This window comes from Crinia signifera, chromosome 3 (genome assembly GCF_055691185.1).
Source record: "Crinia signifera chromosome 3, ASM5569118v1, whole genome shotgun sequence".
NCBI lineage: Eukaryota > Metazoa > Chordata > Amphibia > Anura > Myobatrachidae > Crinia > Crinia signifera.
The window spans coordinates 203,359,265-203,501,617 of NC_139219.1; the positions used below are offsets into that span (position 1 = coordinate 203,359,265).

The 142,353-nt window shown below is 42.6% G+C and overlaps 3 protein-coding genes across 5 annotated transcripts; 1 reads left to right on the plus strand and 2 right to left on the minus strand.

Annotated features, from left to right (window-relative positions):
- Positions 1-25,311: 25,311 nt before the first annotated feature.
- PTP4A1 (protein tyrosine phosphatase 4A1) lies at positions 25,312-30,126 on the minus strand. The gene is made up of 5 exons (XM_083177271.1): positions 29,989-30,126; positions 28,026-28,118; positions 27,784-27,914; positions 26,353-26,427; positions 25,312-25,737 (listed from the first exon to the last, which is right to left on the minus strand). Exons 1-5 carry the CDS (start codon positions 30,091-30,093, stop codon positions 25,620-25,622), a joined length of 522 nt encoding a protein of 173 aa, XP_083033397.1. The 5' UTR covers positions 30,094-30,126; the 3' UTR covers positions 25,312-25,619.
- Positions 30,127-30,366: 240 nt separating this feature from the next.
- Positions 30,367-36,765, minus strand: LOC146064125 (uncharacterized). Its single transcript, XM_083177272.1, has 2 exons — positions 36,510-36,765; positions 30,367-30,506 (listed from the first exon to the last, which is right to left on the minus strand). Exons 1-2 carry the CDS (start codon positions 36,720-36,722, stop codon positions 30,411-30,413), a joined length of 309 nt encoding a protein of 102 aa, XP_083033398.1. The 5' UTR covers positions 36,723-36,765; the 3' UTR covers positions 30,367-30,410.
- Positions 36,271-73,755, plus strand: LGSN (lengsin, lens protein with glutamine synthetase domain). 3 transcript variants are annotated; one of them, XM_083177267.1, is made up of 5 exons: positions 36,271-37,057; positions 54,438-54,499; positions 57,088-57,895; positions 65,880-66,070; positions 71,869-73,755. In XM_083177267.1, the coding sequence occupies exons 1-5, from the start codon at positions 36,910-36,912 to the stop codon at positions 73,069-73,071; spliced, it is 2,412 nt and encodes an 803-aa protein (XP_083033393.1). In that variant the 5' UTR covers positions 36,271-36,909; the 3' UTR covers positions 73,072-73,755. The 3 variants fall into 3 exon arrangements, with proteins under 3 accessions (XP_083033393.1, XP_083033395.1, XP_083033394.1); XM_083177269.1 differs by having other exon boundaries at positions 36,945-37,181; XM_083177268.1 differs by lacking the exon at positions 36,271-37,057 and adding an exon at positions 39,050-39,207.
- Positions 73,756-142,353: the final 68,598 nt, after the last annotated feature.

The window sequence follows — 142,353 nt, forward strand, 5'->3', positions numbered from 1 at the left end:
GCCACCAATAGGGTCCTAATGTCACCCGTTTCTGGTGCATTACCACCATCAGCACTCCCTGCTGCCAGAGGGGGAAGACCATCCACCCCCTCCCCAGCATGTACTCCACCTGACCCACCATCTGACCGTGGCCGTGGGCGAAGAGCTGCTGCACGTGGCAAGGAGCCTGCCAAGGGCAAACGTGCCCGCAAATGAACTTGTGTCCACAGTAATCTCCACCCTTATGTCTTCCCAAATCTTCCATTGAGCTGTGTGTGTCAGCATCCTGTGTCCAATTCCGTGCCGAGGGTCACCACATTTGCCCTCGGTTCAAATGTCACGTTTGGTTCCCCTGTTGCCCTGTTTCGACTAGCATTACTGTGTGCTGTACTTGAAGTGTTGGTGCTATGCTTTTGTTGTGTAGCCACCTGATGTGTTCCTAATGATTCTGCTGTGGCTATGTATGTGTATAATACATGTATTTATTATAGATTATTTACTTTGAGTCCTGCTATGGTACCATTTATTTTGTGATGGTTTCGAAATTATTTTCTAAATTCATTTAATAAATGTTATTTTTGTCCCCCAAATGTCTGGATTAATTGATACATGTAGAAGTGACATGTGTATTTCTATTATTAATATGAAGTTGTGGTCATTATTTGCAGTGTAAAAGTGTGTGAAAACTGCTGCATATATGTGTGTGTTTAGTAATGGTCCATTTAAGCTGCAATGGTTTCAATTGAAGCAGTGAGAAGCGTGTAATTAACAAGTAATGAGTAAATTAGGTGATTGTATTGTGTTCAGCTGACATTGGTTGCGGTGCGTCCGTCCTGATTAGGCGTTTCGATTGCCTAGCGCATGACTGAGTGGTGTCCGCAAAGCAATACTTGCCTTTTGGACACCGCACATTTCTTCCCTTTTTGTTCGCGTGCATTCGAATCCGAATGCACGCCTACCAAAATAAGTGCACTCCCCCGTGTCCACCCATGTTTCCGCCCAGTTTAGCCCACTTTGAAACTACGCCCCTGTGTCATTCCGAATGACGCCCATAAAACGCCCATATTTCCCGAGTGATTGCGGTGCACATTTCTGTACGGTATTAGTGAGAACAAGTACGGAGACCATGCGTGGCACATGCGCATGGCGTTCCCCACGCATGCGCAGACGGCTAAAAAACGCTATCCGAAAGAATTCGGGAAAGTACGCACCGATCAGAATAAGGGCCAATGTGTCTGTGTTTTTAGATTCGCGTGCCGCTCTCAAGATTCGCTCTTTGACTGTAAAGAAGTAGACCCGGAGGAAGGTGTCCTTTGGCAGGTCAGCAGGGACTGTTTTAGGTCTTGGGAGGTGGTGTATTCGGTCGATTAGGAAGTCTTTGGGGTCCGTAGAGGGAAGGAGCTTACGGAACAGGGTGCAGACGTAATCTTCTAGCTCTGAGTTGGCTACTGAATCAGGGATGCCTCTGATTTTGATGTTGTTACGTCTTGACCTGTCCGCCAGCTTAGCTTTAAATTGACCTATCTCTTGTTGTTGGCGATCATAGGATGTTATAAGGTCATTATGGGATGTAACCAGCTCCTCCATTTTACGTTCCAGGTGATCGGTTCTTTCCCCTATGGCTACTAGTTCTGTTTTGACTTCGCGTATAGCCAATTTAAAATCTTTGGCCATCTCCGCCTGGAATGCGGAGAAGACCTGGCACAGGGATTTCACCGTCACTGGTTCATCCGATTCAATATCTATCCCAGCCACTGCAATGGGAGAGATAATACCGCCCGTCGCTCCCGTAGAGGGGGACATGTGTTTTGGAGGGCTGGTATGTGTTATGGGGACTTGCGGGACTTTCCTGGATGACAGGGAAATCTTGGAAATCTTTGGCTTTCTTGGGCGACCTGGGCCCTTATTCTGATTGACGCGTACTTTACCGCATACTTTCGGATCGCGTCTTTACGGCGTCTGCGCATGCGTGGAGAACGCAACGCGCATGTGCCACGCCTTGACTCCTTACCTGTTCGGCCAAATCCCGTCCAAAACTGTTCCCCGCAATCAGTCGGGAAATATGGGCGTATTATGGGCGTCATGCGGAATGACACATGGGCGTAGTTTCAAAGTGGGCAAAACGGGGCGGAAACATGGGCGGACACGGGGGAGTACACTTATGTTGGGGGGCGTACATTCGGATACCACTCCGAATGCACGCGATCAAAAAGGGAAGAAATGTGCGGTGTCCACAAGTGTACTATTGCTTTGCGGACACCACTCGTTCATGCGGTAGGCGAACGTACGCCTAATGACTACAAGCATTAACACCTGAACCCAATAGAATCGACTCCTTTACTCATTACTCACTAATAGGACGCTTGTCAGTGCTTTAATTGAAACCATTGCACTTCAATTGCTGTAAGGGTTAATGTGTGCAATGCATGTGTTAGGCATGCTTGTAAGGATATATTGGCATCTAATTGATTCCAATTCCAAATAAGAAGTTTTTTATGAGGATAGGTAATTGAATAAGTGGGTCATGTGATGTATTGCAGAAGATACATAATAGTGGGTTGTTTGGCGTAAATACTCCGCTTACGTGCGGTAGCACCGCTTGGCTCCCGTTCGGATGCGGTATTCCCGAGCATACCGTGCAGAATCGGAGTGTTTCTCCCGCACACGCATGGTTTGTATGTCGTCCGTAAACACGCCCTGTTCTTAAAGAGTGAGTCCGTCCGAATGCGGAGGACCCGTGGGCGTTTCTACGGACGATGGCCGCACGCGGCAGAACACCGTGGCGTGCGGACCGCTCCGTAAGAATGCGGGAATATCCGCACCAACCAGAATAAGGGCCATAGTGAGGAAAGGAAGCACTCATAATGTAAACTGATATAATGAAATATATTGGTACCGGGGGGTAGTATAAAGTTTCACTCAGGCATATCTGTCACTAGGAATGCAGCATCAGTGAGTGGCAGCTGAGAAGGCAGATTGCTCACATTTAACAGCTGGTAGGGGTTACTCAGACACTTTGTTATTACACTGATAGTCTCTACCCTAGACTAAAGGGGGTGACAGCAGGAGAGAGCTATACTTTATTCCTGGAGTAGTGCAAGTATAATTGCGCGAAGTAAGGTAGCTATCTGTGCAGCTACAAGGCTTGTATTGCTCCTAGATATCTGCCCATGTTGGAAACAGGCATATTAAGTATTGAATTTGTTAGGGGGGAGTGTGTAGTGGATGCTGGTAGCCCAAGAGGAACCCTCTAGGAGAGCTACTGTGGGGCTAAGGTCTGCAGGCTCAGGTCCCCAGGCAGCGCCCAATCTCAAGATGGCGGAGGTGGTGCAGCCCTTATGGTAGCCAGCCCCCGCAACAGACAGGGCGAGGAGACTGCAAGGGCTTCCCCCGGTGATACTCACCAAAGGGATCTCTGGTGCCCCCTGCCCCAGAGGACGCGTACCGCCGCCGCTCGCCACGCATCGCAGATCGAATCAGCCAAAAAATCGGCCGCAAATCGTATGCGATATCGTATGCGATTTAGATGAAATCGGGCGCTGTGATAATACACATAATAGACTTTAGTAAGGCATTTGACACACTGTCCCACATCGCAGGCTGCTAAATAAACTTGAAAGTGTGGGATTGGATTATAAAACAATTAAATGGATAAGAACCTGGTTGCAGGATAGGAAACAGACAGTTGTAGTAAATGGAGTGCATTCTATGGAGGGACATGTTACCAGTGGAGTACCCCAGGGATCTGTACTTGGACCAGTGCTCTTTAATATCTTTGTTAGTGACATTGCAAATGGTATTGAAGGGAAAGTATGCCTTTTTGCAGATGATACAAAGATATGCAACAGAGTAGACACACCAGGAGGGGTAAATCAAATGACTGATGATCTAAGTAAACTTGAGAATTGGTCAAGAGAATGGCAACTACAGTTTAATGCTAAAAAATGCAAAATTATGCACTTGGGACTCAAAAACCCAAAGGCTCACTATAGTATAAAGGGTACTATAATGGAAACTACTGAGGAGGAAAGAGATCTAGGAGTCACTATTTCAAGTGACTTAAAGGCAGGGAGGCAATGTAACAAAGCAATGAGGAAGGCTAGTCAGACCATATCTTCAGAAGGATATAAATACATTGGAGAGTGTACAAAGAAGGGCAACTAAAATGGTTCATGGCCTACATCACAAAACTTACCTGGATAGACTTAAAGATCTTAACATGTATAGTTTGGAGCAGAGAAGGGAAAGGGGGGAAATGATAGAAATCTTCAAATATATCAAGGGTTTTAACATAGTACAGGTGGGAAATTTTCTTCAAAGGAAAACAAGTAATAAAACACGAGGACATGCACTGAAACTGGATGGAGGTAGGTTCAGGGGAAATGTTAGAAAGAATTACTTCACAGAAAGGTAGTGGATAAGTGGAATAGCCTCCCATCAGAGGTGGTAGAGGCTAAGACAGTAGAACAATTTAAACATGCTTGGGATAGGCATATGAATATCCTTACAAAGAAATAAGGATTAAAAAAGGGTTGAGTTTACCTGAGGGGTAAAAAAAAGGGGCAGACTAGATGGGCCAAATGGTTCTTATCTGCCGTCAAATTCTATGTTTCTATGTTTCTAAGTACCAAGTTTCCTTTAACCCCTTCATGACAGAGCCAGTTTTTGCCTTCCTGACAGAGCCCTTTTTTTCAAATCTGGCATGTATCACTTAAGTGGGGATAACTTTTTTTTGCTTTTACTTATCCCAGTGATTTTGAGATTGTTTTCTCGTGACACATTGTACTTCAAGTTAGTGGTAAATTTTCGTCGATACAGTCTGTGTTTTTTTGTGAAAAATACCAAAATGTCGTAAAAAAATGGAAAATTTTGCGATTTGCAAAATGTTAAATTTTCTGCTTGTGAGACAAATAATCTTACCACTCAAAATAGTGAATAACTAACATAGACCATATGTCTACTTTATGTTGCCATCATTATTTCAACCTCATTTTCATTTTTTTGGACACTAGGAGGCTTCAAATATGAATAGCAAATTCTCAAATTTTCAAGAAAATTTCAAACTCTGATTTTTTTAGGGACCAGGTCAGTTATGATGTGACTTTGAGTGACTTGTATGTGAGACACCCCCATAAATGATGCCATTTCAAAAACTGCACCCCTCACAGTATTCAAAACAGCATTTTGGAAGTTTGTTAACCCTTTAGGTGTTTCACAGGAATTAAAAGAAAGTGTAGGTGAAATTTCCAAATTTCATTTTTTTTGCAGATTTGCAATTTTAATACATTTTTCTAAGGAACACAGTAGATTTTACTAGAGAAATGTGACTAAAAATTGATTCCCCCAATTCTTTGGTTTTCATAAATATCCTATATGTGGCCCTAGTGTGCACGGTGACCAAACCACAGGCTTCATAATAGAAGGAGCACCTACTTGATTTTGGAGCCTCCTTTTTATGAGATTATTTTTTAGGCACCATGTAGGTTTCTAGGCACCATAAGATGCTAAAAGTTAGGTACCCCCCCACAAGTGACCCCATTTTGCAAACTACACCCTTCAGGGAATTCATCTAGGGGTATAGTGTACATTTCAAACCCCCAGGGGTTTCACCAATTGTGGTACAACTGGGCAGTGAAAATGAAAAAAAATAATTTTTCATTTTCACAGCTCAGTTGTATCAAAATTGGTGAAACCCCGGGGGGTTTGAAATGTACTCTATACCCCTAGATGAATTCCCTGAGGGGTGTAGTTTGCAAAATGGGGTCACTTGTGGGGGGGTTCCACTGTATGGGTGTTTCGGGGGTCATTCAACCAGAATCTGTGCTGCAAAATCCAAAAATCACTCCTTCCCTTCTGAGTCCTGCCATGCACCCAACTGGTATTTTTTGGTCACATGTGAGGCATTGCCGTACCCGGGAGAAATTGGGGCACAGATTTTGGGGTGCTTTGTCTCCTTCATTCCTTGTGAAAATGAAAAATTTTGAGCCAGATCTGCATTTTTGTGTAAAAAAATGTAATTTTTTACACAAAAATGCAGTTCTGGCTCAAAATTTTTAATTTTCACAAGGAATGAAGGAGACAAAGCACCCCAAAATCTGTGCCCCAATTTCTCCCGGGTACGGCAATGCCTCACATGTGACCAAAAAATACCAGTTGGGTGCATGGCAGGACTCAGAAGGGAAGGAGTGATTTTTGGTGGTGGAATGAATGGCGGGTGCTATGTCGCATTAGCAAGACCCCCGAAGCACCAATACAGTGGAACCCCCCCACAAGTGACCCCATTTTGGTCACCAGCTTTGGGAGGGGGGCTGGCGCTGCGGCTGGCGGGGGGGTGGGAGGGGTGCTGGCGCTGCGGCAGCCGGGTGGGTGGGAGGGAGGGGGGCTGCCGGGTGGGAGGGGGGGGGGGCTGGCGATCGTTGGTGATCGGTGCGGTATACGCACACACACACACACACACACACACACACATATATATATATATATATATATATATATATATATGTGTGTATATATATATATATATATATATATATATATACATATATATACATATATATACACACACATATATATATATATATATATGTGTGTGTGTATATATATATATATATATATATATACACACATTTGCACATTTTTTAATTTTAATTTATTTTTAACTTTTCCAGCAGCAGCATGATGCTGCTGCTGCTGCTGCTGCTGCTGCGGGGGGGAGGGGGGAGGAGGGGAGCGCAGCGTGCGCTCCGGACGTAGCGGTTGAGCCGCTGGAGCTGCTGCTGCTGCCGGGTGAGTGCCCGGCGGGTGGGAGGGGGGTGCTGCCGCTCGGTGGTGATCGGTGCTGCACCGATCACCACCGTTTTCTGTGTTACCGAGCGGCTTAGCCGCCGGTAACACAGGAAACGCTGTGATTGACTGTTCAGATTTGAACAGCCAATCACAGCGATCGCCGACCGGGGGGGGCACCCCTGCCCCCCCTGGGCGACGAGGGGGGATGTCTGCTGTCAGGGACAGCAGACATCACCTAACTGTCACTGCGTCTCTAGACGCAGTGACAGTTAGAAGTCATGACGTATATATACGTCAACGGTCGGGAAGTACTTCCCGACCATGACGTATATATACGTCAAATGTCGTGAAGGGGTTAAAAATGAAATAATTATGTTGTAAGATAAAATAAATAAAAACCCTTCTAGAATAACATTTTGTAGGTGTAGATCCAAATCTGATCTCTCTAAAACTCATTTTTTATTGCACTGGTTCCTTGATCATGATTAATTATAGTATGTAACGACCTTACATCCACACTCACTAGAATGCAATCTAGGGGTCACTATTTCATGGGACTTAAAAGCAGGTAGGCAATGTAACAAAGCAATGAAGAAGGCAAGTCAGATGCTTGGTTGCATAGGGAGAGGTATCAGCAGTAGAAAGAAAGAAGTAATAATGCCACTGTATAGGTAATTTGTACGATCTCACCTAGAGTATTGTGTTCAGTTCTGGAGGCCATATCTCCAGAAGGATATAAATACATTAGAGACTGTACAAAGAAGAGCAACTAAAATGGTGCACAGCCTACATCACAAAACGTATCAGGAAAGACTAAAAGATCTTAATATGTATACTTTAGAGCAGAAAAGGGAAAGGGGGACATGATAGAAACTTTCAAATATATCAAGGGTTTTAACAAGGTACAGGTGGGAGACATTCTTCACAGGAAGAGGAGCAACAGAACACGTGGACATGCACTGAAACTAGAGGGAGAAAGATTCAGGGGAAATGTGAGGAAGAATTTTTTCACAGAAAGAGTAGTAGATAAGTGGAATAGCCTACCATCAGAGGTGGTAGTCGCAAATACAGTAGTGTTGCTGGGGGAAAGGGGTTTTGGGCTTGCACTGACAATTAAATCACTACCATGATAATACCAACTTGTGTTCCTATTTAGGTCCAAATACTAAGCATGTAATTGTTGGTGGTGCTCCCCAGAGTTATGGATGACCATAAGTTTAAGGAGAAAAAAGATAACTCTTTTTTTGGGGGCACTAACTTTTATTTAATTATTTTTAATAATATTTTAATTATTATCCCATTGTGTATAGGGGATAGTCCCAAAAACTGTACAGCAGAAATTCCTGTAGTAAGTGGGATATGTGGAGAGAATATTATTTTGATACAGTAGTACAATTTAAACATGCTTGGGATAAGCATATTGATATCCTTACAAAAAATAAGGATCAAATATGGTTTGAGGTAAAAAATCTGCCGTCAAATTCTATGTTTCTATGTTTCCTCCCATTTCATTTTTTCTAAGATATTTAACATGTCTCTGGTGTCTTTGAGATGTGAACGGTTTTTAAAAACCAGCGGTTGGAGATAAAAATCAATCATTTCTGATAAATTAGCCGTTATAGAGTCGATCCCGGAGACAATGGGACGTCCTGGAGGTTTTTCTGAATTTTTATGTATTTTTGGTAAAATATAAATAGCCAGTATTTGGGGGTCCTCTAAACATAAAAATAGTTTTTCCTTTTTAGATAATATACTTTCATATTTTTCTGTAAGCAATCTTAATTCTTCTTTGTATACTGTTGTAGGGTCTTTTCTTAACTTCATATAAGTTGATTCATCATTAAATTGTCTAAAAATCTCTTCTTCATCCATCTCAATGTCTAAAATCACTATCCCCCCCCCCCTTTGCTTGTTTAATAATGATTTTATAATTTTTCTTTAAATTTTCTAGTGCTTGTCTTTCTTTATATGTTAAATTAAATTTGATTTTCTTATTTCTTTCTTTCCTGATATCATCCATTACTAGTACTGCAAAAGTATCTATAAAATTACCCTTCAGATGGGCTGGATAAAAAGTCGACTTCGGCTGGGATATGGAGGTGGACCCCTCCTCTGCTTCTCCCGAAGTTTCCTTTGTCAGAAAAAAATTCTTGACTGTGAGTTTCCTCACGTACCGTTGGATGTCAATGGATAGTTCAAACTCATTAATTTTTGTGGCTGGTGCATATTTCATGCCTTTTTCTAGCACTTTTCTCTCATGCTCGTTTAATAGATGAGCACTTAAATTAAATATTTTTACTTTGCCTTTTATTTCTTCCTTATTTTTGGGGGGTTCTTCATTAACCTCGTTAATTCTCGCCTTCCTTTTCTGCTTTTTTTTTCGGTTTTATTTTTATTTTTACAACCTCATCTCTTCCCTCTTTTCGTATACTTTAGAGGAAATTTACTAAAGGAAATTTGTAAAAAAAATAGGTGTATTTGTATCCAGAAATACACTTATTTTTGACATTTACTATCCCTAAAATATTGCAATTCGTATTCGTCTTGATGTGCTATCAATACGAATACGAATTGCCGTATTTTCGGGATAGTAAATGTAAAAAATAAGTGTATTTCTGGATACAAATACACCTATTTTTTACAAATTTCCTTTAGTAAATTTCCCCCTTTATGTCTGGTGGATGTTGAATCTCATTTTTCCTAAAATATTGCGTTGTCTAGGTGTGTGGATATTTTCTAGAGGGTCATACCTATTATAGGTCCGAATGGGTCTTTTATCTGATCTATATCTTATCCGGTCTTCATAATTTTATGCATGGTTTCTATCTGTTCTGTAGTTATGGTAATCATTACAATTCCTATCTGTTCCATAGTCATGCTAATTGTTCTGATTCCTCCTTTGTCTCCATTCTGGTGACTCTCTATGAATTCTTTCTTCGTATTCCCTTTTCTCATATGTTCTTCTCGGTCTGTAGTCTTTTTGTTGTTGCCGGATATATATCGGTGTTTCTCCTTTTCTTTCGCGATTGAAATTATTCCTTTGATTCCCTCTTCTTCATATAGGTGTTTGGCTACGGTGTTGTATCCTGTGTACTGGTTGGATTTTAGGATCATTTTGATTATTCTCTTCTTTTCCACTATCTTTTGAATCCCTAATAAGTTTTCTAATCTTTTTTTTCTGCTTAAAATAAAACATATTTATAGAAAATCTTCTAACCTAAAAAACAAACTAGTAAAGAGTCTCCATATGGGAACTCAACCTAGATTAATGTACAATAGATCCGAAGGTTTTTATAGGTGTGGACTATGTATAGGGTGCATAAATACTACGATTCCTTCAAAGTCTAAATTTGAGCATCTAGACATAAATGGAAAAAATATAAAAATTGTTGATTATATTACGTGCAATACAGCAAGCATCATTTATGCAATTCAGTGCTCATGTAATAAGTGGTATATCGGACGAACATCACGACCACTGAAAGTAAGAATCACTGAATATTTTAGAAACATTAAAAAAGGACTTGAATCACATCCATTGGCCGCCCATTTTAAAAAGTACATCAATGTTCAACTAACAAAGTTTTGGGATTCTGGGGAATAAAACTTATCAAGACAACAGAAAGAGACAAAAAATTACCAAAACGTTTGGCACAGAAAGAAATGTATATATAATTATAAAACATATATATATAACTCGTGGAGTGCCAGGCTGAATCCACATCTATAATTATAAAACCCTAGAACCCATAGGTCTTATTCAAGACTTTGAAATTAAAAAAATTTTTATGAACATTCCTGTTTTTCACATCACTCTTTTTATCACCCCTATGCTGCTAATACCTTTAAAGAATTTTTTACTGTTCAAGATATTCTTTGTTTTATGTCATTACAGCGCTGCTAAAATATATATATTTAAAAAAATATATATATATTTTGTATGCCATACTGTATATATAAAAAAAATAATTATTTTTTAGCCTATGCTGTCATTCTACTTATAAGCCAGTGCCAGACTTCACTATTTGTTTTTAGATATAACCATCGAATGCTAAATAGTCGGAAAGCATTTAAAAAAAAGAATTTCCAATCCCAAAATGGTTACCATGGAAATAGAAAACAACTTGGAGAATCACCGTAGAGATTGATAGACTTTATCCAAAATGTCCGAAAATACCATGACAACAGAGTAGAACATATGGGAGACCAGGAAGACCTAGAAGGACAGTGCCTATACGTCACCTCTGTCGGAACGGAGATAGAGACAGAATTTGACAGCAGATAAGAACCATTTGGCCCATCTAGTCTGCCCCTTTTTTATCCTTCAGGTAATCTCAACCCTTTTTGATCCTTATTTCCTTGTAAGGATATTAATATGCCTATCCCAAGCATGTTTAAATTGTTCTACTGTCTTAGCCTCTACCACCTCTGATGGGAGGCTATGCCACTTATCCACTACCCTTTCTGTGAAGTAATTTTTTCTAGCATTTCCCCTGAACCTACCTCCATCCAGTTTCAGTGCATGTCCTCGTGTTCTATTACTTCTTTTCCTTTGAAGAGAATTTCCCTCCTGTACTATGTTAAAACCCCCTCATATATTTGAAGATTTCTATCATGTCCTCTCTTACCCTTCTCTGCTCCAAACTATACATGTTAAGATCTTTTAGTCTTTCCAGGGAAGTTTTGTGATGTAGGCCATGCACCATTTTAGTTGCCCTTCTTTGTACAGTCTCTAATGTATTTATATCCTTCTGAAGATATGGTCTCCAGTAGGGTGGCCAATCCCGGGATCGGTGGGATCCCGGGATTTGGCCTCAAAAAGTCTGGGATTTCAATCCGGGGATTGGAGTATCCAATCCCGGGATTCCAGGATTAGACTGCGCATGCGCAGTCTAATGCAGAGCAGTGTCTGAGCACATGCTCAGATGCTGCCCGGCTGTTCCCAAATCCTGACCCCGACATGCGGCCTGCGTAGCCTGCGTAGCCTGCGCAGGCCACACCGTTACCGCCCACTCTGATGCAGCCTCTGCTCCTGTGCCCTCCCCCTTCCACTCTCTTCCACCTGCCCTCCTCTTCTCCTCCGCCTGCTTTCTGCTATGGAGGACGTGCACTTGCCAGGAGGCACCGTGCACCTCAAAACCCACTCCCAGCCGCCCACTAATGTAAGCAAATGTGCGGGTCGGCCGGTGTGGGGATGTGTATGGGACATGCCTATAGGGATGCCAATCCCGGGAATCCCGGGATTGAGCATTTTTCAATCCCGGGATTGAGCATTTTTCAATCCCGGGATTGAAAAAATACCACGGGATTGACATCCGTAGTCTCCAGAACTGGACACAGTATTCCAAATGAGACCGTACCAATGACCTATAAAGTGGCATTATTACTTCTTTTTTTCTGCTACAGATTTCTCTCCCTATGCAACCAAGCATCTGACTAGCCTTCCTCATTGCTTTTCTACATTGCTTTCCTTCCTTTAAGTCACTTGAAATAGTGACTCCTAGATCCCTTTCCTCCTCAGCAGTTTTCATTATAGTACCCTTGATACTATATTGAGCTTTTGGGTTTTTGAGTCCCAAGTGCATAATTTTGCATTTTTTAGCATTAAACTGTAGTTGCCATGCTCGTGACCTATTCTCAAGTTTATCTAGATCATTAGTCATTTGATTTACCCTTTCTGGTGTGTCTACTCTGTTGCATATCTTTGTGTCATCTGCTAAAAGGCATACTTTCCCTTCAATACCATTTGCAATTTCACTAACAAAGATATTAAAGAGCACTGGTCCAAGTACAGATCCCTGGGGTACTCCACTGGTAACATGTCCCTCCATAGAATGCACTCCATTTACTACAACTGTCTGTTTCCTATCCTGCAACCAGGTGCTTATCGATTTAATTGTTTTATAATCCAATCCCACACTTTCAAGTTTATTTAGCAGTCTGCAATGTGGGACAGTGTCAAATGTCTTACTAAAGTCTTGATATGCCACATCTACAGCTCCCCCCTTCATCTATTATTTTGGTCAGTCAAAAAAGTCAATAAGATTTGTTTGGCATGATCTCCCTGCAGTAAAACCATGCTGTTTTGGATCCTGTAACTTGTTTAATTTATGATATTCCACTATTCTTTCTTTTAATAGTGTTTCCATTAATTTCCCTACTACTGATGTAAGGCTTTCTGGTCTGTAGTTATTTGCTTCTTCTTTGCTTCTGCTTTTGTGCAGTGGAACTACATTTGCTCTTTTCCAGTCCTCTGGAACTGCACCTGTATCTAGTGACTGGTTGAATAAATCTGTTAATAGCGCTACCAGCACATCTTTTAGTTCTTTTAGTATCCTTGGATGCATTCCGTCTGGCCCCATTGATTTATCCACTTTCAGTCTTGAAAGTTCTGTTAGGAGTTTCTCCTTAGTAAATGTACTTCCAGCTACCTTATGAATGTCCCTGCAACTTAACTGTGGTCCCTTCCCTTCTCCTTCTATAGTACAGAGCAAAAATAATTATTTAGTTTATCTGCAATTGCCTTGTCTCCCTCCACCAAATTCTCAGGGTGACATTTATTAGAGATCGACGTTGGGTTTTTGGCGGTTTATCGCGAAAACGGACGGTTTCGCACAAAATCGGCAAAAAAAATGCGGTATTTGCCGCGAAATCACACTTTCTGAAAGTGTGATTTTTTTTTATCTCCGAAACTCGCATCCAGATGTTTTCCCATTGAAAAATATACAAATCGCATATTTAATGAGATGCAAAAAAAATAGACCTAATCCTGACTGGCGAATTTGACAGAACCATGCACAGATCATTGCGATCTGTTTATGGTTCTTTGGTGAAATATGTGTAAAAGTAAAAAAAAAAAAAATGGCGTGAGGTCCCCCCTCATGTACATAACCAGCTCCAGGCTCATTGAGCCGGACTTAGTTCCAAAAATATGGGGGACAAAAAGCATAGCGGTTCCCCATATTTCTGAAACCAGCCACGGACTCTTGGACCGGTCCTGGTTCCAAAAATACGGGGGACAAAAAAACTGGGGGTTTTCCGTATTTTGAAACCAGCAGTGTCATGCCACAGCCGGGGACACTTTTTACATAAGGTCCCCCGGCCGTACCATGAGCACTGTGGCTGGTCAGCCTTGGACGGGGTACCTGGAGGAGTGGGGACCCCCCCCCCCAATAAAGAGGTCCCTCCCCCCCCAGGCTTCACCCGTCCAGGGCTGAAGCCCGGGGCTGTCACCGGCGTCCCTGGCCAGTGGACACTGGCCTGATAGGGTTAAATCTTTCAATCCTAACATTGCTTTATACAGGAGAACTACGAGTACCAGCAGACCTCCCTGCAGGCTGGGACTTTGAGAACCACAAGTCCAGCTTGTAGTCCACCTGTAAAAAGAATGTTAAAAGAAAAGACACACAGAGAAGTTTAACTTTATTACATATACATCCACACATCTCACTTTTACCCACATACTTACCGATCCAGCGCTGGTCTCTCTGCAGCATAGCCGGTCAGCCCGCACTGTCAGCGGGCTGAACTGGCTTTCTCCGATGGCGCTAACAGCTTCTGTCGCGCTGTCACAGCGCGACACAGGCTAAGAGCATGATTGGGCGATGCGTCTCCATGGAGCATATGAGCTGCGATGCCACACTTTATAAAATCAACTCCACGCTGACGTGGATAGTCGGGTATGAACAGGTCGTGAGGACGCGTACCGTGTCCTATCGCCACACTTCGGGCTGATGTGGATAGTGGGATGTGCTAAATCGCATCGTGGATTGAATCGTATGCAACTCTCATCCGATGCTTGCATTTATCTCTGGTTATGGCTTAATACATCTGCCCCATTGTATCATCAGGGAAACCGTACTTGTGTATTTTGTAATGGCCACTTAACATCATCAATTTACATCCATAGGTTTATGAATTTGTATATATTTAAGCATCACCACTTCTAATTAACTCATTAAGCTTATGTCTGTTATCCTTGTTCTGACTCCACTGTCTGCCCCCAATTATGATGCAGATCACAATTTTCAACATGCACATCAGGGTACCAGATGTGTGACAAAGATGTTTTAGCATATTAAAATCTTGCTTTAGATGTCTAGATAAGTCTGGTGGCCTAATGTTGAACAGGCATGAAAAGGGTGATAAGGCATCAAGTGATACAGGCTTTCTTCAGTGGTAAGTAACAACCACATGATAATTTTTTTAATTATTATGGTTGGCATGTTAGGATTACACAAATAACATTTTAATAGTTATCACTTTCAACATAAACCAATCATTACGTATTTTTCAAAACAAATCAATAATCTACAATATCAAATGTCAGTGTAATCAGTTGTCCATACCAACATCCCTTATAATCAACAACTGCCATTGTTCAAAATTGTTTGAAATAGTACTAAATTAGAAATTATTATTTATGGTCATTATATACTTCCAGATGCTTATGTCCAAGCAAGTTTAATATTGCAGTCTTCTTGAAGTATATTTATATAAGGCTAATGGAGATCTAAAGTCCATGCAAATTAGATGTAAGCAATAAAGCTGAAAATGAGTGTTTTACTAGTATATTGCTGCTTTGGCTGCAACCTTCACTTGATTTCACTAAATTTCCAGATAAGATCTCTGAAATGGTGGACTCAAGGGTTAGAAGTCAGAAGTTCCAACCTCAAGGACCCGATTTTCCTGGTATTGACCACAGATGCCAGTCTGACAGGATGGGGTGCACATATCGAGGGTGTCAGTGACGTGGTCAGCGAAGGAAGCTCAGAACTCGTCAAATGTGAGTTACAAGCGGTCTGGGAAGCAATATGTCTTCTAAAAGGAGAAATTTACAGATCACACCTCAGGATCATGTCAGACAATGTAACTGTAGTTTCTCACATAATGACATGGGCAGAAAGAAATCTAAAGTCTATTTCAGCAGTGCACATACCGGGCAAGAAGAATGTACTAGCAGACTTCTTGAGTCAGAAGGAAATATCCCCAGGACAATGGGAGTTGAACAAAGAAGTGTTTCTGGAGATAGAGAACCTATTCGGAACTCCAGAGGTGGACTTGATGGCCAGCTATTTCAACAGAAAGGTGAACATAATTTTCTCTCTTCTTTATAAAGTTACCTGGAAAGTGGTATTCCTCGTGGCGAACACATCCGCAAGAAGAGTAAGTGAGTTACAAGCCCTATGGATAACTGGTGATTTTTCCGGACAGGGTGGTGCTAAGAATGCATCCAGACTTTGTACCTAAGGTAGTGTCTGCCTTTCATATTAAGCAGGAGATAACATTACCCAATTTCTATCCTAAACCTCTGAATGAAGAACAAAGAAGCGTGACACACATTGGATCTGGTCAGAGTGATCTCTATATATCTGGAAAGAGCTAAGAGCTTTAGGGCTACTAAGCATCCGTTTGTGATTCCGGAAGGAATAAGAAATATCAAATTATTACCTGGTAATATGTTTTCCTCTACTCCACCATGGCAGCCATTACTACGGGTTCCTCCCTTCTGGGTAGTCCTTCGGAAAAGAAAAAAAAGACACCAGCCCCTATAAGAAGGCTCCACCTCCCTGTTCCGGTGTCTTGCATTCTCCAGCTTTAATATATAAACAGAAATAATTATTCCACATAACACAATACACAACAATTCGTAAGGGATGGGAATATATGCTGCCATGGTGGAGTAGAGGAAAACATATTACCAGGTAATAATCTGATATTTCCTCTACCTTCCCCCATGGCAGCCATTACTATGGGTCATACCCCAGCAGTTTATTATTTTCGGGAGGGCATACTCACAACCAGCACCGAATTGTTGCCTCCTCGAAATCATAATAATCATAAATCATAGTTTCAGAGAGCTTCTTCAGACCTTCACAGAGCTGCGCTAAGAACCTTCCTTCCGAACTTAGCGTCTGCTGAAGACATTACATCCAGTCTGTAATGTTTTGTAAATGTATGTATTGACGACCATCCTGCCGCCTTACATAATTCTTCCACTGAAGCGGATCCTTTCTCCGCCCAGGAAGCGGCCATCGCTCTTGTAGAGTGTGCCTTCAAACTCACAGGTGGCTCTCTCTGCCTCACTTGATACGCCTTAAGGATACAGTCCTTAATCCACCGCGCCAATGTCGCCTTTGAGGCCATTTGCCCCTTCCTAGCACCAGCTGTTAGCACAAACAGATTCTTGACTGTTCGAACTTCTTTTGTTCTCTGAACATAAACTTTTAGCGCTCTCACAATATCCAGGTTATGCAAACGCCTTTCCTTCTCGTTTGCAGGGTTCATACAAAAAGAAGGCAAAATAATCTCTTGATTTATGTGAAACTCTGTCACAACTTTTGGTAGAAATTGTGGATTAGTTCTTAGAACTACCCTATTCTCAAAAAAATTTAGAAAAGGCTCTTCCGCCCACAACGCCTGTAATTCCGAAATTCTTCTTGCAGACGTAATTGCCACCAAAAACAAAACCTTCCAGGAAAGAAATAATAATGAAATTTCATGTAAGGGTTCGAACGGTGGTTCCATAAGTACTCCTAGTACCAAGTTCAAGTCCCAGGGAGCCATGGGAGATCTAAATTTAGGCTTTATTTTTCTTACTGCCTGAATAAACCTTCGGACATACCTGTCCCCTGCCAAGTCCCAGTCCAACATTGCCGACAGGGCTGAGACCTGTACCTTCAATGTACTTAAGGACAGTCCCATCTGCAGTCCTACTTGCAAAAAGCTTAGTACTGATGTAACTTCTCTTGGCGACTGCATTTTCTCCTTACACCTTGACACATATTTCTTCCACACCTTGTAATACGCTGCAGAAGTGGATCCTTTCCTAGCCTTGAGCAAGGTTTGCACCACTTCCCCTTCAAAACCCTTCTCAGTCAATGACCTGGTTTCAACCGCCAGGCCGTCAACTTCCAGGTCAAAGGTTGCGGCTGACATATTTGCCCCTGAACTAGAAGATCGGGTCTTGACGGGAGTGTCCATGGTTCTTCCACTGCCATCTGGCGCACCGAAGCAAACCACGCTCTCCGTGGCCAATAAGGCAGAACCGCTATTACCTCTACTTTCTCCCTCTGAATTTTCCTCAACAATCTCGGAATTACCGGAATTGGTGGGAAAACATAGGCTCGCCTCATCCACCAGGTGGCCGTCAATGCGTCCCATTGCTCTGCTTTTGGATCCTTGAAGCGAGAAAAATACACTGGTACCTTGTTGTTTTCTGCTGAGGCCATGAGGTCCACTTGAGGTAGCCCCCATCTCCTCACCAACATGGTGAAAACTTCGTCGTTGAGCGACCATTCTCCTGGCAGACAGGTCTTCCTGCTTAATTCGTCTGCCATGTAGTTCTCTTTCCCTGCTAAGAAGACTGATGTTATGTTTAGGACGTAAGTCTCTGCCCAAGCCAACAACCTGTCTGCTACTTCCATCAGACTGCGACTTCTTGTTCCGCCTTGGCGATTTATATAGGCTACCACAGCCCGATTGTCTGATCTGATGATGAGCTCTTTGCCTTGAATCTGACTCTGGAACTGACGACACGCTCTGACCACTGCCTCCATTTCTCTGACGTTGGAGTGTGCCTTTCCCCATGATGGGGACCATCTTCCTTGCGCAATCTCTGGACCACAAGTTGCCCCCCAGCCTGTTTGACTGGCATCCGTAGTCACGACTACTTGTTCCATGACTCCGAATGATCTTCCTCGCCTTAGCCGATCGTCGTCTGACCACCAGGCCAAATCTAATCTTGCCGTCCTTGTCAAAACTATTCTTTGCATCAGATTCTTGCTGTCCTTGTTCCATTGCATTAGAAAACACGCCTGCATTTTCCTCATGTGAAACCGGGACCATTGTATTGTCTCTAATGCTGCGGCCATGAGACCCAGCACCTTCATACAGTCCTGTGACCTCACAACTGATCTCATCCGCATCATATTGGTTTGTTGAATCAACTTCACCCTCCTGTCGGAGGTCAATGCTACCTTCATTTGACTGGAATCTATTATGACTCCCAAGTACTGTATTTTCTGAGTTGGCTCCAAATGGCTTTTCTTTCGATTTATCAGCCATCCATGTTGTTTCAAACATTGAATCACTCTTTCTGTGTGACGTAACACAATGTCCCTGGAGCTTGCTACTATGAGTATGTCGTCCAGGTAAGGCCATAGCTTGATGCCTTCTTGCCTTAGTCTTGCCACTAGTACTACCAGTACCTTTGAGAACGTACGTGGAGAAGTTGCCAACCCGAATGGAAGGGCCGTGAATTGATAACTCACCCCTAGGATCCTGAAACGTAGAAATTTTCGATGTCCCTCGAATATTGGCACGTGAAGATACGCATCTTTGAGATCTATTGAAGTCATAAAGTCTCCTGGACTTATCTCTGGAAGTATGGACTTGATAGATTCCATCTTGAATGGCCTGATGCGCACCTTTTTGTTGAGACGCCTGAGATCCAGAATGGTACGGAAACCTCTGGATGCTTTTTTTATCACAAAAAAACGAGAGTACCACCCTAGAGGTTCTTGCCCCCTTGGTACTATGGTGACCACGCCTTGGGCCATCATCTCCTCCAAACTTAAAAATAAAGCTTCCCTTTCTTCTTTGTCCCTGGGAATAGGGGATTCTACTACCAGATTTCCTGGCCACGCTTTGAACTCTATTTTGTATCCTGACTGGATGATTTCCAAGACCCACCTGTCTGTGGTGGACCTTTGCCAGACTTGATGAAATTTTAACAGCCTGGCACCTACCCTTTGAGGGTCGGCGTCATTGCTGTTCCTTTTTGGAAGGGAATCTATTTTCTCTGCCCCTTTGGGTCCGAAAATTTGCCCTGGATATCCAGGATCCCCTTCTGTAGGCTCTGCCAGGCCTATAGCTTCTGGCCTCCCTATAATCCTGTGGCTGGTATCTGTTGAACTTACTAGGCACATTTTTCTTGGCCGCTTTATCCTGAGGCAACCAAACCGATTTGCCCCCAGAAATTTTTGTCACCAGATCGTCCAGTTGCTTCCCAAACAGGTAGTCACCCTGAAATGGAAGTGACATTAACTTGTTCTTTGACTGAACGTCTGCAGCCCATGGCTTCAGCCACAAGGCCCTCCTGATAGCTGCTGTAGTGGCCCCTGCCCTTGCAGCCAGACGCACTGAGTCTAAAGAGGCCTCACACAAAAACTGGACTGCCAGTTGTATGTCCTGAATCATTTTGATTAGCTCAGATCTCTTTATGCCATCAAGTACATCAGCCTCAAGCTGCTGACACCAGCCTCTGAGAACTCTGGAGGTTACCGCCATTGCTGCAGCCGGCCTTAACGCCGCTCCTGCTACCAAGTGTTGCCTTTTAAGGCCCAATTCGATCCTCCTCTCCATGGGATCCTTAAAAATGTTTGCGTCCTCTAGTGGAAGCGTAGTCTTCCTGGATATCCTAGAGACCGCTGCATCCACCCTAGGGGCCTCATCCCAGGATGACACTTGCTCCCTCTCAAATGGATACATCTTTGCAATCCTACTTGGTATAGCAATCCTTTTATCTGGGTGTTTCCACTCATCAGCAATCACCCCCTTCAAAGTCTGAGATAATGGAAAAACTTTACTCTTTTTCCTTTTATCTTTAAACAGCAGTTCTTGCAAATTAAGATCTTCTGCTGGATCCTCTATGTTTAAAGACTTGTGAATCAGTCCCAATAAGTTATTAATCATGTCAGTGCTAAAGTCAGACTCAGACTTGTCCTGCACCTGATCCTCATCATCAATGTCAGGATCTTGATCCAGCACCTGCACACTGCCGCCTGCTTCCACTGAATCATCTGAATCACTTAATACAGCATGCTTCCTTTTGGATCTTATCTTGGAAAAATCCTCCTTAGTCATAAAGGTATCTGCTAGTGACTTCCTCAGCATATCAACCAGACTGTTCATCTGAACCATAGGTATTTGTAGCGGGGTCTTACAAGCCTCACACAGGCTGCCCACATGCTTCTCAGGCAAAGTTTTGTCACAAGAACTGCATTTAGCTCTATGCGATCTCCTCCGCTTATCTTCCTTTTCTCTGCTGGTCTCAGACCTACCAACAAAGAATATTACCTAAGTAACAAGCATAGTGGTGCTATAAAAAATAAAAACTGATCACCACCACCATTACAAACACATTCTCTTTTTAGGGCTTACCCTGACTTTCTACCAGCCTGCCGGTTTTCCTCCTCCATATCTCTAAGGTGGTGCGCTGTATAGACATATGTATGTTTTTCAGTTTGCATAAAAACGACTGCACCTCTGATACACAGGAAAACATTGTATTCACAATCACCTCCAATCCGGTTAAGAATCTTTCTCTTGCCCGCTACTGGTCAGGATCTCACTCCACTGCTCCTGCGTCCTTTAGCACTGTACTAACTTAAGCACAATACAAGCCTGCTTACTTCTCAACCTCCGGATGCTCCCCGCAATCATTGGTGGTACAGTGGGATATTTGAATCTCTTCTTACCCCTCCAGAAGACCGCGCTCCGTCCGGCAGCAGCAGCAGCGTCCACGCGACTCGGCGTCTTCCGGCTTCCTCCTTCAGCCGGCTACTTGCTATGCATGCGTCATCCGCCGCGCCGCGCACCACCTGACACCCTGCCTGTTCTCTGCAGAGATTAACACAGGCCAGGAAGCACACCGCAGACACTATCCCGCGCCGCTTAATGGTGCCTTCCTGAGGATGCCGCCGACTCAGCTCACCCCTGCATGGGCTTGCATGCGGCACAATCACAGGGACCGGACCCCACCAGCTGCAGCAAGGTCCTCACACCCGAGCAGCGGTATTTCAGGCAGCACTTCACAGGGTAAGCCCTATCCAACTATCCAACTATCCAACTATCCGGAAAAGAAAAAAAGACACCGGAACAGGGAGGTGGAGCCTTCTTATAGGGGCTGGTGTCTTTTTTTTCTTTTCCGAAGGACTACCCAGAAGGGAGGAACCCGTAGTAATGGCTGCCATGGGGGAAGGTAGAGGAAAAAGGAAATACACCTGTGAAAAAACATTTCTAGATGGATCAGAGACCCACTTCCTGGGCTAAGAAGGCGAAGGCTTCGTGACAGATTTGCAAAGCGGCAACTTTGTCTTCTATCCATACCTTTTCAAATCATTGTGCACTGGATGTTTCTCTTGTCCACTTTGGGAAGAATGTTCTACAGGAGGCTATGTCTGGTTGACTGCCGTCTCAGTTTTAACTAATATTTTACATGCAGTATTTAGCCTTTCTTGGGTATGTCCCAGTGTTCTGGCTGCCATGGGGATTGTAAAACAAAGAGGTGAATTATACTCACCGTTAATTCCTTTTTCTTCCTAGAGATCCCATGGCAGCCACTAGTTTCCCTCTGTGTTATGTGATGTTCGAGGGACCATGGTCTATTATACCCAAGGTGGATGGTCCCAAAGAAAATAATCCTGTCTGATCTATTGGGGGAAGGGAACATCCCGGTGTTATGGCTGCCATGGGATCTCTAGGAAGAAAAAAATTATCGGCGAGTATAATTTGCTTCTTTTTAGTTCGTACATTTGAGATCAGCTGTCACAATACTGAAGATATGCCAAACACATCTATTAGTAGTTCACTAGCTGCTCTAGCATCACACGACCTTTGACAAACCACTAAATCCCCTTTAAAACATGGACAAAACAAAATCAATACCTCACCAAGGTTTACGTGGAATTTTAGAAGTATGGCTATTACCACTAATCCCACCACTTTTACAGCTAAAAGTAAAGATTTAAACTGTAATGCTAGTCAGTAACCTAGATAGGTACATAGTCTTTCGCAGAAATATTTGAGCTAGGTACTCTTATTAGAGGGGGATGTGTGCGGGAGAAAGGCAATCAGGTGCCCGACACCAACCTCAATTTGTAGGAATTAGAAGCAGGGGAAATTTAGGAAGGCATTTCCTTTACCATGCCTACAATGTGTAACCGAGGTGACAATTACATGCATACAGTTTGGTCTACACCAGGCATGTCCAAACTATGGCCCTACAGTTGTTGTGAAATCACAAAATCCCATCATGCCTTGCCACATTTTTGCCATTAGGGAATGTTAAAACTATGGCAAGGCATGCTAGGATGTGTAGTTTCACAACAGCTGGAGGACCGCAGTTTGGACATGCCTGGTCTACACCTTTTAATTTCACCTGCATAACGGCCCAAATAGATTCTGGCAACAACTGAATCTTTAATCCTTGCTGCTGACCCATCACGTCCTTGCCTGCTGCTTATTCATGTTATGCATTTCCAGTTCTACAGATCTGGTTACTGGTGTACCCAAACCTGGAGGCTGTCACAATACAGACAGAATTCAGACATATCCCAGAAGTACTGGAGTTGGGGGCATAAACCCTAGGGGGGGAGGTTAAAGTTAAAAGGGTAGTTTGGACCAGGACACATCCTGGTAAGAATTTTCAGAGTGCTGGGATTTTGTACCAAACCTAAATTCATATTCACTGAATTGTCATGTTATCCAGTTTGAAGTATCCACAGCACACATGCCACAATAACTTTGATAGGCCTCACATTAAGTGTGTATTTAAGACCTGTGTGTAAAGCAGACATGTCCAACGTTGGCCCTCCAGATGTTGTGAAATTACACATCCCAGCATGCTTTGCCACAGTTTTGCTATTAGAGAATGATAAAACTATTGCAAAGCATGTTGGGATGTGTAGTTTCACAACATCTGGAGGGCCAGCGTTGGACATGCCTGGTGTAAAGTAACCTTTCCTTCACCTTAACAATTTCCAGCTTGTTCACCACCAGGCAAGATAGACCCTGGTTTATTCTTACCATACTGAGGCCAAGCTGACAGGAGCCCAACTCAGTTTACTTCTGCTTACACTCACTATGGTTCAAATCTTTGCAGACTGATATTTGCATCCACTATTGTAAAAAAGAATACTACTGTCCCACTTAGACCAATATGCTCATTCTGCAACCTACCTTAAAAGCATTTCACTTTAGCATAAAAAAAAAAAAAAAAAAAAAAAAAAAGTACATTAACCAGGGCTTTGTTTTGTACCATTCTCTGAACGAGGCATTTGGAAATCCTCCCAGTAAGTCAGCCAGGTAAAAGGCCAGGTACAATAATTATGACAGACTACAAGTTTCCCCTAACCTGCATCTGATGTGAACAAAACTTCAAAATCTGCTTTAATCGGTTACTCACAGGAACTAGTGTACTAAAGGAATTAGAAGAGGTATCCTGAAATCACATGTGGGCAATAATATTCAAGGCCATCTAAACTCCTTCCAGGTTTAAATATTTGTGCCAGACATTGGGGTATACTCAATGGCCCATGGCAAGCTGAGACAGCAAGTAGTGCCCATTGCTTGCTTGTCTATTTTACTGACCCCTACCCCTGCACACGCCATTTCCACCTTGCTGGGTTTTTCCAGCAAGGTGGAAACGGCGAGCACGGCTGTTAAAACAGCAAGGGTCGCCGCTATATGCAGGGGCTGGCTGCATTAGCAGCAATCTGCAGTTTGAGGGAATCCTCGCTATCCTATGTTCTGGGGGAATCCTTGCAGTCAGAGAATAAGGCAAGCGGGCGGCAAAGGGGGTTAGATGGCGAGGATTGCTTGTTTTTGGCAACCGTCACCACAGAAACCCCCTCGCCAATGGCATTGAATATTGCCCATTAAGTAACCTCTATTAGGAAGCCGGTCAGCTACATGTACATTTTAAGCTCCAAAGTACAATCCTTTACATGAGGATAGCAACAGCAATCCAACAACAGGTAGCATTTCTTTCTTTATTTAGAGTTTTATGCTTTCATACTACATTTTACAAGCTGGTGAACACTGGTAACTTATTCTCCCACAGTACTAACGCCACACATTCCCAATACAGTATAAATATATGGTTGAGCCAACATTAATACAGATCACTTTATCAATTACATAATAAAACAAATAGTCAAGTATCCAAATATTAAGTTACACAGCTCAAAAGGCATACAAAAATGACACAGATATCTGCCCTTGCAAAGAAAAAAAAAATCTCAGGAAGAAAATTAAAATCACAAAGCAATTATTGGAGAACTGTCCAATTTTACATTAATGACCTTTCAGAAATACTAAGACTCCAGCTACATTAAAGCATTTACATTTAAAAAAGTATCTATGGAAAAAAAATGGCATATTCTATACTTCCTGCACAAGACAAAAGGCAACATTTTACTAGAAAAAAAAACAAAAAAATTAACACTATAAGGTCCTCCATATTACTGTGCACAACAAGGTGCAGACAGAATTTCTAACAGTAAGGCTTTGTCTGGAGTCTTTTACAACCTGGTGTGCTTCTATAGAACATAAAGGTTGAGAATTGACCAAGATTTATGCCATGAAGCCTACTCATCAACTGCATTATTGGCAATGTATGAAAGGAAACAAAATTCAAAAAAACAAGTCCCTTACACCAAATGTGTGCAGGACCTGGTTTTACAGCCATTGTGGGAGAAGATGTAAACATACAGTGAGCAGCCAGCATATATTCAGCCAATCTGTTAAACCATTTTTCTTTAAAAAAGTCAGTTTCTACAGCTGACAGGAATTGCACTATAAAATAAACTGTACTGTGTATTTTGGCATTGTGTACTTTGCCGATATAGGCTTTCCGAAACAGTTTTCAGTGTGTTGATTAGACGGAGTCAGGGGCTAGGAGGCACAACGACAAATACGCAAATAATTCAAGCTCAATTACATGATTAATAATCTACGTGACAGCAGTTTCATAGCTGCCAGGGCAATGACCTGGGCATGTTCCAAAGCATCACTTGACTGACTGATTAGTAACTAACACTGAATTGGATCCTGTTTAGGTCTACATATTTTTATTGTATGCAACAGTTGTTCCGATGACCATTGGAATCTTTAAAACGCAACCGCATCTTCGGACGATACTTCTCCAAGTAGAGAAGCTGCTTACTATTGAAAGCTCCACGACGTTTCCTGTTCAAGAATACACATAATTAAGTTGGAACAGAATAATCAAGACTACACTGTCAATAAGCCATAAATAGTTATGCTGAAATAAGCATTGAAGAAAATAAAAATGCACAAAACAGGAGCATAAAAAGGGTAACTGTTATATATTACCACTATACCAGAAAAAAAAAAAAAAAAAAGGGGGGTACAAACAAATTAAATTGGGCACAAACAGATGCCTTGGACGGTGGAAGCGTTGTGCCATTAGGTTGCAGAAATGTCAGGCAAGGGGGGAGGGAAAGGTATTTTCTATGTCCTCAAACATGTGCCAATGGTCTGTTCATATCTTCTATAAACTAAGTTTTTTTTGTACAGAGGGGGAAGGAATTCTCAAAGTATATTAACCCTTTGAGTGCCAACATCGCTGAGATGTTCAAAATCTGATAAAAATTGCATTGTCTTACATTTGTTATATACATTCAAATAAGGGTTAAAAAAAAATTCCAATATAAAAAGGTGAATAGAGGTCATTATGAATAAAAAGGTTTGCCAATTTTCACACGTTTTGACAGTCACTTGGCATAAAATAGTTACATTTAGCTATGGTCAATAGCACATATTAACAGCATCTATACTTACTGTCTTATAAACTGAACTGCATCTTCATATTTCATCCCACATTCAATAAGAGCAAGGGCCACAAGTACTGGAGCTCTAGGTGGCGAGACATAACAGATTTGACCATTAACAGTTATTTCACTTCTAGCTCAGAGAAAAAAAAAAAAAAAACACACAACCTGAATCTGGAGCTATGATGCTTTGCAAAAACTAATAGGGCAGTATTCAATGAGGCTGATCGCCATGTTTTATGGCGATTTTGTGCTATTTTCGTGCTGTAAGGCGATTTTTTTGACTAAAACGGTGAACCATGTTTTATGGCGATTTTGTGCTATTTTCGTGCTGTAAGGCGATTTTTTTGACTAAAACGGTGAATCACCCTATTCAATGACCAGATGGCGAATACATTTCAAGGTTTTTATCGCCATGATTCACCGAGTAGCAATCGCTATCTTTTTATGGTGAAGTGGAATGTGAACTTTTAAAATAAAGTGGTATTTTTTTTACATTTGGTGTCAAAAATCAGGAATTTTATTCTGAGGGGCATGCTATTTTTATTCATGTGCTGTAAGCACATGAATATATATCTAATTTCAAAAAAATTATTATATATTTTTTTTTTTTTTTTTTTTTTTTACACAGAGCAGCCAGCAGGGGGCCGGGAGCCGAGTCGCTCATTAGATATTCATATATTCACTGCACCCGATCATTACATATGCACGATTGGGTGTAGCGAATACCCGGTCGCCTGTTGGCTATCCCGGGGGGCAGCCTGTGCTGCCTGGCTCCCGGGGAGCCCACCTCCCCCCCCACAAACGTTCTGGGGCAGGCAGGGAGACTTCCATCTCCCTGCCTGCCGCCGTCCTCAGGCTCCCTGCGGCGTCGCAGGAGTTAAAATTCGCCGGTCAGGGGCAGTGAGCTCCTGACTCGTTGAATACTGGAGCCAGCGAGGCTCCGGAACGCGGCGGGCAGTGGCGAATGTGCAGCGAATCCTAAACAGGATTCGATGCACATCGTCAAAATGCTCATTGAATACTGCCCATAGTCTTCAAAGTAGGATATGACACACAAAGTACACTCATGGGGAGAATGTTGCATTCACTAGCTGAACACACCATGAAGATGCCACCCCTACTCTGGTCCTGTGTAAAATCCAAATTAAGGAATGGTCCCAAGGGGGCAGGTATGTATACTCTGGATAAAGCATTCCATTGTCACACGACAATTTTATCTATAGCCGTGGTTCCCTAAATTTGGTCCTCTAGACAAAGCTTTCACCAGATTGAAACACAGGAGACTTAATAGTACCCGTCAGTTTCATTAAAAACAGCTACACAGGAATGGATTAGCCTTAAAACCTGAGCGGTCAGGGTGCTTTGAGGACAACGTTTATGAACCACTGATCTATGATTTTATGTAAATTATGTAGGATAAAAAAAAATAAAAAATTACCTTCCAAGCCCAGCAACACAATGAACTGCAATACAGCAGCCAGGTTCTTCTCGAAATTTAGATTTTAGAAGGTTTAACCAATCATCTACAATCTGGCTAGAGGGTGGAGCACCATCGTCAAAAGGCCAATCCTGTATAAAGAAAAAAAAAAATAAAAAAAAAAAATAAAGTTGTGAAATATCATTACACCAGGACTTTTGAGCATAAAAAGAAGTATATAATCTTTCCAATTTTACACTTACCAAAACCTGAATGCCTTCTTTTTCAACTAGAGCAGTGTCATAAGTAGCTTCACACACTCTAACAACTGTGGTCACACCATACTTTTTAAGCTCCTGTAGAAAAGAAACACTGGCAGAATTAAACTGTTAAATGAAACCTTAATAGCTTTAATTTCAATGTAGAAGCAAGCAAAAAAAAATAAAAATAAAAAAATATATATATATATTTTCTCAAGTGATACTTAAAACCAACACCACCCACAGTATATGGACTGCTTGTAAGCAATTTAATACTGCCTGTAACATTACCGAAATGCATACGTTTCCTGTATTACAAATAGCAAGTATAAACCAGTGTTCTCGGTCCTCACTGCACAATAGCTTTTACTTGCTCAAGGGCTTGCAAGGCCATTTAGGTAAGCAGCATACACAGCCAGGGCCGCATTAACAATGGGCCTGATGGAGCTACAGCTCCAGGCCTACTCTTCAAATAGGCCCATTTTGTGATTGAGTGCCAGGGCTTTCCAATGAGCCCAGCCCCACGGAACATTTTCCCCATAGGATAACATGGGACGGGCTTATTCAGACCCCCACCCGGTTCCAAAGGCTGCCAGTTCCCCCTAAGGCATCACAGAAGCTTGAGGTTGATCTCCGTCAAACCCGAATCGCTGGCTGTTCAATCTGATACCAGGCTGGTCCACATTGGTTCCAGAGATATTGCGGGTAAACCAATTTTTCCATTTCTGAAAGGTAATTTCATGGCTGTTCATGTTTTAGGGCAGATTTCTCTGGAACCAAAATCATTCGAAGCCCACTCAAAAGTTCTTCTATATTTTACTTGTCTCATGTAATGGGTCAGTTTGTTCCGAAGATATAGCTGGTTGGTTATAGGGGGGGTTCTCTCCCAATCACACCAGAAAATGCAGGGACTAGGCTGGCGTAAATGGGCCCATCCCAGGAATGTCCTGCATGATCCTGGGTAAATTCCCTGCTCTCTGCCTGGCTTTCAGTGGCTGTCATTTCTGCCTGGCGGCTGTCCCCCAGCTACTGCGGGCATGTATTTCCCCCTGGCAACAAGCATGTAGGCAAGCAGCAGTTATGTAGCATAAATTTTAATATGCATTATGCCAATCTGTTTAATGCGCGCAATGCCCCTCTTTATGAGGCATATTGTGGATTATTGCTCAATCCTTTGGTAGTGTGTATTTTGTCTCAATCCATTTGGCAAAATGTGAAGGTTTCCTTAATCTGTGTGGCATAATGTGAATCTTGACTCATCCGTGTGCCATAGTGTGAATTTTGCCGCCTCACCCCGCAAGTATCTTAAGACATTGGCGTCCTGCAGGTGCACCTCTGCATTTTTCCTATGCTAGCCCCTACCTTTTCTAGGCATATATAATTAGTTGAAAGTATTTACACAAATAGAGTAACCCATGAGCAGACCACCCAACCAGAACACTGGTCACACCTCCCACATTATTAGGTGCTGGCCACAACCCCTATTATTGCGCATAATAGGCCCTTTTTTTCAGCTCCAGGCCCATTTATACCTTAATCTGGCACTGCACACGGGGCTATTTTCTACCCCATTTCTAAGCAATCTGACTAGATCGCTTAGAAATGGAGCACAGATTGATCTGTGTGTATAGCATAGTATATAGTAATGCAGTCCCACACATCGCCATCACCCAAAGGGGAAAACAATGGTTGCACAGTGTTTCCTGCTAGATCATGGGGCTTTGCCTATAAGCAATAGAAAAGCCTCACTCCACACAGATCACGGTGTGCATTGCGTGTGTAACAAGATATGTGCCAAGTGATCATGCTTAAGCACATTGCTCAGCCTCCCCGAACCAGTCGCCGTGTGTATATGGAGCTTTACATTTTAGGGAAACAGAGCTGAAACTCCATATGCAAAACATGTAAAGCATTTTCTACGTAGAAAATGGTCTAAAAAAAAAAAAAGTGAAGGATTTGGACTTACCTCTAAGAATTTATTTAATGTTGCATTGGTGGGGTTGTGGGTGATAAGAAATCTCATGTTTTTGTAGGTTATCTCCACTGGAGCTGGGCGGTTCATTCGGGCCATTTTTATTGGAAAAGATGCAAATCAAAAAGTTAAATTGGAAAGGAATGTGTTTATAAACTGAAGTCAGCTTCACTCTACTCCACAAATTGCTCAGTGCTGGTTGGATGTAAGCAACGAATGTAAAATGAGCCTCCTTACAAGTAGGAAATCTTCAGTAATACCGAGGCAAAACACATGCAGTGCACTGAGGTTTACCCCATTCAGATTTCAGCGCCTAACACAAAATGTGCTGCCAAATCTAATCCAACACTTCTTGTCCAGGTTGACTGCTCTTAGGGGGGTTTCTTGGTGGAGTAGTAATGAATTTCTTCTACAGTTCACTTGTCTGCACACAGGTCATGCTGTGCCTGGCAATAGTCTCCACTGCCCTTCAGAAACTCCATAAATGTGTGACCAAGAACACCACAGAACTGCTGTTGTAGAAAAAAAAAAACAAAAAAAAAACCACACATTAAAAAGACTAAACTCATCATAATATTATAGATACAGAAGGTAGAAAAGAAATCGCTACGTGCCTATACACTGCTACATTTACCGTGAGTGGGGTACGCCCATCTATCTACTCCCTCCAACCTCTTGTTAACCAAGAGGTTAACAGATAGCAATATCTAACTATTGATTTCTTTAATTTTCTCCATAGATCATTGAGAACAATTTTTGAAGAGATTAGAGACACATGAAGATGCAAATACTCTGATCCTTTTCATTGGCCAGTATTCAATGAGGAAAATTCTCTGTGCATGGCGAGAGATTTTTTCTCTCGCCATGCACTCTCCGTGTTCCGGAGCCTCCTGCTCCCACTATTCAACGTATTTAAGACTCGCCGCTACTCGCGGCGAGTCTTAACCCCTGCAGCGGACGAGCGTCCGGGGAAGGGAGCTGACAGTGAGCCGTGGGACGGTGGCATCCAGGGAGATTAAAGTCTCCCTGGATGCCCCAGAACATATGTGGAGGGTAGGGGGCCCCCCCCGGGACCCAGGCAGCACAGGCTGCCCCCCCCTATAGCCAGCGGGGGACCCAGTATTCACTGCACCCGTTCGTGCATATTAACGATCGGGTGCAGTGAATATATGAATATCTAATGAGCGGCTCGAGCGCTCCGGCCCCCTGCTGGCTGCACTGTGTAAAAAAAAAAAAAAAAAATTTTTTAATTAAATATATATTCATGTGCTATAAGCACATGAATAAAAACAACATGCCCCTTCACAGAAAAAAAAAACTGATTTTTTGACACCAAAATTAAAAAAAAAAAAAAAAAAAAAACCTTTTAGATTAAAAGTTCACATTCCAGCTCTCCATCAAAAGATGGAGAATTTCTACACGGAGAGAGACGGCGAAAATCACTTAGAAAGACAGCGAATATTTCACATTGAATAGGGTGGTTCACTTTTGGAGAGCAAAATGCTCCGTCCAAGGCGAAAAAATTCTCCATAAAACACGGAGAATTTTTCTTATTGAATACTGCCCATTGACTGATGCGCCCCAGATTTGGAAATCATGATTTTGTGTATCGAGTTGTATTTGAAGGGTTATTTTAGTGATAACCAGGGGATAGTACAGTTCAAAGGCAGCAGTGCGCCAATACAGGTCATATCCTTTTGTAGTTGTAGAAGGTTTTAACACATTGTGTATGGACCTTTGCTTTCCATGCATCACTGGACAATTTTACCCAGTGTTTGCGCACATCGATTATTAAAGTGAAAGCCGTTGGGCTGAAAAATTGCTCAGTGAATATACTGAGCGATTAATGCCAATTTTTGCGATTTTCCCTGGGGAAGATGACCTTCCATGGCAGTGCACTATGGAGAGCACTATCTGCTGGAATGCTTATCTTGTAAAGGTGCCAAAGTTTCCACAATCTGCGCATAATGTAGATCCAAAGTAAAACAGGACAGGTAAAATCAGTGTCAAAGCAAATTTAAATTTTTGCAACAAACAGGAAAACTAGGTAGAACAGACTGAATACTAGCAGGGAGTGGGGATTGATCAACAGTGACAGCAAAGTAGGATGGAGTCTCATTTGGGTCAACTCTATTCTCTGCGCTGTGAATAGCACCGGGAAAGTACTCCCATCGCTATTTTAATCAGGGTGCTGCTACAGCCAAATAGCAAATTTCTGCTCGCAACAGTCCTGGGGTGGAGGCAGAAATCCAACAAAACTAGGGTGGCGATGCCATGTCAAGCACTGGCATAGCGCAAACTGCATTGCCATGGGGTACTTGAGTCGGAAAATGCCAGAAATTGCAACAAGAAATGCGAAGTACTGCCATCCAACAAACCAGTGCACGGACAGAATAGTACTAGGAGCGCTCTGCCAGCGCTATTCACAGTGCAAAGAATAGAATTGACCCCATCGCGGTTAATACATTTTAGAACTCAGTGGTCCCCTTCTGTTGCATATAGACTCACGAAGACCCTGGATTGGCCTAGGAGACTATAATACCCAAGCATAGGGCCGAAGAAAACAAGGAAGGAACATCCTGCTAATGACACTTTACATACTAGCAGGAAGGAATGAACAGAGTGAACAATTTAGGAGAGGAATTAGATTAGGATACTGATCCACTGATGAAAAGGATGAGTTTTGAGTGAAGGTTTTAAGAGATTTGCAGAAATCAAATTTTGGGGAGCACATTACAGAGGAAGTGGACAGGATAAGAGGGAGAAATGGGAGGATTGGAGCGGAGAAGGCAAATGTAAGAATGTGAAGAGGCAGCTGGAGGAAACATGAATGGAAAGATGTCCCTGCTCACAAGATCTTTACAGTAGTCTAATAAGAGAGGTAAAATGTAGGAGGGCCTACACACAAATAAACTCAGGAGAGCTGACAGACTGGTGAACGTGTTTTTTGAATACATATCGGAAATAGGCCCACCATCCAGCACAGTCAGAGTGGAATAAGTTCATGAGGGGAACAGTACAGCAGAAGTTCTGGATTTGGAGGTACTGTACAAAATCAATGCAGTGGAAAGGAGGAAGAAATGTAGAGGGAAGTGTAGAGGTTATAATTTGACGACAGATGTAGGGAGGAGTGAAACGTTGAATAGCAAAGTTAGGATTACACTGTAGTGGAATCAGCAAAGTATTCATCCTTCTTCCCCAAGCTACAGATTGACAAGCCGCATCATATTTTTTTATGTTTAATTTTAAACTAGGGACTATTGAGGTTTTTGGAGTATATTAAAAAATGTAATCAATTTATAGAAATCAAGCTGCTTTTGCAATTCCATTTTGCCGCCAAAACATGATTTATGGGGGAATGCTCACAAGTTCTTCTAGATCAGGGATGGGGAACCAACTGTTGTACTACACATCCCAGCATGCCCTGCTACAGTTTTGCTATGTGGATATGCTAAAAACTGTAGCAGGACATGCTGGGATGTGTAGTTAAACAGCTGGAGGGCCTAAAGTTCCCCATACCTGTTCTAGATAAATATGCTCCATACACATGCTACACATCAGAATGATGTGCAGCCAGATAATCAGACATCCCTCCGCATCCACTACATATACCCACTTTCACGAAGCAGGGGACGCTGCGATGTAGGAGGCATAGTTAATATCCTCTGGTTGCCCCTACAGAAGAACCAACCATAAGATCGTGCCTGCAAGCACACATAAATCAGGTATAACACCAAGCTGAATTTGTGCAGAAACTAGCCGATACTGTAGTTGGTACCCACTCTAAAGCTGGTCATACATCTACAAATCGATTGTCAGATTGAGCTGGTTGGGACAAAAACCTGGTAATGTCTGAGTGACAGTTTTGGGGCTTTTTAAAGCAAATGGTCAACTGGCATTTGCTCTTATCCATTACAATGTTTTTGTTCCAACCAGTTCTGACAATTGATCTGTAGATGTATGGCCACCTTTAGACTATAAAATGCTCAGGCAAATGAAGCACTTGCCAGTGGAAGTTTTTTTTCTAAATTATGACAATGCCAACTTAAATAAAATGGCATGTATGCAAGTCAAAACAAATGCCTACACTTAAGGGTATGCTATTTATATATTTTATTACAGACATTCCTATAGTTTCAACCAGTGATTGGGCTCAGTGGGGTCCGAGGCTCCTGCACTTTATAAAATTGGGGTCCTGTCACAAATTGTTTTTAGTCAACCCCGAGAAAGATGAGGTGGGTGAAGAAAAAGATGGGTAGAGTGGTGAGGTGACGTGAAAGGTACGCTGAGATACACTGTGCTATGTACAAAAACTGCCCCCCCCCCCAGAGTGCAAAACCTAGGGTCATAGCTTATCAGCCACACAACTGCTGCGTCATCATATTACCCAGCATCTCAACATATGCTGTCATCTCACCATATAAAATCAATAAGATACGTCGCAGTTGCACAGATGAAACAGCCATGCTGCAAATATGGAGTAATACAAAATCTACTTTCTTACACTTGCGCAATTGTCTGACGGAACCAAGTTTGCAAAAAATCCACACCTATCGACCCCAGCTACCTTGCTCACAGTTCCCACATTGCTCAGGATCTACAATTTGCGTATAAAAAAAAATAAAGGGGGGGGGGGGGGTCCTGTACTGAAACATGATCCCGGAGAGGTTGCTGCAATTTATGGCCATACCCTGGCACCTGCACCAAAGCAAAAAGCAACATACAGTAAGGGAGATTTCCACCGATTCCTTACCATGGGTGCCTGAAAGACAGAATCCCTTTCTCCTAGCTGTGCAGTTTTCCAACCCCACACCAACTTTATCAATGTTAGCTACAGTTAAGTTTAGGTTAGGTTAACTGATGTGACCATGTAGAGTAAATAACTTTATCAACAAGACAAACAGACAAGATCATGTGTTGCCGTCTTCAAAACAACCATTGGTTGTCAATAAGGGATCACCAGTGTCATAAGCTAGAGAGACTTGATTGAGGGTCACAGTATATGTACATATACTTTTAGACCAGACCATCACTGCAGTCTAAAGTTACTAAGCAGTAGCACTGCAAGTTATCTTCCACTATAGATATTTTAATCATACTAAATGCTTTTTGGCATATTTTCTAAACTATAGCTGAGTATCAAAACAATATCGAATGATTTAGCAGATTTTGACTGGTCGAAATGACAAAGCATACCCACACGAATAGTCAGGAACATACTTTGTCCCTATCTGCAGGACAGAGGACATCGCTAGCGAGGGCCATGCTATACAGTGCAGCATGGCACAGCCAGCATTCCTTCACTGCTGGCATCAGCAAGTGTGTATATCATCATCATCAATGCCAGCTCTCCCGCAATCTTACAGGGTACACGTTGGATAGAATACCAAACATTAACCTGAAGTAAAAAGGAAACATCACCAGACTTCTGACCAATTGGGTTTTAGCTCATCCAACCACACATGATCAGCGTACACCACAAAGTTTGGTTACGGTTTACAATGAATTCCATTAGAGCACCAAGAACACCAATTGCAGGCATCTTTGCACTGCATTCATGCCACCATACCCAACATAATAGTAATTTATTTTTCTTTTAGCCCACAAGCAGTGTATGTCATTTTAACTATCAGACCAACCCATATTTAAGGGGTTATTGAATGATGGCTCCGAATTCATAACTAATCGTTATCAGTTAATTGTTCAATTTCGTAAACATTTGTTGCACCTAACAAGATGGACTCAATTTCATGCACTTCTGAGTTGTCATTATTGGCAGCAATGGTTTTTCAATCTGGTGTATATATAGGTTACTCAAGTTGGCAAATAGAGATAAGTGTTTGATGAAAGAACTTCCTTCTGCAGAGCAGCACTGTTTGCTCTATGACATCACATGCATTAAATGACTGCCAAGCTGAAAAGAATCCAACATATGAAAACAATCACGAAAGGAATAATGTATACTCAAGTGTGAAGTTGCCCATGGTAACCAGCTTCCAGCATTATTTATAAAATGTACTTTATAAACGCTAGGAACAGTAAAAAAAAAAAAAAAATGATTGCTATGGGCAACTCCACATTTTAGATGTCTTGATAGATCCTGTCAAAGAACATGCTCCAAGTTAAACTGTCCTTATGTGAGACGAGGAGACTCTGGGACCTAACAAATGCAGGGGGTCTCATCTCATGTAGCCACGGTTAGAATTATACAAAACAGACGTTACATTTGGACACTGGAAACCTATGATTAGAATATGTAGGGGGGTTTGGGGGAAACCTACTGAAGAAAGATGGCATGGCAGCTACGGCCGCCGACAGTACAGATACACGGCGCAGGGCGCGGATAGAAAAACACGATGGCTCTATACCCGGTGGTGGACTCCCACTCAGCGACGTGACAGCCGCCGGGTACACGGAGACACTAGGTGGGGCCCCCGAGAGACAACGGGGCCCTCACTCTGCGAGACCACAGTGAAGGACCGTAACGTTACGGGAGACCAGAGACGGATACTTACAGGGCTATGCTTACTCATTGAAGATTGTATCTTAATCATACAGCCGGTCCCTAGGAAGAATCGGAGCAGCAGCCAGGCGGCGGGCGGTGATGGAGCATACAGCAGACGGCTGTTTCCCGTTGCTAGGGCGTCGTGTGGTGGGCTCCTGTGACGGGTTGGACACGGCCCCAACCTCCTTTCTCTGGCTTTTCCTCCGTGACCAGTACACAGCATGGGACGCAACTCACGCACAGTGACGCCGGACCACTAACGTCACAGAGCCGCCATTATATATTGCAGGTGACGCGCCATGCTATTTGGCCAATCGCAAAGCAGCTCGCGGATGGGAGATGGGAGTTACGGCGGGAGACGTGCTTCGTTGACGTCAATCCGCTAAAAGCTGGTGCGAACCAGTTGAAGAATGAAAGAGCCCACGTCGTGTATGATAGGGGAGGGGCGCTGCGGAGGTGGAGGAGAGAGCTTCGGTGTTCTTTTTGAGTACCACTACCTACCAGTCACACTCTCAGCGCATCCCCTTCCTGTATATAGAGATGTACATAGAGCTATAGGTATAGAAACAGATGATATACTAACCTACTGTGGAAGACTAGTTTCAGGAAAATTATAGCAGACCATCTAATGTGATCATTTCCGTAAGGAGCAAGATGCAGTGCTCCTGGTCTCCCATCTTAGGTATAAACTTACAAAGCTCCTGTGCTTCTGCCGAATAGCAACCCAGCTGGTTACAAACATGATTGGTTCTGTTTTGATAAATTTTGTTTATTTAGTAAGCTGCTGTGTACTTGGGATTTGTGTTTTACAATAATGAAGGGAATCATGTTTGGCTTCTGAGATTTGTGTGGATAATAAAGAGTTAAAATAATAACAAAAAATAGCATGAAGTAACCTATCCTAACCATAACCAGCCCCGCTCTCTTTGAGTTGTTGCTGGTTCCAAAAATACAGGGGAAAAAAGATCCACTAGTCAGTAAAGTAATGCCATAGTAAGGGGCCACATTTATATTGGACCCTGCAGCCATCGCATTACCTCCCAACTAGTCAACCCTGGCCACGGTTCTTGTGGGAGTGTGGCCCCAGGATATATTCAAAAGTCTCTATCGTGTCCCCCTTTTCCCTACTCTTCTCCAGATTATACAGATTTTTTTTAGTCTTTCCGGGTAAATTTTGTAATCTAGGCCATTTACCATTGTAGTTGGTCTCTAATGTATATGTATTTATATTGTTATGGAGATATAGGGGGAAATTTACTAAAGGAAATTTCTAACAAAAAATAGCTGTATTTGTATCCAGAAATACACTTATTTTTGACATTTACTATCCCGAAAATACGGCAATTCGTACTCGTATTGATGTGCTATCAATACGAAAATGAATTGCCGTATTTTCGGGATAGTAAATGTCAAAAATAAGTGTATTTCTGGATACAAATACACCTATTTTTTAAAAATTTCCTTTAGTAAATTTCCCCCATGTCCTCAGGAACTGGACACAGTATTCTAGATGAGGTCGTACCAGGCAATAACCCATACAGTACCATTATTATTTCTTTCTGCTGATAATTCTTCTCCCTATGCAACAAAGCTATGTATACAGATATAGCTCCTGGAGCCTATTCACCTTTTACCCGGGATTAGTTGATAAATCGTATTTGGATACACTTTACTTTTCCCCAAAGTGGTGAGATTTTTATGAAATTGTGTGCTATTTACTGAACAGATTACTATATAGCGGCAGCTATATTCATTTGTACATGGGACCTTATTTTGGGCAGTTCGCAGCCGGCGTTCGTTTGCAAAGGGATCGATGTTTGGCGCATGCACAGCTGCATTTCGGTGACCATCAAATAATGTGGGTGTTCACAAAACAGGCTATGGATGGATGTTTATGTTAAACATTCATTTGCAGGCCCTGCTTGTGAACACACACTGCAAGGGGGGGGGGGGGTTTCTGGTTGACTCGCAAGGGTGCAAATTCGCACCAGAACGAATACACAAGAATAACCCCTATTATTCGCTCCCTGGTCTGCATAATTCTTAAAAGGAAAGTATCTATTTTTAAACTGTCTTTTTTGTTTTATATAAATTTATTTTATGTTTGTTAAATATTATTATTTAAATACCTGTTTTATGTATTATTAAGCACCATCTGGATTGTTTTACATCCAGGCCGAAGCTGACGTCACAAACCCTTTTCTAATCTGGCTTGGCACGCCTGCATTTTCCCCCAACACTCATAGCATTTTTCTAGAACTATAGTGTTTTTCTTAGCACTCCCACTAAACGGCCAGTTACTGCCCCCACCAGCTACCTACTTCTAGTCAATTACCTTGCGAATGCCGTGCGAATAGATAAAGTACTTTTCAGATTCTTGGAAAACTGCATACGTACAGATCATAGCGCACATATGGTAGCCCAAACAGACAAAAGTCCTCGATTACTATATTTGACAGCCATTTGCAATTTGATTGACAGGAAGCGTCAGTTTGTGGGTGTCACCACTCTGTTTTCTAGAAGTGTCAGAAAAAACTCAGACGTTCTCAATCAATTTCAGGGAGTACAAGTGAAGACAGCACCGGCTTTGATCAGCCTGTTTTTATCACACACCTGTGGACTAGTCAGGTTTGCACACACTGGAAAAATCTCTGTCTACCATGGCTATCTGATGGCTGGACTCTGCAAAATCGAACAGCAGCTATCAGGTTTGAATAACCCCTATGTTGGGCTGTACGGATGGTATAATGGTTAGCATTACTGCCTCACAGCACTGAGGTCATGGGTTCAATTCCCACCATGGCTCTAACTGTGCGGAGTTTGTATATTCTCCCTCTGCTTGCGTGGGTTTCCTCCGGGTACTCCGGTTTCCTCCCACAATCCAAAAATATACTGGTAGGCTAATTGGCTCCAAACAAAATTAACTCTAGAATGTCTGTGTGTGTGTGTGTGCGCGTGTACATGTGGTAGGGTACATAGATTGTAAGCTCCACTGGGGCAGGGACTGATGTGAATGTTCAACTATACTCTGTAAAGCGCTGTGGAATATGTATGCGCTATATAAGAAACTGTAAATAAATAAATAATAATATGTTCCCTTTACATTGGGTTAAATGTATTTACACTAGGTTTGTATATTTGTACAAAAACAAACAATATTTGGGGCTTGGAAACAGATAGAGAAGGAATATTGGGTGTTTGGAGATGGAGTGAGAAGTAATAGTGGGAGAAGGGAAAGTGAGAGAGGTGGAAAGGAATGGGAGAAATGACAGAGAGATAAAGCTGTAACTTGTTCACAAGATATCCAGAGTAGGAGAAGATAGCATGGATTTTATTCTCTGCGGTTTCTGCAGTAATCACCCTGTGGCGACTGAGCCACAGTCATTTATAGTGTCCCTACTGCCAGTGGGGTGTGGTATCGGGGTATGCCAGTTGGTAGACCAAAATCGGAATCCCGACTGCCAGAATTCTGACAGTGGGGCAATCGCAAAGAAGCCCCTTGCTGGCTCACTGCCATTGTAAATACCAAAAATATGAATTTATGTCCGTATACGAAAGGCTATGAATAGGCGTATTCCTAGCCATTTCCCCACCACTGTGTCATAACCAGTATGCTAGCACAGACAGCTGTGAGAATGATAAAAAAAAAACTGTGATAAAAAAAGGTGATGAAAAAAAGTCCATTAATAGTCATAATAAACCCTGCTGTGAATATTACATTATAAAATGCCTAAAACCACACTAATGACCATACCAAAAGACTGACAGGATCCTCAATAGACATTCATGTTAAAAATATACATTTTCCTATGTTTATACTAATGAAACCTGTGTAATCTACAAAACTTGCCAGGGATAGGATGGTATATTGACACCCAAATATAGCAAGAGCTGCCATGTGTGTAAAATTGCTTTGCCGCTATTAATATACATAACAATCTATGAGTTTCAACATGAGAGTACCATCACAGGAAACATCCTGGAATCAAGGTTTCTTTCAAGTCACCTGCACCTTGACTGTATTCGAGTACGTATCCACCTGCTTTCTATCTGCTGTAGTATTTTTTTTCCTCTGTATCCCTAGCTTATAGACGGGATGACATGGTCGATCATTCTTTAGCATAGCATGGCCATGCTATGTCTAGTCTCTGTAAAGTGCCTTGCTACAACTTCTCTGGTACCTGACGATAGAGCTGCCCAAATAGTTGTCCTATGCTGGGCCATTCTCTCTTTAAACTGCCTTGCTATCTTGCCCATGTAGTGGAGCCCTCATGGACAAGACAGCAAGTAAACCATGTATTTGGAAGTACATATCACTCACACATACATACATACATACATACATGCACTCACACAAACATACACATACTTATGTTCCAACTTAGATCGGTCCCCTTGTCCTGTAGAATCCAATAGGGAGCTGTGGAAAAAATAATACTCAAGTGTAGATCTGTCTTCTTTGGACCAAAGTAGCACCACAAGGGTTAAAAAAATAGCAAACCTGCAGTCCTGTTCCATTCAGACTGAGGAGCAGCATGTGTGTTTACACATGCTGCTCCTCTGTGTAACTGCCTGGGATTCCCACTGATGTCAGTCAATAGAAATACCCTCAGCCAATTCCCTGCAAGCTCCAGAGGTGCTGTGCCCACATAAGTGTACACATGCTAATGTTATTGGTAACGGTCACTCAGTTAAACCAAACACGGCAGTGTGTTGACGCCATGTTGCGGTCATGATTTCATGATTTGATTTCCTGCCCCCTGTTTTAATCTGGAGTTTGTATGTCTTCCCCCACGCTGATGTGGTGTTATCCTGGTCTACACAAACATACTCAGGACACATGGAATGGGGCTTTACAGCTTCCGCACCTTTGTTTGGATATTGTACCTGTTAAAAGTAAGAGGGGGACACTTAAGGAGCATACACCTTGAAAAAGGACCCAGCTAGGGGTCCGAAACGCGTCGGTGGGAGTGACGGGCAGCTATCCTTGAGGCTTTTACCTAAGGACTGGTCTTGCTGTATGTGACCCGGGATCCATATCTGCATTGTTTCCATGCCTGTTTGAACTGTTTTAACACCACAGTTCATTACCGTCTGGTAATTATACCTCATTGATCTTCTGCACTACGTCACTTTAATTGTATGCTCAATACCAATGTATGGATTTTACTGATGTATTGTGATTTGCTTTTTATGTTCATGTTAACACATTAAATACAGTTTTATGCGATGAACTCTTAACCTTGTTTTTACATGGTACCATCGATTTGATGTTGTGAAAATACCCTGCATATGAGGAGGAATCATCCTTGATTTGATAATAGAAGGGAAGTAAAACCTCCTTTATTGTACAAGCGCTGGTTGAAGGGTTCACTCACCCACTTTGTCCATTTTGTCTATATTTTTGGGGTACTGGAGAAACACCCCGGAGTGTACCCATCCTAGCAGTTTGTTGGCGCACCGTGGTGAATACCTAATTTATCTGTATTCTACATCATGGAATACCTGTGATGAGAAAAGATTTACAGAAACCCTGATGTCAGAGTAAATGTTTGTTTACAAAGAAGGATTTCTAAACAAACACCTGTGAGTCCCATCACACAACCTATGCAGGGCATACATAATCTAGCCAGGTTATTATTATGTATCTTATTAATTATACTCTAGGTCTTTCCAGAAATGCAAAATATTTTTTAAAACCCTATAAACACCACATAAAAAGTCAGGTGCCTTCAACTACACAACTGATGTCTCGCAGGACATTGCATGGGAAGCACATAAGTGTGTTTTCAGAGGCAAACTGATCCAGTTGGGTTCCTATATAAAGAAGCACAATTCTGCACGAATCTCAGCCGTACTTCAGCAGATTATACTTCTTGAAAATTCTCATAAATCCAATTTATCTAATGCTGGGGTAACCAACCCTAGTCCTCGAGAGCTACCAACAGTGCATGTTTTGCAGGTCTCCTCACAGAATCACAAGTGAGCTAATTAGCTCCATCTGTGTATCTTTTAAAGTGTGTCAGTGATTAATGATTGCAGCTGTGCAGCAGCTAGGTTGTCTGGAAAATGTGCACTGTTGGTAGCTCTCGTGGGCTAGGGTTGGCTACCACTGATCTAATGAGACACGCGTCAAACAAACAAGCCCAGGCCACCCTCAATACAATCCTATCTGACAACGTCAAACTATCCATACGAAAATGTAAAAATTGTTTTTATCAATGGGGAAACAAGCCGGGGAAAATGATAGCCCGAGCCTTAGGAGCCTAGCAAGCCTCCGGGTTTGTTAGTACTATTAAGAATGACTCTGGTGGGGTGTGCTCAGAGACTTATGAAATATCTGCTAGTTTCCGGCAATACTACACTTCTCTTTACAATTTCACTTACTCCTCTTCAGAAACTATCCCCATTCCTTCCTCACAAGATGTCTTCAGTTATCTATCCCAGGGGCGGATTAAGCTTTGGGGGCCCGGGTCACTTTAGACAGGGGGGCCCCCTCCCACTTGTCATTACTGGCCACAAACTGCATGGAAGAATATTACACTGTCAAAACACAGAGTAAAGGCAGTATAAACTTGGTCAATGGGTAACTGCAGGGTGGGGGATTAATTAATATGGTACTTCTGTAGTTTCATGGCGCCGGAAGTAACAGAAACTTGACAGCCTGCCAGAGGCTTGCGTGCCGCTCTAGCTAAAGTGTTATAGTGTAACGTGATGTAGCATAGCGCTGCGCGCGTGCCACTCTAGTTGAAATGTAATGAAGTGTAAAAAGGAGACAAACAGGGCTAAACGGGGCTTATAAATCGCATACCCCGGCACACCGCTACCACAGGGGGTGTCCCGAATGTAGACGCTAACTTATATTCCGTTTTGAGACGCTTTTAGCGTCTCAATTCACACTCCCGGCACTTCGGCTTAGACACGCGCGGACAGCGTTACGTAGTCAGTCAGAGAGCTAAGCAGTTTGCGTAGTCAGTCAGTCAGCAGTAGCCTGAGGTGAATGTGTTCCTGAATCAGCCTCACTATCCACGCCCACCCGAAGCGTGGCGAGCGCAGCGGTACGCGTCCTACGACCTTTTCATACCCCCACTATCCACGTCGGCGTGGAGTTGAGAATAGATTAGTGTGGCGAGCGCAGCGAGCCACCGAGCCCGAAGCGTGGCGAGCGCAGACCTTCACAGCTATCCGCGTCCCCTCGCGGGCTTCACAGGTGTCAGAGTCCGCTCGCCACGCACCGAGCCCGAAGCGTGGCGAGCGGACGCTGACACCTGTGAAGCCCGCGAGGGGAGGCGGATAGCTGTGAAGGTATCCGCGTCCGCTCGCCACGCTTCAGGCTCGGTGGCTCGCTGCGCTCGCCACACTAATCTATTCTCAACTCCACGCCGACGTGGATAGTGGGGGTATGAAAAGGTCGTAGGACGCGTACCGCTGCCGCTCACCACGCTTCGGGTGGGCGTGGATAGTGGGATTTATACGGTCCACAGCTGTGGCGTCCACTAGTGGCACTGAGGGTGGGTTTCAATAGTGTTCCCCTAGGGCCACCTAAATTTAGATGCTTTTGCGTCTAAATTTAGATGTACCCCTTCACCTAAGTAAATCCAGAGGCATTTACAAGCCCCAACACCTTTGCGGCTTGCAAGGCGCCTGTATTCTAACGCTTTAGCGTCTGAATCCAGGCTTTCCGGCTTCTTAGCGGCTATCTATGTGACTCGAGATTCAGACGCAGTTGCGTCTGAATCTCGCGTACAGTTTAGAAGCCCCGGCACGTCAGCGTTGTGCCCGGGGTGTCTCCACTTGCCCCCGTTATCAGCGCTGCCCAGGCGCTGCCTATTTCACTGTGGAACTACAAGTACCATAGTGACCTCTCAGCGCCTGGGCAGCGCGCTGCTGCTGCCCGGCGCTACGCTGTCAATGCAGCTATACGCTGTTTAAGTAGCTGTCAATACAGCTAGAGCGGCGTGAGCACACTCTGTCTGAGCTAGAGCTGCACGCGCACGGTTAATCAGAGCCTCTGGCAGGCTGCCAAGTTTCATAGCTAGAGCGGCACGCGAGCCTCTGCACTTCCGGCACCGTGAAACTACAGAAGTACCATTAATATATATATATATGTTTTATATATATATATGTTTCTACATTTTTATATATATATATATATATATATATATATATATATATTTTCCACAGATCGGGCGGCACTCACAACAGCAAAAGAAATAGTCGACAGCCTCTATGTCGTCATTATCAACGTTTCGAGATTTTATTACTTATCTCTTCATCAGGATATAATATATAAATATATGTGGATCCTTACTTAGGGATACCTGGAAGGCACCCGGCTGAATAATTGGAGAAGGAGTGCTGCTCGCTACATACGGTATATGTATATATATATATATATATAGACGTGGGTAACAGTGGCACACACTCGGGTTTACACAAAGAGCAGTCAGACTACAGCAGTAGTTTCCAACGTTTCGGAGTTTAATCCGTTGTCTCTCCTTGACAACGGATTAAACTCCGAAACGTTGGAAACTACTGCTGTAGTCTGACTGCTCTTTGTGTAAACCCGAGTGTGTGCCACTGTTACCCACGTCTATCTACTTCTCTGTGTGAGCACCCCGGTCATTGTTTTGACAGTACATGGAGTGCCGTTCAAAGTATATCTATATATATATATATATATATATATATATCGATTCTCGAGTCAGCCGGCACTCCCTCCGATGGGTTTCATCTACCCTGGTGCCTTCTGGCTAGATTTTGTAAAAGGATACAGTAACAAACAGCGGCACTCAAATGGGTTTTCTTAAAGCGTGTATTGTCCAAAAATTATATATATATATATATATATATATGTAGCAAATAGATAAAGAGAGGGGCGCTCCATAGTGCATAAAAACAATTTTATTCAGATGAACAGCAAACAGCAGCAGGAAAAATGGTCACAAGTTGCTCGTACCAGATAATTCAACAGTTGTGGGCTGGATACCACATGATCTAATCAAATAGATGTTACCAGGCCAAACATCTATTTGATTAGATCATGTGGTATCCAGCCCACAACTGTTGAATTATCTGGTACGAGCAACTTGTGACCATTTTTCCTGCTGCTGTTTGCTGTTTATCTGAATAAAATTGTTTTTATGCACTATGGAGCGCCCCTCTCTTTATCTATTTGCTACAGATCTCTCTTACTCCTGAGGATCCAGGGAGTCATCTTTGGAGGGAGCCGCAGTCTTATTGGGACTTGGTGCTTATATAGCCCTGTGAATCAGAGGCTTTTTTATGCTGGACTGAGGACTTACTAGCGCTATATATCCACTCTCTGTGTATATATATATATATATATATATATATATATATATATATATATATATACACTGTATATATATATATATATATCTATCTAAGGAATGTCCAATAGAGAGCACTCACCAGACTGTCGTTGAAGATGCAATATAAAAAGGTTTAATGCATCACCAAAGTTTTAGAACAGCTTGTCAACGTTTCAAGCCTCTCTGGGCCCTTTGTCAAGACCAATACAAAGATGGGACACATTTGGAGCTGTAAATCATCTTTGTATTGGTCTTGACAAAGGGCCCAGAGAGGCTTGAAACGTCGACAAACTGTTCTAAAACTTTGGTGATGTATTAAACCTTTTTATATTGCATTTTCAACGACAGTCTGGTGAGTGCTCTCTATTGGACATTCCTTATATTTGGCTGTAACCCCTTTTGCTGGACTATAGCCTGGGATTGGCACCCCAGCAGATGAATTTGTGAGTTGTGAGTGCCGGCTCCTTTCTGTCGATATATATATATATATATATATATATATATATATATATATATATATATATATATATATATATATATATACTTGGAAGGGCCGGGCACAACCACCGAATGTCTGCTACTCGTCGGGTGCCCTCGTCCAGAGGGGTATGTAGACGTTCTTGTAGTAACGCGGCACTCCAGACAACTTTCAACGTGCAATAAAGGTTTTATTGAAGCATCTCAGCAACGTTTCAATACGACAGTATTATCATCAGGCTCAATAATACAAAAACACCAACATACTTATATACCCCTTCGTGGATATTGCGTCATGAAGGCGGTGATAGACACCGCCCCTAGACCCAGCTGTGTGAATCAAGTAAGTCCACACTGAGTGGCCGCACACCTCCAGTTATGCCGACACCCAGTGTGTCCTCCCATCATCATGCACCTTACAACAACATATTTCTGTATAAAACAATAAAACATATAGCATAATACAAATGCATTTGTGCAAAATACAAGCAAGAAGATGATCATAAATAAATAGATCAAAAATGTGAAAAAAAGATTGTGAAAAAAAATTTCATATGTATTTAAACCATAAACAATAAAATATACACCATAAAGAATAAAAAATAATAATGTGAATATTGAATAAAAAATATTAACAACAAGAATATACACAGCAATATATATTATCTATAATATTTACTCATAGTATTGCACAACCCTATACTAGTGCATTATAATTACACATTAATGCCCGAATATTCATTAAGCCCTTTAGGGGCTACTGTACCCAACTTGGCAATCCATCTCGCCTCACACTTTAGCAATTGTAGACCTCGATTCCCACCTCGAATTGAGGCAGGTATGTGGTCAATCATCCTATATTTCAAGGATGCTAGGCTATGTTTGGCCATTAAAAAATGTCTGGAGACCGGTTGGTCACTGCTCCCCTTCTCCAGTGCTTTGCGGATGGATGACCTATGGGCCGTCATGCGTTCCTTAAAGGGACGTTCTGTTTTTCCTATATAGGAAAGGTCGCAAGGACAGAGGATCTGATAAACAGTAAAAGGTGTATTACAGGTAAGTAGGTGTCTTATAGGTATAGATACCCCGGTATGGGGATGGTTGAAGGAGGATCCTGGAATGAGGAAGCTGCATGTAGTGCACACACATTTCACACAACCCACTCTCGTTGATTGCCTCATGGGTACAAAACCTGATGCGTCTGATTTCACTAATACATCTCTCAAACTTTTAGATCGTTTAAAGCTAGGTAATACCCTAGTTTGAGACAGTCCCAGTTGAGGGTCTGCCTGAATTACTGGCCAATGTTTTTTAACAATCTTAGTGGTCATAGGGCTGTGATGTGTATATGTGGTAACCCATGGTAACCGCTCCCCCACAGAGTCCTCCTACATTTTACTTTTAAGTAGGTCATCCCGGGATAATGCCATTACTTTAGTTTTAGTTGCCTCCAGGTCTATCAAAGGATATCCCCTCTGTGCAAATCGCAAAATCATTTCATCCATTTGTTTCGATGCTATCACGGGGTCGGATACAATCCGTCTCACCCGGAGTAATTGGGAATAGGGCAAACTGCGTATCGTTGTGCGGGGATGACAACTACTATATTCAAGTAAATTGTTTCTATCTGTCGGTTTGGAAAATAAACATGTAGAGATTACACCATCTTGCAATTTGATCAGTACATCTAGGAAGTGTACCTCCTGGTTACTATGAGTATATGTGAATTTAATCGGGCTATCACTCCCATTATGTTTCTCAATCAGATCAATCAAATCCTCGGGAGGTCCCTCCCATAGAACGAGTAAGTCGTCGATATAACGATTATAGTGAACGATTCTTCCCGCAATCGATGGTGTATCAAAAAACAAAGATTGTTCCAGTTCGAACATAAATATATTGGCATATGAGGGAGTTACCGCCGCCCCCATAGCCACGCCCATCAACTGCAGGAAGAATCGCTCACCATATACAAAAAATGTTTTTGTCAAAATGAGGGACATTAACTCCAACACAAAGTTGATGTCAGGTCCCTGGTACAATGAATTAGTAGTCAAAAAGCGCCTGAGTGCAGCCAATCCCATGGAATGTGGGATGGATGTATAAAGCGCACTAACATCGATGGTAAACAGATGAATATTCGCATTAAATTTTGGCAATCCGCCCAGTTGTTTTAAAAGTTGTGTGGTATCTAGCAAATATCGTGGATGTCCACGGATGCAGGGTTGTAGCAAGCTATCAACATAGATCGATGATGGTTGCATAAGCGACCCCCTTGCAGCCACAATTGGTCTGCCAGGGGGGTCCACCACCGATTTATGTACTTTAGGTATACAATAAAATTGCGGTACCAATGGATATGCTGGAAAGAGTGCTTTACTGAGAGTTTCAGGAATAATATTACTATTAACCGCCTGAGATAATACATTACTAAGCTCATTGGAAAACACCTTAGTAGGATCACAGTTTAAATGGCGATAAGTAGACAAATCATTCAAATGCAACAATACTTGTGTATGGTATTTGTCTAAGTCCATGATCACCAGTGCTCCGCCCTTGTCGGCAGGGCGGAACACTAGCGACCTGTCCAGAGACAAATCTTTTAACACTTTGCGTTCTTGTTTGCTGATATTCATATGCATAGGTAAGTTAGAGTCGACACAGGACCGCACCTCAAAGTCTGTAATGTTCGAGAATGTTAATATACTTTCATTATGAGATTGAGGATCAAATGTAGATTTAGCCATGACCTTACGCAGCTGGTACGGGATTAAGTCTCTAGCTGGTGTATCGTTACTCACAGTCTGCGAAGGTGTCGATTGTGGCTTGTTGAAGAATTCCTTCAATCTTAAAGACCTGGAAAGACGGTGGTGTTCAAGGGTCCATTGTAAATCATTGTGGCAGGTAGACGGTATAAATGAAAGTCCTTTAGACAGAATAGAGTGTTCAGTAGTAGTCAGTATATGTGATGATAAATTCAATACTATGCTTTTGTCGATTTTGGGGATTTCTTCCCCCCTCTTCCTGAACCTCTGCCCGCCGCGGCGGGTGAACTGTCTGGATCTTCTGCGCGGGCTCTCGTACGTACCCCTAAAGGGATAGGGGCCTTACGGTTCCTTGATTTTATTTGGCTGTTATCACTGCTTGAAGAGCCAAAATCTGTGGAGCTCTGGCCCTGTTCAACCACCTTCCTTCCCCGTCGGAAAAAGGGTCGTTTGTCATCTCTCTCGCGGTATGGATTGGTCCAAGAATATACCGTATTGAGCTCATAGTCCTTGTCAACTTTCACTTTTTTGTCCTTTTTAAACTTGATTAAATCACGTTTATAGATTTGGATTTGTGCATTAAGCTTATCCAGCCATTTAACAGAGGTATCATTGACCAGGTTTGCTTTATGGATGGATTCAAATGTAGCAATCTTTTCTTTGCATAGCGTGACCTCTTTAGAGGAATGTTCGATGATTAACAACATCCAATCAAGGGAACATTTGTTAGCAATTGCCACCCATTTTCTGCAGAACTCTGCATCATATTTTCCAATAGTTGGAGAATTTCTTATACGCAAACCTCTAGGTATTTTCCTTTCACGGTGGTATTCGCTCAGGGACAGTGCATGAAAAAGGTAATCAGTTTCACGTTTATGGAGTTTCATTAGATCACGAAATACCTCTTCCAGCGGGGTAGCCTCCGCTTGCTGTGTAAGTTGTCCCAGTAGACGAATATTGTCCGCCTCATTATCCGTGTAGCTAAATGTCTCTAATACAGCCGCAGTACTTCTGGCATAGCCGGTAGTTGCTGTGTCCACACCTGGTGGGGTATCCATGTCGTAACCTCAATCACCAATTAGTGAGCAGGTGGATTCCCAATTGCTCAGACGTGAGCTAGTGCAAGACAATGGATACGCTGATCCTTTCAGGAAAACTTGGGGGTGCCACCAGCAGGAAAAATTACCAACCACGTTGGACAGATTCCTATATATACTTGGAAGGGCCGGGCACAACCACCGAATGTCTGCTACTCGTCGGGTGCCCTCGTCCAGAGGGGTATGTAGACGTTCTTGTAGTAACGCGGCACTCCAGACAACTTTCAACGTGCAATAAAGGTTTTATTGAAGCATCTCAGCAACGTTTCAATACGACAGTATTATCATCAGGCTCAATAATACAAAAACACCAACATACTTATATACCCCTTCGTGGATATTGCGTCATGAAGGCGGTGATAGACACCGCCCCTAGACCCAGCTGTGTGAATCAAGTAAGTCCACACTGAGTGGCCGCACACCTCCAGGTATGCCGACACCCAGCGTGTCCTCCCATCATCATGCACCTTACAACAACATATTTCTGTATAAAACAATAAAACATATAGCATAATACAAATGCATTTGTGCAAAATACAAGCAAGAAGATGATCATAAATAAATAGATCAAAAATGTGAAAAAAAGATTGTGAAAAAAAATGTCATATGTATTTAAACCATAAACAATAAAATATACACCATAAAGAATAAAAAATAATAATGTGAATATTTAGTGCGCTTTATACATCCATCCCACATTCCATGGGATTGGCTGCACTCAGGCGCTTTTTGACTACTAATTCATTGTACCAGGGACCTGACATCAACTTTGTGTTGGAGTTAATGTCCCTCATTTTGACAAAAAATTTTTTTTGTATATGGTGAGCGATTCTTCCTGCAGTTGATGGGCGTGGCTATGGGGGCGGCGGTAGCTCCCTCATATGCCAATATATTTATGTTCGAACTGGAACAATCTTTGTTTTTTGATACACCATTGATTGCGGGAAGAATCGTTCACTATAATCGTTATATCGACGACTTACTCGTTCTATGGGAGGGACCTCCCGAGGATTTGATTGATCTGATTGAGAAACATAATGGGAGTGATAGCCCGATTGAATTCACATATACTCATAGTAACCAGGAGGTACACTTCCTAGATGTACTGATCAAATTGCAAGATGGTGTAATCTCTACATGTTTATTTTCCAAACCGACAAATAGAAACAATTTACTTGAATATAGTAGTTGTCATCCCCGCACAACGATACGCAGTTTGCCCTATTCCCAATTACTCCGGGTGAGACGGATTGTATCCGACCCCGTGATAGCATCGAAACAAATGGATGAAATGATTTTGCGATTTGCACAGAGGGGATATCCTTTGATAGACCTGGAGGCAACTAAAACTAAAGTAATGGCATTATCCCGGGATGACCTACTTAAAAGTAAAATGAAGGAGGACTCTGTGGGGGAGCGGTTACCATGGGTTACCACATATACACATCACAGCCCTATGACCACTAAGATTGTTAAAAAACATTGGCCAGTAATTCAGGCAGACCCTCAACTGGGACTGTCTCAAACTAGGGTATTACCTAGCTTTAAACGATCTAAAAGTTTGAGAGATGTATTAGTGAAATCAGACGCATCAGGTTTTGTACCCATGAGGCAATCAACGAGAGTGGGTTGTGTGAGATGTGTGTGCACTACATGCAGCTTCCTCATTCCAGGATCCTCCTTCAACCATCCCCATACCGGGGTATCTATACCTATAAGACACCTACTTACCTGTAATACACCTTTTACTGTTTATCAGATCCTCTGTCCTTGCGGCCTTTCCTATATAGGAAAAACAGAACGTCCCTTTAAGGAACGCATGACGGCCCATAGGTCATCCATCCGCAAAGCACTGGAGAAGGGGAGCAGTGACCAACCGGTCTCCAGACATTTTTTAATGGCCAAACATAGCCTAGCATCCTTGAAATATAGGATGATTGACCACATACCTGCCTCAATTCGAGGTGGGAATCGAGGTCTACAATTGCTAAAGTGTGAGGCGAGATGGATTGCCAAGTTGGGTACAGTAGCCCCTAAAGGGCTTAATGAATATTCGGGCATTAATGTGTTATTATAATGCACTAGTATAGGGTTGTGCAATACTATGAGTAAATATTATAGATAATATATATTGCTGTGTATATTCTTGTTGTAAATATTTTTTATTCAATATTCACATTATTATTTTTTATTCTTTATGGTGTATATTTTATTGTTTATGGTTTAAATACATATGAAATTTTTTTTCACAATCTTTTTTTCACATTTTTGATCTATTTATTTATGATCATCTTCTTGCTTGTATTTTGCACAAATACATTTGTATTATGCTATATGTTTTATTGTTTTATACAGAAATATGTTGTTGTAAGGTGCATGATGATGGGAGGACACGCTTGGTGTCGGCATACCTGGAGGTGTGCGGCCACTCAGTGTGGACTTACTTAATTCACACAGCTGGGTCTAGGGGCGGTGTCTATCACCGCCTTCATGACGCAATATCCACGAAGGGGTATATAAGTATGTTGGTGTTTTTGTATTATTGAGCCTGATGATAATACTGTCGTATTGAAACGTTGCTGAGATGCTTCAATAAAACCTTTATTGCACGTTGAAAGTTGTCTGGAGTGCCGCGTTACTACAAGAACGTCTATATATATATATATATATATATATATATATATATATATATATATACATATACACAACCCAATAGTGTTATTCAACGCCCATATGTAATTTAATAATACAATGAAATAATACAATGAAATGAAAGTCTTTCCACTTTTTGTAAAATTATCAACCAAGACTTCTTCTTAGATATAAAACATTTATTTAAAAAAATATAAAAAGCAAATACCGGTACTCTTGGAATAGAAGTATTCTCTTGGGATCGGGATCATACCAAGTACCCGACGCGTTTCGTCTCTTTATGAGACTTCATCAGGGGTTTGATACTTATAGTATGAATCTTTAAGGAATTAAAGATGTTTCTAACTTGTAAGGAAGTTTGAATGATTTATTCAATTTGGAGGTTCAAATATGTAACGGAAGAAATTACTGTTATTATTCCTTAATTAGGGAATTTTATATTCTTTATTTCAATAATAAAGCTGGACCATTTGTGAGTAAAATATGATCCCATTCACTAATGGACTTTCGTAGAAGAATGGCTCTCAGGACAGGTGGATCAGGCTTAAGTGGATAAGGGTAGCCAATTAAGGCAGGGTCCTTTAATCCCTAACCTCCAACAAATGATCCCTTAATTGACTTTTGGGTTCGAACAAGGGTGCAAAAAACTGGTATCAAGGCTTTAATTTTCCAGCCTCCAGATGGATGATGTAATCACTTTCTAGTTTTTTGGGGCGAAGTTAAAGATCACCTCTGTGTAGCCTAAGCATGTGTACTCTCCAATATCCATGTGGTATATTTCATATACCACACAAAAAGCCTGTGTTTGTCCCTCTGTACATCATACCACGTTCACATTAATTACTTCATTACCGACCGGGTACATGCCGGTTTGACCCGGTAATTAGTGTGATCTGAAAGGGGTTACCGTGTCCCGTAAACGGGTGGCAACACAGCAATACGAACCGGTTCATTGCCGTGTTGCTTGGCGGTGTGTTTAAATCTGGTGATCTGTCCTTTTACCCCCAGTTCTCCTTTCCCCTCTCTATTTTCTCATTTGTTACCATTTCTTGTTTAATTTAAAATTTTATTTTATGTCACTGTTCTCCTGTTTACCATGAACACAGATGTCACTACTGTATTATTGAAATATTATGTTAATTTCAAATGATATCTGTATATGTTCTCAGCTACTGTATATGACTAACTATGAATAAAAACAATATATATATATATATATATATATATATATATATATATATATATATATATATATATATATATATATATATATATATATGTCAGGTGCCTTAACACAGATAACAGATCCAGTTTCCAGACTATTGTTACATTATAAAAAGTCTTTTGGAAATGGACAAGTCAGCCTTTTGTTGTATTTTGTAACCTTTGTTTAATAGTCACAGTTAACATATTGTACTATCATTTGACAAGTGCAACATTATTCCAGTAAAATGTACTCATGTGTTATTCACTTCATTTCATTGTACAGCATTGTAACATTTATAAACATATAACAATGCCAGAGAGTACATTCATTTAATCATTCTAGAGTCCAGTATTGTAAATGTAACTATAAATATTGTATAGGGTTTTTTCACATTTATGAATTTAGTTGCAGATGATGACCTGAACGGCTCCTTTGTTGGAATGGAAAATACAATTAACTCAGCTAAGGTAAGACATTTCATACTTCCAGTGATTTAATTTTTATTTCTAACACATTTCATAATGTGCATTCATTATCCAAACAAGTTTTAAAATGTATGAGTTTATGTTATAGTTTTATAATAAACATTTGATAGAATTGCAGGACTTCATAAAAAATTAGAAATTGTAGCTAGAATGAAACTTATCTCTGAAATAATCTTCATTTCTAACAAAATAATAACGTGGAACCTTATATAATATAATTTGTACTCCCAGAATTAAAAATGAGATTATCAAACAAAACAAATTGCAGATATTAAGATTTTATTATAATTCAAACCAAAGTTAGCATTGAATCAGGAACTCAAAGTCTTTAGGGGACCTGCCCACATAATCTTTCAGTTCACATGAATCACACAATAAATGTATATTGTGATAATGAAGCAGGTTATTGCAAGTTACTTTTGTTGCAAATGGAAGACAAGTAGTCATTATGATAAAGCTTTATGACCTGCTTCAGTGGCCACTTGCACACTCTTAGTTGTCTGGATTCCAACAGAATTAACAGTCATGATTACCATATGGTACTTCTGTTATAAAAGTAGCTCTAGTTTTCTGCACTAATGCCAGCAATGGATGTGATAGGCTGATGTGGTTTTACTAATCTGATGCAATAAATGTACTCATTCCTTAAATCTATTTCTCACTTTTTTGGTCAATGGTTCATCCTTTAGCAAGATAATGACCCAAAAAATATCTCCAGACTATGCTGAATATTGGAAACTAGGGGAACACCCAATGCCATTTCACATTTCCCACCTATTTAGCAGTACCTGGCCAAGCACAGAAGTCCAGGGATAGTTATAGATTTGGGGACAGGTGAGACTACCACACATATTTTGTAACTATTTATATCACTTTAAATATAACAAACATAAGGACCAGTCCAGCTCTTCACCCAAACTCCCCTTTCAGAGACAGATCTATATTTGGGGCAGGTTTGCTAATGGTTTTATGGTGGTTTTCAAAACCCACATATGATAACTTATTGCTGTCTATTTTATTCTATCAATGGTCTATTTTATGATAGTGCTTTGATATTCTGTTCTATACCCCAGGAGGGGTATAACCAATTATTGATGATCTATGTACACTAGAGCAGCTTTTTTCATGCCAAAAAATGCTTAATTATGAACTTGGGTCTAAAATATTAAAATTCTAAATATAGTATTAACGATACAAGAATGAAAACTACTAAGAAGGAATGAGATATAGGCGTCACAATGGGCCTTATTCTAGTTCACTTTCAGAGGCAAATTCCTTCTTAGCTGGACAAAACCTTGTGCACTGCAGGTGGGGCAGATGTAACATGCGCAGAGAGAATTAGATTTGGGTGGGGTTTTTCTTCAAAGTGAGATCTATATTGCAGTGTAGAAATAAAGCAGTCAGTATTTTCCCTGCACAGAAACAAAATAACTCACCCAAAGCTAAATCTCTCTGCACATGTTACATCTGCCCCCCTGCAGTGCACATGGTTTTGTCCAGCTAAGAAGTAATTTGCCTCTAAGAGTGAACTAGAATAAGGGCCAATGTGAGGTTACTTAAAGCCAACTTAGCAATAAAAAAAAAAAAAAAAAAGGAAAAAACTGTGTTCAGTTTTGGAGGCCAAATCTCCAAAAGGATAGGATAGCAATACATTAGAAACTGCACAACGAAGAGCAACTAAAATGGTGCATGGCCTACACCACTACACTTACCTTAAAGGACTAAAATATATTAAAATGTATAGTTTGGAGCAGAGAAGGAAAAGGGGGGGGGGGGGTGATGATAGAAACCTTCAAATATATCAAGAGTTTTATCAAGGTACAAAAGGGAGACATTGTTCCCAGGAAGAGAAGTATTGGAACATGAGGACATGCACTAAAACTGGAGGGAGTTTTAGGGTAAAAGAAGGTGATTTATTGTGTTTTGAAAAAAATTAAATGCATCTGTTCAGATAATAACCAAAAAGGAAAAACTGTATTTTATTGTATTCCAATAAAAAAATACATCTAGTCCCTGTATACAGAATGTACAGTCATGGAGAGAAAAAAAAAACAAGGAATGTGTAAAAGTAAAGGTGCCCATGCACATTACAATTATTGTATACAGTATCGCATCTCATCACATCTCGGTTTTGCAATAAGATGAGATGAGATCTAGTACAAAAAGTATGTGCAGCACATACTTTTAGTATTAGATCTCGTCTCATCGCCAAACCAAGATACGATGAGATGCGATATTGTATACAATATTGTATACAATAATTGTAACGTGTATGAGCACCTTAAGGAATGCAGAGCTGAAGTTTGGCTAAATAATAAATAAACAATAAAATATAGTAAATACATGCCCATACAGTTCTTCAATGGCAAAAAAAAAAAGAAAAATTGTATAGTACAGTAGAATTCATTATTGGAAAAATAAGGTTTCTCAGTGTTTGTGTGATATAGTTACATACAATCCTAATACTTTTTGATAATCTATTTAAATGAATTGGCAGTGTTAAAGGACTGACAGCTATAAACTAGAAGGGATTACAGTACACTCTATAACATTTACTTTGATGACTTCAGAACCAAGGTAACATTGAACATGATGAAGTTGACGGCAGTGTGATATCAAGACTAAGAGGAAAGAGAGGTGTAAAAGTTACTGGAAAATACATTCCACCATTAAATTGGGAGAAGATAAATGAATCAAATTCTGTAAATTCCTGGAATAAGTCTTATTTTGCAAACATATATGATGATATGGGAAAAAAAATTAAAGCATCTTCAATGTCTACTAAACTACTTCTCAAGGATGAAAAACAAAGTATTGCCCAAACAGACTGCAGAGGATATGATATATCTAAATCAGAACAGGCGAAACAAGAAAAGGAGCCGGTGGTGTCTCTACAGGTTTATAGCACCAAAAATGCTGAGGATGTGCCCAAAGAAAAAATAAATGCCAAAAAAAATAGTTATCTGTTATCTCTAGGGTCAGGAATACCAAAAGAGACCATAGAAGAGCTAAAAAACATTCTGAAGGAGAGCCCATTAATTAATCGTAAAAACAGATGTAACCCAAAAATCAGTACTAGCATAACTCAGATACAACTTCCAAAACGTGCTGAAAATGTAACAGAAAAGCAAGGCTTAACTTTTGAAACTTTCCATCCACATTTGCGAAAAGAAAATTCGAAGTCACAGTCCTCAAAACTACCTGAGACAAATCAATCACATATGATGTTATTTGAGCAGATTTTGCCAGGACATGTAGAAATAGAGGAACAACAAATTCAGCCATTTTGTCAATTTGATGAGAACCAAATATTAATACCTGATAAATTAAGTATTGCTTCAGGAGCCAAGATTGATCTTCCACCAACTGAGTATAATGGTAATTACACAGTATGTGTGTGTACGTATGTGTGTATGTGTGTATGTATATATATATATATATATATATATATATATATTTAAACATATAAGAAAATGGGAACTCACCAAGGTCTTATCAGCAACAAATTTATTAAAGGCAAAGGACAATATCCGACGTAACTTGACATTTCGATCTACTGTAGATCGTCATCAGGAATAGGTACAGTTGAGCAACACAACCAAACAGGCAACCTGGTATCCATCCTCCAAACTGCTCAACTGTACTTATTCCTGATGACGATCTACATTAGATCAAAACGTCACGTTACGTCGGATGTTGTCCTTTGCCTTTAATAAATTTGTTGCCGATAAGACCTTGGTGAGTGCCCATTTTCTTCTATGTTATACCTTGATGTTTGCTTATTCAAATATGGAACCTTGAGTGTGGACTCTGCTGAGACAGTCGAAGACAAAAAATGGGAAATCCATAATGAGTCTAAAGCATGCTGTTTTGGGGGTATGTTTCAGAGGGTAAGCCATGGCTGAATTAAGTGGTTGGCACAGGGGGCAAGTTTCCCTGCCCCCCTCTTTCAGGGGCCCCTCAACCTGTGTTTTTCCAAGCCATCTTTAGCTGATGTCAGGTGAAGATGCCTGGGCTCCATGCCTGTCCCGCTGGTCTAATCTGCAAGAGGCAGGTAGACAAGAACCGAGATCACACAGCACAATAAAGTTATTTTCCTTATCTGTACTACATGTGTGGGAGAAGATCCATGTAAGTGGTGGTGAGGGTAGGGGGTAACAGAAACATAGGCTGCTTCAGTAGAGCTATAGGGGGAGAGATACTGTACAGGCTGTCACATTGATACAGGAAGGAGAATGGGGGTAGACTGCTGTAAAAACACTAGGGAGGCACAGTGCTGAAAAGACTCAGGTGGAGGCCGGCTCTTAAATTATTGTCTTGCACAGGATGAAAAAAATCTTATGGTGGCCATAGACTAGTATGATTTGCCCCTTTCTACATGATTTCAACATGTAATGCCGATAAATCATGTGAAAATTGTTAAATCCTGGGCCAAATGTAATAGGGTGAGAGTTTCAGAAAGTGAGAGATTTTGGGAGAGTTTTCCCATGTTTTTTAAAGCAGCAATCATTTACATGGCAAAATCAACCTGGTTTTGCAGTGTACTTGATTGCTGCTTTTAAAAAAAGGGGAAAACTCTCCCAAAATCTCTCACTTTCTGAAACTCTCACCCTATTACATTTCCCCCCTATGTCATTTACTTGATGATTCTGATACAAAGTGCAGTCCCGTGTGCATCGGATTCGGACTGCTGCTGTGGCAAAACTATCGGACCCATGGTGGTGAATGGATATCAAGAGATACATTGTTTCCAAAATTACCACATACAATGTATCACACCAGGGAGATACCAGGTGAGTTGCGAGGGCATTGCATGGCTAGCATGCAATACTTGGCCTAGTGTATGGGCCCTTTAATTTCAGCCCTGGTTTCATAATAAGTTTCAAAATAAATATGACTCTACAATGTACTAGTTTCTAATTAATCCAGTTATATTAAGCAGCTAATACCCCTTTCATGTCGCACAAAATTACACCACCCAAATCTAATTCCCTCTGCACAAGTTACATCTGCCCCACCTGCAGTGCACATGGTATTGTCCATTTGAGAAGGAATTTGCCATTGCGAGTGAACCAGAATAAGGGCCATTGTTTGTACTCAGTTTTGAAATAGTGAATAGGAATGTGTTTTATTATTTCTAATATCATAGTATAGTTTTGCCTACAACAATGACATATACAGTATACATTATGGATTTGGAACTCTGTAGACTTCTTATTTTGCTTTCTCTATGCAGTAGTTCACAGGTTTTCAGACTCGATCCTCAGTACCCCATGCGTGATGCGGTTAGCATCCTGGCAGTCCGAATTCTGGCATTCAGTATACTAATGATGGCATCCTGACTGCCTTCAGCACAGGAGCTTTGAAGAGATCAGTATGCTGGAGCCGGAATACTGTCAGCCAGCATCATGAATGTAAGTTGCCGGGGTGGTTAGGGTCAGGCATGGGAAGGGGGCGGGGGGGGGGATAGGTTTAGGCACTAGTGGGGGATTCAGGGTTAAGCTGATGGGGATGAAGGTTAGGCTGCGGGAAGAGAGGGTTAGGTTTAGACACGGGGGGGATGGTGGTGTTTGTGTGTTAATGTGTTCGATGGGGGGTAGGTTTAGGCACTAAGAGGCAGGGTTAGGCTACTGCAAGGGAGACGTAGGGTGAAGGGGGTCGGGGGAGAGGGTCTGGATTCTCAGTATCGGGGTGCCGAGGTCTGTCTTTTGACACTGGTATATCATATGTATCCCCCCACACACACACAGTTCATGTTTTCTAGGTCACCTGTGAATTTTTAAATTCTGACAGTTGGTCATACACAGTGCAGCTGCTGCATAATAATGTGACCTGTGTGGTTTCCTGAGGACCGAGTTTGAGAACTGCAGTAGTTCTTACATTTTTCCTTATGGTCATTTCTTTTAGCTTGAAATAAAGTAAATTGTTTAAAATCAGGTTATCCTTATATCTGGTATGGGGTCCCCCCCCTATGTATTAAATCACTGAGGACTTCCAATATAGGTCAGGTGACACTACTCATCAAATATAAGTAACAATTATTATCTATGTTTTAGTGTAGATTAGCACTTTTATCATCTATATATACCAGTGTCTGATTGTGTGTCTCCAAAACACTGCCATCTGTTGGCAGCGAGTGAAACTACATCTCTTTCTCCCTCACACATGCACAAACACAGAGGCAATCACAAGGTAGCAGACTTTCAAAGCATTTGCTTATAGAGAGCTTACTAGTGCACGATAAGTGAATAGTTGTATTCCTATCAACAGGAAAGTATTTTATTTATTTTTTATTTATTAACAGTTTCTTATATAGCGCAGCATATTCCGTTGCACATTACAATAGGAAACAGTGATACAACAAACTGAGTATTTACAGACAGTCAAAGGTATGAGTACCCTACTTGCAAGCTTACAATCTATAGGGAAATTGATACACAAGGATAGATAGATTCTTTATTGCATTAATTCCACCAGCATGCAAAGGTTCCTGGTGTGCTGCATGATACGGTAACCCAGCAGTTTCACCAGGGGTCAGGAGGATGACAAATGTGAAAAAAGAAAGAGTGTATACGTGTGGACTGTACAGTTGTTATGTGATTAGAGAGGAACAGTATATGACGGTTAAGTGACTGGTCCTGAAATTTGATAAGCTTGCCTGAAGAGGTGAGTTTTCAGGGAACACTTGTAGGTTTGGAGACTGGAGGAGAGTGTTATTGTGCGTGGGTGGGCATTCTACAGAGTGGGTGCAGCCCGAAGAAAGTCCTGCAATCAGGAATGGGAGCGAGTTATGAGTGTGGATGACCTAATTCTTGTGAGGAACATAGAGGTCTGGTTAGAAGATATCTTGAGATAAGAGAAGAGATGTATGTTGGTGTAGTTTAGTTTATGGCTTTGTGTGTAAGTAAAATTATTTTGTATTGAACGGGCATGTAAGCAGACGGGAGTAAGAGAGCTCCGCAATAACCCCTGCCTAATATCCTGCCTAATAGATCCTGGGTGACACCTCACCTACTCCCCCCTGTGCCAGTTGCGCTGTGGGAGGTCCGGGTGCGGGCTTGCTTTGACTGGCATCTCTCTCTCCTGCTATCTGTGTGAGCGCCATCTTGGAGGACCCTGCACGGGACACTCCGTGCGGCCAGAGGAGCTGTGGTGGCAGGAGTGTGACCGTGCCTGAGCAAGGACCGGATCCCCGCACTGAGAGGGCTGCCTGCCGAGCATGTCCAGGTGTGGACTTGAGGTGTCTGGCTCAGGCTCGTAGCGGGCACCATCTACAGGAGACGCTTCTGGCAGCCGGTGGCTCTGAGGCAGCAGGAGTGTGGCGGCTGCTGTCGGACCAGGTCCCGCACAGAGGAGGCTCCTCTTATATATGTGAGTCGCCCAACTGGGCTGGTGCCATACTAGGGAGGTGTGCCTGGAGGTGAGGACTGCCTGTGGGCGCCATTTTGGAAGGGCTGCTGCAGTGTGCCTGAGGCTCTGGTGTGTTGTGGGTACCTGAACCCTCTGATCTGTCCTCCATCTCTGCACAGTGTATGCCTTGTGCCTGTGTGCTCCTAACCATCTTTTGCTAACTTTCCTTACTTGTTTGGAGACACTCACACTCCTTTTTCAACTGGGGGGGGTATTGATGGGGATATACCCTTCTGGTATAAAGTATCCTTCCGGGAACTGCTACCTATATCCGATGACAATATATGGCTCAGGGCGGGACTTACTTCAATTTACCAACTCTATGCAGACAACTCCCTTAAATCTTTCCAACAACTGAGCGAGGAATTTCATGTATTTAATAGAGCATTTTTTAGATACTTTCAGCTTCGACATGCGGTGCAGACCCAGTTTGCGTGTGTACTGCCAACTATTTCTAGCTCCCCGGTTAAGGAACTCGTCCTCGGCCTGGGTCAGCGAAAGCAGATCTCTAGCTTGTATGTCAGCCTTAATTCGCAAATGAACCCTCAAGTCCTTGTTAATCTGAAAACAAAATAGGAGCATGATATGGGACCCCTTGAGGACAGTCAGTGGAGGCAAATTGAGGAGTCCGTTAAGTCTTCCACTCCATGTGTTAAATTTCAACAGGTATCGTTCTTTATCTTGCACAGAGTATATCATACCCCAGTCTCTTTGCATAGGGCCGGATTAAGACAGGATACAGAATGCCCTAGGTGCAGATCCAACGATGCAGATTTCTGGCATACAGTATGTTATGGCTGTGCCCCATGGTCCTTGACTTCTGGGAGAGGGTCTGGTCCAATATTCGTTCTACAGAACCAATGCTCCCACCCTCTTTGCCCCAGTTGTGTATGTTTGCGGTGGACCTGGCAGAGTCTTGCTCCCCTGTGATTTATAGGTACGTTTTGTGCTTAATATCTTTAGCTAAGATTATAATAGCACAGAACTGGTTTGCCACCTCTGCCCCTAGTGTCCAGCATTGGTGCGCATTGGTAAATGAGGTCTCTGGTCATGAGAGTCATGTATTCCGTATGCGCGGCACACTTTCACATTACTATTCCAAATGGAATAGATGGAATGATTCCGGGTTGGCTTCTGACCCTTCTACGGTATAATTGCTGGTCAATATATTTGTGTGAAGGGTGTGGCATAAAGTCAGGTGCCACTGTGTGGGTTCTATCCACTGGAGTACTGTGACACTGTCTACTTTCATTTACTACTCCCCACAATGTATATTATGAAATATGCGATAAATACACATTTTGATTTTGTAAAGAATCTTTATTGTACTATTGTTGCAGATAATGCATAACTGAGACCTTACATTTCCTTTTGTTATCTGTTATAGTTATTGTAAGGAATGTGCCTTAATTTGTAAACTGTAAAATTCAATAAAAAATTACTTAAGTACAAAAAAAATAATTATTATTTTGTATTGAATATGGTAGAATACAGGTAACCAATGAAGTAACTGACAGAGTAGCTTTGCAGATGATGAATGTCTGATTAGAAAGATTAGCCTTGCAGCTGCATTCATGATGGACTGTAGTGGTGAGAGTCTGTATTGGGGAAGGCCAATAAGGAGACTATTGCAATAATCAATATGTGAGATGATGAGAGCATGGATTTTTGCAGTGTCTTGTGTAAGGTAAGGACGAATTTTGAATATGTTTTTTGGGTGCATGTGACATGATTTCAAGACAGATTTAATGTGGAGAACAAAGGAAAGTTCAGAGTCAAGGATGACACCTAGACAGTAGCTTGAGTTGTAGGAGTGCTTGTCATTTTCTCAACAGCAACAGAGATATCAGGTTGGTAATTAATATTTATTGGCGGAAATATAATTAATTCTGTTTTACAAATCTTCGAGGTGGTGAGATGACATCAAGGATGAAACATCAGAAAGGCATTCAGAGACACAGCCCAATACAGATGGGGACAGGTCCGAGGAGGATAGGTATAGCTGAGTATCATCCACATACAGAGGATGCTGAAATCCAAAAGAGCTGATTAGTTTGCCAAGAGATGAGGTATACATTGAGAAAAATAAAGGACCTAAGACTGAACCCTGAGGTACTCCAACTGATAGAGGTAGCGAAGAGGAGGTGGAATCGAAGAAACTAACAATATAGGAGTGTTAGATAGGTAAGATGAGAAACAAAAGAGGGCTGTGTCTTTAAGACCTAGGGATTGTAGTGTTTGTATGCAAAGTGTGTGGTCAACAATGTCAAAAGCAACAGAGAGATCTAGAAGGATTAGTAGTGAGTAGTGGCCTTTAGACTTAGCAGTGACCAGATTATTCACAATTTTAATCAGTGCTGTCTCTGTGGAGTGTTGGGAACGAAAGCCTGACTGAAGCATGTCCAATAAGTTGTGAAAGTTAAGAAAGTGTGTGAGGTGAGTGTCTCACTAGTTTGGAGGTGCATGGAAGCTGAGAGATGGGACGGTAGTTTGAGGGAGAGCTTGGATCAGAATTGTGTTCAGAATTTTTTCAGAATCAGAGTAATAACTGCATGTTTGAACAATGAAGGAAAGATACCAGTAGAGAAAGAGAGGTTACAGATTTTAGTTAAGGTTGGGATGAGCACAGGAGATAGAAATTTACTTATTTGTGAGGGTATTGGGTCAAGAGGAGAGGTAGTAGAGTGGGAGGCAGAGAAAAATGCAAATACTGTAGTTCATCTGCGTTTGTGGGATCAAATTAAGTAAATGTGTCAGAGGGCTCAGGTAGAGAATTTAGCCGATCACTGATTGAGTCAGAACATACCAATTCATCTCAGATCTTGTCAATCTTAACTGTGAAGTAGGAAGCAAGATATTGTGCATGGATAGTGGCTGGTGGCTTAGGTGAGGGAGGGTTGAGAAGTAATTTAAATGTATAAAAAATACGTTTTGGGTTAGAAGCTTAAGCAGATATGAGAGTTTGGAAATATGTTTGTTTGGCATCTTCCAGGGCATAACTATAGGACTAGTAGAGAGTCTTATATGTGAGGAAATCCAGTGGACTGCGAGATTTATGCCATTTACGTTTAACTTTCCATAACAGATTTTGTAGATGTCTTGTTAATTTAGAGTGCCACGGTTGGCGTCTAGGCCTACGTGTAGTGTTGTGGGTAACTGAAGCCACTTCATCAAGGGCTGTTTTGAGGGTTAGATTCAGGGATGATACCGCCATCTCAGGAGTAGTGAATGCAAAAATAGGTGCAATATCATTAATATTTCTATGGGCTTGCAGTGTATTGAGGGATTTCAGTGTCTTTGAGTTTTACGTAATAGAAGAAAGCATGCAGGTGATAAGGTTGTGACGTGTGAGGGAAAGAAGTATTGGTGAATTCATAGCATAGTTTAGTGAAAACAATATTAAGGCAGTGGCCCTCCCGATGAGTAAAGGAGTCAGTACATTGTGAGAGGCTGATAGAAGAGGTTAGATAGAGTAGTTTGGAGGCATGAGCAGCAGATTTTGGGCTATCAATAGCAATGTTGAAGTCACCGGTGATGATGGTAGAGATGTCGGGAAAGGAAATGAGGGAGTCAGGCAGAAAAATCTTCCAGAAATTGTGTGGGTTGCCCAGGTGGGTGATGGATAGCTGCAACACGCAGCGAGAAAGGAGTGTAAGTTCTGATAGAATGTACTTCAATTGATGTAAATGTGAGTGATGGAACCTGTAGAAGAACTGTGTACTGTATGTAAAGGATTGGGATAGTAATATTCCAAACCCACCTCCTCTACTGTCACCAGGCCTAGAGGTGTGTGTGACGTGGAGACCACCGTGTGGCAGGTCTGCAGGGGAGGTTGTGTCTGACAGTGTTAGCCATGTTTCTGTTATTGCCAGCATGTTGAAGTTTTTTAAATGAAGAGGTCCTGGATGGATGTTAATTTTACAGTTAATATGATGATTTCCTTCTATTTCAGACAGTATACACATCATTAGTAAAGAAGTTTTTCCAAGTACTAGTGGAATTCAGAATTCTCTTCACTTAATATCTCGTGTTGAACATATTAAACAGCAGATCGCTAGAGAAGACATACGTTTTGTGCGTTTTGAAGCTGCCGATCTTCATGGAGTATCGAGGTCAAAAACCATTCCTGCACGAATTTTCCAAGTAAGCTTAATTTGATGATAAGTAATATGTAAGAGAAAATGTTGCAAATAGTGTAATAAATGTTGTACTACATGTATGATTCTTTCAAATATATACATCTAAATTACTTCTGTACCTCTCAAAAGATGGATTTGGTTAACACTATCTATAGGATGTTGTTTTTTCTTTATTTTGCATTAAAGCACTAAGGGGGAAATTTACCAAGATGTGTATTCTACTTCACATGTGATGTTGCTATGGGCAACCAAGCAGAATCTACTTCTTATTTATTTAGCACCCTCTAGGAGATAGTAGACAGGATCTGATTGGTTGCCCATAGCAACATCACATGTGAAGTAGAATACACATCTTAGTAAATTTCCCCCTAAGGATCCTACTCCTTAAGCAAACAAATGCTGTCAATCATAAAAACATACGCCATTTTCTGAGAATTGCATTTTTAAGTATTGGGACTATTTAGCTAGTAGTTACTACTGATCAGCAGATACCCCTTATCAACTATTATTTTACCATTTGCCCTTCACAGGGAAGGGCTGCAAAATATATTACCCTGACAAAGCAGTTTGTCACAAGCGTAGGACTAGATGGGTTTGTGTGGTGCTCAGGAACCACTCCAGGACTAGCAGATGTAGGATTAAATCATGCTGGTTTAATTATGGAGGGTTTCATAAGAATACACAAATGAGGTAATGTCTCTTTAAGAGAAAATAAAGCAATAACATTCAAATACTTCTTTGAAAGGGACACAACTGAAACAGTCTGTGAACGATAGTCTTTAAATTCAGGTTTAAGGCCTTGACGTGTAAATAAGAAGGAAGTCTCTTATGAAACCGAGGAAGAGCTGACCGATAAAATAAATGGAAGATGATGTACTTGCGGTTGGATGGACTGGACACGGTGAAGAGAAATTGGGGATGGAGCAGGAATCCATTTGGTCACAACCGGAATAGCAGCGGGCTAGTGGAGGGTACTGGCGTGACACCCAGCGGATCAGCGTACTGGACGGGTCATGCAGACAGGTCTGAAGGTAGAGGCAGCAGGCTGGGCTCCAATGATCCCAGGATGGCAAGATACCAGAGCAAGAAGCAAGGAATGAAACATGGAAGCCAGGAGTCTCCCAGCTGTAGCAAGCTAGGAAGACCTTTTGCACTGACACTGGTTCGATCTAGACAGTCTCCCTAAATCCCTAGGGAGCAGCTGCCATTGGTTGACCAGCCCAGGGGGTGAGGAAATGCACTGTCTGGCTCAATGGGCACTTTGCACACATCCAAGATGGCAGCGCCGGCCTCCCGCCGACGCTGAAGTTACTGCTGCCGCCGGGACCTGTGGCTCTCTTTGAGCCTCCCTGTTGCTGACCTGCCGCTGACCGCCAGTCGCCCGGACCCCGCTGTCACACAGGAGAGCCGCCGGCGGACACAGAGGGGTGAGTAGAGAACCCGCCATGCGCCACTGCGGCCTCTCCTGACACAGTTGCTGCTATATGGAGACACAAGGAATGCAAATTTTTACAAGCTAGTAATATAGACCTAGCACCGGCTCAGCATTAAATACCCTCTGCTGGATCTTCTTGTATCATAGTTTGTTCTGACTTTGCTGCTTTGTTGTGAGCAATTTGACGGGTTAGCGGCAGAGGCATAACTCTGGGAGGCAATGGAGTCATCTGCCACCGGCTACTGCTCCCAAGGGGCCACCTCTCCTCCCCAGTGAGTTTGAATCAGTTAATTGAAAGAAATAGATTATATGTATATATGCATACATATACATACACATATATGCACATGCATGCATACATACATATATAGACATGCGCCCGAAACAATGTAAAATGGAAAAGATAAAATTTATTTAAACATATATTCACTGGCCATTGATACTTTACAATAAAAAGACAAACATACACATTTAGTGCCTAGTATTTATATTAAAAAGACTAGCCCGATAATCGGTAAATGAAATTAATTGAAAGCCATCCATATCGCTTCTGTGGCTGACTCCTCCTGCTAGTAGGACAATAAACATAGGACAATAATTGTCACACTCTCTTTAGTCTAAACATAATTTTTGCATGTCACATTCTGTATTAGAACCCATGACCCGTCCCACTAGAAGCAGAGGGCATGCACAACTTTCGACGGCGGCTTCTGTAGTGTCAGCCTCCCGGGAAAGTTCCCGGTAGATATAATGGCCAATTCGCCCCTGCCCTGGCCCCACGCACTGCTATCGCTATGCCCCTATTCATGGAGCGATGTGTCAACCTGAAGCGACCACTTGTGACTTGGGTGAGATGTGGGAGGGAAGGAGCATTTAAGTGTAATCCAATAAAGTAAGACAATACTTATGTTAACACAGAGCAATAGTTGTCCAAACGTAATTAGCTGTTTTTTTCTTTCTTATGTCAATATTATAACTATGTGTTATGCATGGGTTTCCTCTGGGTACTTCGGTTTCCTCCCACAATCCAAAAATATACTGGTAGGCTAATTGTCTCCCAACAAATTAACCCTAGAATGAATGTCTGTGCGTGTACATGTGGTAGGGAATATAGATTGTAAGCTCCACTGGGGTAGGGACCATTGGCGACAGATGTGTGTTTAAATATTCTCTGTAAAGCAAGGAAAAAAAGGATATAGAAAACTATATCGATTTTAAAGGTGCTTCGTATGAGTGTGCTTGGCTTACAGCAGCAATCTATACAATGGGGTAGTCACCCCCAATACAATAAACAAAGAGGAAGAAAGTGGGCGATTGCGCTAGTATTATTAAACAAATAATTAAAACTTAAATTAAGTAGAAGTGGTCAGGTGTGGATAATAAAAAAAGTATTTAATTATAACATATAAAATGTAGCAAGAAATATAAAAAAGGTAGGATTAAAAATAATGGACAATGAATCGATAGTCACCCAATTTATGGAGAAGTATGTGCCAGTCCTTTAGGGAATTATCCCAAATTTTGTAGAGGGTCCTGGATAGATTTTTTGTGCCAGTCCACTTTATATTGTGAGCGAGTGTCCCAAATAAGAGGCAAATGTGCTGGTCTCCAACTCAAAATAGATGTAACAAGGGTGCTGATGATCAGAGTCACGTTTGAAATGCACCTACGCGTTTCGCTGTCTGTAGCAGCTTTTTCAAGGTGTTCCCCAATTGTTTGGTTTACAAAAAACCTATCCAGGACCCTCTACAAAATTTGGGATAATTCCCTAAAGGACTGGCACATACTTCTCCATAAATTGGGTGACTATCGATTCATTGTCCATTATTTTTAATCCTACCTTTTTTATATTTCTTCCTACATTTTATATGTTATAATTAAATACTTTTTTTATTATCCCCACCTGACCACTTCTACTTAATTTAAGTTTTAATTATTTGTTTAATAATACTAGCACAATCGCCCACTTTCTTCCTCATTCTCTGTAAAGCGCTGCGAGATTTGTGTGTGCTATATAAGGTCACCCGGGGTCCCCACCAGCTCCCCGCTCTCCCCTAACCCTGTCTGTCTCCCCGAAGTGGAGACAGACAGGGTTCCCGTCACCCCAACGCCCGGAAACTGAGACGCGCGTGCATGTGAGACGCAAGCGCGTCTCAGTCAGATGGAGCGGATCGCCAGCGGAGACAATCTGGCAATTCGCCAGCAAGAGGGAGGCTGGCTCCATCTGTGTCTACAATCAAGTCCTATATGATTTGTTTTTATACTTTTACTCTAGGCACTTGGATTTATGCTGGTATGAAATTTACAACTTTTTGCCTAATAGGCAGGTTATTAATTATTATTAATTGGTAACATTTGCATATTAAAAATGAAAGGCATGTGTGTGTGTGGAGAGGGACATATTATGTTACTAAGCCTTGGTTCACAAGTAGAATGTAAGTTCAATAGTACTGTGTGTGGAGGTAATACTGAATCATATGCGTACTGTACAACACAATTTATTACAGTGCATGATATTATTCATGCATATTTTGGATAGATTTAATCCCTATAATGAGCATTATGAGTTAAATGGTAAAATGTGTCCAAAAGAAAAAGTAGCATTTTTGCATCCTATACAGATTTACGCCGCTATTACCAATGGGCGAAATAGCGGTGGGGCCCTATGCAATGCTGTCTTTCCCAACAGCGTTAAACAGAGATCTTGGCAGAACAGACCCAGCTTTAGAAGCAGTCGGGCCCATTCTGCCAAGAATGGCCGTGGATTTTAGAGCTCGACGATCCACGGATGTATCTCGCGGCCACGCCCACTTTTTGGCGTTTGGCAGACGGGACATTGAATCCCGGCTGCCGATTCTTCGTCGAGCCGGCTGAGAACGGGACAGGGTTACGACTGTTTGCCCAGCCCGACAGTCATGACCCGGGATTTAATATCCCCCATTATCACACTTGCAAGTCTGTACCTGGTTCAGATTCAGCTAGAATATTACTGCAGCTATGACTCCACTCTAGGTACTGAAAATGATACAAATCACAGTACACAATTAAAACAAATTATAGTAATTTGCCAGACTGGGTGCATTAGTGCATTTCAAATTTGATGTGAAGTTATAAAAAATGTATGTGCATGCTCCCCTCTCCTGACTTAAGCCCTTATTCTAGTTGAATCGGACGGATGTGTATTTTCTGACGGCCACTGAGTGTTCTTAGCCCCGCCTACCGTACGGATCGCTCACATCGTCCGAATGCGGTAAAAACGCTGAGCGAACGGACCGCGAGCAGATGTTTAATGTGAACACCTCCCCTATCTGTGGAAACCACCCCCATCCTCTGATGGTCGCCGACCATCAAATGATGGACCGAGTGGTCATGCAGCACCGAGTGCTCCAGACCACATGGACATTTTTCCGAATGAAAGCAGGGATATGGGCGGCTAGCTGACATCCGGCTATGTCAGTTGTCCGCCCCCCACATGTGCATCACAGCCGCATTACCAAACGTATGCATAAATGTGTGTGACCATAAAAAAATGCAGTCATCATTAGTGGGCAACTTCAAGACCCTTCAAACCAGCTACGATGTGACATTTTATTGACCATTTTACTTACAATTGCTACTTTACAACCACACCAAGCCCTTATTGTACTAAGGCCGAATCTGCATGCTCCCTGTCCATGTCTTCATGCTCATTCCATTCCCAGTCCCGCCCCAAGTCATACACAATTACAAGCAGAGTATGACTGAAACTAAACATGAATTGCAAAATCAAGCATATGCGCACTAAATAAAAAGGCAAATTGAGAAAAAATAGCAAATTGCATTTACTCCGGATGCTGCATAAGGCCCAATGAATCCAAATACAAGTAATTGTACAAGAGAGTACCTTAAAGAAGATATCCAGACTATGAAATTGACCATCATCCATCAATGAAAAAAGAAGCGTATCTTGGGGTTTCAAAGCCTTCTTTTTGCAGCCACATTCAGTTTTATTGCAATTCATTAATTTCTCCACAAAACAATTGCAAAAAAGTGTGCCCACAAATGGTTGTGCTCATGTGTACAAACATGCACAGCCATAACCAATGTATGGAATAATCACTGGGTACCAATAGTTGCAGCCTGACGCACAATGGAGCATGCTGCAATACGTATGCCCATTCTTACTCAGCACTGCAACAATGAGCGCTTCTACATCTGTATGTGAGCAGTAGAGTCATAGCTTTCTGTAGATCCTCTGTGAAAGGAAAGTGGTTATCATATTCTTATGCTTGAATTATAGTATATATGGACATATACCTCTAGATGTTATGCCTACAAATGTGTAAAATGGATAATAACAATAATTATATCTAAAATATGTTTTGTAGGAAAAGGCAATTAATGGTATTTATATGCCAAGGAGCTACCTTGAATTAACAATGAACTCAGAAGACAATGGAGTAGACCACATCAACTCAAAACATTTTAACAGTGATATAGTCTTGAAACCAGATTTACAAACTTTCAGAGTTCTACCATGGACTGAAAAAACTGCCAGAGTGATTTGTGACTCATTTTCCTTTTCAGGTGATCCACTTCTTACTTCCCCGAGGTATCTAGCTAAACAGTTACTTCGTCAACTTCAGGAAAGTGGGTTCTTGCTACATTCCACGTTCACATACAATTTTTTACTATTTGGTATTCCTGAAGTGATAGATTCAACGACAGTTTCATTGCCTGCTGCAACCTTGTTGACCAATCATGACCAGTTATTCATGCATGAACTGTTTGATGGCATGTATTTCATAGGTGGGAATATTGAAAGTTTTTCATCTTCCAGTGGGCCTGGACAAATGGAGATTTCTTTTCAACCTGAATATGGATTAATATCTGCTGACAACGCATTCACTTTCAAAACTGCCATAAAAGAAGTAGCTAAGAAACATAGCTACATGGCAAGTTTTCACACTGATATGGTAGGTTTCTATAATTCTGGAGTTTTATCACATAGTTTGTGGGATGTGAATGGAGTCAATAATTTATTTTACAGTGGATCTCAAGTGCAAGAACTTACAGTCATTGGCAAGAAATGGTTATCAGGTCTTCTTTTCCATTCTGCAGCACTCAGCTGTCTAGTTGCTCCAGGAATTTCTTGCCGCAAGCATTTCTCTAAAGATGCTGAAGACTCACATGACCGTATTTGTGCCACTTGGGGAACTAATAATGACAGCTGTATGTATAATATAAAATCTCATGGTTGCAATGGAACGTATATCGTAAATAAGTTATGTTCAGCAACAGCAAACCCTTACCTAGTTTTAGCAGCCACAATTGCTGCTGGTCTGGACGGAATAAGAAAAGGTCTTGACTTTTGTCATGGCCAGAACAGTGACCCAGACATTTTAGAGCTGAAAGGCTCTTCAGTGCCACTTAAACTAGAAGATGCCTTGTGTGCGCTGAAGGAAGACAAATGTTTCAGAGAATTTTTGGGTGAACCATTTATTAAATACTTTGTTGCAATGAAAGAATATGAATTAGAAACAGAAGAGATGGATTCTGCAAGACATTCAACTCTTGGATATTTTATATAAACCATTTCAGTATTTTCTAACTGTACCTATGGGCCCTACACACGGAAATCTATTCAGGCATTTTCTGATCAATTTTAAATAATTTCACTAAATTGCTCAGAAAATGACAGAATATCGCTGTGTGTAGTCTACATAGCGATTTATATGCACGGCCTCTTGGATTTGAATCTGCTGCCGATTAATAAACGGCACGCAGGTTATCAATCAGTCAGGACCAGTGTTCTCAGCGTAGAACACTGCCCCTGACACATCACTCAGCAAATAGTGCTGTGTGGTAAGAGCCTGAGCTTTCTGAGCGATGTAGCATCGATGAGAACACTCTCACTGCACCTGTCGGTACATGTGTGGGGCCCATTAAATTTAAGCGTACAATGTTTTAATGATTTTAAGTGGAATGTGTACATTTTAAAGTGTAGGTTTTGCAAACAAATTCGATTTTTTTCTGAAAAATTTCAATAAATACTTAAATTCTAAATAACTAAAGTTTGTATGTTATACCCTTTTGACCTGTTTGTTTCAGAGCTTTTACACTTTAAGAAAGAGAAGATTAAAAATTGAATTATGTAATGCAATGTGAGGCATCTGAACCTAAATTATACCACATATTTGCATTTTTTACAACATAACACAAAAAAGTTATGTTATATTATTTAGTATTATATGTTGCCTATATACAAAGATACATAAACAGCCTATGTTTTGGATTGAAACAAAAGATCTAATAAAAAAAAATGCAGTTTTCAAAGAAATTATGACATTTTCTGTTTTATTTCTCTATGAAATGTTTTCACCTGCTGTTCAAGTTAATTTGAATGAAACCAAAAACTGTTCCGCTAGCGATCACTGGGTCTTGTAGTAATACTTTTGAAATAATAAAAAAAAGAGTACTTGTGTAGTTTCACTGCAGCAGGGTACGCTATGTTTTCAGTGTAGGTTAAGCTATGTTGTCAGTGTAGCCTAATGGCTGCCTAGCGTAGTCAGCGTAGTGTCCCCGCAGCAGCCCTGCGTAGTCAGCATAGTTTCCCCATCATGCTGCATAGTCACCACACTGTCCCCACGATCTGCATCTCTGTCCCCGCCGTCAAAGGAAAGCCTAGTGAGCACCTCTCACACAGCGCCGGTAACCGCCAGATCCCCAACGCTGGCGCACACCAACGGAGAGGCGATCATGCGGGTGCCGGCGGAGAGGCGCTCTATCTGCCTGAGACGCACAAGCTGAGCTTGCCACGCTTCAGGCTGACGTGGATAGTGGGGGTGTTTAAAGAAAACATTCACACCTGGCATATCATCCATCTGAAACAGTAATGACGACATGTGTTAACTGGCAGCTGGATTATACTGAACAATAAAGAAGAAAAAAGAAAACCTACGAACAATGTTCAATAATAGTATATAACAAGTCCAAGAAACTCTAAAAACAGTCATTCTTCTCTTTCTGCATTCACCAGCCAACTTTACAAGGGAAGGCAATTACAAGGTTCCTACAAGAATCCTCCAGCGGCACCTTACCACCAGTGCACAGCCGCACCTTAGTGAGGACTTTGTCTTGGACCGTAAGCCAGAAACCCTCTATACATCATTTGGTGAGACAATATAATATACAGCTGAACTATCCCCTTAATAGGACACTTGGAAGGGACATTTTAGCCACAATCAGAGCTGCCCTATTGGTCTCAATACAGGAGAGTCCTATTCTCTTTTACAAGTGATTTTTTAATAATATTTTATTTGTATGTTTAATAAATTTGTATCAATTTAAAGGCAATCCCACGTATATTGTGTATCAATTATCAGCGCTGCTTCATTTCTTTTATTGTTTATGTTATGAAACATTCACATGTCTCATGGGATATGCCACCAAAGAGCCTCTGCTGAGGTAGGATGCTTCCAACATGATTCTTGCACTGGACAAATAGACTTTCGTCCACCTCAACAATTTTGCCGGGTTCGCAAATCCGGCGTTGGGGCTGCGACATCAAATCGAGGGTACATGCCTCCCGCATAATGTTTTTATACAGTATATCACAGCAGTTTTGTTTGAAATCATGAGGTGGCGCTCACAAAATTGAATGCTTGTCAGCTCCTCCACCCACCAAAATATGAACCGCGGAAGGGTCAGAAATGTCAGGTGACATCTGCGAAACCATTGTGCGGCCTGGAGACTGACCTTCTTCCCACAGCTTCTTATGTGGCAGCACCACATATGCTCCTTTTCATTGAGCCTCATAGGATGCCCGTTGACACAGGTCTGTGTCTCTGGAAGCAAGTGGTGGCGTTGTAAAAACTCCACCGACTCCTCCGTCTAAGGCAGGTTGAAGATGGTTAATTATTTAGCAGCCATAACTGACACAATGTAATAAGTGGTGAACAATGCTGACTGACTACGCTAACTACGTAAGCTCCGGCTAGCCGCGAACATACTGACTATGCTGTCTGAGGGAACACCACACTGATAGTGACATGGGCGCTGACTATAATAACTACGCTGGCCGCGGGAACACTACGCTGATTCTGACAGGGGCACTACGCTGACTACTTAACTGCCGCCGTGAAACTACACAAGTACCAAAAACAGTTGTATTTTGCTATCGGATAATACAAACTGCATCACACACTGGCAGCTGGTAACTACCAGTGTGTGATGCAGCATAGACATGTCTACAAGATAATATGATCACTTACAGAACTAGTATGCTGGGCTGTTCATTTGTTTATTTATTTTCTCATTTAACAAATGATAAAATGCCAGTCATCTTTATCAAGTATTTTGATACACTTTAGGTGTACACTGATTATTATAGAACATAGAAACATAGAATTTGATGGCAGATAAGAACCATTTGGCCCATCTAGTCTGCCCCTTTTTTTTACCCTTCAGGTAATCTCAACCCTTTTTAATAATTATTTCTTTGTAAGGATATTCATATGCCTATCCCAATCATGTTTAAATTGTTCTACTGTCTTAAGGCCCATACAGACACAAAGATCCTATGCCCACGACTATGAAAGATTCCATTCATTTAACCCCCTTGCAACGAGTTTGAGCGATTATCCATGGTCGTTAATCGTTTAACATCGTTTGGTATCGTACACATTTTTAGCATTAAACGATGGACGATAAACGACGATGCGCGTCCCCGCAGGTCGGTCATCATGTCTGTCATCGCCCTTGCATGCAGGTCAATTCGTCTATCATCGTTTACATCGTACAGTGCCGAAGACGGCAAACGATGAAAAACGACGGACAACGAGCGACGGAAAGCGATGTAGCCACTCCCAGGAACCTCCCAGGCGCCATTTCGCTGCTGATGGCATCAGGAGAACCAGCGTGCGTAGCAGGACACGGCAGGGGTGGATTCTTCAATAAATTGGTGAGTTTATTCGTGTGGTGGTGAGGGTAGGGTGGCAGCTGCTATGTAGTAGAGTATAGGCCCATACAGACACAAAGATCCTATGCCCACGAATGTGCTGAGCGCTTCATGTTTGTAGTTATTTATGTTGTGGGGGTGGGTGGTTTGGCCTTGTGTGGTGGGATGCTGAATGGGTGACTGGCTAGCCCTGGAGATAAACAAACCCATATCCAATGCCTGGTGCATTTTGTGAGTGCAGTGCCTGGTGCAAAGTGTTGCTGCCTACCTGGTGAATTCTATGCATGCAGTGCCTGGTGCAAAGTGCTTCCGCCTGCCTGGTGCATTTTGTGAGTGCTGTGCCTGGTGCAAAGTGTTGCTGCCTACCTGGTGAATTCTATGCATGTAGTGCCTGGTGCAAAGTGCTTCCGCCTGCCTGGTGCATTTTGTGAGTGCTGTGCCTGGTGCAAAGTGTTGCTGCCTACCTGGTGAATTCTATGCATGTAGTGCCTGGTGCAAAGTGCTTCCGCCTGCCTGGTGCATTTTGTGAGTGCTGTGCCTGGTGCAAAGTGTTGCTGCCTACCTGGTGAATTCTATGCATGTAGTGCCTGGTGCAAAGTGCTTCCGCCTGCCTGGTGCATTTTGTGAGTGCTGTGCCTGGTGCAAAGTGTTGCTGCCTACCTGGTGAATTCTATGCATGTAGTGCCTGGTGCAAAGTGCTTCCGCCTGCCTGGTGCATTTTGTGAGTGCTGTGCCTGGTGCAAAGTGTTGCTGCCTACCTGGTGAATTCTATGCATGTAGTGCCTGGTGCAAAGTGCTTCCGCCTGCCTGGTGCATTTTGTGAGTGCTGTGCCTGGTGCAAAGTGTTGCTGCCTACCTGGTGAATTCTATGCATGTAGTGCCTGGTGCAAAGTGCTTCCGCCTGCCTGGTGCATTTTGTGAGTGCTGTGCCTGGTGCAAAGTGTTGCTGCCTACCTGGTGAATTTTATGCATGCAGTGCCTGGTGCAAAGTGCTTCCGCCTGCCTGGTGCATTTTAAAATATTTTAAAAATATTGTATATTGAATCCTTTTGTCATTTACAGACATGTCAGCTGAAATCACTGAACAAGACCACTGGACTGGATTCCTGGAACTGTATCAGTCCCATGAATGTCTGTGGAAAATAACCTCCAAAGACTATGCAAACAAGGACAAAAAAGCGAAGGCATACCAGCAGCTCATTGAGTACTGTAAAGTCCGTAAAAGTCAAGCGGATTTGAAATGGGTCAAAAAGAAGATCCAAAATTTCAGAACAGTGTTTTTAAAGGAACACAAGAGAGTGAAGGAGTCACAGCATTCGGGAGCAGGGGCGGATGAAGTCAGAAAGCCCACGTTGTGGTACTACAATCTTCTCCTGTTCACCCTTGAGGATGAGCCCAGGACTCAATCTCATTGCTCGATGATGGGGGATATGCCACCGGTAGTTGTCGAGAATCAAGATGAGGTGGTAAGTATATGTACAAAGGACAAACATCATTCAAGATTTTTTTTACAACTATACACTCCATCTGTTGTTAACCCCTTCCTGACAGAGCCAGTTTTTGCGTTCCTGACAGAGCCCTTTTTTTCAAATCTGACATGTCTCACTTAAGTGGGGATAACTTTTTTTTGCTTTTACTTATCCCAGTGATTTTTTTTTTTTTTTAAATTATCTTTATTCCAGTTTTTCTTCTCACATAAAAAAAATAGACATTACAAACATTTTGTACATTTACAGTGTGTTATACAGATATTATCCTACTTACAATATATTGTTATCCTTTCATCCTGCATTCCCCGTCCAGCTGCTTTAGCTAGATAAGAGGGAGAGAAGGGAAGACACCCATTCTCCTCCCCTTTCTCCTCTCTCTTTCCATTTATTTTTATTTTCCTTTATCATTGGAGATCCCTTCACTGTGCACCCGTCCATATCGTCATACCGTTACTAGTGCTTGTTATCCATGTTTATCATATTTGTCAACATGTTAGTGCTGACTGATTTCCTATTTTCCATCTCACTCATATTAAGAAGTAGATTTAAGAACCAGAGGTAGCACTGTTATTTTAAATGGGCCTTTTTTTTTTTTTTTTTTTGAGTTATTTCCGTGCCAGTAATGTGCGTTGCATTATATATAATTACTTATGTGCCCTTATTATTATAGCCTATTTAATTCACTTGTGCCCACCCTCCCTTCCTCCCCCCCTTCCTCCCTAATAATTAACTCGTGAGCTCTGTGACTTATATTTTAAATTCTATTACGTGTAGGTTACCCCTTTTTTTTTTTTTTTTTTTTTTTTTTTTTTCCAAATCTTTAACCATTTACGTGAGTCCCACACAACTGGGGTTTTGTTTTTGGTTTTTTTCTTCCTTTATTTTTATACATGTTGTTCCTTAGACATTTTTCCCTTTACCATAATATTCTGTCCTTTGCCACCCATCCCATATGTCTAACCACCTTTTTATACTTTTACGTGTTTTACTAACATATTTTTCGTGTTCATAAATGAGGTTCACCTGATTTATCCATGCTCTAACATCTGGGCCAGTGTTCGCCATCCAAGAGCGTGCTATAATGACTTTGGCTATTGAACTTAAATATATTGCTAATTGCCTTTGTCCGTGCGTCATTTGATCATTTTGCCAGACCCCTAGAACATAGTCTAGTGGCGTAGCATTATTTATCGGAATTCCACTTTTCTCCATTACTACCTCTATTTCTTGCCAGTACCTACTAATATGATCACATTCCCAGATTAAATGATAAAATCCACATCCCATCTTTTTACATTTTGGACACTTGTTAGGGGAGTTTGGTGAGAATTTATTTATTTTTTCCGGGGTCATGTATGTTCTATGTAAAATGTTAAACTGTATTTGTTGTATTCTCATGGAGTTGGTTGCTACTATAGGGAATTTAAGGGCTATTTGCCATGATTCTATGTCTAATCCTGGAATTTCTTTCTCCCATTTAACCCTAAGAGCTTCCATGTCATCCCCCTGCGTACTAGCCAACAAAAATTTATAACACTTCGATACACTTTTCTCCTTTCTTAACTTATTTATGAACATTTTTATCGGGGTATCTGCTATGCAGAATCCTTGCTGTTTATCTAAGTGGGAGAGAGCGCTCCTCAATTGTAAATATCTGAAGAACATTTGGTTGGGGATTTCATATTCTCCTTGCAGCTGATTGAATGTTTTTACTTTATTATTTTCATACACTTGTCCCACCCTTGATATACCGTAGTGTATCCATATTCTCACCCCCTGATGTTTTTTTATATTATCAAAATGTTCAAGTGAGAACAGATACGTTTCTGGATCTATAGTTACTGTACCCATGATCTTACTTGCCCACTGCCATATTTTTTTGGCCTGCGTAATAATTGGGGGATAGAATTTGGGTTTAAGTTTGAGCAGTAGGACCTGTAATGGCGTATGTCCCGGTGCTACCGATTCTACTAGTTTCTTCAATTCTGGAGGGCAATCGTGTGTATTTAACCATTCTTTCAGTTGCGCCATTTGTGCCGCAAAATAATAAAGTCTAAAATTTGGCAGCGCCATTCCCCCCCTTCTCCTTAATCTGGTCAACGTGGCCATCCCTACCCTAGGTCTCTTATTTCTCCAAACAAATGATGTAATTATACCATGGATTTTTTTAAATATCGCTTCTCCGATATAGCTAGGTGCATGTTGCAGTACATATAATATTTTTGGGAGGATGACCATTTTGACCAGATTTACCCTACCCAAAACAGTAAGGGGTAATTTTACCCAATTCTTACATTTGATTTTTATTTCCTTAATTATAGGGTCCAAATTACTCCCAATATACCTCCCTGGGTCCTCGGTGACATTTATACCTAGATATTTGAACTGTTCTACCCTGGGCGGGTAATGGGAGGGAAGGGCTCGCATATTGGGTTCGGCTTTAGTGATAAGCAAATGTGATTTATTTAGATTTGTAGTTAATCCTGAGTATTTCCCATAACTCTGTATTATTTCAAGCACCCCGTCAAGATTATTATTATAGTCTTCAAGTCCGACCAATAGGTCATCGGCATATAAAGAAATTATGTTGTGTGCCATTGAGCTCCCTCGAGCTTCCAAGAAGGCTCTCAATTTACAGGCAAGGGGCTCAATTGCCAACGCAAATAATTGCGGCGACAATGGGCACCCCTGCCTGGTACCTCGAGAGAGGCTAAATGGCTCCGATACATATCCATTAATAAGTACCCTTGCAGTAGGTGATTGATAGAGCAAGAAAACTCTCTCAATGAACCTAGGTCCAAAGCCAAAAGTGCTTAGCACATGCCGCAAAAAAGGCCACTCTATCGAATCAAACGCCTTATTGGCGTCAAATAAGGCGATCCCCACACTCTTGTCCATGACCCTGGCCCATTGCATATAGGAGAACACTTTTCGAAGGTTCATAGTGGTCGACTTCCCTGCCATAAAACCGGTTTGGTCTGGATGTACTATTTCATGTATCACTTTACTTAATCTGTTTGCTATAATTTTAGCATATATTTTCGCATCCACTGGTATTAAAGAAATTGGGCGGTAAGAATCCACACTCAGGGGATCTTTTCCTATTTTTGGGATGACGTTAATAACTGCCTCAGTCATCGAATGGGACAGTCGACCCTCTCTTTCCATACCCTCAAATGCCCGCAGCAGATTTTTGGCCATGTTATTCCCAAAATATTTGTATACTTCTCCTGGTATGCCATCAATCCCTGGGGCTTTACCTTGTGGCATTGTCCTTATAGCCTCCTCCACCTCCTTTAGGCTAAAGGGTTCGTCCAGACTAATTTTACTTTCCTCTGTTAAGATTGGCATTTGAGGCTGTTCCAAACATTTTTTAAGATCCCCCTCCCCTAGGGACACTCTGCATCTATACACCTCCTTGAAGTGGCTCACAAATACTTTAGCAATTTCAGGGCTAGTGGTTACGATCTGATCATTTTCTGTAATTATTCTTGTTATAGTAGCTGAGGGTGCATCTGCCTTGGCAATATACGCCAGGAATTTACCTGCTTTATCGCAATTAAGGTAGAATTGATGGGAATTTTTTAGGATTCGGGCACTAGCCATTTTCTGTATATGTTCCAACCATTTTTTTTGGGCTTCCAACCATACCTCTTTAGATGTCTCATTTTTATCTTTAAGGTATTGTTTTTCAGATCCCCTCATTTCTAATTCCAACATATTCGCTATTTCCCGACTTTGCCTCTTTTCCCCCGCTATTTCTTTCATAAGGATACCACGAAGGAATGCTTTAAATGTCTCCCACACCACTGTATTTTTGGCCGAGTCCACATTATGGGTGAAATAGTCATCTATCTCCTCTCCCATTGCCTCCCCTCTTTTAAACTTTTCCAACCAGCTTGGGTGAAAACGCCAGTAGGTAAAGCCCCTATCGAGGTTTAAATCAATTTGGATTATTATTGGCGAATGATCAGAGATACCACGTGCAGCATGTTCTATCTTTACAACCTGGTTTGTTAATTTATCTGAGGTCAATATCATATCAATCCTAGAGAAGGAGGTATGTGAGGCCGAGTAACATGTGAACTGCTGGACACCTGGATGTCTCTCCCTCCAGACATCCCTCCATCCCAATTGCTTAACAAACATGGCCAAACCACTATTGTTCATGACTTTACTTGCTTTCATCTGTAGTCTATCTATCTTAGGATCCATAGTTGCATTGTAGTCACCCAAGCATATTACATGTGCCTCTGGCCTATCTGCCACAAACTCCGCAGCCTTCCTGAGCACATCATATGAAAACGGCGGGGGTATGTATATTGCCATTATACAGAATCTACTACCTGCTATAAACCCGTCCAAAAAAACGAATCTCCCCTGCGGATCTATTTTATCCATAATGCATTCAAAACCACTACCTTTTTTTATTATCACCGACACCCCTCTAGAGGAAGGAGAAAACTGGGAGTGATATACCTTTTCAATCCAAGGTCTTTTTATCGTCGCATTCTTATCCCCAAATAAGTGGGTCTCTTGTAGGCATATAATATCCGCCCCCGTCTCTCTACAATGTTTTAGAACCAGTGCCCTTTTAATTTTTTCGTTTACTCCTCTTACATTCCAGGTTAGTACACTAATCATTCCCAGTTTTTTCCTTTATCTCCATCACGGTGCTCCAGTTGAGGGCCTCCAATTTTTTCATACAATCTGAACGGGATCTGCAGGATCTATATACAACACACATCACACACCATAAAATACAAACATTTACCCCACCCCCCTCCCCCCTCCCTGTATAACCCATCTTGCTAGGTATACCTCAACCTTCCCCCCTTCTTGCACACTATTTTACTCTAACCACTCTTTCGAGGGCCCTTACAACCAGCCACTTAGGGATTTACCCCTTTTTTTTCTAAGGCGTGCTCAGCTCCCCAACCTAAAATCACCAGGATATTATTATATCCTCAGCTCTTATCAACACATTATATATAAGTATTTTTAGACTGAATGATATATATTTCTACCTCCCTTACCCACCCCACCCCCCCCCACCCCCTCCCCATGGCCATACTCAATTTTTAGATCTACACAAAAGTTCGGTCCATTGCCCCCTTATACAGGCAGCTGGGTTCGCCCCGGATTAACCTTGTTGAGCCATTCTGCAGCATCTTCTGGCAGGAGGAAAAATTTAGTTTCATATCCCAGTGATTTTGAGATTGTTTTTTCGTGACACATTGTACTTCAAGTTAGTGGTAAATTTTCGTCGATGCAGTCTGTGTTTTTTTGTGAAAAATACCAAAATGTCGTAAAAAAATGGAAAATTTAGCAATTTGCAAAATGTTAAATTTTCTGCTTGTGAGACAAATAATCATACCACTCAAAATAGTTAATAACTAACATAGACCATATGTCTACTTTATGTTGACATCATTATTTCAACTTCCTTTTAATTTTTTGGGACACTAGGAGGCTTACAATATGAATAGCAAATTCTCAAATTTTCAAGAAAATTTCAAACACTGATTTTTTTAGGGACCAGTTCAGTTCTGATGTGACTTTGAGGGACTTGTATGTGAGACACCCCCATAAATGATGCCATTTCAAAAACTGCACCCCTCACAGTATTCAAAACAGCATTTTGGAAGTTTGTTAACCCTTTAGGTGTTTCACAGGAATTAAAACAAAGTGTAGGTGAAATTTCAAAATTTCTTTTTTTTTGCAGATTTGCAATTTTAATACATTTTTCTAAGGAACACAGTACATTTTACTAGAGAAATGTGACTGAAAATTGATTCCCCCAATTCTTTTGTTTTCATAAATATCCTATATGTGGCCCTAGTGTGCACGGTGACCAAACCACAGGCTTCATAATAGAAGGAGCACCTACTTGATTTTGGAGCCTCCTTTTTATGAGATTATTTTTTAGGCACCATGTAGGTTTCTAGGCACCATAAGATGCTAAAAGTTAGGAACCCCCCCACAAGTGACCCCATTTTGCAAACTACACCCCTCAGGGAATTCATCTAGGGGTATAGTGTACATTTCAAACCCCCAGGGGTTTCACCAATTGTGGTACAACTGGGCAGTGAAAATGAAAAATTATTTTTTTTACACAAAAATGCAGTTCTGGCTCCAAATTTGTCATTTTCAGAAGGTATGAAGGAGACAAAGCACCCCAAAATCTGTACCCCAATTTCTCCCGAGTACAGCAATGCCTCACATGTGACCAAAAAATACCATTTGGGTGCATGGCAGGACTCAGAATGGAAGGAGTGATTTTTGGATTTTGCAGCTCAGATTCTGGTGGAATTTTGGTGGGTGCTATGTCGCATTAGCAAGACCCCCCAAGCACCAATACAGTGGAACCCCCCCACAAGTGACCCCATTTTGCAAACTACACCCCTCAGGGAATTCATCTAGGGGTATAGTGTACATTTCAAACCCCCAGGGGTTTCACCAATTTTGATACAAGTGGGCAGTGAAAATGAAAAATTACATTTTTTACACAAAAATGCAGTTCTGGCTCAAAATTTTTCATTTTCAGAAGGTATGAAGGAGAAAAAGCACCCCAAAATCTGTGCCCCAATTTCTCCCGAGTACGGCAATGCCTCACATGTGACCAAAAAATACCAGTTGGGTGCATGGCAGGACTCAGAAGGGAAGGAGTGATTTTTGGATTTTGCAGCTCAGATTCTGGTGGAATTTTGGTGGGTGCTATGTCGCATTAGCAAGACCCCCAAAGCACCAATACAGTGGAACCCCCCCACAAGTGACCCCATTTTGCAAACTACACCCCTCAGGGAATTCATCTAGGGGTATAGTGTACATTTCAAACCCCCAGGGGTTTCACCAATTTTGATACAAGTGGGCAGTGAAAATGAAAAATTACATTTTTTTACACAAAAATGCAGTTCTGGCTCAAAATTTTTCATTTTCAGAAGGTATGAAGGAGAAAAAGCACCCCAAAATCTGTGCCCCAATTTCTCCCGAGTACGGCAATGCCTCACATGTGACCAAAAAATACCAGTTGGGTGCATGGCAGGACTCAGAAGGGAAGGAGTGATTTTTGGATTTTGCAGCACAGATTCTGGTGGAATGAATGGTGGGTGCTATGTTGCACCAATACAGTGGAACCCCCCCACAAGTCACCCCATTTTGCAAAGTACACCCCTCAGGGAATTCATCTAGGGGTATAGTGTACATTTCAAACCCCCAGGGGTTTCACCAATTTTGATACAAGTGGGCAGTGAAAATGAAAAATTACATTTTTTTACACAAAAATGCAGTTCTGGCTCAAAATTTTTCATTTTCAGAAGGTATGAAGGAGAAAAAGCACCCCAAAACATGTGCCCCAATTTCTCCCGAGTACGGCAATGCCTCACATGTGACCAAAAAATACCAGTTGGGTGCATGGCAGGACTCAGAACGGAAGGAGTGATTTTTGGATTTTGCGGCTCAGATTCTGGTGGAATTTTGGTGGGTGCTATGTCGCATTAGCAAGACCCCCCAAGCACCAATACAGTGGAACCCCCCCACAAGTGACCCCATTTTGCAAACTACACCCCTCAGGGAATTCATCTAGGGGTATAGTGTACATTTCAAACCCCCAGGGGTTTCACCAATTTTGATACAAGTGGGCAGTGAAAATGAAAAATTACATTTTTTACACAAAAATGCAGTTCTGGCTCAAAATTTTTCATTTTCAGAAGGTATGAAGGAGAAAAAGCACCCCAAAATCTGTGCCCCAATTTCTCCCGAGTACGGCAATGCCTCACATGTGACCAAAAAATACCAGTTGGGTGCATGGCAGGACTCAGAAGGGAAGGAGTGATTTTTGGATTTTGCAGCACAGATTCTGGTGGAATGAATGGTGGGTGCTATGTTGCACCAATACAGTGGAACCCCCCCACAAGTCACCCCATTTTGCAAACTACACCCCTCAGGGAATTCATCTAGGGGTATAGTGTACATTTCAAACCCCCAGGGGTTTCACCAATTTTGATACAAGTGGGCAGTGAAAATGAAAAATTAAATTTTTTTACACAAAAATGCAGTTCTGGCTCAAAATTTTTCAATTTCAGAAGGAATGAAGGAGACAAAGCACCCCAAAATCTGTGCCCCAATTTCTCCCGAGTACGGCAATGCCTCATGTGTGACCAAAAAGTTGCAGGACTCAGAAGGGAAGGAGTGATATTTGGATTTTGCAGCACAAATTCTGGTGGAATGATGGTGGGTGCTATGTCGCATTAGCAAGACCCCCAAAGCACCAATACAGTGGAACCCCCCCACAAGTGACCCCATTTTGCAAACTACACCCCTCAGGGAATTCATCTAGGGGTATAGTGTACATTTCAAACCCCCAGGGGTTTCACCAATTTTGATACAAGTGGGCAGTGAAAATGAAAAATTACATTTTTTTACACAAAAATGCAGTTCTGGCTCAAAATTTTTCATTTTCAGAAGGTATGAAGGAGAAAAAGCACCCCAAAATCTGTGCCCCAATTTCTCCCGAGTACGGCAATGCCTCACATGTGACCAAAAAATACCAGTTGGGTGCATGGCAGGACTCAGAACGGAAGGAGTGATTTTTGGATTTTGCGGCTCAGATTATGGTGGAATGAATGGTGGGTGGTATGTGGCATTAGCAAGACCCCCAAAGCACGGTGAAATTATGAACCTAATAATCCACAGATGTGTGGTATATTTTAAAACACTCCTTTATACATAGGCCGGGTTTGTCGGGGCAAGTGTCACACTGGAAAATAGTTTGCTTTCTTATTCCCTTTTTATAGCAAACTTTGCACCTTTTTTGTGTCCTGCCCTTTTTTCCAGTGGAGGGGATTTCATCAGGAAAATGCTGCCCTGGTACAATACGGGGGCCAGTACTAGAAGTACTGGGGCCCTCAGCCTGCTGGTTCCCAAATATTAGGCCCTTTATGACTTCCTCTTGAAAGTGCATAAATGTCCCCCTCTGGCCGGTAGAACGGAATAGCACGTAAGCGTTATACAGTGCCATCTGGATGATATACACGGCCAGCTTCTTGTACCAGATTTTTGTTTTCCGCAGGGCACTGTACGGCTTCAGTACCTGATCTGAAAGATCCACTCCGCCCATGTACCTATTGTAATCCAGGATACAATTAGGTTTGGAGGTGTGGGTACTGGTACCTCGTACAGGGACGGAGGTGGTACTGTCTCCGTGAATTGTTGTCAGTATAAGGACATCCCTCTTGTCCTTATATTTGACCAACAACATATTTTCGGTGCATATTCCCCTGCTTTCACCCCTTCTCATTACTTGGGCAATGTGCGTTTTTGGGAGGCCTCTTTGGTTCTTGCGCACAGTACCGCAAGCTGCTGTACCTCTTGAACCAAGGGCCTTAAACAGGGGGATGCTGGTGTAAAAGTTATCCACATAGAGGTGATAACCTTTATCCAGGAAGGGGTGCACTAAATCCCAGACAATTTTTCCACTAACACCTACGAGGGAGGGGGGGCATTCTGGCGGTTCAATTCTTGAATCCTTCCCTTCATATACCCTAAACCTGTGGGTGTACCCTGAGGTGCTTTCACACAACTTATACATTTTTATGCCATACCTTGCCCTCTTACTGGGAAGGTACTGGCGGAATTTAACCCTTCCTTTAAAATGTATAAGGGACTCGTCTATGCAAATGAATTTATCTGGGATGTACATGTCTTCAAATTTGGCACTGAAATGATCAATGACCGGCCTGACTTTGAATAGCCGGTCAAAGGTGGGATCATCTCTGGGTGGGCACTGTGCATTATCGTTGTAATGCAAAAATTTAAGGATCGTCTCAAATCGAGCCCGGGGCATGGCCATACGGTAAAATGGGGTGCTGTACAGAACATCTGTACTCCAATATTGCCTAATTTCTGGCTTTTTTACTATGCCCATATGAAACACCAGACCCCAAAACGTCATCATCTCTACTGCATCTACAGGGTTCCACCTAGCAAATGATGACGTGGGGTTTTGAGCAATAAACTGCTGGGCATATAAATTAGTTTGGTCCACCATTAAATTTATAAAATCATCAGAGAAAAATAATTTGAAAAAGTCAATTTCTCTGAGACCTGTGGAATCAAATTGGATTCCTGGCATGGCCAAAAACTCAGGAACCTGGGGCTCAAAATTGTCTGGTGGTGGGGTCCATACGAGATCAATTATTGGGGGGGGGGTCTCAGCTGCTCTACGGGGGCGTCTTTGAGGGGGTCCCTCATCATCAGAGGAGGAAGAGGAGCTTAAGGCGAAACCTTCAAATTCCCCGCTTGCATCACTGGCTGTGTCAGAGTCAGAAGCAAGCAGGGCATATGCCTCCTCCGCTGAATACATTCTTCTGGATGACTGGGATGACATTTGGGATGACATTTGGGATGCCATTTTTATTTTTGTGTTACTGGTAGTGAAATGTTTCAACACGTGTATAGTGTAGGGGGGGGGTACAAACTTTATTTCAACCCGGGGGGTATGTAGTGTGTAGTGTGTATGTAGTGTGCAGAAAAAAAAAATACTTTATACAAAAAAAAAAAAAATGGAGGGGTTAAAAAAAAAAAAATTGAAGGGGTTAAAAAAAAAAATTTAAGGGGTTAAAAAAAAAAATTGAAGGGGTTAAAAAAAAAAAAAAAAAAGGTCCTGCGCCAAAAATTGAGCACAGATGTTGGTCAGTAACGTCCGTCACTGAACAGCGCTGAAAGGCAACAGGAATTTGATCAAAAAAAAAAAAAAAATAGATCAACCCTGTGCCGAAAAAGATGATCAGTGATGTACGTCACTGATCCGCGCACAGCGGCCACAGGACACCCACAAAATCACAGTGTGTGTAAAAAAAAAAATTAAAAAAAGACCCCACAGCACACACAAAAAAAAAAAAAGGTGATCAGTGATGCGACACTGATTACCAGTGAGGGGTAGCAGGTGCAACTGACAGTGCAACTGGCAGGTATATATATATAAAAAAAAAAAAAAAAAACCTCTGCACCCCTAAAAAGTTGCTGATCACCTCAGATATAGTGATCAGCACAAAAGGCGGGGGCAGCAGACACAAAATTTAGCACTCTCTATCACTCTCTGTCACTATCTCTCTCTCTCTCTATCTCTCACTATCTAACACTCTATGACACTGCAGCAGCAGCAGTGACAGGTATATATATATATATATAAAAATACCCTGCGCCCCCAAAAAGTTGCTGATCAGTTAATTTATACTGATCAGCACAAAAGGGGGGGCAGCAGTCAGTTATATAAAAAATATATAGCACAATCTGTCACTATCTCTATCTCTCTCTCTCTATCTCTCTCTATCTCTCTCTCTCTATCTATAACTATAACACTGCAGCAGCACAAAATATAGCACTCTCTGTCACTAGGCCTCTCTATCTCTCTCTCTCTATCTCTCTCTATATCTCTCTATCTCTCTCTATCTCTCTCTATCTCTCTCTATCTCTCTCTATCTCTCTCTCTATAACTATATCACACTGCAGCAGCACAAAATACAGCACTCTCTGACACTATCTCTCTCTATCTCTCTCTATCTAACTAACGCTATTACACTGCAGCAGCACAAGTTCACAGGAAGTCACAAGTAACAGGATCCAGGAAGCATCCAGCACACTACAAGCAGATGAAGCAGCCAAGATATTTGCAAGGATCAGGTAAGTATTTTGCCAGGTTCTGGTCAGTATATCGCGGCAGATTGGCACGGTGACCGCACTGCACGCAATTCCAGACCGGAATGGCGTCTGCAGTGCAGTCACCGTTAGTTTAAACCCCCCTCCATGGCTGTGATTGGTCCGTCGGTCCGACGGACCAATCACGGCCTTTGGAGGCGGGCGGGGTGAGGTGGGGTGACACCAGTGTCACCCTTACACCCCACGGTGATTGGTGCTGTACTTTACAGCACCAATCACCTCCGATCGCGTGTCACCGGCGAACGTTATTCGCCGGTGACACAGAAAACGCTGTAATTGGCTGTTCACACTGAACAGCCAATCACAGCGATCGCCGACGGGGGGGCGGCATCGCAGCCCCCCCTGGGCATGCACGGACATGTCTGCTGTCAGGGACAGCAGACATGTTGAAACTGTCACCGCGTCTATAGACGCGGTGACAGTTAAATGCCATGACGTACATTTACGCCATGTGTCGGGAAGTACTTCCCGACCATGACGTAAATGTACGTCAATTGTCGGGAAGGGGTTAAATGCACATGACGATAAGCACTACAAAATTTTTTTGTCTATTTAAAAAAAAAAAAATGATGCAGTGCATGCTGGCATGTGTAGTTCAACAATTTTTGGAGTGTCATGGTTATTCGGCTCAATACCATTTTGAAAGTTTGTGTAATTTATTTTTGTATACCTTTATTATAGCCAGCACCAGGGAGCGACCATGATGTCTCCATCAGCGAGCCTACAGATGTCGATTTAGTTGACGCAGAGCCATCTCCTCCGCAACCAAGTCGCCCACCACCGCCAAGAAGACGTCGGGTTACTGCACAGAGTACGAGCTCTGCACCATTGTCTGCCGAGCAATTTCTGAGGCGTGCAGAACAGGTTCTTCAGAAGCCCCCAGATGAACATGAAAATTTTGGAATGAACATCGCATCTGATCTGCAGTCGTTGGATCCGTTCCAACGTCTTCGTTTTAAAAGCATTGTATACGATGCGCTAATATGTGCTCAAAATGGTAAATTACCAGAGAGCCCCATATTACCATCGCAGACATTGCATTGGCCACCTCTCCCACCACCAACCAATCCACATTATCCGTCATATCCACCTACACCGAATACTTGTACACAAAACCCAAACAACCAATTTGCCTTGAGTGATCACTCCCCAACATCATCACCTACCTATAGTTCCTCAAGTAGCACCTGCTCCGCTTGGATGAGTGCCCATGCCACTCTGCAAGGTGATGAGCCTGGTTTGTTGCAAATGTAAAATTACAGTTGCTGTTGCAAGCATTTTTCTAAAAAAAATCAGTTCATGCGGTTGCACTTTCTTCGTTGATGTTGGGGAATGGAACATATCACCTTACCTGTGGCATTCCACTGTATGTGGGCCATTGGGCCAGATGTATTAAGCCTGGCAAAGAGATAAACTGGAGTTAATGTGGAAGGAGATACCGCATCAGCCAATCGGCTGTGTTTGAAATATGGCAGTTGGGAGTTGATTGGCTGGTGCGTTATCTCCTTGCAATTTAACTCCAGTTTATCTCTTTGCCAGGCTTAATACATCTGCCCCATTGTACTCAACAAACACATGTTTGCACTTTGTTAAATATTATTTTCCATTGGTTGGGAAATGTTTTATCTCATGACAATTTATTGTCAATTCTTTGCTATTTTATGAGAGTTATTTAATAATTGTATATGTAAAAATTATATAAAGTTTTTTACTGAAAACAATTGTATTTTCTTATACAAGATGAGCAGGTGAGTGGATGGTGTGAGGGGAGAGAGCTAGTGGATGGGGCTATTTACCTGGGTTGGTATCCCTATTATGAAAACATCAACAGCGGGGCACACAAGGGACAATGGACAAGCTCCATACCTGTTCACAACCCATGGTCGGTATTCAGAGGGTGAACGATTGCTTCCTCCTTGCTGTCGCCACTCCCCAGTTAAATAAACAATGACCCCGCCCTATACGCATTTTCAAAAGCAGGGGTCAATATCCCGTCAACGGCATAATGCCTGCTGGGATCCCTACTGTTGGACCCATATATGACACCTATTTGAGAGTTGTACATGTTATGGAAAATAAAAGAATACATTACAAAACAAATGGGAACACATTCAGTTTTGAACAAACAACAATATAATTTGAAGTTAAAACATGGTACTTTAAACGTTGTATGATACATTTGTAATATAATCATATCACACGACATCATTTTGCCAGGACACTGCACCCTCCCCATTAAAGTAAGCAGTATACTGCTCCCTGATTCTTTTTGCCTCAGTGGTAGACACACCAGTAGCCCCTGAACGTTGGAGTTCAGTGAACCCCACTGCTGGTGTAGGGGTTTGTGGCTGAAGTGGTTCGGGAGGTTCAGTATGGGATGGGTGGTGGCGGGCCATTTTCTTTGTGCGCAGTAGATTATGAAGGGCACAGCACGCCAAGACCACCCAGTTAATCTTGTCCATGCGCAGATTTATCGCTGTGTGGAATACTCGAAAGCGATTACTCAGAATCCCAAAGGCGTTCTCAACTGTCCTGCGCACTCGCGATAGTCTGTAATTAAAAATTCTTCTTTCCTGAGTTAGCCCCCTTTTGGCATAGGGCTTCATCACATGTTTGTGTAAGGCAAAGACCTCGTCAGCAACAAATACAAAGTTCATGCCATTTGTACACTGAGAGGATGTGGGCAGATGGAGGCTATCAGAAATAAGGCTGCGGTAAAATAGGGTGTCCTTAAAGGAACCACCATCCGAGGCACGACCATTCTTTCCCACGTCCACGTAGAGGAACCTGTAATTGGCATCCACAATGGCCATCATAACAATACTAAAGTATTCCTTGTAATTATAATACAAGGACCCAGAATTGTGTGGAGGAATTATCTCCACGTGTTTCCCGTCGACAGCTCCGCCACAGTTCGGAAAATTCCACTTGTCACGGAAATCTGCTGCGACCTTGAGCCACTCTTCCTCTGAGGACGGTAACTGCAAAAGAACAAGAGTATATGAGAAGGGGAATGAAATAACACCAGGTAATTGCACTACAATCAACACCGGGCAGGCTAAAACACAGTTGCACCAGGGAAATGCAGTATAGAAAGCACCAGGCAGGCTAAAAGATAGTTGCACAAGGGAAATGCAGTATAGAAAGCACCAGGCAGCAAAAACAACAGTTGCACCAGGGAAATGCAGTATAGAAAGCACCAGGCAGGCTTAAAACATAGTTGCACCAGGGAAATGCAGTATAGAAAGCACCAGGCAGCAAAAACAACAGTTGCACCAGGGAAATGCAGTATAGAAAGCACCAGGCAGGCTTAAAACATAGTTGCACCAGGGAAATGCAGTATAGAAAGCACCAGGCAGCAAAAACAACAGTTGCACCAGGGAAATGCAGTATAGAAAGCACCAGGCAGGCTAAAAGATAGTTGCACCAGGGAAATGCAGTATAGAAAGCACCAGGCAGCAAAAACAACAGTTGCACCAGGGAAATGCAGTATAGAAAGCACCAGGCAGGCTTAAAACATAGTTGCACCAGGGAAATGCAGTATAGAAAGCACCAGGCAGCAAAAACAACAGTTGCACCAGGGAAATGCAGTATAGAAAGCACCAGGCAGGCTAAAAGATAGTTGCACCAGGGAAATGCAGTATAGAAAGCACCAGGCAGCAAAAACAACAGTTGCACCAGGGAAATGCAGTATAGAAAGCACCAGGCAGGCTAAAAGATAGTTGCACCAGGGAAATGCAGTATAGAAAGCACCAGGCAGCAAAAACAACAGTTGCACCAGGGAAATGCATTATAGAAAGCACCAGGCAGGCTAAAAACATAGTTGCACCAGGGAAATGCAGTATAGAAAGCACCAGGCAGCAAAAACAACAGTTGCACCAGGGAAATGCAGTATAGAAAGCACCAGGTAGGCTAAACAACACTAGCACCAACACTCTGCCTAAACACTGTGGATTCACATTACACTGGTTGGCAAAAATAACTGCAGTATATGGGGGTTTAAATATGCAAATATACTATCATTGCAGCTGCAACCACATGGAGGGAAAACACATTTTGCACATTGCTGGAGGAGTAATCCATAACGGATGCAATAATTTCAAAATTCTAGATTAGTTAAAAAATAATATTTCAAAATCTACAAACAAAACATACAAAATAAGTAAATTATTATTACCTGGAAGTACTGCTCACGAAGGACACTGTAGATAGCCTTGCATGTCTCTAGTATAATGAGACCAAGAGACTGTGGGGAAATGACCGCTCCAAACTTCATATCCTTTAAGGACCTGCCGGTCGCCAGGAATCGCAGAGTGGCGATCACTCTCTCCTCCGCAGGAATTGCCTTGCGCATCCTTGTATCCTGCTTCTGGATATGAGGCCTAACCAGTTCCAACAACTCCGTGAACGTGGCATCATCCATGCGGAGAAAATTTCTGAAATCGTCAGGACAGTCCTCGTGGATCTCAGAAAGCAGAACCATGTGAGAGAGCGAATCTCTCTTCTGGAGCCACTTCTTTGACCAGCAAGAACGAAACCTTTTACGTTTCTTCAATCTCTCCTTGTCCACTAACAAAGCGACTCCAACATACGCTGCCATCACTTTGTACCGATAAGGAACCATTGCAGAAAGAAACACAAAAGATAGCACTGCGAAAGCGTTCAGCAGGAATAATCCTCACAGAACTAGCACAGAGCATCAAATGCAGAGAGTTTAAAATGGGCGAGCCTATTTATTTACTGTACAAATCCTGCCCACATTCCTGCCCATTTTTTTGACTGACAGATTGATAAAATGGACCTCGACGACCACAGATCGTTGATCATCGGTCATCGTTCGTCGCCCGTCGTATGACATCGTTTTTCGCTTTTGTTTTGAATTTTAGCTTGTTGTTCGTTTTGCACTATCAAGGTGATAGCAAACGACGGTCGTCAACGATGTGTCGTTACTAGCACATCTTTGTGTCTGTATGGGCCTTTAGCCTCTACCACCTCTGATGGGAGGCTATTCCACTTATCCACTACCCTTTCTGTGAAGTAATTCTTTCTAACATTTCCCCTGAACCTACCTCCCTCCAGTTTCAGTGCATGTTCTCGTGTTCTATTACTTCTTTTCCTTTGAAGAAAATTTCCCTCCTGTACTATGTTAAAAAAAATGTTAGAACAAAGTCTCACAATAAAAAAAAAAATGTTACATGCATTTTGGGCCACAAATGAACCCCAGAATTGGTATTGTGTAAGTCAATAATTATGGTACATATTCAATATGGGATACAGCTTTAGCAACATCTTTGCCAGAGATCATGGGAGAACTTAAGTGCCTTCTAAGGCAGGCAAACTGAGTAACAACTGAAGGATTTATTTAAACAGGAAATAAAAAAATATTATGGTAATTTCCTTGGAAAATAGACACCATAGATTTTCCCAATGTAAAGTGTAGAAATTACTTAACCCTTAAGGCCCATACACACTTAACGATTTTCACCTGAAAATCGGTCAAAACAGCCGTTTTGAGCGATTTTCCGCTGAAAATCGCCTAGTGTGTATGGCCCACCGATGGGAGACTAGCGATGATGCGCGCTCCCGCATCATCGCTAGCAAAGTCTCCCATCTGCTGGTTTTACCAGCATGCCAGCGATGATGGCTGCTTTCTCAGCCATCATCGCTGAGTGTGTACAGCAGCCGGGCTGAACGCTGAGCTGCTTTCAGCACGGCGCTCCCCCGCGCTGTTGATGAAGCATACTCACCTGCTCCTGACGCTCTGCCGCTGCCAGCCACATACACCGCTCTACCTTCTCCCACGCTAGCTCCGGCCTGCAGCTCTGCTCCCCCGGCCTCACATCCCTGCGTGATGCCCCGCCCGCCGGAACGCCCCGCCCCGCCCCCTGCACTGTTCCATACACTGCCCACCAATGACTTTTCTAAAGGCAGTAATATATATATGACTGACACATGCCAGCCATGTATATATTTCTGTCACCACTGCCCACCAATGATATATATATGGCAGTAACATATACATGGATGGCACATGCCAGTCATGTATATATTACTGTCACCACTGCCCACCAATGAGATATATATATGTCAGTAATATATACATGGCTGGCACATGCCAGCCATGTATATATTTCTGTCACCACTGACCACCAATGAGATATATATATGTCAGTAATATATACATGGATGGCACATGCCATCCATGTATATATTTCTGTCACCACTGCCCACCAATGAGATATATATATATGTCAGTAATATATACATGGCTGGCACATGCCAGCCATGTATATATTTCTGTCACCACTACCCACCAATGAGATATATATATATGTCAGTAATATATACATGGATGGCACATGCCAGCCATGTATATATTTCTGTCACCACTGCCCACCAACGATATTTATAAGGCTGTAATACAGATGGAGCCGCTCTTCCCCTTGCCGCCAGCTTGCCATGTTGCTGTAGCTGGCAGGAGATGGTGGACGGTGGGACGAGTGTCTCATTGCTGAGAATGTGGCACGAGAGCATCTCCTGCGCGCACGCCCCATTCTGGCAGACAACGTGGGATGGCATAATGAGAGCCGCTCCGATGCAGCGGCCCCATCTGTATATACATTGCTGGCACAGGCCACTGCCCACCAATGTATTTTTTATGGCGACAATGTATACATTGCCAGCAATGTAAACGTTGCAGCCGCCACTGCGCACCAATATACATTATGTTGTGGTGGTGACGTATTCATTGCTGGCGCAGGCGAATGGATTTCTCCCTATGTACAAGGCTGCAAATAATCGTTGCCATACACATTGGCGGGATTTTGCCTGACCGAGGTGGCGTTTACCTGATCGCTGGGCTCCGAAATTATGCAGCCCAGCGATCAGTTCTGAATCAGGCCTCAAGAACAGAAATGCACAGAATAATATGGCCACTGTTCCCACCCTTGGAATTCAAACCCACCCATTATGTAAATAGCCTTATACTGAAAGATTTTCAGCAAAGTCTTTTGCCTCCTGAAAATCTTTTGCTCTTTGGGGAAAATAGTTCAGTGTGTACGCACTACTTTGGTGAAAGATAAATCTATCAGAGATTTTGGCAAAGTCTTTTGAAATGAAAGTCTACAAGTGTGTATGGGCCTTTAGAGTGCCAACGTTGCTGAGAGAGATGTGCAAAATATCTGCTAAAAATGTCAGGGCCGTAGTCGAGGAATATGAATCACCAGTGGCGCCGGAACGGGGGGGGCGAGGGGGCAGCTTGCCCCCCCCCCAAATTACTGAGGCGCTAAAGCAGGGGTGGGGAACCTCCGGCCCGCGGGCCGGATACGGCCCCCGCACCCTGTTTCTCCGGCCCGCCCGTCCAGCTGCATATTTTATTGTTTAACAGCCGCCCGCCCGCCTGGCTATATTACTGCAGTAATATAGCTGTGCGGGCGGGCGGCTGATTAATCAGTAATATAGGCGGGCGGTGGGCTGATTAAGCTTGATCCAGCCTCCCGCCCGTCCGCCTATATTACTGATTAATCGCAGCCGCCCGCCGAGCAAGAATCCGATTCCTATTCGCAGCCGTCCGCCGCCCACATGGATGACTGCTGCGGGGAGATGTTGAGAACCAGCGCCCACCAATCACAGTGGCTGTGGATGTGATGCGTCCACAGTGATTGGCGGGCGTGATGCGGGCCGTAGGGAGGGAGACTGGTCGTGTGGATCAGTGCATGGGCGGGAGCCGCGGGAGCATCCTACAACAGCCGCAGCAGCAGCCATCACGCTGTGCTGCCACAACTAAAACTTAAAGGTAAATGCTGCTCCTCTCACCATCCCTTCCCCAGTGACTGACAGATCCAGGGGTTGTCATTTAGCCCTGGATTCACACCCAAACAGGTTTATGTAATTATGTCTGATTATCATAATCAGACATAATCACATAAATCTGTTTGGGGGTGACACTGCCACTTTTTCCACTTTTTACGAGTAAATGACAACCCCTGGATTAATGTCAGTCCTGGTGTCTCTGGCCACATGTATATGCCGCTGCCCGGTGTATAATGCCCACGTGTATATGCCGCTGCCCTGTGTATAATGCCCATGCATATATGCCGCTGCCCTGTGTATAATGCCCACGTGTATATGCCGCTGCCAGTGTGTATAGTGCCCACGTGTATATGCCACTGCCCTGTGTATAATGCCCGCATGTATATGCCGCTGCCCTGTGTATAATGCCCACGTGTATATGCCGCTGCCAGTGTGTATAGTGCCCACGTGTATATGCCGCTGCCCTGTGTATAATGCCCATGTGTATATGCCGCTGCCCTGTGTATAATGCCCATGTGTATATGCCGCTGCCCTGTGTATAATGCCCACATGTATATGCCGCTGCCCGTGTGTATCAGGGGGTAACATATAGCAATTTAGGGGGCGCCAAAATGAGATTATATCTTGCCCCCCCCAACCTAAAAACGTTCCAGCGCCCCTGTGAATCACCTTAGTATTGTGCTAAAAAAAAAGTGGCACTCATTTTTACCGGATATTTTGCACATCTCTCACAGCAACGTAGGCACTCAAAGGGTTAAACCTTTAATACAAATGTTCATGTTGTGGCATGCAGCCTTAATTTAAATAAGGTTAGACTATTTTCACATTTATATGGTATACTGGGTTCTCAATACATTGGGAAAGGAAAGTTCCTCCGCAGGAGACAGGCACATAGAACTCTTTACAGAGGGTGTACTGGCTCCTCCCCTCTACTTCCTCCTCCACCTCAGTTTAGAAAAATGTGCCCTCAGAGAGGCTTCACTTGCCAAGCTCCTGAAGAGAGTTTTTCCTTCATTTAATTTTGTTTGTTATTTTGGGGAGCTGGTTTTGGACTAAACAGCTCCCTGCTTCGCGGGAAGCCAGGCGAGGGTTACAGTTACTGGCCTTTCAAGGTACCGAACTGTCCCTGCTGCAGGACCACTGTCCTGTGTGGGTGATTGTAATGGCGGGCATTGTGCTGCAGCACTTCACACCCCCAGCTTTCCGCACACCCTGGCTCAGTCCGAAGACGTCTGTGGGGAGTGTTACCCAGGGTACCCCACTGGAGGTGCGGCCGGATGACGGTGGCGGCAATGGCGGTGTCCCTGAACGGGAACCGCACAGCCGCCTGTCCACACTGGATGCTTTACACTGCTTCTGGACCATCAGGGCAGGTGTTAATGTGTTTGCTAGGAATAGCAACAGTGCCAGTATAAAGATTAGTAAAAGCACCAGCACCATTGTAAAGGGCAGGGCTTTACTCAGAGTGGGGACACAGCTCTCTGGCACCAATTTTTTGCTTCTCTCTGCATGCTTTGGGCACCATTATACAGCAGCAGACACTCCTCAGAAGTGCTTGCAGCTCCAGACTGGGTGGAAGAGAACTTCAGCAGAAACAGCAAGTGAAATTGAGCTTATTAAAAAAAAGCTCATTATAGTGTTTATAGCCTTGCATACTTATATAGATATTTACTCTGTGTATTTATATCTATTACTGCTAACCAGCTCCTCAATCTAGGACAGGGCCGTTTCTAGACAGTTTAGCAAAGAAATAAAAATGCGCCCCCCCCCCCAATATATAACATGGTACAGAAGAAATTGCGCGCGCCAAAATAGGGTGTGTGGTTTATTTGTCGAAAGGGGCGTGGCTTAATATAAGGGGTTTGGTCTAGCAGGACAACAATTACCTTACATCTCACTTTTGCGACCTGCATGACCAGACATTGGTTACCGCAGGAATTGTCATTGTCCTCCCGCACTTAAGTTGGCCAGCTGAAGGCCACACAGTGACCTAGTACACCTCACAGATCAAGGCCAACGACAGCCTACTTAAATCATTATACACTATTTATCCGTGATTCCAATAACACATTACGTAGCACACTGTGATGACAATTACACCTTATGTCGCACACCATGATGACAATTACACATTATGTCGCACACCGTGATGACAATTACACATTATGTCGCACATCATGATGCCCATTAGACCCCACACTGTGATGCCCATTACACTCCACACTGTGATGGCAATTACGCAATACTCCCCACACCGTAACGCCTATTACACATTCGGTACTTGTGTAATATCTGGGCGCCCGATTTTTTCATTGTATTGCATCGCATCGCATCGCATGCAATATAGTGGCATACAATTCATGCGATGCGATTTTTCATTGTAAAGACCCGATTTTTAATTGTATAGTCACCCATGGGTGATTTCATACCCCCACTATCCAACTATGCATGGAGTTGATCTTATATAGTGTGGCGAGCGCAGCAAACCACCGAGCCGGAAGCGTGGCGAGTGCAGCGAGCCCCGCGAGGGGACGCAGAATACATGTAAAGTAATCTGCGTCCGCTCGCCACACTACAGTATATAAAATCAACTCCATGCTTAGTTGGATAGTGGGGGTATGAAATCACCCATGGGTGGCTATACAATGAAAAATCGGGTCTTTACAATGAAAAATCGCATCGCATGCGATGAAGAAAATTGGCCGCCCAGATAATACATAAGTACCACACATTCTGCCCCACGCACCGCTGCCGCCGTTTACTAATATGCCCCCACAGTGCCAGATATGCCCCCACAGTGCCATATATATATGCCCCCACAGTGGCAGATACACACCCACATTGCCACACATATGCCCCCACAGTGACAGCTATGCACCCACAGTGCCACACATATGCCCCCACAGTGCCAAATATGCCCCCACAGAGCCACAGATACGCCCCCCACAGTGCCATACATATATGCCCCCACAGTGCCATACATATATGCCCCCACAGTACCACACATATATGCCCCCACAGTGACAAATATTCCCCCAGTGCCACAGATATGCCCCCACAGTGCCAAACATATATGACCCCACAGTGGCAGATTTGCCCTCACAGTGCCACACATATGCCCCCACAGTGACAGCTATGCCCCCACAGTGCCAAATATGCCCCCACAGTGCCATACATTATACATATATGCACCCACAGTGCCAAATATGCCCCCACAGTGCCACAGATATGCCCCCACAATGCCATACATATATGCCCCCACAGTGGCATGCCCCCACAGTGCCACACATATATGCCCCCACAACTCACTGTCTGTGTCTTGGCTGCTGCTGCTGCGCTGCTGCGCTGCTGCTGCATTGCTGCTGCTGCTTTCCTGGGGACTCGGAGGGGAGGGGAGCGGAGCGCACATGATCACGCACCTCGCCTTCACAGTGTTTTCCTGAGCCGTCAGCCATTCATAGCTCGCGGGCTGGCTCCTGATTGGCTGCCGCCCGCGAGCTCTGATTGGCTGACAGCCAAGGGAGCGAGAGGAAGGAGAGACGCGATGCGCTCCCCTCCCCTCCCCTGGGAAATTAAAAAGCTGTGGCGCTGCGGACGGGGAGAGGGGGCAAAGGCGGCGCTGGGGGTAACTGCCAGGCGCCCCGGCTGTTTAACAGAGGCTGACAAGCCGTGCGGCGCCCCGGGCTGCTGCACGGCTTGTCCGCCTCTAAAAACGGCCCTGATCTAGGAGCTCAGGTTAAGGGTGTGCTGGTTCCCCCAATATCTCTGAGTCCTTTCTCCACTTGCTTGTTAAGCATTTCTGGGCACACATCATAAGTGTTAGAGACTACACGGCTTCTATACACTTAAACATAGAAACATAGAATTTGACGGCAGATAAGAACCACTTGGCCCATCTAGTCTGCCCCTTTTTAAAAAACATTTTACCTCAAACCATATTTGATCCTTATTTTTTTGTAAGGATATCAATATGCCTATCCCAAGCATGTTTAAATTGTACTACTGTATTTGCCTCTACCACCTCTGATGGGAGGCTATTCCACTTATCTACTACTCTTTCTGTGAAGTAATTCTTCCTCACATTTCCCCTGAATCTGCCTCCCTCTAGTTTCAGTGCATGTTCTCCTGTTCTGTTGCTGCTCTTCCTGTGCAGAATGTCTCCCACCTGTACCTTGTTAAAACCCTTGATATATTTGAAAGTTTCTATCATGTCCCCCCTTTCCCTTCTCTGCTCTAAAGTATACATATTAAGATCTTTTAGTCTTTCCTGGTACATTTTGTGATGTAGACCATTTTAGTTGCCCTTCTTTGTACAGTCTCTAATGTATTTATATCCATCTGGAGATATGGCCTCCAGAACTGAACACAATACTCTAGGTGAGGTCGTACCAATGACCTATACAGTGGCATTATTACTTCTTTCTTTCTACTTCTGATACCTCTCCCTATGCAACCAAGCATCTGACTTACCTTCTTCATTGCTTTGTTACATTGCCTACCTGCTTTTAAGTCCCCTGAAATAGTGACACCTAGATCCTTCTCTTCCTCAGTAGTTTCCATTAGAGTGCCATTTATACTATATTTAGACTTTAGATTTTTGAGACCCAAGTGCATGATTTTGCATTTTTTGGCATTAAACTGTAGTTGCCATGCTCTTGACCAGGGGTGGGCAATAATTTCAGTTGTGGGGCTGCTTAACACTTCCAGTAAATGGTCGAGGGCCGCACTCAGGAAAAGGGGGTGTGATCATGCAAAAGGGGTGTGGTCTCTCAAATGGGGGGGCGTCCTTGAGTAGTGAGAACATGCTGGTATGACATATTGTTGTATACTGGCACACTTCCATCATTGAATACACTCCACAAATACACATATACAACCTCCTATACATGAACAGGTTTCTTGCTTGATGCCAGGGGTCTCTTGCTTGATGCCAGGGGTTTCTAGCTTCATTCCAAGAAAAGGTTTTCGTGCACTTTGCCAGGGGTTACATGCCCGTTACCACTGGGGATTAAACCTCCGCCTCTTCCCTCCCTCTCTCTCTCTGCACACCATGCATGGTAATAACGGCAACAGCCGGGCAAAGTGGTGGACAACTTACCCGTGCTTGGGGTCCCCACATGCCATGTGGGGACATATTTCATGTTTGTTAAGGGGATGGACACCATTTTCTTTTCAGAGAGAAAATGATGCTCATCCCCTCAACAAACATGATGTCCCCACATGGCATGTGCATGCCCAAACACAGAAAGAAAGCTGCAAGCTTAAAATAAAATAATCTCCAGTCCTCCAATGTCCCCATATGTCATGTACATGCCCAAGCACATAAAGAAATCATTAAGCTGCAAGCCGTGCCATTGATAACCTCCACTTCTCCCATGATATGTATATTATATTTATAAACTGTCAGGTCTCAGAGGTCACTTACTCTGAGATAGTGGTGGCAGGGATTTGGGGAAGAGGCAGCAGAGGAAAGGCACAAACAACTTTCATATGTAAAAACTCTGAGTCCCCCTCCCGACCTCATTAGAAGCAGGCAGCGGCAGGGGTAGCCGCCCGTGACTCCAGCCACCCACCTGCTCCAAAGGAGATATCTCCTGCTGCGCAGCATGCTGGCCACCTCCACACGTTGTTGGCGGGCCCCGGTGGTGTCGTCCTGCCCCCGCACTTTGCAGCACAAAATGTAATGAGTGGAGTGACGTCTTGACGTCCGGGAAGCCGCTCATTAAATATGCATGAGGGAGGAGCCGCATCCAAGGAGCAGCAGACAGTGCTCTCCCAGCGGCCGGGATCTCGTACTACATTGCCCAAGATGACTTGCGCCGGAAGTGATGCGTCGTTCTCCAGCATCTTTGGCTCTGCCCTGCCCGAGGTCGCAGCGCAGCATGTGTCCCTGCTCTCCTCTGCGGCAGCACAGATAGGGCACAATGACAAGCCGCTTGTCATTGTGCTGCAGGTTTGAGTGGCGGGCCAGTCATGAGCCTTTTGCGGGCCGCATCCGGTCCGCGGCCGCCTGTTGCCCACATGTTGCCCTCTTAACTACCTAGATCATCAATCATTTGTTTTACCCCTCCTGGTGTGTCTACCCTGTTGCATACCTTTGTGTCATCTGCAAAAAGGCACATTTTACCCTCAATTCCATTTGCAATATCACCAATAAAGAAATTAAAAAGCACCGGTCCAAGTACAGATCCCTGGGGTACTCCACTTGTAACCTTTCCCTCCTTTGGCTGTACTCCGTTTACTACAAATCTCTGTTTTCTGTCCTGCAACCACGCTCTTATCCATTCAACTATCTTAGAATCGAATCCCAAGCTTTCAAGTTTATTTAACAAGATTGTTTGGTGTTTCCTGTGTGTGTTGTGGGGAGATAACATTTATATGATGGTTAGAAAGTTAACCTGTATGATTTGCAACACTAAGTTTGCCCCTGCATCTACTTAACAAGTCACTTGTAAACAATATATGTCTCCCCAGACTAGTGGGGGGTCACCACAGCTTAGTGGTATTCCCACACCACTGTGTGGAGGATCATAGGGGGAGCCTCAAGAATCAGCCTGGGCTAGCAGCATTAAGAATATGTCCACACAGCTGACTGCAAATACCCTGCAGACTAAGAAAGTGCAGCAAGATTTAACAGTCCTTTCTGCCAGGGTGGATATCCTCACTCCCATGCGTGGCTTGTCACGCAAGTGTGATTTAGCTGCAGTTATGCCTGACTCTGAGGAGGAGGCTATAGAAGAAAGGGAGGATGTGGATGATCCCCTAACAGATTCTCAGAGAAGCCCTGCACCTGTAGAAGGTGATCCCTTTTTTGTGTCTCAAAAAAGGCAGGATGTGGTATTCTCTGAACAGTCTGATTTCAAGTGTCCAAATGCTTCAAGAGCACTTTCCCCTTTGATGCCACCGGCAGGAAGGTGTGGGAGGAGCCTCCAGTTGTAGATGCTGCCATGTCCCCTATGTCAAAGAAGATGGTACTCCCAGTGCCTGGGACTTCCACACTTAAGGATTCAGTGGATAAAAAAATGAGATGGTACCCTCTATGTATACGGCCAGTGTGGCGGCTTTGCGCCCGGTAATTGCTAGTTGCTGGATGACAAAGTCCATTCATACCTGGGCGACCCAAATCCAAGAGGAATTGCTGGGCGATATGTCAACAGCCCAGGTGGCTGGTTCACTCCGTCACATACAAGATGTTGCTAAGGTGCTTTGTGACGCACAAAAGGAGGTGGGCGCTATTAATGCATGTAACTCAGCCATGGCGGTTTCTGCCCACAGGGCTCATAGCTGCATCAGTGGGTTGCTGATGCTGACTCCAAGCGTCGTGTGGAGAACCTTTCTGTTTACGGGAGAACGCCTGTTTGGTAAGGTAGTAGAAGAGTTGATTTCTAAGGCCACGGCTGGAAAATCCACTTTTCTCCCAACTGCCTCTAGCCAGCCCAGACGGCCCTCTTCAGGCCAGAGTCAGCAGTCCTTTTGGACCGTCAAATTTCACCCTAAGGCGAGAGGTGGCTCTAACGCTAACAGAGGCACCTGTGGTAAATTCAGAAAGTCTGGGTCCTCTGCACCTTCAGACCGCAGCTCAGACAAAAGCAGCCCAAAAGCCCTCCATGAGATCTACTTGCGATGGGGGCATGGCTGTCATTTTTCAGCCAGATGTGAGAGGATTCCTGCCTCAGTCCATGGGTCAGGGGTATTATTTTGCATGGCTACAGGCTGGAGTTCGACAGGTTGCTGCCGCACAGATTCTATGAGCTCCCGGCTGTGGCAAGGGATCAGCTGGTCCTCAGGCAAGCTGCACAAAAGCTGCATGACTCCCAGGTTATAATACCTGTTCAGGAACAGGGCAAGGGGTATTACTCTACCCTGTTCGTAGTACCAAATCCGGACGGCTCGGTGAGACCCATCCTCAATCTGAAATCCTTGAACCCCTTTTTAAGGGTGCTCAAGTTCAGGATGGAGTCTCTGAGGTTGGTTGTGGCCGGCCTCGAAAAAGGGGAGTTCCTAGCATCCTTGGACGTGAAGGACACATACCTTCACATTCCCATATGGCAACCACACCAGGCGTACCTCAGGTTCGCAATCGGAAACAATTATTTCCAGTTCCAAGCCTTACCTTTTGGCCTGTCAACGGCTCTGCACATCTTTACAAAGGTGATGGAGGAAATGATGTCCTTGCTCAAGGGCTCAAGGGGAAAATGTTATCCCATACCTGGACGATATGCTGATAAAGGCAAGAACAGAGGAACTGTTGAGTGCGGATATCCCCGCCACAATGCATGTCCTGTCTTTGCACAGGTGGATTTTGAACCTGCAAAAGTCCTCACTGACCCCATCCAGGCGTCTCCAGTTCTTGGGGATGGTTCTGGATACAGTGGAACAGAAAGAGTTCCTGCCAGAGGAAAAGATGGTGGCCATTCAACTGCTGGTAGTGGCAGTCCTTACACCGTTTCTGTTGTCAGTCCATCAGGGCATCCAACTACTGGGAAAAATTGTTGCCTCCTTTGAGGCGCTCCAGTTTTGGAGGTTCCACTACCGGACTTTACAGTTGGATCTTTTGGCCAAATGGTCGGTGGGCAAACGTTTTGGGATCTGGGATTGGGTCCTCCTGTTGACAGACGCCAGTCTCCTCAGCTGGGGAGTGGTGACACAGGGAAGGCGTTTTCAGGGAAAATGGTCTCTGTGGGAGTCCAAACTTCACGTACTAAAATTCGAAGCCAAGGAGTGGATGCAATTCTGGTGGCCTCAAAGGGCGTGGTATGCAGATCTTCAGGCCATGGTGGTGGGGACCCCGTGGCATCTGCCTCTCGTAGTCGACTTGCTCACTCAGGGGCCCTTCATTTACCAGGACTTAGGGCGGCTTCGTTTGACGGCCTGGAGGTTGAGAGGCAGATTTTAGCCAGGAAAGGCCTTCATGCTTCTGTCATTTCCACCATGACCCAGGCAAGGAATCTGGTGACGGCTTCCTATTACCATAAGATCTGGATAAAGTATGTAGCCTGGTGTTGAAACTAATCTGTTTACACCTGCGGATTTTAAACTGGATCGTTTTCTACGATTTCTGCAGTCAGGCTCGGACCTGGGCCTACCGCTCGGTTCCTTGAAAGTACAGATATTTTGTCTCTTTCCATTTTCTTTCAAATGAAATTGACTAGCATTCCGGAAGTACAGACCTTTTTCCAGGGGGATTTGAGGATTCAACCCCTTTGTGCCACCTACGGCTCACTGGGACTTTGATGTGGTATTACAGTTCCTGCAGTCGTCTTGGTTTGAACCACTGGTGTCAACTGATTTGAAGTACCTCACCCGGAAGACTGTGGTGCTTCTGGCTCTGGCATCGGGTAGACGCATGTTAGAGTTAGGTGCTTTATCTTGCAGGAGTCCTTATCTGGTGTTTCACGCAGATAGGGCAGAACTTGTTTCCATCTGAACCAGGATATTTTGGTTCCATCTAGTGAGTGTCACTCTGGGATTTCAGAATCCCTGGATGTGGTTCGAGCGCTTAAGGCCTATGTTGGTAGAACAGCCAGGCTATGCAAGACTGATTGTCTTTTTGTGCTTTATGATGCCCAGAAAAAGGGTTTGCCGGCCTCAAAACAATCTATTGCACGTTGGATTTGTGCTACTATTCGTCAGGCTTACGAAGCGGCTGACTTACTGGTTCCATCTTCTGTGAAGGCTGATTCCAAGGCCCTTATTCTGATCGGTGCGGATATTCCCGCATTCTTACGGTGCGGTCCGCACGCCACGGTGTTTTGCCGCGTGCGGCCATCGTCCGTAGAAACGCCCACGGGTCCTCCGCATTCGGACGGACTCACTCTTTAAGAACAGGGCGTGTTTACGGACGACATACAAAGCATGCGTGTGCGGGAGAAACACTCCGATTCGGCACGGTATTACAGAGTATTACAGAGTATGCTCGGGAATACCGCATCCGAACGGGAGCCAAGCGGTGCTACCGCACGTAAGCGGAGTATTTACGCCAAACAACCCACTATTATGTCAATTCTGCAATGCATCACACTGGCATTGACTGTGACATGAATATAAATAAATGTGTTTACTTTACCCAAAATGTGTGGTTTCATGAGTACATGTCAAATACACATGTGTATTGCTAGTATTAATATTCTGTCATGTCCATTGTTAGCAGTTTGAAAGTGTCTGACAAGTACAGCATATGTGGGTGTTTAGTACGGGTTCCTTGAAGCAGCAATGGTTTCAATTAAAGCACTGACAAGCGTCCTATTAGTGAGTAATGAGTAAAGGAGTCGATTCTATTGGGTTCAGGTGTTAATGGTTGTAGTCATTAGGCGTACGTTCGCCTACCGCATGAACGAGTGGTGTCCGCAAAGCAATAGTACACTTGTGGACACCGCACATTTCTGCCCTTTTTGATCGCGTGCATTCGGAGTGGTTTCCGAATGTACGCCCCCCAACATAAGTGTACTCCCCCGTGTCCGCCCATGTTTCCGCCCCGTTTTGCCCACTTTGAAACTACGCCCATGTGTCATTCCGCATGACGCCCATAATACGCCCCTATTTCACGACTGATAGCGGTGAACAGTTTTGGACGGGATTTGGCCGAACTGGTACCGAGTCAAGGCGTGGCACATGCGCGTAGCGTTCTCCACGCATGCGCAGACGCCATAAAGACGCGATCCGTAAGTACGCGGTAAAGTCCGCGTCAATCAGAATAAGGGCCCAAGAGAGCGGTGGGCGCATCCTGGGCGGCTGCTCGGAGTGTGTCGGCTCTGCAATTATGCAGAGCAGCTACCTGGTTAGCTCAACACACTTTTGTAAAGTTCTACAAATTTGACGCCTTGGCCAAAGAGGATACCCAGTTTGGACAGACGCTGCTGCAGCAGTCTACGCATGTACCCCCCTTTCTGGAAGCTTTGGGACATCCCCAATGTATTGAGAACCCAGCATACCATATGAATGATAGTGAAAATAGGATTTTAAACACCTAAAAGGTAATTCCTTTTCACAAAGTTAATATGGTATACTGGGAACCCGCCTCTGTGCGGATTTCTACTGGATCCAGTTGTCACTTCAAGGGGGGACATATTTTGGCTTGTCGCCTATGTTGTCACTTAAGTGATATTTGCTTGTAGTGTTCTACAAGGAATTAACTGTTTTATTGGTACTTGTGTATTATCACGGCGCCCAGATTTTCTATGTACGGAAGCGTAGTGAAATCGCATCGCTTCGCATGTATGCCATACAATGCGATGGGATGCGATTTTATATTGCACCCTATCTTTTTAATGGTCGTACCATTAAATGACATAAAAATGCCATATAGGGTGGCCCCCCACTATCCACTCCCCCCCACTATCCACGCCCCCCCCCCCCACTATCCACGTAATCCCGAAGCGTGGTGAGCGGCTGCGGAAGGCATCCTCCGACTTTTTTCATACCCCCACTATCCACGTCGGTGTGGAGTTGATTTTATATAGTGTGGCGAGCGCAGCGAGCCACCGTGCCCGAAGCGTGGCACGCTGCACTCGCCACGCTTCGGGCTCGCTGCGCTCGCCACACTATATTATATCAACTCCACGCCAATGTGGATAGTGGGGGTATGAAAAAATTCGGAGGACGCGTTCTGCCGCCGCTCGCCACGCTTCGGGATTACGTGGATAGTGGGGGGGGGGGGGGACGTGGATAGTGGTGGGGGAAGTGGATAGTGGGGAGCCACCCTAAATGGCATTTTTATGTCATTCTGTGGTATAGAATGTGATGGGTGCTTGTACAATTTTTTAATCTCATCACATCGCATCGCATCCTGTATACAATGCTGTAGAATGCTGTAGAATGCTGTACAATGCGACACGATTTTTAATTGCATCGCATCGTACAGCATTGTACACGGCATGAGATGCAACGCAACAAGATTTCCCTACGCAGAATAGCCCTGTACGCTAATAGAGCAGTGGGCGCCGTGATAATACACAAGTACCGTTTTATTTACCTGTTATAAATGTTTGAGGGTGTGCTGGTATGAAACTCACTGCACTCACATATACTTATATCCTTACCTCACATAACTGAGGTGTAGGAGAAAGTAAAGAGTTCTATGTGCCTGTCTCCGGCGGAGGACCTTTTTTTCCCCAATGTATTGAGAACCCAGTATACCATTTGAACTTTGTGAAAAGGATTTACCGGTAGATATTAAAATCCTATTTTCTCAAAGTGTTCATGTTTACTAGCAATAAAGCTTGCTGGCAACATGCAGTAGTATTTCACTTAAACAACACTGTATCTGTTCTGTGCCACTGCTACAAATCGTTCATTTAATTCACAGCTCTCTGCTAAAACACAGCCTAAACAAGCAACAATGGCTACAGTATATCATAAACACACTTCCAGCATGTGTAACAATATTATTAACAACTGGAAGAAAACAAAGATAATAATCTATGCATGTAAACACACATTTTAAATAAAAAATTTCCAAACATACAGTATAAAGCTATTTTGCTAATTACAGTATATATGTCACATTTATTTGAATAATATATGATATTGCTATATATAGGCATACCCAATGCAGTTGGTGACCAGTGCCGATAGCTCGCTGTCAGAGTATTCAACATCCCCCTTCACTCGCCATTTTCACCACACATGTTTGCTGAGGCGAGGTGGAAACGGCGAGTGTGGCCATCAAAACTGTGGGGCTCGCCACAAAAGGCAGCAGGCACGCTGCATTTGCGGCAAACCTTGCCATTTAGGGGAATCTGCCCTATCCTCTGATGGCAAGGATTTCCCCGTAATGTTGAATATGGCAAGGGGGCTGGACGGTGAGGATGGCTTTTCCTTACCAAAAATAGCCATCCTCGCCATACAACCCCCCTCACTGCCACTTGCCAGCGTCATTGAATACCGCTGATAGAATTGGTATATGGATTTGTATATCAATATAATTAACAATTGTGTTTTTTTAAATTTTATCTTGTTAATGACATTCTGCACCAATTTGTATGTCCAATATGTTCATGTAATTTTCCTTTTTGTCCACTAGATGTTACTCTTGTGCAACTAGTTAGGATACAGTACTTAAAATGTGATTACAGCATTTATTTGAAGATATTGACAGTTAAACAATTTGGGGGGAATTAAAATTTTGGGTGAGGGGATATTCAAATGTTACTGCCGTCGGGCGCACACACATCTTTTCAGCTTGCTACCTCCCTGGGTAGTGGGCTAAAAGACAAGAAAAGTCACTCGTTTGGGTGGCCAAACTGGACTTTTCTCATCACGCTCATTAGTTTGGTTGAGTTTAGTCACTTTAGACGGTAGATCGGGCGCAATAAAACATTTTAATTCCTCCATTTGTGGTTAATGTAAGAACAATTCAATGAAAGACATGATCGAGTATGCAATTAGTAACTAAGCATTTTTTGTGTCATTATTTTGATGCCAGTGTCGAAAAGTCAATGAGAAAGAAATGGATGTTTTTCAGATTTCCTGTATTGATATAAAAATTCATATGATCCTTCCACCATCTGCTAGCTAGCTCCCTATTTGCCTGCATAATCAGAGTATAATTTGAATGATCAATATGTTGTCAGTAGTTACTGTAGTACTTTTTTGTTATTAACAGAATGCAGAAATAAAATAGAAAATAGATGACATTGAAAATTAAATAAGAGGTTTTTGAATTTGCCACTCACTGCTTTACAACCTCCACCAATCACTCACACTGGTTGAGACACTGTGGCCCGCCAGTGAGACACTGGCCAAAAAGCAGAACTGGCCATCTAAAATTGGGACAGTTGTATGGAGTATCTAACATAGAAACATAGTAACATAGAATTTGACGGCAGATAAGAACCACTTGGCCCATCTAGTCTGCCCCTTTTTTAAACATCTATATATCTGAACAGAGGCTGTATAAGAAAGGAGAGGACCCATATGCAGGATCTAATCAGGCTTTGTGCCAAAGTTTACTGCACATGCACAGGTCTCTGGGAACATGCCGCAGCACATTGTTCCTGCGGACACCTCTACAGCACATGCACAAATTACTGGGAAAATGGACTTTATGACATTTTCTTAGTGATTTCTGTCTGTATTGTTAGCTGCTGCAGGACTTTGGAGGGGTTTTATATTTTTATGGGTGCTGGGTGTGTGGTGTGGGCCTCTCTTGACCCAGGTGTCCATGTTTACCACACACTTTTCACTCATTATACTGTAGATGCGCCAATGCATCTGATGATCAAAGTCATTGACATTCTTTTTTCCAGTTGCAGCCATCATCAGTGGCATTAGGACTAGAACCTCGACCATGCAGGCTGCAGAAGAGCCATCAGAAACATGCATTACAACTGCATGTGCATGACTCAAACAAGTACAGAGTTTGGATTACATGCCTATGACACGCCCATAAATACCCTAACACGACAGCTGCTTCATGCATCTGAGTAGTTGCCACTTAGATACATCTATTACACAGTAAGCACTGTTCGTTACAGATGACACCCATGAGGCTACTTATACAGTACCAGCAGAAGCATATTGTGATTATCAACATTAGACACATGTCAGATGAATATCAAGAGATGCTTCCGACTCCGATTTAGGCCTTCTGCATTGAATTGATAGTAATAAGTAACATCTCATTTTAAATTTCTCTTATTGATCATGACCAAATAAAAAATACAATTTTTTTTTCCATAATTAGCGCTTCAGTAGTTTTCAGTTTCAGGATATTTTACTTTTAAAATGTAATACTTCTTTAGTTAGGACTTAACTAAATCAATTTTGTATTGGGTTGTATTTCTAACAATCCACTATTTATCCAACCAGTATTTGAAGCACAAAGAGTTTTATCTTATGTTGCTACTATATTATAGCACAATGTGCTATCCAAAAATCCAAAGAAGAGCAACAAAGCTTATTAGGGGGATGGAGAATTTACTATAAAGAACAAGATTGACAGGTGATACGTGGCGCAATGCTGCCTCAATTCACAATCCCCAGAAGTAACACCAATACTTCACAAACCATACAACCAAACAAAAAGGGGGAGATAGAAAAGTGGCGCAAAGGAATCCTTGATACTTCTATATTACCGGCTTCTCCTTAATTGAAATGCAGATGTTCTCACGTGGGAGCAGGTACCCGGATCAAAAGAAGTTCAGTGAAAAAAATGAATGATAAACCGATTAAAGACTTATTTTCATAATGTGTATGTGTCACTTAATATAAACCAATAAGGTGATAAATGTTAAGTTCCACTGGCGTACCAAGACTCACATTGTTATACGGAATTCTCCTTCTTATAAAGGTATCTTTGGCATGTCCTGGGGGAACTTCTGTATTCTGCGATGAGAAATCCTTTTTCTCCGCTGTGTGGTGTTCAATAATTTTCACTTGTGCTCAAAAAAGAGGAAAATATAGGAGGTGTCTGAGCTTTCCGTGTATTCAAAAAATTATATTTCAGTGATATAGGCAAGTGGGGAGGCTGGTAAAGGATGGTAGACCTATAACAGCGTACCTCACTTACGTGATTAAAGAGGAGGGAAACACATGTAAAGGTTTCTTTTGATAGTGAAGGAGGGCGTACCCCTACTCACGATGTGTTAGGATGTTTTTAAACCTACAAAGGTTTCTTTACACGGGTTTCTCCCCAGGTGCAGATCATTAGGTGGTTACTTCTATGTTTCAAAAATGGAAAAATCTTTCTCCACTGTGGGGTGTTCAATATTTTCCATTGTAGGAACTGTTGGGTCCGCCGGAAGCTTTGATAGACTCTATAAGCTTTATATTCTTTAAATATGCCCCACTGATATATTGTGGATGCCTGCCTTCAATTACAGACACAGTGTCCACAATCAGTGGCGTAACTAGATATTCGTAGGCCCCATAGCAAAGGTTTGTAAGGGCCCCCTATTTAGCAACTGATGGTGACAAATGTATGTAAAACATATTACTTAGACAGTAAAGATGGGCCCCCTTCAGCTCTGGGCCCCATAGCAGCTGCACCCCTTGCACCTATGGTAGTTACGCCCTTGTCCACAATCTATATACCCTCATGTCTTTAGTTTACCATGTTGCGCCTAGCTGGCATAATGTTGACACCACAGCCTAGCTGGTATGATGTTGACACTATTTTCGACCGCGGATTTTATAAGAAGGAGAATTCCGTATAACAACGTGAGTCTTGGTACGCCAGTGGAACTTAACATTTATCACCTTATTGGTTTATATTAAGTGACACATACACATTATGAAAATAAGTCTTTAATCGGTTTATCATTCATTTTTTTCACTGAACTTCTTTTGATCCGGGTACCTGCTCCCACGTGAGAACATCTGCATTTCAATTAAGGAGAAGCCGGTAATATAGAAGTATCAAGGATTCCTTTGCGCCACTTTTCTATCTCCCCCTTTTTGTTTGGTTGGATGGAGAATTTAAGCTACGAGGAAAGATTAAGCAATCTGGCACTATTTACACTAGAGAAGAGACGTTTAAGGGGGGACATGCTCAATATGTATAAATTAGGGGCCAATAAAAGAAACTGTCAAACACCCTTTTTTCTGCTAGACAGGAATCTAGGACGAGAGGGCATGAGTTTAGATTAGAAGAAAAAAGTTTTTGTTCATCTAGAAGAAAAAAATTCTTTACAATCAGAACAGTCAAACTTTGGAACTCTCTTCCTGAAGAAGTGGTGTCAGCAGACACTATAAATACATTTAAAATAAGGCTGGATAAACATTTATTGGTTAAAAACATCCACGGGTACGAATAAGTAACATAATCTGTCTTTAAAATATGGAACATACTATACAACAAGGGATAAACTATTATAAACATAGGTTGAACTAGATGGATGCAAGTCTTTATTCAGCCTCACCTACTCTGTAACTATGGGCCTTATTCTAGTTCACTCTTTCTGACAAAATCCTTCTTAGATGGACAAAACCATGTGCACTGCAGGGGGGCAGCTCTAAAATGAGAGAATTAGATTTGGGTGAGTTATTTTGTTTCTGTGCAGGGTAAATACTGGCTGCTTTATTTTTACACTGCAATATACAGTAGATCTCACTTTGAAGTAAAACCCCACCCAAATCTAATTCTATCTGCACAAGTAACATCTGCCCACCTGCAGTGCACATGGTTTTGTCCATCTAAGAAGGATTTTGTCAGAAAGAGTGAACTAGAATAAGGCCCTATGTAACTATGTAATGTGCCAACTGAAAATGTATTTTCAGGTTTAAAGAATACTTGCCTACTCCCCAGGATGCTGCAGTAGATACCATTTTTTTTTAGGTAGTCCCTCTCAGCCTCAAGCCATGATGTTTTGACTGCATTTTACACTCTTGATTGCTGGAAATGTGTGAATAAATATGGTGCTTAGAATGGCATAGTAGCCCCACAGTCACATTTATTAGAATGGACAGTGGTATTTGGACTGTTGCCATTTCAGATCCCTGTTAAGCTGTGTACACACGGGGGCAATATATTGCTGAGCAATATATTGCTCAGTGTCTCCTTTTCATCAGAGACCAGAGATGGTCGCTGATGAAAGGGGACCTCTGCCGGGGGAGCCGCAGAGGGAATCAGCTGGTCGCAGGAGCAAGTGGTATAATGTTGGGCCGTGCCCATTTTTCACTGCGCAGGAGCTCACCTACTACAAATTGAGGGGCGGGCGCGAAACATGCCCTTGCTCCGGGCGCCGTGGCACCTAGCTACACCAAAAGCTTATTTTGATCAATGAACTTAACTAATATTAATCATTCTGGTATATCATTAAGAAATATACCTGCTGTGTGAATATCCAGGATATTTCTACTGTGTTCATTTCACCTACAGACAGGGCCAGATTGCCCATCTGTCACTTCTGGCCAATGCTAAAAGTGTTATGGCTGATAAGCTGGACCAGCTAAGCAGGGGGACTGGGTCTAGCTGAGCATTCTGCCTAGCTCATGTAGATAGAAGCTGGCTGAGCAGCTCCATCTCTGCTCTGCTATCCAGCATGCTGTGAGGCCAGGCCTCTTGGCACGCCCCATGAGCCATGACCACATCCCCCATTTTCATGCACATACCAGGGCTGTTAAGCAGCTCCTGTCTGTCTCTGTCTACAGATAACAATTCATCCTCTGGTTGTAATGTGCTGAACTCAGATTGCAGCAATAATTCCCTACCAGCTATCCAACAGTTTTGATTCCAAAAAGGTGGTCAACAGGATCCAAAAAAGAGATGCGTCAGGAGTTAAAAACACATTATTGGTGTGTACACACGGTCAGATGTACCTTCAGATACTATCCACGATCCGATCAGATCGGATCGTGGATAGTATCTGAAGGCACATCCGATTTGCATAAAAGTCTGACTATAGGCACGTACTGAGAGCTCCGGAGCCGGCCTGTTGGAATCTGCCCTCTAGTGCCGCGGGAGACCCGATCCTGCCTCACCCCACCGCACCCGGCTGAGGCTGACCGGTGTCGCGGAGCCGGGGAGTGCTTTTCAGCGCTCCCGCGGGTTGCGGCCCGGTCGCGCGGCTGAAGCCGGGGCCTCAATTTTGGAGCGAGGACGCCGCGCGTCGCCCGGACCGGGAGAAGTGACACCGCAGACACCGCTGACACTGGCCTGCAGGATCCCCAGGCGGACGCTCGCCTTGGACGCCAGGTGAGGGGGACCGGTCTCCGTGGGCGCAACATAGCAACCAGCGTGCCCGGGACCCGGAGCTGGGCAGACCACCTGGCGCCCACACTAACGCCACAGCCAGCAAGAACCCCACCAGGACCGGGCAAACGGGGGGTGAGTGAGGGGAAGCCTGGCTGACACTGTTTGGAGATAGAAGAGGGAGACGGCACTAGCACCCTGCAGCTGCCATTTGGTAGACACATTCCCAGATCCACAGGATCCACAGAGATACAGGGTGTCCCCCCCTCCCCCCCCCCCTCAGACAGTTTATGTCCGGAGTAAGGGCTCTTGATGGAGACCCAGAGGGGGGGGGCCCTCTGGGTCTCCATCAAGAGCCCTTACTCCGGACATAAACCCCCTCTGTTCTCACCAAGGACATAGGGGAGAGAAGGAGAACAAACAGGACACCAAGGTCACTACAGCACTGAGTCTCCCCTGGACAGCTCCAATAACCGGCGGCACTTCTCCCACTTCACCCTCAGAGCCCCAGGCATTGAGCACACATAATGGCTGGACAGTAATCCTGAAATCTTTGCTTTAGTTACAAGGCAGAAGAGAAGCAAGCCCCTGTGAATTCCCATATACTGTAGTAATCTTTCCTTTCACTTGTAATCCTAGTCTGCCCCCTAGTGATCATTGGTGAAAACTGCAGTTACTGAGCTAAAAGGGCCTCACCCTGATAAGGGGGACACCTCAGACTTTGTACCTGCCACATGAGAGAGAAAAATAAACCAACCTTTTGTCACTGACCAGCAGCAGCGTATAACGCAGTCGGAGGAAAGAGGTGGTCAAGGACCCCTAAAATGATGCGCCTCAAGTGAGGATGTCTGCCTAAAGCCAGGCCCCCGGGAGTCACCGCCCGATGAGTAAAGCAACACTGATGTGAGTGCAATCAAGGTAGCCCTACCAGTCTCAAGAGTCCCCCTCCTACCAGTCCCATCCTAAGCTTCTGGGCTAATTATGGTCAAAGGCAAAAAGGCTCTTCAAAAGGGTAACACGCCTCTCCCCAAAGAAAACATGTCTCAAGCAGACATGAGACCGTTCTTACAATCCACCCCCTCCAAACAAGCAGATGACCCATCAGTTCACACCTCAACCGCCACACCGTCAGACTTCCAAGCCTCACTGCTGGCAACGGAATTAGCCGAATTTAGAAACACCCTGTCATATATGAAAACTCTCCCAACAAAGCAAGACATCCAAGACACAGTCCGCCAAGAAATAGCGGCGGTACGACAAGATCTGTCTCAGCTCTCCCAGCGTACGGCCTCTCTGGAAAAATGCCAAGAAGAAACCTACACATTCTGCAACGCGATTACAGAGACTCTGGCTGCCCAGTCCGCAGAGATTCGTTCTCTACAAATGCACCTGGTGGACCTTGACAACAGAGGGAGAAGAAATAACCTCCGTCTCCGGGGTCTACCCGAAGAAGTCACCCAGGACAGGCTGCCAGACGCGCTTACCAAGATCTTCAACGAAATCCTTGGAAACGACCCCTCAGAATCTGTACTCCTAGACAGAGCACATCGGGCACTAAGACCCAGAGGTTCACCATCTGACCGCCCTCGCGATGTGATTTGTCGCCTACACTACTTCTCACAAAAAGAAAGTATTGTACGCAAGACACGCCAGCTAGATGGAATTGATTTCAACGGCTCCAACGTACAAATTTACCAAGACCTGTCTTGGCACACACTTCAGCAACGGAAGGCATTGAGACCACTCACCTCCGAACTCCGCAAGCGACAGCTGAAATACAAATGGGGTTTCCCCTTTAACCTCCAAGTAACCTACGCTGGGAAAAATCATACCCTACATTCTTTCTCTGACCTCCCGACGTTCTGTACAGCTCTAGGCCTACCAATCCTGGATATACCCAACTGGGAATTCAATCACCCGGATCTCCCTCCACTTCAAAAGCAAGGACACGGCCATCCTTGGCAAGAAGTTCGCTATGCAAAAAAGAAACAAGGCCAAGACCCAACACCTTCCAATACAAGCCCTACCTGAAGAACTGCAAGCCGATCTATATCATGATCTTTATTCACCTTGGAACCAGACCCAGGACTGGTGACTATAACGTTTAGTTACAATGTTACCCCGGCTTTACTCTAAGGGGTCCGTTATCTGCATCATTAGGTTTTTGACTCTTATGTTTATGTTAGACAGGCAATAGTTCAAATAACATTACTATGTTCCATTGCCGGCAAGTACCCACAGAGATACTGCGATGCTGGTTCTACAGTTTAATCCCAAGTTCAGTCTCCATAGACTGCGAGCTAGTCCATTTATAACGGGCAGACTAGCATAGAGACAGTCTAGACTACCCACCGTGTTCCATCGCGGGTATATACCTACAGGACACCTGCCACGAAAGTTTCACAGGGTGACTCCAAGTTAATATCCTATGTTTAATTAAGTTACTGTTTCCGATGTATGGGCCTGCAACAAAACAGTCCAGGCACATTCTCTCCTCTCAGCCCCACACCGGGGACTCCCCCTACGGGACCCCTGTAGGGGTAACACCACACCCTAGCTCCTAGTTAATTCCCCACACAATGTTGGGTAACCACTCTCTGGGTGCTGGTGAGAAAGGTGACAAACCAAGGGGCTCCTGATAATACCGTTCTTAATACTTACTCGCAAAAGGTAACTAAAGATAAGCGGTTTAGACAAGCTGCACTTGCTTTCACAATCACATCCCCTTACCGGGAAATTACATAATATTTGTTAGCGGTGACTCCCCCCACCCCAAACCCGCCCTAGGCTTTACTGCCTTCTGAGTCGCTGGCGGACTTTTATCGTCAGTCGCCTCACAGCGGGATTTTTCTTTTTCAAATGTTACTGTTGTTATTCAATATGTTTAAATGTACCTTTTTTTTCCTTGTTCTTCCTTCCCCCTGTCTCCAACCCTCCCCTCCGACCTTTCCAAAACCAACGCAGACCACACCTGACCTCGCCACATATGACCACACCAGGTAAGCTGAAGATTCTTTCCATTAATGCAAAAGGCCTCAACACCCCAGAGAAAAGGAGTAGTTTGCTCAGGACCCTATGGGCTGAGAGAACAGACATAGCTATGATCCAAGAAACACACTTTAGACTCTCCGCCAAAAACCCTTCACTTTCCAACCATCGCTTTCCTACTGCTTACTATTGCAACACTCCGCACAGTAAATCTAAGGGAGTGGCAATTCTGTTCTCCAAACACCTCCAGCTGACAGATGTGACAGTACAGAAACCGGTCCCAGGTAGAGTTCTCCTTATCAAATGTAAAATATCAACCCAACCTTATACTTTTGTAGTAGTATATGCCCCCAATCAGGACCAAGTCGCGTTTTTTCACTCACACCTAATGCACCTAGATTCACTTTTCGAGGGCACGACAATATTAGGAGGAGATCTCAACTGGACCCTAGACCCAACTATAGATACCTCCACCGGCTCAAGCAGATTTCCTGCCCACAAATATAGGAAAGTCCACAAACTCTTCCACGACCTCCAATTGGCCGACTCCTGGAGGACTCTAAACCCCTCAGGCAGAGACTACTCGTTTTACTCCCACCCCCACCAGACCTACTCCAGACTAGATTACATGTTTCTAAGTCATAGACATCTCCCACTACTTCTAGATGCAACGATAGGCTCCATTACCTGGTCGGACCATGCCCCGATCTCAATAACCCTAGCGACCCATTCACAGACCCCTGGACAATGGACGTGGAGGGTTAATGAGTCACTGTTACAAGACGCATACTGCAAATCAGAGCTAGTCAACACACTAACAGATTATTTCAAATTAAACGATACTGCAGACATATCAGCAATCACCTTATGGGAGGCACATAAATGCGTAGTTAGTGGCAAACTAATACAGTTGGGCTCGCATATGAAAAAGCAAAAAGCAGCAAGATTAACCGCACTACTAGAAACCATCCATAAACTAGAAATTAAGCACAAAACGGGTTCTTCACCCTCACTGCTAGCAGATCTAGTGGAATCCCGCCACAACTTGAATAAGCTACTAAAAGAACGTACCAAACTAGAGCTACGAAAGTGCAAGAGCAGATACTACCAGTGGGGTAATAAACCCAGTCGCCTACTCGCACAGGCCCTCAGAGCACAAAGAGCCGCCTCCTTTATCAATAAGATAAAGAAAGACGCAGACACCTTCTGCTTTAAAACCCCAGAGATAGCGTCATGTTTCCGAAACTACTATTCCTCTCTGTACAATCTCCACACCGGCCCCTCCTCAACAGAACAGTTACATAAAATGCTGCAAGCAAAAGAATACTTAACCAAAGCTGCCTTTCCCACCCTATCTCTCTCCGACAGAGACTTATTAGAGAAACCATTCTCCCAAGTAGAGTTAGAGTCGGCTATATCCTCCCTACCTCTGGGCAAAAGCCCCGGTCCAGATGGCTATACAGCAACTTACTACAAGACATTTAAAGACATACTAACACCTATATTACTACGAGCCTTCAACGCCATATCGGCAGAAGCACACTTTTCTAAACAATCCCTAGAAGCACACATAACTGTAATCCCAAAACCAGGGAAGGACCCCTCCGTGTGCTCCAGCTACAGACCCATATCCCTCCTGAGTGTCGACATTAAGCTCTTCGCAAAATTGATGGCAAACAGGCTGAATAAATTTCTCCCCGCTCTGATCCAAAACGATCAGGTGGGATTTGTCCCCGGCCCGGGAGGCAAAGGATAACACCACCAAAATCCTGAATCTGATTCACCTTGCCTCACACCACAAAATCCCCACTATCCTCGTCTCCACGGACGCCGAGAAGGCATTTGACAGGGTCTGCTGGGGCTTCATGCGGTCTGTGCTGGAGCACATAGGATTGGGAACACTGGCCCTCCATAGAATCCTGGCTCTCTACCACATGCCCACAGCTAGAGTGAGGACAAACGGCTTTCTATCCGATCCCTTCCCTATTAGCAATGGAACAAGGCAGGGCTGCCCCCTCTCGCCACTGATCTTTGTATTATGCATAGAAGCGCTAGCCAGGACGATAAGGGCCAATGTTAACATCTCAGGTATACAAGTGGGAGAGGATGACTACAAGTTAGCACTTTTCGCTGACGACCTGCTTGCGATAATTACGCAACCGGCATCATCACTCCCCCACTTTGTACGAGAATTAGACCGCTTCAGCTCCCTATCCAACTTTAAAGTAAACATGACCAAATCTAGCATCCTTAACGTTTCCATTCCCCCCACCTTGGTCCCTCAAGAGCTCTTTCCCATTCTCATGGCAACCCTCCCACATCACATACTTAGGTATAAACTTACCCAGCGACTTAACCCGGCTATACGCCCTAAATTATCAACCTCTCCTCACATCGCTTCGGGCAGACTATAGTAGATGGCACAACAAACAATTATCCTGGCTAGGGAGAATTAATGTCACTAAAATGAACTCTCTTCCCAAACTACTCTACATACTCCAGGCTCTCCCAATTACTGTCCCAGATATATGGTTCAAAACTATTAGAACCCTGACCCAACAATTTATTTGGCAGAGGAAGAAACCTAGGATTAGACGTGAAGTTCTGACCAGAAGCACAGAAAGGGGGGGGCTCCGTCTCCCAGACATTAAGACTTACTACCATGCTATCCACCTAAATAGAATACTGGACTGGACCAGGAACCGTAGAAATAAGCAATGGGTAGAACTGGAAGGGGTTTGTATGGGCCTATACCCAGAAATATTCCCCTGGTTGCCCACACTCCCAACCGCACCCCTTTCTCACCCAACCATTCCTTCCACATCAAAAACATGGAAATCCCTACGACAAAATCCACTCATCTCTTCCGAATTCGGCCCACTAACCTCCTTTTTAAATAATCCAGACTTCCACCCCGGTCTGAATATCTCAGACTTTTCAAAATGGGCCCTAGAAGGACTTTTCAGAGTGGGACAGATGATGCTAGGCTCCAGTATATGCTCCTTCTCAGATATACAAGGAAAATGGGATGTTCCATCGAGGGACTTCTGGAAGTTCCTACAGGTTAGACACTTCATACAAACAGGCTCTAGATCCCGTCCATCATCCCGCGAACTGACTGCGTTCGAGAGACTATGTATATCTACCTCAGAACCAACCCACACTATCTCCCTGCTCTATAAACTCCTTCAAAACCTAGATAACGACACCTCCTCCACTTTCACGCGAGCATGGGAAAGGGATCTTAACCAAAACATATCCGGCAAGGAATGGGAATCCATCTTCATGAAGGCCCACACTAGCTCGATATGCATACAAACCAGAGAAACCCAATACAAACTGATCATGAGATGGTACAGACACCCCTCCATCCTACACCTCATGAACCCAAACACCCCACCAACGTGCTGGCGATGTAAGAAGTCTACCGGCTCTCTTTTGCACATATGGTGGGAATGCCCGTTAATCATCCCTTTCTGGTCGGAAGTCATCAAGACCTCAGAAAAAATTCTTCACACCCCAGTCCCAGTGAACCCCGCCTTTTGGCTTTTAAACCTCTCCCACACACCACTCACCTCTTATAAAACCTCTCTGACTAGACACCTTGGCAATGCAGCGAGGGCCTGTATCCCTGCTCTATGGAAGTCAATAATCCCACCCACACGCAAATCCTGGTTTACCAAAATTGATCACTTTATGTCAATGGAGGATGTCATGTTGTCATCAGTAGATAAACACACAGATTTTACAGCCACATGGTTACCCTGGATCGAGTATAAAACCTCGCAGGAATATAAGGCCCTCTTTTCGTGAGTGTATTGCCTGGACTGATTTAAATGGTAACTGTACCCCCATTTAAGAGAAAGGTCAATTCTCCCCCCAACCCCCCCCCCCCCCCCCTCTCTACCCTCCCTAAGTCTTTCCCTCTCCCCTTTATGCTTCAACTACCTCTGACATGTGCATAGATTATATATTCGTGACAGAAATGATCTGCCGAAACGCAATCTACATAGTGTAACATGCTGTACTTGTTTGGTAATAATGCCCGAGGTAACCAGAGTATGTCAATGTGATATTCTTAATGGAAATATGTGTATATCTCGCTGCGTCGAGACTGGATGATTGATCACATGACTTGACGTATGCTTTCCTGTATGTGTTCACCCCCTTTGAAAATCAATAAAAAATGATTATACAAAAAAAAAAAGTCTGACTATATAGTGCAGATCTGCACTATATAGTCATGGCAGACAAGACTTTCTGCCTTGTGATACATGAACGCGCATCGGAATCGGATCGGGATCTGAAGGGTTAAAACCCTTGCGATCTGCATCTGATTCCGATCCGATGTTGACTATATCGTCAACATCGGAAGGCAAAAAATACCGTGTGTACACACCATATAGCGCAACATGCAATTAAATCACATTGCTTCTACAAGAAATCAGTTCTACAAGCCTTGTATTTGCAATGACTATTCTCCAACAACTGGTGGCATCATGTTGGTGTGCAACTGAAACTTATTATAGCTGGTTAGTCAAGGAAAACCTGTAGTCAGATTATTTTCATTGATTTAAATATGCAACAATCTATTAAAAATACAACAATATTCCAACAGATCGCACCCGGAAGGATATAAAGTTATAAGATCAATGGGGAGCTCCGTTCAGAGTGGAACGTATATGGGTTATGATCTAATACTCTAGACATAAACGTATATTTGTAAAAAACTATGGATGTAATGATATGAAAGCTCTCTCTTAAAAATGTATAGAGTAACCTGAATAGAAATCTTGTTGACTTATGTATCATTGTACAATTTGCTTCAAATACGATAATAATAAAAAATAAAAGTAAAAAAAAAATACAACAATGGGCACTCATTGGGTCTTTCTATATTGGCTTTATCTGAAAACTGGTAAAGCTGTCTGTGTAGATAAGGCTGGTACACACCTGAATGATTTATCTGCAGATTGTCCATTATCATGATTGATCTGACTATGGAGCATAACAATGTCCTAAATACAAACTAAACATCCATTGTTGGAGGTCAGCCGGTTGTCTGTACACACAGGCAAATGTACAGTTATTTACTTTAAGGGAAAAAGGAAAGGGGGGGGGGGGGGGTGGACCAGTGCACAAGTTTAGATTAGATTAGCAAGTCAAATGGTTCTATCTGTTAGTCCACAATAGCTTGATAATATAAGAGGGCAGATGCTCTCTAAAGATCAATGGAGTGGAGGTGCACCCTAGAGAGTAAAATGTATGTAGGAAAAAGAAGAAACAAAGACTCTCTCTTTCTTGGGGCACTCAAGAAAGAGAAAGTCTTTTTTTCTTCTTTTTCCTAAATGTAGTTATATCTGCCCTTAGATACTGTTTATTGTCATCGGTTGTGCACCACAGACAACCTGATAAGTCTGTTTGGTACTTGTTTCCTAGAACGGCGCCCATCGCGGGCATCGCATGTACATCGCATGCCATTATAATGGCATGCGATGCGACCGATGCGATGTCTGCAATTTTACATAGAAATGCATGGTAAAATGTAAATCGCGTCGGTCGCATCGCATGCGGCCAAAAAATTGCATGCAATGCGACCGACGCGATTACCGATTTTACATAGGGAACAATGTTAAATGGCCCAATTGACCTGATTTCACATAGGGAACAATGTTAAATGGCCCACAGACCCCAAATAGCCACCCTGAAGTGTGAAATGGCCCCCGCAATTGTTAACGCCACCCTACGATCAACGTCAACCCGAAGCGTGGCGACCGCAGCGAGCCCGCGAGGGGCGGCGGTACGCGTCCTCCGACCTTTTCATACCCCCACTATCCGTGTCGGTGTGGAGTTGAGAATAGAAAGTGTGGCGAGTGCAGCGAGCCACCGAGCCCGAAATGTGGCGAGTAACAATTGGGGGGGCCATTTCAAACTTCAGGGTGGCTATTTGGGGTCTGTGGGCCATTTAACATTGTTCCCAATGTGAAATCGGGTCAATTGGGCCATTTAACATTGTTCCCTATGTAAAATCGCGGTAATCGCATCGGTCGCATCGCATGCGATTTTTTTGGCCGCATGCAATGCGACCGACGCAATTTTTTTCCTTGCGATGCCTAAGATCAATATCGTGGGCGCCGTTCTAGGAAACAAGTACCGTCTGTTTATATATCTGTGCAAGACATACTATATCTTCTATACACACGGACACTTTGCAATATATTAGCTGATTGGACAACAGTCTGCAAAGTACGTACTCTGACAAAAAAACTCAAAGGTGATATGTCGTTGTCCAAGGCAATTTTGTTAAGTACAGTGTTAAGAGGTGTTGGGGAGAGAAGATTAAGGACTTTAAAAAAAGAAAAAAGGGAATACTACTGTTGTACAATGTTGAAGTTAGGCAATTTTGTATTAGCACCACTAGATGTCACCAGTGCAGTGTCACTGCATTAGAAATATATTTCTTACTACAGTTAGCTATTATTGAAACATTCCACTCACCTCTATTATTTTGCTTGGTGGATTTATTATTTGGTGCTGTTTACATGCGTATTACAGTATCTAGAAAGTTATTGAGCCCAAAGGCTACATTTATTAAGTTTTTGCAGGGGTTTAGAAAATGTCTGTTCTGAACTGAAAATACAACACTTACTAAAGGTTGGCTAGACATTCAACATAGAACCCCCTTCGATCAATATCTGTTTTTAAACCCAAACCCATCTCAAAACTTGTGTTATGATTTAACAGAAAAAAAAAAAAAGAGCAGCAAACTTAGAAAAATAAATGAGGGATTCCTCTTCAAACTGATAACCAGCCCAGGCCTCTAAACTTAGGCTAGTAGTGAAAAACCTGATGAAAAATGGCTTGGGGGTCCACCCTATTCTGCACTAACCAGCACTAAGCTTAAGCAGTAGTGACACCATAGTAAGAAGACATGCAACAACAAAAAAACATAGTCAATGAACTTCTGTTCTGATTGGTATGAAGACAATAAAGAAATATTCTAAAGTAGTGACTGTAAAAGTACTTCGTAATGGTAAAACCTGAATACCTGAGCTGAGTTGCTGGAGCCTAAGGGGGGTATTCAATCTGGAGATCATGGCAGTCGAGCTTGCTCGACTGCCGTGACCCTGTCCCGTTCTCAGTCAGCTTGACTGAGAACATACAGGCGGGATTCAATGTCCCGCCTGTAGTGGGACGAAAAGGGGGCGTGGCCGCGAATTGCGACCAGGAAGAGGTGAGCTGCAGCCGGCAGCTCATCACTTCCTGGCCGTTCTTGGCAGAACAAGCCCGATAGCTTGTGAAGTCAGGCTTGTTCTGCCGAGATACCCTGCTCAATGCTGTCGAGGAAGACAGCATTGAATAGGGCCCGGCGACCATCTCCCCATGGGGGAGATGGCCGCCAGGCCCTATTCAATGCTGTCTTCCTTATGGTATATTTATGCTAGAGATAGACTTGATGCTGTGCTGATGAGTAGGTGTTATATACCATTCTAGCCCTCATTTGGATACATAGTCCTGCATACAGAGGCATAACTAGTTATTTGTAGGCCCCATAGCAAAAGTTTGTAAGGGCCCCCTATTTAGCAACTGATGGTGATAAATGTATTTAAAACATATAACTTAAACAGCAAGGATGGGCCCCCTTCAGCTCTGGGCCCCATAGCAGCTGCACCCCTTGCACCTATGGTAGTTATGCCCTTGCCTGCATATCAGTCTGTGAATGATTACAGAGATACATAAAAGTAGCCACCCCATATACCCAATTACAAACACAACAGTACATGTATTCACATATGCAGCCCGTGGGCCCTGCTACTGCACCAAGGAATTGCATGCACATTCTAATGCACATATGTAAGCTTTTGCAATTGCAGTGTGCAATGAATTGGCAACACAGCAGATCACCTACTGAATCAGCATTCCCCCTTCTATTTTTGTATTAATGTTGACTGATAGAATTCTTATCCTAGATTTCCTATATTTAACTACCAATGTAATTGAACCTCTTAATCCCAAAAATACATCAAATAAGAGAATTTGCATTTTTAAAAAAAATGTCTGCATACTTTTATTCACTGCACTTTCAAATTATAAGATGTGATTGCATTATACTATACACACAGGCATTGTGAATGTAGTGTATGTTGCGACTATAAACTACACATTATGCAAATGTAATTATATATGTAATTACATTACATAAGCATCTATCAGTAGATGTTTCTGAATATGTACATGCTGTTGAAAAATATGCCCACCAGGACAGTGGTGTGCAGAAATGGTGAAAAGAGGCTGACAGTGTCAGAACTGTCTGGCTCATACCTAGCCATTGTGGAGACTACTAGGCTCCCCTCAGGGATTTGTGAATGCAACGTTTATTCTTTTTTTCTGTGCTAATTTCACTCTTTTTAAGGTGACACTTCTTCTAGATTAGGTGTTGCATCATAAGAAGAAGGTGTTGCATCATAATATGAGGATACAGAAGACGATGCCCAGCATCCACAATAGGCATTCTAGAGCATGAAACAGCAATAGCACAAGCAGAACCACCAATTGCAAAGAAAGGTTATGTTGTAGTTTTATCATCATTACTGGCACTACTAATGGGTTGCTGCTCCTGCTCTTCTGTCAACTGATCCATATAGACTCCTATAAAATTAAATCTTACAAAAACTGTGTGGATAAAATGTTTTCTTTGGCGGATGCAGGTACAGATGCAAAGCAAAACATAGTCATTCCTAAACATATGTTGACATAATTATGTTAAACATAAACTGGCTCATGACTGGTTCAGTACCGCTTGCTAAGCAGCGGGTGTTCACTGCTTAGCGAGTGGCTTAACACCACCTGGCCCAACGCCCGTTCCATCCCCCCACTACCAAATTCCCTTAGTACCTTTCGAGGGGATGTGTACAAGAACACATCTCCCCGCATGCAGCAGAAGGGGAGAGAATTCATTCAATGGTCGCCAACCATCAAATGATTTCTCTTCTCTTCAGAAATAAAAGTCATGTGACACCAATCACCTGCCCCCAGCAGGCAGCATCCCATCCACGTTCCCATTGGAAAGTCCAGTGTTTTCATGGGGACATCCTTAAAATGTTGGTCATTCCCCTGATGCTGCCACCTGCATGCCACCCCTTCTCATTGCAAATTTAGCTAAATCACTTCCTATGCCTGCAAACCTGCCATATACATACACTGCACACTACACCCTACCCTTAAGTAAAGAGAAGAGTTTTTAAACATTAAAAGTTAGCATACTTATGACTGGCAATGGCTGTTGACAGCTGTACAAAAACCACTGCTGCCCACAACAATAATGACTACAGTACTTCTCTAATTAGACAATCATCCGCTAAAAGTTAATATTGAGACATTTGATCCTCTGCTCCTTGCTATAGACTGCCGTTTTGTTGTTATATATATATATATATATATATATATATATATATATATATATATATATATATATAACAATAGAATTATAGGTGCGCTGACACTTTTTCTGTCCTTATAGAAACACTTTAAAAGTGATCCTTATCCACACTCAGTCCAATGGGTTAACTTGTTTAGGGCAGCAGCTCCCCTCTGGTGAACCCGATTCCCACGGGAACTTCAGAACATTTCCATCTAAAACAAATAGAGGGGGGCGCTTCATAGTGTAATACAGTTTATTTAAAACAGGTGGACAATGCTAACAGCAAATCTCCTATTAGGAAGGTAGAACCCGTACCGAGGTGTTCCTCTGGTGTGGGCTGGCTACCACAAGATATATATCAAATAACCACTGGCACAAACTGCAGGCACTTGTAGCTCACTCACGGGACCTCTCACTGCTCCAGGAGCACAATGTCAATTCCGGAACCCAGCGCCTCAGCGTCTTTGAGCAAAAGCAGCCACACAGCACGATCTCCAGCAGCACTCAATGTGTCACACAGGCCACGCCCCTACGCGTTTCATCATAGGTCTTCGTCAGTATATATATATATATATATATATATATATATATATACACAGAACTATTTTTCTGCAAAAATAGGTCCAGGAACTCTAGGTCTGGAGATGAATCAATTAAATAAATAAAAAAATATATAAAAGAGAGAGGGATAGAGAGATAGATGTATATATTGTATTTAGAAACAAAAGCACTCACGGGTGACATTAAAATAACACTTATCTTATGGAAAGTAGATTTTCAGTTCCTGATGATGTCATATTTAATTAGAGGTTCAGGAACTGAGTTCCTGCTGGTTCCTGCTGAAAAATAGCACTATACAGTAGGAGCAAGTTTCATCTTTGCTCCTTTGGTCATGGCTAGCCATGGCTAGCCATCGCTATTCTATTGTTCTCAGCTGCAATACAATACGTATTGCAGCTGAGAACAATAGAATAGCGATGGCTAGCCATGGCTAGCCATGGCCAAAGGAGCAAAGATGAAACTTGCTCCTACTGTATATATATATATATATATATAAGGACATATAGGCGGCACACCAGCAGTAATAAATGGAAAGAGGCTCTGCTTTCTGCAACGTTTCGATGCTTTATTCACCACATCGTCTTCAGGCAATGAAAAATAACAAGCAAGTGTACCTTATATCCCCACCATAAGACACGTGTTACAGGTAACCCGGCCCACTTTAGGGAGGAGGACACCTGAAACTGACGTCACTCAAACCCAGATCAGTGGCCATGGCAACCACACACCGTGTAATTTAAAAACAATGCTTACAGCAATGACATCAACAGGCTGTACATATAAATACAAATGACAAGATGATGCAGTAACGCATAATAGCAAAGTTGTATAATAGAACACCGAGAATAACTAATGCATAGTTGCGACAAAGAAGCAACATTATCAATATATATATATATATATATGACCACTTGCCCCTCTGTGGTTCATCACTGCAGTGAGGATGCTTAGCTCCCTTGTGGTGAAGCTAGTGGCTCTCATGATAATAGTGGCATATTGTGGTTGTTGGGTAGTAAATAAGGGCTCAGCTGTAGTATAATCGGTTGCCTAATTTAAAATGGCAGAAATATGCAGTAGTACATACTTTACAAATAGGACTATAATTGTATTTGGCCTATATTTCACAAGCAACTAATGTACCTCTATTGTATTCTCATACATTTCCAGCATGTTGAATCAAATATCCATCTTACAGACTTACCTCTTGTACACCTGAAATGCATTTGTTGCCCATGTATATGCTTTTAAAGTAGTGCCCTATTATAACATTTGGCTCCACACCTTTTGCAACATGTGTAGGCACGCTGATGCATGCAGTTGCATACAGACGCTCTAGGTAGTCATCCTGGCGTAATGCATTTGTTGTCAATAGCATTCACTATGACTGATGGAACAGATGCCCTGATGAGTTCCTTGAAGACCTAAGGGCCTGTGAGGATGAGTAGGAGGATGTTGCTGCAGCTAATGCTGCTCTTCAAACATCCAATCCTAATGTATCTATAAAAGAACTAAAGGAAGCACCAATGCTGATCATGCAAGCTGACGAGTGCCACATACTGTATTACCAAGAAGAATAAAATCCTCATTAAAGAGTCACACATCGTCTGGAGTGCATGAGTAGACATATACAGTAAAAAAAAGGGTACATGAGACACTTGTACCATGGATGACATTACACCCAGCACTGTACAAAGATTCCACAGATTCTAGGTTTAAAACATTCTGATTAGGTAAAGGCGAAATGTATTAATCTGGTTTCACAGGTAGAAACTTGGTTTGTTATATGGTTATTGGACAGACCGCATCTGTTTCTTTTTTAACTGTCCCTTCATCTTTATAATAATTGATTAGAGGCTTTGTGTTGCACATGGGCTTAGGGGTCCAGAGCGACTAGTTAGGCACACCCTGCATCCATGAATGGCACATTATTGCATCTATATAGCATACCTCCCAACCATGACAAGCACCTTTCTTAACAATTAACATGTTCAACACAGGTGATGGTAATCATACATTACCATAGAAGTCCAGAAACAGAGTATTGTGTCCCTCCCGGAAAGGGTCATGTTGGGAGGTATGATATAGTGGCCTAATATACTTCATACTTGCCTTCCTGACCCTCTCCATAAGAAAGAAACTGCTCTGTTCCTGGACTTCTCTGGTAATTTATGATTGCAATAACCTGTGGTGAAACACATTTGTAGCTCAACACAGGTGATGGCAATCATACATTACCAGGGAAGTCCAGGAGCAGATGGGGAAATTTACTATGATGTGTATTCTATTTCACATGTGATGTTGCTATGGGCAACCAATCAGAATCTACTTCTTATTTATTTAGCACCCTCTAGAACAGTGATGGCTAACCTTGACACTCCAGCTGTTGTTGAACTACACATCCCAGCATGCCCTGCATCAATTTTAGCATTGCCAAATAGTAAAACTGGAACAGGGCATGCTGGGATGTGTAATTCAACAACATCTGGAGTGTCAAGGTTAGCCATCACTGCACTAAAAGATAGTAGACAGGATCTGATTGGTTGCCCATAGCAACATCACATGTGCAGTAGAATACACATCTTAGTAAATTTTCGAGAGCATTTTCTCCCTCATGGAGAGGGTCAGGTAGGCAAGTATATCATACTTGCCTACCTGACCTTCTCTATGAGGGAGAAAATGCTCTCGGAAATTTACTAAGATGTGTATTCTACTGCACATGTGATGTTGCTATGGGCAACCAATCAGATCAGAAATTTACTAAGATTACAAAATGGTTGCTTGTGTGCCCTAATACCTGTACTTTTTCCTACCAGCACCATCTTTCCAGTGACATACTCTGAAAAGACAGAACATGTGCTTAAGTGAACAAAGATTCTGTCTTTGGGTGCAAGTATATCATACTTGCCTACTTGCACCCAAATACAGAATCTTTGTTCACTTAAGCACATGTTCTGTCTTTTCAGAGTATGTCACTGGAAAGATGGCGCTGGTAGGAAAAAGTACAGGTATTAGGGCACACCAGCAACCATTTTGTAATACTACTGATGGAGGAGGTGGTCTGTTATTTTTACGATATTCTAATGAATAATACAAATTTAATTAGCTTAAAATCTACACTTCCTCATCTGCAGATGGAAAATTGTCTCACTGTCAAAATAACAAAAGGTTGAGTTAAAACCTGTGCTGGAAATCTTCAGTCTGTATGAAATCCTCTCTGTTCCACAGCATATCACTTAATATCAATTAATTATGAATTACACCTCATGTAAGTACTGCAGATTGGAAACTCAAGTACTTGGCAATAACAGAACAGGACACCACTGAATTCAAAATGGAGAATAACAACACTATCAGGGGCATTCAATTGGGAGTGAGGTATTGAGAGATATTAAAAAAACCTTACTTACCTCAGGCCCCATTTTGGATTACAAATGCATCCTCCATTTACATGCAGTATCCAATTGAAAGAAAATGGTTGCTGAGTTTATATTATGTTCTGTTTATATATATATATGGTCAGGGATCACCAGTGCAGAGATTGCACAGGAATGGCAGCTGACAAGTGTGAGTGCATCTGCATGTAGAGTGAGGTAAACAAGAAGGGCAGCAAAGAAGCTACTTTTCTCTCCATCAGGGACAGACTGGTACTCTGCAAAAGGTACATGGATTGGACTGCTGGGGTAAAGTCATTTTTCTGATGATTGTTTGACGCATCTGGAAAAACTGTTACGAGCCACCTCTGGTGGGTCTGTGTTACTGCAGCCTGACTTCTGTATATGCAGTCTCACCTGTCATAATTAGGCCATTAGCACACTGCCTGTGTGTTTGGCTTTCCAGTTGCAGTGATTAGGAGACTTGTCCTTTCTGGTTGTTTTCATTGGGAGTAGCTCCCTATATTACCCAGGCTGCCCTAAGCTCCTTGCTGGTTATATTTTGAAAAACCTTGATCCTGTCTTGGTGCATAATGACCAAGCCTGTATTACCCTGTATACTTACTCAGTCCTTGCCTGTATACCCTGATCCTGTATTCTGACTTAGGGGTAGATGTATGAAGCAGTGATAAGGGAGGAGTAGTGATAAAGTGCCTGGTACGTTATCACCAGCCAATCAGCTCCTAAATGTGCCTTTTTAAACTCAGCCTGTAAGTTGACAGTCAGGAGCTGATTGGCTGGGGATAAAGTACCAGGCACTTTATCAGTTCTCCTCCCTTAAAACTGCTTAATACATCTACTCCTTAGTCTTTGCCTGTATACCCTGATCTGATCCTGTCCTTTGTTCTTCTACCTGGATCCTGTTTCCCAGAGTTTTCTTAACCCTTCATGTGCCAGTGCTGTGTTTAGTCCCATTTTCCCCAGCTGATACTTGCTCCATTGGTGCTTCTGTTTATATCGTGGGATTATACCTGTGTCCTACCTGTAAACCAGAACTGCTCCTCAGAACAGTCCCAGTATCGGTTTGTCCTGTCTGTGTCACTCTAGTGTCTATTCTGCTTTTGTGGATTATGTAGCCAGTTGTGTGTCAGTGTGTTATTGGTATTAGCTGCTTGTTACAGCTTTTCCCATAGTCTGGCTCTGTATGTCTGTGTATTGCAATTGCGCAGCTCCACAGCCCGGTCCATTCAACCTAATCGCCAGGGAAAAGTGGCTGTTTAAGGTGAAGTTTTAGCACACAGGAGGCTTTAAAGGCTGCAGGGCAAGAGCAATTGCACCACCAATTACCACCTGGTGACCATCATAACACATACACTTGTCCGGAGAATGAAAGGTCCAGGTCCTGTGTCATGGCAATTGTAAAGCATCCTGAGACCACTCATATGGGGTTGCTCCTCAACAAGGGTGTGAGCTCACTTACAATTTTGCCTAAGAACATGGCCATGAATAAGAATGGTAGCAATACATCCTCCAGGAACAACTTCTCCCAACCATTCATGAACAGTTTGGTGATAAGAAATCCAACAAAAACAAAAGAAATAAAGTCTGGCGCTAATTAAATGAGTCCTCTATAGGTTTTTATATTTATAGCAGAGGTCCTCAAATGTGTCTGTACTCACACAAAGAAAAGACTGATATCTTATGAAGTGTCCGCACCACTGGATTTGATAGATTTTTACACCCAAGAAAAAATGAGATGGTCTATTAATAGACACCATTAATGCAACCTGGCTATATCAACTCTGATTCTCAGAACGATTGTGATTTAAGCAATATTGCATTTTTATATTTACTCTAAATATCAATAACAAACTGTATAAAATATAGACAAATTTAAATGTGTATTACACCACAATTTTAACTATAAAAATAAATGAAAAATTATAATTATAAACAGCAAGTGGCCACTTGTACCAAATAAAGCCAGCTTCTACTTTGTGTGTTACTCTGTTTTCTTGGAAGTAACAATGTGTCGAATCAGCTTAATTGAAAATAGTTTGTACCCAATAGGGAGTGAAATCATAGTTCCATATATGATGTTGTTATACAGTGATATAATGCAACTTATGTGACATAATATGTAATAGGCATTACAGTGTGTAGTATAATATGTAATGGGCATTATGGTGTGTGGCAAATTATGTAATGGGCATCATGGTGTGGAGCATAATATGAAATGGGCATCACAGTGTTTGGTATAATGTGTAATGGGCATCATAATGTGTAATTGGCATCACGGTGTGGGGCATAATGTGTAACATACTTACATACCTGACCCTTTCCATGAGGGCGAAAATGCCCTGTTCCTGGACTTCCATAATAAAGTATGATTGGCATCAGTTGTGGCAATCATACATTACCAGGGAAGTCCAGGAACAGAGCATTTTCTCCCTCATGGAGAGGGTCAGGTAGGCAAGTATGATGTGTAATAAACAAAAGTGATGGTTTGTGAGACAACATCTGAATAATTGTCATTGATGTTGTCAAATTGTTGAAAAAATTGGGATAGTGATTTTCTGTGTTTGAAAAATTTAATTTGCTAGATTTTTCCAAACTGCTGCTTGATAAGTTCCCGCTAGTCTGTCAAGGCATATTTCTAAATAACATAAAGGAAAATCCATATATCCCAATTATTGGTATTGAATTGAACACATTAATGTTACTCAATGAGGGTTTGATCAGTATAACATTTTATGTTTGGATTGTGGTCATAAGATCCTTTTTCTCAAAAGGGTAAAAAAATGATGATCAAAAAGTAATTGGACTTTGGGCCTTATTCTGGTTGGAGCGGCCAAACGTGCGTACGTTCGCTATTAACGTACGCTAGCCGCACGCGGCCGTTGGGGTTAAGTCCACCCACAACTCAGCCGCATACGTACGGGCATAAACAACGTAGAAGGGGAGTGGCGTACAAATGAGCGTACGCCAACGTACACGGACGGGCCAGCCCTTACACTCCGACAACTGGCGTACAATTGAGCGTACACCACCGTTTACGGGCGTCTCTCGGCCGTCTTCCCACCGACTTCTTGCGGCTATCTGAGCGTACGCCAGCTTGCACGGACGGGTCCCTATTGTTTTCAATAGAAAAGTCAGCTTATGGCACCGCTCGTGATAGTGAGCGTACGTCCGTGTACGCTGACATACCCTTCACATATATGGACCAGCATATCTTCCCTTTCAACTATAATTATGAAAATTAATTAATTGATTGAATTAATTAATGTGCAAAATAGTGGCCATGGGCTTAAAACATTGCTGAAACATCCTTTGTAGGTGTTAGATGTGGTTTATGTTATTGTATCATAAATACAAAACCTATGTTTGTATTAGAGTGAACACGTTGACACATGTCGACTTGTGTCGATTGAGTGTGCTACTGTGTAAAGTCTATGAAAGCACGTAGTGAATGTGTATAACTGTTTAACAAATACCTACCTTTGCATATATAAGCAGGTCTTACAAAGATTCTTACCTTAAATTAAACAAACCTTTAAATGTAGAGAAGTATAGAAAGATAAGCTTCCAATGTGTTTGAGTGCTGTGTGTGGCTTGCAGGTAGTGAAATCATGGTTTGGACTTAATAGACTGCAGCATTGGTTATTACATTCAGGTGTATGTGTTTGGTAGTAATCCGCGTAAATTAGCTAACCCAGGCGCACGCTGGCATGCGGTATCTGTAGGGGTGGTTTGAGATGGCGGTTGGCGGCCGCCTGTTTTGTGTCCGAAATGAACGGTGCTTTAGTCGATCGTGCGGTAGTAGCACCGCTCATTTTTGGTGCACACCCCCGTGTACGCCCATATTTACGCCCATTTTCCCTCATTATTTCGTCCGCTCCCCTCATCACGCCCCTATGCCGCCCCCAATGCCCGTACACTCGCGTACAGGTTTTTTCGCACGTAGAGACCCGTCCGTGAGCGTTGTGGAGTGTTCGCGCCTGCGCATTAGCGAATGTACGCATGCGCAGATCATTAAAAACCCCGGGACGTGCGCGTACGGCCCGGCCGCTCCAGCCAGAATAAGGCCCTTTGTTATTCCAAATCAACCCGCTAGAGCTGCGTTGTGTTTTGGGCGTTCATTCGCCGGGTGTGGTTTGGTAGATTTGCAAGTCTGCGAATTTGCAGCCTTGCGAATCAACCAGAATAATCCCCAATGTGCCCAATTTCAGACTTCGATGCTATACAGCGATTTTTGCACTTCTGCGCATGCATGCTTATTGAATGCATGCAAGAGCCCTGAACTGTGACAGTTTGGCAGCCAGTAGGAGGTGGTGACAGGGTGGCGACTGACCATTGTTGGGGCGTGGAAGTGCTTCGGACAACACAGGTGTGTCCAGACCACTCGGAGGGGGGGGGGCACGATGGCTGTGTGACGTCAAACGCACCCACTGCTACCTGAACCTGCACAGCCAAGGGAAAGCTGGAAATGTGCTACCACTTTATTATGTAGCGAAGCACTCACACTTTAGCAATGTGCCTGCAGTGCCGGCAGTTGCAGTTTTGCAATGTTTAATGAAAGGAGGCACTTCCAACAAGCACGCAAATGGAGGTCAGAACATAATGCAACTGTATAAGTCAATGTGTTACAACATCTTCATGTTTATGCAGTCATCCAGCAAATTATGTGGCTTACATAAACTTGAGCTCTAAAGTCCAAAATGTTTTTTTTTTTTTCCAATGAAAGTTTCAAATAGTGCTCTGCCGGACTGTAGACAATAATAATCTTGTCACTTATTCAGTATTTCTCCTATAAACAAAAGCAGTTAAAGGCAAATTTGACATCATTTTTTAATCAAAAATGATCATAGCTATGAATGACAATAATATCAAAGATAATCTTACCATGCTGGTATCTGTAGCCCAGAAGCACTGTTATACTGGAATACCAGTGTAGATGTGAACACATAATAGAGAGCAATGCCGTCATATAAACAGTGGTACTCCGCTCTTTAATGATGCATATCTATAATTTATTATCAATATTATTAGATGAATAGGTATGACTTACATGTTTGCTAGTAGGCTGATTATTATTCTATTTTGGAACCAAAACATATATCCTGTATATTAAACAAAAGATACATGTCCTATTAAAGATTTGGAAAAAATGTTAGCATTGGTCAAATTATAAAAACTTGGACATTTTCAATGTGTATCATCAGGGCAGGACTGGTTCACAGGTGTACAGGAGAAACCCCCAGTGGGCCCCTCTGACTGGGGCCCCACCTCTTCCTCTAGAGACCATGGTACCAGACTGTACACTTTAATTAAATGCAATAAATATGTTACATTAAACTGTATATAACTGTATATTTGCTATTGTGCATTGTTGTTATTAATCTGGTTCATTATCATTGCATGCACTAGCAGTATTATATATATCAATAGGCCCTGACCCTAATGGTTAGCCAAGCCTCTGTGGCAGTTGGCTACAGCACCTGCAGTGACTGGACACACCCATAAACATGGGCCCCTACCACTACATCCTATAGTTGGGCCCTTCATGTCCCAGTCTGACACTTTGGGGGAAATATAATAGGATGAGAGATTCGGCAAGTGAGAGATTCGGTAAAAAAATACCCTGTTTTTTTTAAAGCAGCAATCATTTACACTGCAAAATCAGTATGATTATGAAGTTTAAACACTGGAGATTTCTCACCAAATCTCTCACTTTCTGAATCTATCATCCTATTACATTTCACCCTTTTTAACATACAACATCTGGAAAAGAGTTTGGAGACATTGCATCCCATCAGTTTTGCATTCATTTTTGAAAGGGGTGATGAAAGAAAAGCGAAAAAAAGGGCTAACGTATTAGATGGAATATGAAATGAACTGATCTATATAAAAAACTGAGCTATGGTAAAGTGAGCTAGATTAAGAAAAATGGGCTACACTGTAACAATGGACATGAATCAGAGATAGAGAGACTTACAGAGCTGTACTCAAATGGCATTGGAATTCTGTATAACAAAAGGCAAAATGTAACAGGAAAAGCCAATATGAAATTGACACCTACTGCATTCCATTCTTTGGAGCGCCAATGCGACCATTGGTTTGCTTGGGCTAGGCTGTAATAAGCTGAGGCTTAGTTAGCCTTGCCAGTTCCATGTAGCTTGCAAAATCCACATGCAGCCTTGTAGTCCCTGGCTTTAAGGCCCCCGCTGCCCCAACATGCCAACCATGCTGCAGACTGGGGAATCTGCAAGCGGACTCACAGGTGGAGGGCTGCACATGCACAGTCCTTCCACCATCAGAGATGTTTGCTAACCATTGGGTTAGTTTACATCTCTGAAGCAGGTCCTGTATATGGAATTGGGGAAATCTTAGCTAGGTATGATATATGATCTGAGAATAGGCATGACAGGTTTTTTTTATAATTTTTTTTTCTGGCATGGAGAAAATATGTAAAGTGCATTTAGGTTTAATTGATAAACAATGTTACGATAGAAGATACCAGGAATCCAACTTCTATGCACAAGATTTGAAATTTTTTGGAAGCTCCACTAGAGCCGTTATTCAGTCGCTACATATTTCTACTAGGACATGCAGTAGTACCAGAAGGAAAGCAATATGCAAGCATGGTCTTTAAAGTGCATCATGTACACTGTATTCTTGATGGAGATATACTGTAGCTACTTGCTCACAAATTTCTCCCCATGCTTAAACTCATGTATTTTTCCAAGATCTCTTTTCCCATTTGAGTACAACATTATGGTTGAAATAAATACATTAAAGACCATTAAGACAAACCAGTCATTTAAAAAGGTATCCCTGAGAATGTTCTAGGAATATATTATCCGCAGATACTGCCCCCACATAAACACATATTTTAATATTTTTGGGCGCAGTTAATTCTTTTTTCTTTATCACTTTTCAAGCTTAGTATATCTGGCCCCCAATGAGACACATGCCACCATTTTGTGTATATGTACATTAATGTAGCTAATACAATCATATTTATTGTACTTTACATGTATAATTAGTAACTCAAAAATACAGGATTACAATGAAAAATTAATTCCCAGAACAAACAGAATTTATAACTTATTTTATTTTCAAAGATAATTACATCGATGCCAAGATTATAGACAATCTGTATAGTACATTTGGTACAACAATTAAAAAGGGCTGGACTTTAACCTCTAAACAAAATTCCATCTTGGTCACATTTAAAACACAAAAGGACAATGTGTCACAAAAAAAAAAAAAACTAAGAGTGGTAAAGAGAGAGTAGGAAAGAAAGAAATAAGAGGCAAGAAATCAAGGAGGTGGAGCTGGATGAAAGGAATTTATAAACAGACAGATACTAAACCCGGCACAAAAATAGGGTCTTAAGGCACCATATTCATGAATATATAGACAAGAGACTGCTCATCTAAAACATAATATTTGAGTAATTAAGGTTGGAGAATGAGGTTTGCATTGGAAGCAGAGGTTTGAAGTCAATCCAGCTGAACCAAATTTCCACAAAATCAGTGTTTTTCAGCAGCTGAGAAAAGGAATATCATATATAAGCAAGGCGTTAGCACCATTTCCATAATGTAGAGGGTGTTATAGAAAGCCAACAGTCTAGAATCATGGCTCTTGTGGCATTATTAATATGCTTGAGAAATAATTTTTTCGTACCTAGATGCAAGAATGGACTATGTGATGGAAGCCAAAAATCTGGGCCAGAAGATACAGAATGGACCAACATTTCCGAAGCCAAGGCTATTATGCTACACCAAAAAGAGGTAATTCATGAACAGCCCCACCAAATGAAAATACAGATTTTTAAAAGCTGTTGTTACTACATTTTCATTTACAGAATGAATTGTATAGTGAGAATAATAACAATCAAGTTGAAAAGGAGAGAATTGGCCTATGTTTAATGGATAAATAACAATATGTATTGGTCTAGTTTGTGTTTAATGTACCATGACAGGAAGCTACTGTAGTTAAAAATTCAATTGAAAAAAGTGACATATTTATTCGGTCACCAATGAGTGCTACTACAGTACATTACACTTTTATATTTCTGTATTTAGGTTTATCATTCTTAATAAAAACAGTAGATAGCCAGGGACCTGACTATTTAGACAATGCTAGTTTAAAAAAATAGCTTTAACTTTCACTTCAAGTCAGATACTGCAGCTGACAGTGAATGTTCTTCTACAGAACATAATTAGTAATAACGTGAACCCAAGATGAGAATTACTTTTGACAGCATGTGTATCATAAAATAGCAATTCAGAGAAAAGAAGAGACAAACAAAACAATTGCAGGCCTCATGGGAAGGCCATAGGTGTAAAAATCTGACCCCTTTATGTAGCACAAGTATTTCTGATGTTTGAAAAATATATATATGAGAGATAGAAAAAAAGATCTGAACATATGCGTTTCTCCGCTCTACAGAAATGTGCAGATACAGTATAATGCAACAGAGATCATCATAAAAATAGGAACCAAATTATATAGTTGTTAATTTATTTGCATGGTGCTGTGTAAATTAATTTAAATCAAGGGTGATCTAAATATCTTTTGAGTCATGTGATATTTATTTTGAACACTTAATGTTACGTTTGAAAAATACATCTGTCAAGTTTTTGTCATTCATACTAAGAATTATTCATACGTGTTATGATCATGAAAAGTGAAAACTATTCCAATTTTGATTTTAAATAAATTAGTGATAAATGGATGATCTACAGTCGGTATGAATTCTTATGTCATGTTAGGAATTGTCATTTCAAAAGACTGAAAAATTGACTCTTTTTATTTAAGAAAGTTGTGGGCAGCATAGAAAAGTGTTAGAGGGAATATATTATTTACAATCCATAAAGCAGTGACTGTAAATTGTAATTGCATTTGGATTTCTAAAATAATAATTTGGTCTTAGCTTTTTCTGACACCCTATGGCATGATTGAAACCAACTAATAAAATCCGCTAATTAATTGAGCTACCCTATAACAAGTATGGAGTATGAATTTGCTGTACCATTCTCTGATGAAATAGCAGTTGGAGCACTGAAACGCAACAGAATCAAGCTCTTTTTAAAATACTTCCTCTTTTATGTGCAGGATTTTGAAGTGTGATGTGTAATGAATATGCAATATATTTAGATTCAACTTTTTTAATATGTCTTTGCACTATAGTTTTTACTGATCTTATACAAATCTATGCTCCTATATTATCCTTTGTTTAAATTGATAGTTCAAATTAATAAATTCAAGAACAAATGGAATTGCACCCAGAAGCCATTGTACACTTTTTTCAGCTGTTTACCTATGCAGTGTTTATTGTTTTGTAAAGTTTAAAGAAGACTTGTCACTGGAACTGTTGGCTATATAGAGTTGGACACAAGCATAAATATGCCTGTTTCCAGGCTTGTCTTTTGTATCTAATATAGAGCAGGTGTGTGTGCGCACTAATGATTATGATGAATAGCAAACAAAACAAACAAGATATGCACAACTCTTCATGTATAATCATTTAAGTATTTAAGCATTTTGCTCCATAATATACAGAAGCACATAGGCCACATTTCCATCTGGCTTATGTTTTATTACATCCACTTGATGAGAATAGGTTTCTTTACCACCATCAGCATGATATTTATTGTAACAGCTTTTATTTTTAGACATGTATGTGTGTTATTTAATAAATTATATTTTTTTTTAAGTTGATTGAACAACTAATTAAAATGAAACACTCCAACACAAATTGCTTTAATATGCCCCCGTTGCTTGTCCACGAATATCCCTAAATTATTATACCTTAGTTCCTTCCATACCATATTACTGACAGTCGTACATAAACCACACACCCTCTCCAGCAGTGAGCCTAGGAAGGATGTGAGAGCTGCATTATAATACCACT

Coding starts and splice junctions, on each gene's coding strand:
- LGSN (XM_083177267.1), top strand. CDS start 36,910: ATGAAAGAGCCCACGTCGTGTATGATAGGGGAGGGGCGCTGCGGAGGT. Junction 57,896..65,879: donor TCCACCAACTGAGTATAATG/GTAATTACACAG, acceptor CTTCTATTTCAG/ACAGTATACACATCATTAGT. Junction 66,071..71,868: donor TTCCTGCACGAATTTTCCAA/GTAAGCTTAATT, acceptor TATGTTTTGTAG/GAAAAGGCAATTAATGGTAT.
- PTP4A1 (XM_083177271.1), bottom strand. CDS start 30,093: ATGGCCCGAATGAACCGCCCAGCTCCAGTGGAGATAACCTACAAAAAC. Junction 28,119..29,988: donor CATTAAATAAATTCTTAGAG/GTAAGTCCAAAT, acceptor TCTTTTCTACAG/GAGCTTAAAAAGTATGGTGT. Junction 25,738..26,352: donor GCAGTTCAGTTTATAAGACA/GTAAGTATAGAT, acceptor ATTCTTGAACAG/GAAACGTCGTGGAGCTTTCA.
- LOC146064125 (XM_083177272.1), bottom strand. CDS start 36,722: ATGCTGTGTACTGGTCACGGAGGAAAAGCCAGAGAAAGGAGGTTGGGG. Junction 30,507..36,509: donor CAATGAGTAAGCATAGCCCT/GTAAGTATCCGT, acceptor TTTCTACAACAG/CAGTTCTGTGGTGTTCTTGG.